The sequence below is a fragment of the Cupressus sempervirens genome, chromosome 1 (assembly GCF_028749045.1).
Source record: "Cupressus sempervirens isolate cs-2001-9-10 chromosome 1, ASM2874904v1, whole genome shotgun sequence".
Lineage (NCBI taxonomy): Eukaryota > Viridiplantae > Streptophyta > Pinopsida > Cupressales > Cupressaceae > Cupressus > Cupressus sempervirens.
This window is the reverse complement of record NC_143118.1, coordinates 423,240,413-423,384,591: the sequence shown is the minus strand read 5'-3', so window position 1 is coordinate 423,384,591 and position 144,179 is coordinate 423,240,413. Positions and strand designations below refer to the sequence as shown.

The following is a 144,179-nucleotide window of genomic DNA, read 5'->3' as shown; positions in this document are numbered from 1 at the left end:
TGCTGAATTGTGTCCATTGTTGGAGATAGCTGCCCATAGATGCATTCTTTCCTTGTAAGCTTGGTTATTCAAACTCTATTAAATCAAGAACCAACATCTTCTATGATAAAAATGAAGGATACTTCATCCTCATCATCTTTCTCATCACTAGTTGAATCTACATTAGTCATACACTCTTAAGTGATATAGCACCACTTCTCTTTTTCCTTGACCACTTCTTGTTGAAACTTATTAGTTGTCTTTTTCTCTCTAGTCTCTAGCTTCCTATTAGGCACTATATATCTAGTAGCATAATGTCCTACCTTTCTCTAGTTAAAGAATTTGATAGAAAGTTTTCCCTTGTACTTCTATTTTCCTTTGACTATTCTTTTTCTGAACAAATACTCTAGTTCTTCTTGTTCTTATTCTTCTTTAGAATATAAGCTTTCTAGCTCCTTTCTTTGTTTACATGTATTGGGTTCTCCTTTTTCCCACTAGTATAACTGATGCTTTGAATGTAATTTCAACCCCTAGTGGTCAACTATTGGATAAGATTCTAAGTAAAATGCAATGAGTGAACTTACTACAGCTCTATCTTTTCTATTGTTCTCATGTCTTGAAAAGTTGAAACCCTTATGACATACTTAAGAAACATGGTTCTCAACATCTTACTCATGGACCCATCTTCTAATACCAATCCACTACATGCTTTGATGAATACCATGATGTCCTTCACTCTGTTGACATAGCCTTGAATCTATTCACCTTCTTGTATTATCATGCCATTGAACTTTCCTCTTAGGATCTAGTCTCCATCCATCATGACATGTTTGTTGTTGGATTAATGATGTAGGCAAGGTAGCTTAAAGGGAAGGGGTGAATCAAGAAACAATAAAACTTTATCTTATTTCACCAATTAATCATTCATATAATATTATAATCTAATTGCTTGCATGAAAGCAATAGAATATTCATAACAATTGACATAAGATATGGTAACCTAGAAACCTTCCAAATAGAAAGTAATGCTAGGGTGGGGATGATACCCACAAGCTTTAGTACTATAGTATAAATTTAACATATTAAGGCTTACAATTGGTAACTTGTGATGATGTGCCTTATTATGAGAAATAAGAACTATGAGGTCCAAATTGTGAAATGATTTACAAAGCATACACTAGTACATTTGAGGTCATTTTTTGACTTTTATTGGTTGAAATTTTGGACGAAATTTGGACTAAATTTGACCAAATTTGACCAACGTACTAGTTGGTCAAAATTTTGACCAACACATTGGTCAAAAATTGCACAAAATTGTTGGCACAGTTTTTGCCAAGCATTGGTTGAAATTTCAACCAATGCTAGTAGAAAACTAAACAACATTGGTCAAAATTTTGACCAATGCTTGGTAGAAAACTGCCAAGAATTGGTCAAATTTAGCAATTTCCCTTCCTATGAAATTATTGTCTAAAACCTTTCTAATGAGATAATGTGTTATGAGCTTTTCATCAGTGGGATGGAACATGAATCCAAGAGGTAGTTGGGCATCACCCATATCATGACTGTAACTAAAGTTAAGAGCCTCTATTATTGAATTCTCTTCCCTATCACTCATATTCATTTCCTTTTCTATTCATAATTCATATGATGCAAAGGAAAGGAAATGAATATGGGTGATGGGAAAGAGAATTCAATAATAGAGGCTCTTAACTTTAGTTACAGTCATGATATGGGTGATGCACAATTGTCTCCTAGATTCATGTTCCATCTCATTGATGAAGAGCTCATAACACATTATCTCATTAGAAAGGTTTTAGACAATAATTTGATTAGAAGGGCCATTTCTAAAGTGGACCTAAAAAATTTTGAGCCTTAGGGAGGGTTCAATTCCCTCCTTTATTATTCACTATGGGTTCTAAACATAACAAAAATCAATTTAGATTAAACCACTTAAGTTCCATAGCAACTTGGGCATTACAATAGAGGATCTGACATGCCTTTCCCTCAAATCTAAAAACCAATAATTATATCATAATCGAAACATTTATGCCAACTTGGTTTGTATCTCAATTATGAGAAAACCATCCAACATTCTTTCTAATGGTAGGCTTTGACAGTATCAAGGGCATAATGAAGCACTTTGGAACAATCAGAAAGAAAATCTTCCAGTTTGCCATATACCATTTCAAATTTAGATATATCTTTCTGATCTAACAACATCCCATTGTTAAAAGTGCCAAAAAGGCATGCAAACATTTGTGGATCAGCACAAGATCCATAATACTGAAATGTATTTGTAATATGCACTTGGAGATGATGCATAGAACCTCTATCTACAAGAGTCATTCTATGAAAATTCCTACACAAATAAAAAAGTTCTAGATACAAGCAAACAATAATGTGTTACTCATCCTGCATCCTATGCCTTCCCACACCTAAGTTATTAATATCTTTAATTTATGAGATAGTAAATGTTACCAACAAAATCTCTTCAAATTTTCAAGCTACCAACTAGTAGCTTGTATAATATTTCTGAACTTCAATTATCAATTAGCCACTTCAAGCAACAAGAGCCCCTTCTCATATAAAAAGAATGTTTCCTTTAAAAGAATAAGTTATGCCTCTCAAAGCCTAATTCTATTCTATCCTATGGCAGCCTCATGATCACATATTTGTATGCCATAGAGATGTGTTAAGAAGACATCATACTAAGATAGCTCTATAGTCTACTACTCAAACCCCAGTAATGAGCACACTCTTCCACACCGCAGTCTCCAAAAAACAATCCTAATAAAGACAAAAAAAATTCTCCCATTTAAAAGAAAAAAATTTGTATAGGTTATTTACAATAGGAGTAAGAGGCAATATATCCTCAAAAGGTGTGATTAAAAAACCACACATAATGAAATTCTTGCAACATCGACCTTGTAGGGTAAAAAAGATTACTTCAAGTTCAAAGTGATTAATATTACAATAAAACTAGAAAATAAAACATCACAGTGTTGCACAGTTGAGCAAGTCTCATCAACAGGAAAGCAATTACCAAACATGAAACTATTACAACATCACTTGAGCATTGTAGACAAAAGCAACTGACTCACAAGGATAAAAAAACATTTCATTGATGTAGAGTCTAAGATTTTTAGCTCAAAATTTTTAGCTCAAAATTTCTAGAAAACAAAATCCAATAAACATTAAAATCAGAAAACAAACTTAAAAAGTATTGGACTTGGAGACTTCTTACCTTTAAAACTTTCAACTTGTGCATTGTATAGTGTACTATCAATTGCATAACAAGTAGCATAGTACCAATTACATAATTTTATTATGAAGTTATATAATGTAAATCTAAGGAATTGGAGTAATCATCCCATTATTCCTATTTATCCTAAAAGGAGACATTACACCTTACTCATTGATATTAGTAGTCAGAAACATCAAAAGTGCAGTCCAACATATCAGGTATTGACTTAATGGTGTCATCATTTCATGACTCGATCCTTATGTTCTCTTTCTCATACCAATGACTTAATGGTTTGTAAATAGTCAAGGTGTGCCATGATCCATCTAATAGGATGGTAATAAAAACAAATTCCATGGAAAAAATAAAGAGTTTTTATGAAATCAACTTTGTTCCATAGTACACTTGATGAAAAAGTAATGAACTTGACATGTTTGATGCTACATTAGATGAGATGCTAATGGAGTATTAATAGAAAAACTAGATGTTACGACCTTATTTGCCAAGTTGCGTCAATGAGAAAATGTGTAGATTACGTCTCCTAAGACTACAATGATGATGAAATTAATAATCAAGGATAAGTATGGGTTGGGATGGGAGGTTAAATAATATCAATAGAAAATTCTAAGATTATATGGATAGAATTTGATGCCTTGGATTTTGTAAGTAGTCTAATAAATTCATTTTGTTATATCTTTACTAATGCAAGCAAGGTCTAACTTAAAGAAACTAAGACTTGAAATGATTCCTATGCAATTTCAGTCAGAGAAAAATAAAAACTTTCCAACTTCACTCAAGTCAGAACATCAAAAATTTCAAACTAGGTGATCCAAAAGAAAACATGAAACATGGTAACTTGTATCATAGAGATCATGTGAATATAGAGTGTTGTTACTCACATTCTCCTAGATATCAGATACAAAAATATACAAAATCTATAGGTTGACATCACAAATTCTACCATGAAGTACCAGATCTGCAACTTTGCTTCAACCATTTTAATTCTACTTGATATGCCAGATGATTTTTAATTATAATAAAAACTAAACATTACTATTTTAACCTCTATTCTGAAACCAAACATGAAACTTGCACTTTCTATGGCTTGTCAATGGCCATTGAGAGCTTAAAACAAAACTATTTCAAAAATGGCAAGTGAAGATAATCTCCATAAAGACAACTAGAATTTCTAGGCTATGTCTAGGGCATGCATGACCAATCCTTATTGAATAGTGGCTTACCACCCACTCTTTGTTGGTTTTAATTTGTCTTTTGTTTATCTTTGTATTATGGCTATTATGTTTTATCAACCAATTCTCAATCTATATATAGGACTATTGGTATTGATCAAATAGCGAGAATGAAGGAAAAAGGGAAACATTATGCCTTGTTAGGATGCTGCTATAACTTTTCCTTGATGATCGTAGAGGATCTATCAACAAACAATGAACTCAACTTGCCTCTATTCAAAATTCTTTCAAGCTTAACAACATAGAATTTGGGCACACATAGACAAGGAAATGGAAGATATGGAGTGGTTGGGAACACGGGTTGAGAAAACAACTACAACAGAACTAGCACAAAATGATAATCTCCACAAAGTCACTTTGAAGAATTGGGGAACATTTATCACATGAATAATCAATCCATCTTGACAAGTGGTTTTCAAAGCACCTATCATTGGATCAAAGTTATTCTAGTCAAATCATAATTACCACAAGACAACCAAGTTCATACTACAAAGCAAAAACAATTAACTGATTTTGCCATTAGAGATGAATTGAAATATTAATCTAATATATTGGAGTTTCAGGAGCTTGCAACATTGATTAAAGAAAATATGGGATTTTGTAAGGCTACTCATTTAATTGACAGCATGTTTTCTTAAATTTTTATCAAGATTACTAATTTGCAACTAAGGTCTTTGTTCATACCCCAATGGTGAGGGGAGAATACAACCAAAATATAGAATAATAACATAGAGATAATAGAGAGATTATGTTATATTTCTTCTTGTACATGAATTCTCCACATCTCAAGACTCAAACATTGCCTCCTTTTCATCCATGCAAAAAAACTAATGAAATCCTATAAAAATCCATTACTAATTAATTAATTTATTAAAGATAAAAAAAAATCCATAATTTTCCTCTAACTCCCAATGTATTTGCTAATTAATTGGATTCAAACCACCATAAGATTATTGGGAGGGTACAAAAAAAACAACTATCTATATGCACAATAATCTAGAAATCTCTAGAATACATCCATATCACAAAGATACCTGCATAGGGAACACAACATCTCATCTCTAGTGTAAACATAATTTAGATATTATACGATAAATGGAGATCATAATAATGACATGATGAACATTAGAAATAGAGACTTGAACATTACATGAGTAACATTGTATTATATGGGAGACATGAGTCAATTCAGATCATTAATCAATCATTGTTCAATTAGTTCTACATATTTGAATGGAGGTTTATCCTAAGAAGCAAGAAGGTTGGGCTACATTGTTCTTAGTGAAGTCAATCAGAAAAAACAATTCCTACATTGTATGAACCAAGTATGAACATCTGAAATAGAAAATCATTTACACTATTGACCACATTCATCCTTATACTAATCAATTTGGCAAGATAAGTTTTGCTAGTCAAAAATTGATTAGATTAGTGGATATCGTATTCATAGAAGAGAGATGTCAGAAATAGTAAACCATATACTTGTTTTGATATAATATTTGTACTTTGACAATATTCTATTCAACTTGACTTTGGTTATAGAAGGTAGAAGTTAGATGGGGGTCAAGAATGAAGGATAGAGAAACTTTTTTTGGTAGTAGCATGCACTTTGATGGAATGTAGTAGCCATGTAAGCCTCAAAGGTTATCACTAAATGATAGTTTATGGAATTTCCCAAGTGGGAATTCTCTCTCATGAGAGTTGAAGGAAGGCATGTCTAGAATGTTTCAAAATGAAGTGCACCATAGTTCAGAATGTAGGATAATTTTTTTTTTCCATCTAGCATAGGCTCTAATAGAATACCATTAGGTGGGTGGCAAAAAGAGGTCACTCTCATAGGGTCAAACCAATAAAAAAGTGCATAAAGTTGCAAAGACTACCCAAGTGGGAGATAGTATTCAAAGAAGTACATATTATAAATGACATGCATTGATGGACGAAGATCAGGAGTATTGTGAACCATCTCAAGTGCTTCAAGATTAGTTTCTCCCACGTGGCCTCATCCAATCTTCTTTCTATTCCCCCCCTCCCCTCCCCCCCACATTATTTCATTTAGCTGTTGAGTTGAAGAGTTCAATGGTGGTATAGCTAATATAGTAGTAAGATGCTATCATCACTAGCTTAGCTTGATCAAGAAGCATAATGTAGCTTTCTAGTTTGTGATCCATCACATTTATATGCTCCCTAAGCAATGGTAGTCTATAAATCACCCAACATAATGTAACTTGTTGGCCAACAGATGATTACCCTAATCACCTACCATAATATGGCTTGCTAGTTTGTGATCCAACATTTTTATCCTCCCTAATGATGGTCTATGAAGCACCCAAGATAGTGCAACTTGTTGAGTTCAGCTGACTTTCTGCAAAACACATCTTGCTCATTCACAAATTTTTGTAGCCTATAAGCCACCTAGCATAATGCAACTTACTAGCATGTTTATTCCATAGGATGTTATAAGACACTAAAATATTTCCTTTCATTTCCTCTAACATTGTATACCAGCACAATACATGAAACTACAAATACTAAATTTAAAGATTTTCAATTGAACTTAGTGCTTACTCTCAAATACTAGACAATTCAAATGATTTATCATGATGAGGTTCCCTCCTCTTGAGTAGGATTGGTACTCCTTTGCATTCCTTACCATCTTCATTTCAAACCATTTGGGAGGGAAATCATCATAGTTAAGGCTTGTGCCCAACATGTGTCCAATGCAAACCTTATGCCTCAATCATGAGATATTTGACATTTTGCAATGGAGTGTAGAAAAGATCTGCTTCCATATATTCACATATCTACAATATTCTCCAACATTTCAATTCTCTTGTTTTGTTCTTCAAAGAAAAAATCGAAAAATGAAATGCATCATTCTATAATACCAAGAGCCTTAACCACTTGCATGTTTGAAATATTTATGTCCCCTTGTTATATAGTTTTGGATCAAGGAGGAAAAATTCATATTCTCTTTATAACAAAAAAAAATTAATTGCTAAGCCTAACTTAGATAAATAATAACATCCTTAGGTACATCTAGTTGTTTGATAATATGATAATAAGACAATTTGAAGGCACTTCCAAAAAAATTGGTCTTCTTAGAATATAGTATCTCATTTATTCTCCTTTATTAGAGCGTTAAAATTCCTAGTGATAATAGGATGCCCAAAAATATCATCACAAAAAGATATATTTACAATGCACTTTTGTTAAGTTTCAACTACAAGTGATTTTTTCATACATTTATCGATATTTATCCCCACTAGAAGTGCTCACCTCAATCATTTATAGTGTCCTCAAACTATGTTCATCATGTTTTGTGACAATGAAGAGTTAGGTTCCAATCTCTATTGCAAAAATAAAGCTACAAATTAAACTAAATTTATTTTCCCTTCTTGCAAAAAAATTATTAGGTAATCTCATCTCCTGTATGAAAAACATTTTGGAAATGAAAATCCTAAGACAAAAACTTCCAAAAATTAAAGGATGCTCATCATCTAAACCTACAAAAATTCAAAGATATTTTGCAATATTATGTATATCAATCTAGGTTTGATATTTTCAATGAGTTGTATGCTATCCAAAAACCACTTTCAATTAACAAAAAATCAATTTACATATGATATAGATGCTTTGAAATAGAGGGAAAACAAGGGTAAATAAATTTGACAATAAATTTTTTTTATAAAGCATTAGCCAAAATCAAATTTCTTAGTAGACAAGATAATTTTATTTTTTTAAAGTTAAATAGGATAATTTTTTAATAGCTAGGGAACCCAACAATTCATGAAAAAGCTCCACACCTACCATGGCTGACTAGGAAATAGTTGGTTGTCTAATTTCCAAATGCAAAAGAAAATTCACAAAAACAAACTCTACATTCCTAGCAATTTTTAGGTGACTCTATGGCTGCTAAAGAATTGTGCTCTCCATTTCAACCAAAGTTGTTCCAAAATGATGGTTTTGTTCTTGTGTGGTAATGCTGGCATTTTGGGCTTGATATTCAAAAAAAATTAAAATATGAAACATTAAAACCTTTTCATCAAATAAGGACCATGTTTAGAGGCATGGATTATTCATTTCTAGCTATGAATTTTATATTGGGAAAGACATATAATGAGAGTAATCCAACTTTGAAGTAAAATGTTTGCAACTAAGAATTGAGTTATTCAAAATAGTTCTATCTTCTTTTTTGCACTTTAAAGAGTTGTACTTGGAAACATAGAACCTCCATTACCATGAACATTCAACAATTTTTAACTCAGTATCTCAAGCTCTCTATTACTCACCTACTATACTGATCAAGAGGACCAAGTGTTGGATCATACAATCCCTTAGGTGCAGGCCTATTCATGTTATCAAATAAAATAGGACTTGTAATATGCTTTACACTTGAAGATCACACCTCTTCATTTGTATAAAAGGTGAATTGAATTGAATTGACATATTTGGTCACCACCTAAAGCAGACATCAAATTTTGTGAGAATATAGAGAAAAGATAAACTTGCTTAAAACTAGAAAGACAAAATCATAATCTCTACAATCTATTAAAATTATAAACTTACTAGATATAGTTAGATCAAAAAAATATAGAAAAGAATTAGACTTTAAAAAAATCCCTTGTTCAAAATATTCTAAGATAAATGATGAATGATGAATGAAAGAGAGAAATATGGATCAATTTTCATACCAAAAGCTATTAGTAAAATAGGGTATGTCATGTGACATTACACATTAAGCATTTAAGGCCTCCTTAAGCCAAGCAAGAGGAAAAACAAAAAATAAACTACTGGCCTAATTGGACCAATGGATAGAAGGTAGCTAAGAACCCTTCAACAATTAGGTACTTTTTAATCAAAAGACACATACCTCTTCTAATCATTATAAAGTTCCAAAAAATTATCCAAGGATAATATCATCTGAACAATTTGTGTGCATATTTGGAGATAGTGGTAGAATACAAGAAGCTAGGAATTAATTTCCACAATAGGCTTAGTTAAATTTAGGACTAAAAGAATGTAATGCCATTTCCCTTCTTTAGAGCAGGTGCAGGAAAGCCAAATTGTGGGATTGTCAATCCAAGAAAACTCTTTTTGGTTTCTTGGTCATGTCAGTTTTCCTCTGTGTTTGTGAAGTAATTAATAACCTTGAAGTCAACCCTATGAGATCTTCTTAGTTGAGGCTGGTATATTCTTGATTGGAGGCATAAGCAATTATTCATTTGTTAAGTGGAAAAAATAGATAAACGTGTCCGCATAGTACAATTCTTGGAGGAAGAAAAATGGCAAGTGAATAGACAAATGAGACATTCATTAGCAATATTCTTGTAACTCTAAAGATGAGATAGAAAATTGGTGCTACAAAATTCATAGTTGTCATGTGGACAAAATGAAATGGCTAGAGAAAAATACATTATATCAAAGAATTCAACCCCATAAGGAAGCATGATGAAAAGACCTATTTGAGGGCTGCAATTAAGGGAAAGCCTAGAACATTATTAATGCAACTGAGGACCATATCTCCTCAGAACTTCCGCCTTTTGTGGCGAAGGATTGGTTGAAAGAAAATGGCACTCGATTATAGAGTGTGCAGCCCAAAAGGATATCCATAGTTAGTTTGAAAACAATTTGAAGGTGACCAGTCTAAATGAGCTATTTGAGGAGGTCAGGCTTCCCCAAACATAAAACTTCTTAGTCAAGATTCACAACAAGAGAGCTCACATTGGAAGAAATTTGAAATCATGTTACTTTTGTGGCTCTTGGTCCCCTTAGTTGCTCAGTCTTGTGCATATCACTAAAATTTCTTCATTCACTAATTCATTTGACAACAGAAACCATGGAAGGAATTTTTGAAAATTTTATTTTAAATATTTAGCCCCTCAAATAAATTCAAATATATCATATAAAAAACAAACATAAAAGAATCACTCGCTAAAAAATATAAGCATCACTTTTATTATTGTAGATTTATCCATAGCCAAATATGAATAATATTCACAAATGGAATACCATCCACATTGTATACTTAGATAAACACATAACATATTATTCATTCTATTGGGTGGTCAAAACTTGCTAAGTGGCACAAGGAGAGCATGTAAGAAGAACATTGAATAACTTGGAGGTTTCCCCCAACATTTTATCTTCTCTTTTTGTATATCCCAAATAAGCGAATAGATATGAGATTCATTCTGCCATAATCAGTTAAGATGATTTTCCACCTATTTTAATATATATCCAAACAAAACATCTCAAATCAAGATAAAACTATGAGAAACCCAATCCCTAGAAAAACGAAACAAGGAAAATTAGTCAGCAACATTTAGGACCTTATTGTACTAGAAAATTAGATTAGGCCCATATATAATATGAACAACACAAAAATAAATCGGGGTTGTTGAAAAAAACCTCTAAAGGTGTGAAATATGTTTCAGTCATTGTCAATGATCTTTCTTTACCCTTCTTTAGTCCAGAAACTATATCCTTAGATTTTCTTTATTTTTCCAAACTTCTTATTTGACGAGCTTTCTCCAATGTAGTGTCCGACACCTCTACATTTGAAGGATTTATAACATCATCACTCATAATCTAATATTTAGATGCTCCACTACTAGTTTGAAATTCCTTTGGATCATCGCCACCTACAAAATTAGGTCCTTTTGATTGTTTTCCAAATGGAGAAGCAAGGTCTAGGTTCAATGCATTCATGGAATTAGCTATGGAAATGCTACCTTTCAAAACTTCATTTCATCATGACAAAGGTTTGCAATTTAGCACCTCAAGGGGATGAAGAACACAATCATAAACTCTAAACATCCTTTAGTTTGTATATATGTGGGTGTGTTCTATTAAAATAAACCATTATTACTCAACTACAATTGACTCTAGACAACAAATAATCTTTAAAACTCTAGAATATGATATGCAAAGAAATAGGTAGGATTTCCTTCATAATTAAACTATGCACCCTACAAAGATACAATATAGACCAGAACATTTTTTCAAACATGTGAAAAGCTATGGTAACAAAGCCAAAATGTGTTAATTCTTTCTATGGAATTACACTACACTCTTTTACCTAATAGGTGTAAGATCAAAAAAATGAAATCTCAATGACATATTTACAACTTAATACAATTCAATATCTTACATCATATTTCAACTTTGCTAACATTTAATTGTACTTTTCTAAAGACCACAATACTATTTTGAAAGGTTGAACATAAAAAACTAGGAATAAGTAAATTTTAAGATAGATAAAACTAGAGAAAAGGGGTATGTGCCATAGCATTGGAATAGCTACTAAATAAATAAATATCTTATCCTAAAATGGTCCAGGAAAGGTTACAAATGTAAAATACTGGAGAATATTTTATGACTAGTTATTCCAGCACTGTCATGGCTATAGAAATATTTGATGTTATGGAATATGCAACTTTATCAGTCAAAAAGATAAAAGATAGTATGCCCATGAAAAAATGCAATACTTTATACAAACTTCCAAAAATATGACTCTTAATTTTTGGAATTTTTTCTTGACATTTATCACATAAATCTTTCCCTTCAGATCAACCATCAAGGCACTAAAGGTTGCCCTAGCCTTTTCAAGTTGAAGTGATGTTCAAGGGTGTATTTCAGACTAGCAAGATGAAGTGTGTAAAAAATGGATAATAGATTGTAATGTGAGCCATTAAACTTGAGCAGTGTGGGGTCTACTATTATATCTTTGTTTAACATCTCATCAAGGGTGTCTTTTATAATCTTTAATTGTAGGTACAAGAGAGAATATGTTCTTTTACATTTATATAGAGTTGTGATGTGTTAACTATTGTACTGAAGCTGCTATACAAGAGTAAACCTATTTACTTTTAATGGTATTTTTTTGAACTTATCATTAGATTTTCATATTTGCAACCAAATGGCTTGGATGATTTATCACATGTTATAATTGATGAGATCTGCAGATTGATATATCGAGTTACAGAAGATGATGTTACTCGGGCATGTAATCAAGTACCTCATTTGGTGTTTTAGTTTAATAGTTAGGCTATATTGACATGTTTATATTTTATGATGCATGTCTAAGCAAGTAGTTTAACTTGATAAAGTGATTTCTTTTTTTATGCAATTTTATTTATAGATATGACTTGATTGAACATTCAACAAATACACTAAAATAGTTGGAAGATGATACTATTGTGAGGTTTTAAAATCAGTTTACAATGTTTTTTGATAATATTTTAAAATTCTTCTAATTATTTATACTTTACCATTGATGTTTGAAGCTTTGTACCTCTATTTAGTATGTTATCCTTCAACCAGAAGAGAGTTAAAGTGGAAAAGCTTCTTCAATAATGTGTAAAGAAACAAGCAGTTTCCTTTGTTGATAATTTGATTATATTTGATAAAAGTTTCATACATGGCGATATATTATATGCAACAAGATGGAAAAATGAGGGAGCTTAGACCTAACTGGGTTTTAATGTTTTTTAGAAAGAAAATTGTGTAATAGTGCTAATTGATGCAATTGAGAACGAGTAAAACAAGAGAGTAACCAAATTGGGATGAAATGAAAAAATGAAGCTATTAGTCTAGGTTTAGGGATTTAGGTTGAGTGATTTTACACCAAAAACATAAATATTCATATTTTATTCTGAAATTAGAATTTTAGTTCAAATAACCACATAACAGGCTCACAATAAACAAACCAACCATAAATATATATCTCATGTAGAGTACAAATCTACAACCATTGGTGGGGGTAGAGAGAAAAATTAAAATCCAATAATTCCAATGTTCATATACATTAGACATTGAAGACCAAGAACATAAGTTGTGAAAAGCAATAGAAAGCTCTAACAATTCTTAGGAAGAAACAATGGGTTCACGAGTTATGAAGGTCACTGCCTAATTCATGATGTATAAGACATGTATTGAACTTCAACAAGTTCAAGAATACAAGAAGACTTAAACTTTGTTCTTATTCACAAAGAAAGATAAATGAAGTTTAAAATAGAACAAATTGATCTAAAATTACTTTAGTCTCCTTGACGTAAACAAATTTAAGCTACTTATGACAATCTAAAGTCCAATCGTGATTTTAAAATTTTTGTATCTTTTTGCATCTTTCTTTCATCTCAAAATAGATTATTAATTGAAACCAATACAAAATCATCTGTGTAAAAATCTTAAAATTAGAATCAATACCAGTAGAAGCTTATTTTTGTGAAGTTATTAGTTTCATATTCCATTGGAAGAGTACTAATACACACTTTATGCTTAAAAGACACATGAAACTGATCTTTAAAGTTCAAGCTAAAGAAAATTCTTTTCAATTTTTTGTGAACAAACTTCACCTACAAGAATAAAGGAAGCATATAAAAACTTGAGAAACATCATAAGGAACACTTGTAATGGAGAAATTGTGATTGCAAGATTTCCCCTTTTCTTGCTTTAAAAGGTTTTTCAGCATTGGAGAAGTAATGCTCTATACAAAACAAGGAAATTTGGAAGAATATAAGAAATGGGAACTAACAAATCTTAGCTTCAGGACAATCCAAATCAAAGAAAACATAGCCAAATATTAAAAGTTCAAAATGAGAATGTGTGAAGTAAATTTAAAAATATATATAATTTACAATAATCCATACTTGAAACCCCAGTAAGCTACCACGATGAAATTGGCTAGCTCATAAAGAGCCCACTTAGAATGAAGTGAAGAATGAACTACATTCAAAGGGATGAGGTTGGGGATGATAAGTACACTTGAGATCATGACATTTTAGTTCAACAAAACTTGTAATTCATAAGCTCTATAATAAAGGGTATTGATATTAATGATGGTATGATACCTGACATCAATTCTTCAATTTATCATAGTCTTTGTAATCAATTTATGTACTCAAAACATAATCTTGAAGTTGAAATGCCAAGCTTGGAGGAGGACAATTTATCTAAAATTGAAACATCCCAAATCGACAACTTAACCCCAAGGATGTTAAGCATGGATTGAATTTTACATTCTATTGTGCCCAACAAGTCCCATGCTACTACTAATGATTCAAATGAAGATAAATATCTTGAAGATCAAGATGGGTTTTTAAAATCCCAATCTACCCATTAAGCCAAACATTAGAACAGGCTAGAGAGATGCCAATAAGGGAGCTTCCCAATTGGTTCAGACAATCCCTAAAAAGGCCTTGCCTTAGTTTATCTAGAAAACCATTTTAAACCCTAGAGTGGCTCACACAAACCCTAATAAGGATGATACAAAAATGTTACTTTAAAGTGATACAACCAAAATCAATGGATTCTTTTATCTACAAGGCAAACAAGCTCTCAATATTTTTAACAATTCAAAATCAATGACAAAATATTTATAGTAGTGACTAAAAATCCATCTGTTCACATCTCCATACAAGCACATATAATATTTGTAAAACTCTATGCATAGAAGGCATATAGAACATCTTATTACTAAATCTCTAGACAATATATGTAAAACTCAATGCATAGCAAGTACTTCAAACATTCTACTAAGAACTTCTCTATTCTTATGTAGGGCTAGACCTGTGGATTCAAACTTGTCTTTCTCAACTATGATTTGGTGGTCCATTTTCCTTCTTGTTCTATAGCCATTTTCAATGAGTGACCAAATTCACCAAATGTATCAACAAGATAGCAAGCTAGGGCAGAATCATGAGCAAGATAGGGTAGAACCAAGGCAGAACTGTGAACAAAATGCAAATGATCCCGCATGTAGGGAAAAAAAAAAAACATGAAATGCTTTTGTTTTTAACATCTCCCCATGTTGGTCATAATTTTGACCAGCACATTTTGACCTACATGTGTTAACACAAGCGTCTAGATTCAAAAAAAAGAAATTTTTGTCTTCTACATTCTGACCAACCTAAAATTTTTTAGTTGATGGTCAAAAATTTTGGTAGAAAAATGAGGTCAAATGTAGCAGTGATATAATGAAGTATGCACTTCGTAAAGAGATTTTACATAAGACTATTAAGTCTACCTTGTTAAAGGATTTAACTGATACACATTTTAGGATGAACTAGTGGCTAATCTTTGATCTGACTCTCTGATTCCTTGATTAAGATTCCTTGAATTGAAATGATCACTTTTTTGTGATAGATAAATATTTGCTATCTATTAGGAATAAGGTGTCTCAACCTTGTATAATTCCTATTCTTATTATTTTTTTTGTAAAATGTATTTCTTGCAAATAATGTTGATGTGTTGACATCTTGAATTGTGTGTAAGGAGATCATGACTAAAACGGTTATGATGGATTCCTATGACACGTAAGAGCTATGCTAGGAAGATTCAGTGATAGGTGAAGACATGTGGCAACTAAGATATTTGAGTACTGTACACTCTACCCCAATAGTGGGGTTCCTATTTTCTCAAAGAATGGTAAAAACCCTATTATAGTTGACCTTTTGAGAGTAGCCCTAAAAGTGAAGTGCATGTTATAAGAATTTTTTAGGGTTGCGAAGAGATGTGATGCAAAAAAAGTATATTATTGGTACTACAAGTAGCTACTGGAGTCTTTTGTTATTGATGTTGAGCTTGCACTGCAAGTGTATTGTAACCTTTTGTTGAAAATAATACATTGTGCAGGTTCTGGAGGGGTGTGGTTGTTTTACCGAAAGGTTTTTCCCCACCATTAAATCTTTGTGTTATGTGTTATTTTCTCTGTCTATTTTATTTATGCATGGTTGGCTACAATATTGTTGTTTACATGATATTGAATCTATAAGTGTAGAAGATTTTAATAGGATTTGCATCATACTTTCCTTATGAGATTAGTGTAGGAAGCTATTTCCGCACCTGAGTTTCCTTACAAGTGGTATCAGAGCTTGATCAACTTTTGATCCTAGTTGATGGGTAGGGTTTTTTGAGCTAATCTCAAGTTGAGTGGGAGTCTGGTGTAGAGCATCCTGAATCTTATTTGCAGATTGAGATGGTGAGTTCATCATATGGAAGAATTGAGGTGGAGAAATTTAATGGCACTAATTTTGAGTTGTGGAAACTCAAGATGGAAGACATGTTGGAAGATTGTGACCTATGGGAAGCAACTACAAGCACTAAAATACCAACAACTATAGCTCAAGAAGATTGGGATATCAAAGACTGTAAAGCTAAGGGTCTCATAAGACTCTGTTTAATCGATGCAGTCCTTCTAAATGTTCTAGATGAGAAAATTGCATATAGTTTGTGGGAGAGACTTGGGGCCATGTATCAGGCCAAATCTTTGGTGAACAAGTTGTTCCTGAGGAAGAAGTTGTATTCTCTATTAATGGAGGAAGGTGGATCCTTAACGGATAATTTAAATGCATTTAATCTGTTGGCTGCACAGTTGACATAAGCTGGTGTCAAGTTAGAGGAGGAGGATTGTTGCTACACACTTTTGTGTTTTTTACCGGATTCATGGGACCATCTTGTGATGGCTCTCGGAAGCACATTAGTCACCTTCAAAATGGATGATGTGGTGTTTTCACTGCTATCAGAGGAGATGCGGTGAAAGGCTTCCATTTTAAAAAAAGAAGCCCTTGTTGTTCGTGGGAGATCCACAGAAAGAGGAAAGAAAAATGACAATAAGTCTAACAATAAGGGTAGATCCAAATCCTGTGGGAAGTCAAAGACTTCCAATAAGTCCAAGGAAAAATGTTGGAACTATGATAAGACTGGGCACTTCTGTAAAGATTGTAAAGAGCCTAAGAAGAAGAAGAAAGCCTTAGATTCTGGTTCTGAAAAATCTCAAGAAGATGGTGATGCATTCATCATAGCTTTGGAAGCCCATGCATCTAATGATGTGTGGTTGGTTGAATTGGGTGCATCTTTTCACATGACCTCTCATCAAAATTGGTTCTCAAAATATGAAGAGTTTGATGGTGGAAAGGTGTACTTGGGTGATGATTCTCACCTAAAGATAGTTGGACGCGAAAGGGTCACTATCAAATTTCCTGATGGATGAGTAAAGGGAATCAATGGAGTTATGCACATTCCAAATTTGGCACGAAACCTATTATCTGTAAGTATGCTGAATGATGTAGGTGTGCAAGTTGTTTTTTCTAAAGATGGATGTAAGATGATGAGAGGAGCTATGTTGCTTGCTAAGGGTAATAGGAGAGGTACTTTGTTTCAGCTTGATGCACACATTTCTCAGTGTAATAGTTCTATTGTTTCAAAGAAGAGAGTAGCTATCACTTCATCCCCACCATCTGAACGAGCAATAAAGAAGATTGTGGTTAGTGGTTCTGATGGTAGTGCAACAAGTGTTCCTAAGGGTGCAAACACTTTGGAAGGAAAGCTTCCTGCAGAAAAGACAATGTTGTGGCATATGAGATTTGGCCATATTGGTGAGAAGGGTCTCAGAACCCTAAAAAATTAAAATCTCATTGAGGGGTTAAATGATTGCAATCTTGAGTTTGACTTCTGTGAACGCTGTGTATATGGTAAACAAAATCGTGTTCAGTTTTACTCTAGTTCTCACAAATCTTCTGATGTTTGGATCTTATTCATTCTAATGTATTTGGTCCTATAAAAGTTCCTTCAATCTCCAAGTCTATATTTTTTTTTATCTTTCATAGATGATTATAGTAGAAGGACATGGATTTGTTTCCTTAAAATTAAGCCACAAGTCTTTAGTCGATTCAAGGAATTTAAAGCCCTTGTAGAGAATCAGACTAGTAAGAAGATTAAGTGTGTGAGAACTGACAATGGTGGTGAGCTTTACTTAGCAGAGTTTGAACAGTTCTATAAAGAACAAGGTATCAAGAGGCATAAGACAACTCCGTATACCCCATAGAAAAATGGAGTTGCAGAGAGAATGAATAGGACACTAATGAAGAAGGCTAGGAGTATGCTTAGTGGAGCTGGTTTAGAACAAAGGTTTTGGGCTGAAGTTGTGGCCACTGCTTGCTATCTGGTTAATAGATCTCCTACATTAGCCCTTGTTGGTAAGACACCCATGGAGATGTGGTCTGGTAAGAATCCTTCAATTAGACATCTTTGTGTTTTTGGTTGTGAAGCTTATGCACATGTTCCAATGGAGAAAAGATCTAAGTTGGAAAACAAAGCTGTTAAATGTATTTTCATCGGGTACAATGCTAGTGTAAAAGGATACAAGCTTTGGGATCCTGTGACTAGTAAGGTTTTGTATAGTAGAAATGTTATTTTTAGAGAGCTAACATCTTCTCCTATTGTGCTACAACCAGATGAAAAAGAAAAAGAAAAAGATCTTGTTCACTTGCCTGCTACCCCTAAGAAGACTGAACAGAGAGACCATGTTCAGTCTAATGATGAGGAGAGCTCTTGCAGCTCTGATAGTTTAGAAGAAGAGGAAGAAGAACCTCAACCTTAGCCCTTGAGGAGATCCATGAGAGAAAGAAAGCAACTAGAAAGGTTTGGTTATTCTATGTTAGATTCCAATTGTGCTTTTCCTTTGATTACGAACACTGATGAGCCTAGATCTATGAAAGAGGCTTTAGGCATGGAAGATGCAAATTCCTAGATTGAGGCTATGGATGATGAGATGGCTTCTTTAGAGAAAAACAAACCTTGGGACCTTATACCTTTTCCTAAAGGGAGAAAATCTGTTGGCTATAAATGAGTGTTCAAGAAGAAATTTTGTACAGATGGTAGTGTTGAAAGGTACAAAGCTAGATTGGTTGCAAAGGGGTATTCACAGGTAGAGGGAATAGATTATGGTGAAATATTCTCTTCTGTTACAAAGTTGACATCCATTAGATTTATGTTATCTCTTTCTACATCATATGATTTAGATATAGAATAGATGGATGTGAAGACAGCTTTCCTTCATGGTGATTTGGAGGAAGAGATTTATATGTCACAACCTAAGCACTACATTGTTAAAGGTAAAGAATCCTTAGTTTACAGATTAAAGAAATCTCTATATGGTTTGAAGCAATCTCCTAGGATGTGGTACCTTAAGTTTGATGCCTTTGTGTTGTCAATTGGATTTGTAAGATCGAAATCAGATCATTGTGTTTATTTCCGAATTGAAAATGATCACCTTCTTATTGTTGCATTATATGTTGATGATATGTTGCTATTTGGGAAGGGTAACGGTATGATTTCTGATTTTAAATCTCAGTTGTCAGCACAGTTTGAGATGAAAGATCTTGGGGCAGCTAGGTACATCTTGGGTATGGAAATTAGTAGAGATAGGTCTAACAAAAAGCTTTGGTTGAGTCAGAGTAAGTATATGAAGTCTATATTGGATAGGTTTAGCATGGCAGATTGTAGACCACTATGTGTTCCTATTCCTATGGGAACAAAGTTATCTGTAGACGATTGTCCAAAATCTCCTAGTGAGGTGCAGGACATGAGTAGAGTACCTTATGCTAGTGGAGTTGGTAGTCTTATGTATGCTATGGTCTATATTAGACCAGACATTTCCCAAGCAGTGGGAGTCCTGAGTTGATTTATGGCTAATCTTGGACAGATACATTGGGATGCATTTAAGCGATTATTTAGATATTTGAGGGGTACATCAGATTACTCCATATATTATCATGGTAACTCTTCTAGATCTCAGCATTCAATTTGTATTCATGGGTTTGTGGATTTAGATTAGGCAGGTGATATTGACTGCAAGAGATCCACCAAAGCTTATGTGTTCACTATGTTTGGTGGTGCCATCAGTTGGATGAGCAAGCGACAACCTATGGTTGCTTTTTCCACTATAGAAGTTGAGTACATGGCTGCTACTCATGCATGTAAGGAAGCCATTTGGCTTAAGAGATTGTGTTCTGATGTTGGTGTTGATGTAGAACATATTGCTATTTGCGTTGCAAAGAATCCAACTTTCCATGCCAGAACGAAGCACATTGATGTGCAGTATCACTTTGTGAGAGATATGGTGGAAGATGGAAAGGTAAATTTGGAGAAGGTAGATACTGTGAAGAATGTTGCAGATGCATTAATGAAACCAGTGGGCACTGAAAATTTTAGATGGTGTTCGGAGTCTATGGGCCTTTCGGCCTATAGCGGTTAATTCCTATTATGTTCTTGTTTCTCTTACAAGGTGTTCAACAAGTGGCAGAATGTTAGGAATAAGATGTCTCAACCTTGTATAATTCCTATTCTTATTATTTGTTTTGTAAAATGTATTTCTTGCAAATAATGTTGATGTGTCGACATCTTGAATTGTGTGTAAGGAGATCATGACTAAAACGGTTATGACGGATTCCTATGACATGTAAGAGCTATGTTAGGAAGATTCAATGATAGGTGAAGACATGTGGCAACTAATATATTTGAGTACTATACACTCTACCCCAATAGTGGGGTTCAGGGCATCACCTCGAAAAATATCTTGGGGTTCCTATTTTCTCAAAGAATGGTAAAAACCCTAATACGGTTTACCTTTTGAGAGTAGCCCTAAAAGTGAAGTGCATGTTATAAGCATTTTTTAGGGTTGCAAAGAGATGTGATATGAAAAAGGTGTATTGTTGGTACTGCAAGTAGCTACTAGAGTCTTCTTTTATTGATGTTGAGCTTGCACTGCAAGTGTATTGTAACCTTTTGTTGAAGATAATACATTGTGGAGGTTCTGGAGGGGTGGGGTTGTTTTACCGAAAGGTTTTTCCCCACCGGAAAATTCTTGTGTTATGTGTTTTTTTCTTTGTCTATTTTCTGTATGCATGGTTGGCTGCAATATTGTTGTTTACATGATATTGAATCTGTAAGTGTAGAAGATTTTAATAGGATTTGCATCATACTTTCGTTATGAGATTAGTGTAGGAAGTTGTTTCTGCACTTGAGTTTCCTTACACTATCCTTATACTTCTTGTAGCCTTCTTAATTCACACTATTTCTTATTCCATCTCACGTGATATTGATTTGGATATAATAAAATTCTTTACATATGTACCAATCCAAATCATAATTTATTGAAGTCAACTACAAGACAAGTTTCACCAAAATCCACAAAGTTAGCCCAACTACTATAACTTAGGTTTTGAAGATAAACTTGGTGATTTTTGGATACTCTACAACCACTTTCAACACTCATCATTGTCAAACATTTGGTTGATAAAGAGGCTCAATTCACACTAATCACTTCTAAGTAGCTTGAACTCAGTCAACACTGTATGACTTAGTAAACACTGTGAAACATGGTATCTACTAAATCACTCAGTTGACACAAATTGGCTCTATCAACACTAGATTAACATTTCTAACATTGTGAGCTTAGTAGACACTAGAGAACATGGATAACACTACATAACTTGGTTGACACTAAGTAACTTAGTTGACACTGTGGAGCTTGGGTAACACTAGAGTTTCCATCACTTGCACTGAACAACTCAGTAGATAATTTTTTATTTGGTATGAATTGTACATAGGTTTTAAAGCTTGATAGCAACTAAGAAAGTTGGTAGAAATGAAACCAATTGACTAAGTGTGAGTCATTAATAGACAAATTGACCTTAATGTAAACAATTGCCCCCTTTGGCATTAGTAACAAAAATAATTCTCATCCTAAATACTAAATACTCAAAATTATAAATAAAAACATTCTTTTATCATCATTTTGTGTCTACAACTCAATAACATACTCTAGTTTTCAGATTTTTCAAAATTTCTTTTCCAAAAGATGTTTTCTGCTTATTTCTTCATGTATCTATATAATACTATACTTCTCCCTAATACATATACTTTATATATCTGGAGTATTGCTCCCCCATAGATATTTTTTATTGTTCCATTACATGTTTTTACATATACTTCTCCCTCTTTATACATATATGCATTCATCTATACTTCTCCCCATTTTTGACATAAATGAAAAAGGGGTATACTAAATGTTAATACCAAAATGTGAGAAGAATTTAGAGTGAACCTTCAAGATTAATGCCATTTTCTTATCCCAATTTTCCTCTAACACCTTACTTGTATGCAATGTAATCTAAACTTTTTCTAATAACTTCATCATGTGATCATCTATGGAGAAGTTAGTGTCATGAATGAGTGTCTTAGCATGTGCAATGTGTATCTATAATGCATCCATATTTGGAAGAATCATGCTTTGGATTTATGCATGTGTGGCCTTTACACTAGCTTCTTCCTTTAATAATTATGCTTGCCAATTTGTTAGAAATCTGATCTTTGAATAATGAGCAAAACTATAGCTTGGGTCAAGTAAAAACTAGTGTACACTTCCCTTCATGTCTTCTTCTATCTTTGATATTTTATCTTTAATTCCTTGAGTGAAGATGTGTGTGTGTCTGTATCAAAACTTAACAAATAATAAAGTGACATTATTTATAGATGTCTCCAATGAAACAAGAGTAGTAGACAATTGTACTTGGTTTATTACAATTTTTTGGGCCACTTGTTCCAATACCTTGTTCTCAAACTTTCTCTTTGCTCTTAATAGCAACTTATCTTGTCCATTCAAGTCTTCATTAAATTTCTAGACAAATTTTGCTAACTGGTCCAAAATAGGTTGCATACTATCAACCTCAATACTTAGTGCCTTTAAAAATATGTCCTTTATATCTTCAAACACTTGGGTTTCCTTTCTCTTCTCTTCTTTAAGCTTTTGTTTCTTAGCTCTCTTTTGTAGTGATTCTCCTAGGGCATTCATTTTATTAGGAGTAAGGGTAGAGATATCCCAATTTGGAATAAATACAACCTCATCTAGATCAATTTCTTCTTTTTTACCCTTACCCTTATCTAAAACTTTAGTACTTGGTTGAGACTTTTTCTCGACTGTCATTGTACTAGCTATGGACATATGTAGAATAGAAATGTAATAGTATAAACTATGGGCTAGCAAAAAATGTACATATGACACTAATAGCAGAAATAATTTATTTTTTCATGATTGAACTTGATAATGGAAGCACTTTTTTCTCGACAGATGAAGTGTTGGTCACTTCAATCAATGGAATACTTAGGCCAATGGGTCCTAAGGTTGGTTGGGTTCTTGGTTTTATAGTGGTAATCACAATCAACTCATTAGAACATTTATTTGAGCCATATTACACTAAGGATTTGCTTAGAGAATGAGGAATTTAGGCTATTACTATTGCTACAATGTTTTCTGCATCAGTTTCCTCAATGCTTTGAATCTCTAGAAGACTTCCTCCAGTAGCTTCATGTTCTTCTTCCTCATCATCCCAATTTACATCATCTACTTCATCATCTTTTTTTTCCACATCCTCTTCCTCATCATCATTATCATCTTTTTCATTAATATGAACACCAAAATTACTAGGTTGATGTAGATTGGAGATGTTCTTCCATGTTTTTGTAGCTTCCTTCACTACATTTTCAATTTTTTTGAGAAGTATCATGCAAGTGTTTAATTTTAGTGTCAACTTATTTTCATTCTCCTTCAAATATTATTTCACATCCATTTTACTAAGACTTGAGATGAGTTTCCTTAGAGTTTGTTCAAAGATTTCTTTTGCAGTCTTTTTGGCATACTCTCATCTAGGCTTTATTGGTTGCATAAGCTCATTAGGAATTTTTTGAGTGAGCTCATCAAGAGAATACTTCTATTTTCCCAATTTGATCATAATGGTGTCTTCAATCTATCTTTTCTCATTTGCATTTATTGATTCATATTTGAGGAATATGAAGCATGTTATGCCAGTTCCTTCTTCCATTTCCTTTAACTTTTCTTGAAGTGTAGGTGTAGGCTTTTTGAATATAATATTCTTAGCATCCTCTTCACCTAACTTTGATTTCTTCTTGGACTATGGTACCCTTCTTGTGAATACATTAGTGGATAACTTAGTAGTTCTAGTTAATGAAAACCTTTCCTTTCTTCCTTATAGGTTCTTCTTCCTCAGATTTCGTTTCCCCATCTTCATCCTCTGCATTATCTTCTTCCATGTCATCACCTTTTCCTTTTGTTAGCAAGAGAGGAGAATTTTCTTGTCTTAATTTTTCTATCCTCTTTCTTCCTTTTTCAACTTCTTGAGGAAGCTTAATTTCAAGATCTATTCTTTCCTTGGCTTCTTCATAAGTCCCAAAATAAGGTGCTTTAGGATTTACAAGCTCAATCAACAGTGCCTAAATGATATATTTGGTGTCATCAATGTTAACTTCATACTCCAAAGGCTTAATCCATACCACTCTAGGTATGACTGCATGAATATACACATTGTCACAATCTACCATGAAACAAATATCATCCTTGTAGTCTTATACAAGCTTCTTAGGTATTGTATATCTATTTTGCATCTTCTCTTTGAATGATTCAAATTAGTTTTCCATGATGCTATCAAATTTTTCACCCATTTCTTCTATATAATATTTATTTGATATGAAGAAAGGAAATATTTTCTTCATACTATTGAACATTTGGAAGGGAAGAATTTTTGCACAAAGAAGAATAAACAAGTCAAGAGTGATCCAAACTTACATAGATTGTTCTTGGAACCTTTGATGCTTTCCATGTTCTTATTGAACTGATTCAATAACAACTCAACAAGGTCGAATAGCATGTTCATTCTTCACTACTTTGAGAGTCAGATCAACTACCTGACATGCCACACTATTGAGATGACTAGATTTATAGATCTTATGAGAAATCACATGAATTTCAAACTTTAGTTCCATGTCTATGATTCCTCTTATCTTCATTCATCTACCATCCCACTTGGCAATAATTTTCTTCACTAGTTCAACTTGACCTAGGGCTTTGGTCACTTTGGCTTTGTTTAATATTGGAAGACCAGTGATTCTATTAATCATCTTCCTTGTGATTAGAACGGGTTGGTATAACCAAAACTTTCCTTTGTGAACTCAGCTCAAAATAAATCTTATCCACTTTGACTAAAAGTCCTTTGGTATATGTGACATATGCATCAAGTCCTTGGCTTCCAAATGTTGATGCTCAAGTTTTAAAATACCATTCATAGATAACTTGTTCAATCTTCATTCATCTCATGAGTGCCTAGCTCTTAAATAGAATAGTTAAAATATGAATAGATATCATGTACAAGCAATACCTTCGGTGGAATTTGCAATTGTGCACCAGTTGATTCGAGCACTTCTAAAATTTCCAAACTCAACTTGAAATTTGGTACCTTGCAATGGACTCCTTGGACCAACATTTTAGTCCCTTTCTTATTTTTCCTATTGGAAGATTCCATGCTCAATAGGGTTTTTGAAAACTTAAAATTTCTTCAACAACAAAAACTCAAATCATTCTTATGTTATAAAATCAATCTTTGCATAATAGCTCTTGAAATTCATGGTGAAACAATGCATTCAATTTCTTCCTTTTTAATGAATTTCCTTTTTACAATCATCATTAATGCTTAGTATGTTTACTCACTCAATGAGAGACTGTCTTCCACTTAGTTCAACCTTTAATGCTAGGTAGACATTCATAGCTCAATAGAATCATTATCACTCAATAGAGTCTTCAACAATTCATTGTCCACATACAATACTTTAGTGTATCCCGACCTTTCTCAGTAGGGTCTTGCAAGTCAACCTAGCTCAGTAAGGTCTTGAGTTTCTATAAACACTTGATGACCCTTGTACATCTTGAATGCTAATATAGATATCATCTTCTTTCTAGCTAGAACTAATGAGGGATGTCTACTTTAGAATCTTAGTTCTAGTTATTCCCATAGGGATTTAAGTTGAAATGCTTGAGTCACCCAACTCTTGAGTGACATCTACCTCATGACTTGGGCTTGAATTCTTAGGAGATTTTGGTATTCATTGTTGCTTCATCTTCTTTCTAATATTGTTATCCTTTTCTTTCTTTTCATCTTCAATTCTTCCTATGTTCATATAGTCCTTAGCAAGATGTCCAAGTTCTATACATGTGAAACATCTTTTAGTGGTATCTCTTTTCCTCATATGATGTTTCACTAAATTTTCTTCAATGTTTCCAAATTCACCATAGTAGTGGCATCTACACCATATGTTATAGTCCCATAAAAAATATTACTTTCACAATCTATTATTCTGGATTCAATTTCTTGGTTTTTCTTCAGAAGATTTGTGTCCTTTTTTATTGTAGCTATAGCATTTTCCTTCAAACTTAGATTTCTCCTTGCATTCACTTCCACTGTGACCACATGCTTATTGAAGTTATAACACTTTCTATAGAATTTTTCTTTACCATTACTCCAATATTTGTTTGATGTATGACCTATCTTACCACAATGATTGCAAGTTTGCCTTTGATTCTTTTGAGCTCCTTGCTTGGATGATTCATCTTCCTCTGGGTATCCTATTCTAGCTATGTCTTTGTGCCTATACTAACTTTGTTCATTCAATTGATTCATACTTTCTTGAGATTTCATCATCCTTTCATTGGTTTACTTTTTAGTGCCTAGATCATATTCTATAGTCTTTCATTTTCTTATCTTTTCTTGCTCAAATGATAGTTGATTGATTTTATTATTTTATTATTTTATCTCTTTCTTGTCTTTGTCTTTTTCCTCCATGACTTCACATAATCTCAGTGATTGGATTTCTTATTACAGTTTCAACTTTATAACTTCTTCTTGAAAATTAGAATTCTTTTGCAATAGGTGTCTAATTGCTTGATCAACTTCATCTAAATTTCTCTTTGGATAGATATCTTTGAAATTCTTTCTTTAGTGTAGATATTGTCATTCATTTATACTACAAGATCTTTCCTTCTTTTCAATGATTGAGATTTTCTCCTTTGCTTTCCTTAGTTTCCCAATGGCCAATTCAAGATCCAACTTTTCATCGTCAATAGCCTTATCTAGCTTGTATATCTCCATTACCTCTGATCTTTGCTCAAGCTGTTAAAATTCTTCTATGAGAACCACAATGCTCTTATAGAAATTGTTTGAAATATGGGGTAGGAAAGCTTAGTGAGAGGGGAGGGGTGAATTAGGAACCAATGAAACTTTATCATATTTCACTAATTAATCATTTATATAATATTTAGATCTAATTGCATGCATGAAAGAATGAAAGCAATAGAACATTGAAAACACTTGACACAAGATATGGCAATGTAAAAGCCTTCAAAATAGAAAGTAAGACTAGGGTGGGGATGATACCCACAAGCTTTAGTACTAGATTATAAAGTTAACCTATTAAGGCTTACAATTGGTCACTTCTGATGATCTGCCCTATTAGGAGAAATAAGGACTATGAAGTCCGCCTTATGAAAGAATTTACAAAACCTAAAATGAAGTATGAATTCAATAAATAGATTTTACATAAGACTATTAAGTCTACCTTGTTAAATGATTTAATAGATATAATTGTTAGGATTAAATAATGGCTAATCCCTGATTTGCAACTCTGATTTTTTGGTTGAGATTCCTTGAATTGAAATGATCATTGTGCTATGATAGATAAATATTTGTTTTATGTTATACTACTTGTAGCCTTCTTAATTCACACTATTTCTTATTCCATTCTCATGTGATACTTATTTGGATATGATACAATTCTTTACATATATACCAATCTCAAATTATAACTTACTGAACTATGCTACAATACAAGTTTCACCAAAATCCACAAAATCATCCTAAGTATTGTAACTTAGGTTCTAATTTTTTTTTTTTTGATGTTATGATAATCAAAAATTACTACCAACACTCAACATTGTTTGGAACTTGGTTGATGAAGAGGGTTGGTTCATATTGATCTCTTCCAAGGAGCTTAAACTTGGTCAACATTGTGTGACTTGGTGAACACTGTGAAACTTGGTATATACTGAATCACTTCATTAACACTCCTTGGCTTGGTCAACACTATATTTGCATTGCTAACACTAAAATCTTAGAAGATACTGGAAAACATGGTTAACACTAAGTAACTTGGTTAACTCGATTGATACTATGGAGCTCGGTTAACACTAGAGTTTCCATCACTTACATTGAACAAATGGGTAGATATTTCTATGCTTGGTATGAACTATACATAGGTTCTAAAGCTTGATAGAAATTGAGAAACTTGGTAGCAACAAAACCAATTGCATAAGTGTGTGTCACTAATAAAAGGATTGAGCTTAATTTAAATACTTGTCTCCACCATGGATGACTTTTAAATTCTCCCACATTTCATACCATGTCTTTACTTCCTCTAGATCTTTTGAATTGTTATAGAGTGCTTGTCATCGCATTGATTATGGTCATTAGTATCTTCCTCTCCTTTAACTGGTCAACACTCAATTGGCTAGTTGGTTTAATATATTTTACCTCTACATTGGTCCAATAAGCATATCCATCTATCTTTAAATGTAGGCATGTCTTTCTACACCATTAGATATAGTTCTCCCTAGAGAAATTTTGTTCATGTCATTTAAACATATCAATCTTTTCCTCGAGCTACTAAACTCTCATCTCTTGAGGACATATTCTTTGATACCAATAGTTGGTCCTGAGTATGGGTCATTCTAGCAAAATCAATCCTTGAAGATGATATCTATAATCACTCTTCTTGACAATTTGGGATTCCACCTTACCTCGATTCTCTTTTCTCCTTGGAAATATTACTATTTCTATTTCCATTCTATCTATGTTCATATTTTTCTCTTATCTTCTCTTAGAAGCCTCAAACCATGAATTCAAATTTTCAATTATCACCCATACTACTACCATGGTTTCCCATTGTAGTAGTGTGCCTCTCTTTTTAGATGTATCATTTTCATATGGCAGTCATAGGTTTCATGTGTGCGTGATTATTTTCTCTTCACTCAGAATAATTCAAATTCAAATTCTTCAAGTTGTTCCTTAATCTATTCCCCCATCACCATTAAATGTTATACTGAGTTTAGTTGTGTCATGTCCAAAATCTATAGGCAAAAAAAAAAGCATAGAATTTTTTTTTGATAAATAAGATAATATGGTTGACAAAGGTTTAGATGACCATAGGCACAATGAAGCTAGATACAAGATCACCATTGATAATTAATAGGGTTACAACTCAATTTGATCAATATGTCAAGAAATTATTTGAGTGAACTGAAAGTCCCCTCTATAACTTAAAAACTAGATCGTCATAACAATTTAAATCATTTAACATTAGGAGAATTCAAAGCTTTAGATGATCAATTAAATTTAACTACGCAACACATATTAATTACGTTTAAAATTTTCTGATCCAATCAAATTTATTAATTTTAACATTTACAATTAAAATTGAAATCTAGTCTTATTTTAATTAGATCAATAAGTAAACCTAAACATTATTCTAAACTATTATGAAATTTAAGTTGAACATTAGAAAGCCAATATTACGATTAATCTAACTAATTCATAATGGTATTAAACTTCATTAATAAAATACTCAAGTTATTTTAATTAGAATATACACATTTCGAATTAAAACTTTTAAATAGAACTAATTAAAAATCTAACATCTACGTTACTATTACATACTAACACCCATACTAACATAAAAACCTTATCTCTCTTCCTAATATAATCAAACACCTACAAATCTAACTAAATTTTTAATGCTACTCTGATTCAAAATTAAATATAAATTTAAATCCTAACTATCATTTTAAAAAAAACTAACCTAATACTACATACTATCTACTGCACAACTAAAACTAACATTAAAAAAAATTAACCCAACAACACTACTACCTTTCCCTCCCTAGTCTTAGGATCTACCCCACCCCACTACCCAAGGCAGCACGCTGCCCAAGTCCGTGCTCTGCAAACTTGTCCCCACCCTTGTGTGAGGTACATGCAAGACTCCCTGTATGTGGGGAAGGAAATCTGGGGTAAGGGGAAAATGGGGGTAGGTTAGAAAGATCCCCACCTACTAAAATACTTTATTTCATTATATATATATTTTTAAAATAATAGAACTCCCCTATTACTCTCCAAATTGGCATGACATGTCATAAGTGCCCAGTGTACTCATGCTAGCGAGTTGTTGCGATGACCATGCTTAGCCATGAGAAGGGTAAAGAGAATAAGAGGTGAGGGGAAGAATAATTAAATGGGTGGACTTATAAATATTTTTCTTTGATTAATAAAATGAATGGAAATGATGGCCCAAGCAAGTACCCTGACCCCTTAGCCAATAGGAGTTTAATGCAAAATTTTTATGGGTGAAAAATGTCAACAAGATTTTCTATTAAATATATTAATTTCAAATGTATTGTTTTATATTCCTTTTGAAAAACATTTAATAATGATTAGTTGAAATCCAAAAGAGAAATTTAGAGAATATTCTCTGTGACTAAAAGGGAATTAAAATTTTTGCCATACATTTTCTAGAGAGGTATTTCACTCCTACAGATGTACATTTTTATTTTGGAGCCAATTTTGTCTAAGTGTTGGAATGCTTCTCATTGCTATATACATATTTATACAAGGAGTGATTTTTAACCCAATGAAAACATTGATTTCCATTAACTAGCATACTAGTCCAAGGAAGTGCATAAGGTTATATTTTCTTTTGTCTTTCATTCTAGAATTCATGTTTTATCAATCATCATAAACAAGGTGAGTGTCCCATTTATCCAGAATTCAAGAGATGCATATTTCTTAATCAAATCTGATTGAGTCAATTATGAAATTTAACAATGAAGGAGTTAACCTTGTGATCACAATGTAGGATTTTTATCTCATCTTAATACTTAAACATTGAATTTGGAACTTCAACATATCAAATTGCTTTTCATTAACATAATTAAAAACTTGAGAATTCATAATTCAAAGTCATTATCTATAAATCTATTTTCTCACAACATATGCAAAATTTGAAATCACATGAGAGCAATACAAGAAAGTTTTCATAATCTTTTTCTTTCTCTATTATTTATCTTGCTTCAAAGCTCCATCAGGAAAGAACCAGTAAGAAAATCTGATGTCTTTGCCAATACATCAAAATTCAAATACATTTTACATAATATTACAATTCAATTGAAATTTCTTCAAGGGCTTTCACAAGAGAACTTTTTCAATGTCTTCAATGGATCAAGGAAACCATGGGAGATGCAAGAACCAACATGGAAGTAAAACAACACAATGAGATGAACAATTCAAGCATGCATCCCCAACCCAATTTTGCACAATAGGTTCAACAATGAACCAAAATAGGGGGGAGGTAGATTTTCTCAATAGGAGATGTCAATCACCATACCATAACATAGCCCTTTTGGGACTAAAACTTCAAGAACTTCCATTCTTTTACAAGGCCCTTTTGAGGCTACTTCCACAAGGATTTTCATTCCTTTTCATATTCAAGAATTCTCAATAACAACAAGGTATGGGATGACAAGTAGGGGCCGATACACCCTACCCTTTTTCCTTCCTCTCACCATGAGAGGAGACTCTACACTATTGAGGTCCAACTAAGGCCCTTCCTCCAAACATGGCCACTTCTTTCCTATCCAAGGGTGAGTGATACCAAAAAAATCCCCATGAAATCCCCTCAAAACACAAAATATCAAAAACAAGCATGAGAATGGCATCAAAAGAAAGACAAGTTAAGATCCCTCCCAATCAAACCCAACACAAAAGCAAGAAATATAAGACTACACAATGCCTTATGCCTGATTCAAGCAAGATTCAAGCATGAACACATTAAGAAACAATTTCAAGGAGTGGAGAACTCCTACCTTCATAAAAGAGTTATAGCAAAATGGTTGTTTGAGAAGAGCTTTTCCTTTCCTGTCTTCAATCTTCAAACTTTCTCCAAAACTAGAGATTGGGTGACAAAACCAAAACTACTCCAAAAATGCCTCTAAGTATGATCTTTAACTCAACTAGACTTCAAGTAACCTCAAGATGGATTTTTGGTTGACCAACTCAAGTAAAGAGACAATCCATTTTCGCAATCAACCAAAAGTAGGGTTTTTGAGTGACCCTAAAAGTCAACCAAGGAGATTAAGGGGTTGGAAAGTGCCCACAACCCATACCCTTACCCTTAGGGTACCTTAATTTGATGTTTTTAAGCCTTAAAGACTTAATAAGAACAAACAAAAGCTAGGCAAAAATAGTATGACCAACTAACAACCTTTAAAGAATTACAATACAAAGATAGCACAAAATTAACAAGTGGTTTAGTTTCATCTTTCCATTGAGTTTTCCTAGCTAAATTTCCTGTGCACTTATTGCACAAATTAGTAGATCAAGAAATCACATGTATTATGTAAATTACGTATCAGAAAAATCATATAAATTAAGGCATCCATTTTCTAATAATCAATTGTTTATCTAATTCTACTCATATTTCTGACCATTAGATTTGCATAATCAAAGTGTTAGTTTTGCATTCATTTACTTTATCATTACACATGTTCATAAAGCATTAAATGACAAGATCAAATAACTGAAGTAAAGCATCACACAACATAAAATAGCATAATAATGTCCAGTGCATCAAATAATGTTCTGACATATCAAGTCATGATTATCAAAATAGTAATGTATCATCGATGCTAGGATGGGTCAAGGTGAGGCCTCACATCCTCCCCCACTAGGCATGAACTTTCTCCTAGAGTTCATAAAAAAGATATGGGTACTGAGACTACATCTGTGCCGCATCCTCCCATGAAGCTGTAACCTCATCATAGCAATCCTACTGGACTCTAACCTGGTCCAACTCTCGACCTTGAAGTGCTAGGGTCCATCCGGTGATAATATGGATAGGCTCCAGTGCTAACTGGCCATCCGACTCCACCTGCAAAGAATCCCAATCTATAATATGAGACTCATCATAAATGTATCCTCTAAGTACTAAGATTTGAAACACATCGTGGATGCATGACAGGCTAGGTTGCAAGGATAAATGGTAGGCAACTGGTCCTATCCTCTCTAGGATCTCAAATGGTCCAATGAGCCGAGGTGCCAACTTAGAGCCCTTTCCAAATTGAATTGGACTTTTTTGTGGTCACACACTCAAGAAAACTCTATCACCAATCTAATACTCTTGAACTATCCTCTTTGCATCGGCATACTTCTTCTGTCGATCATGTGCCTCTCTCAAGCATTTTTTAATTAGAGTCACCTACTGCTCCATCTCCTTAACCAAGTAAGGGCTAATGGATACTAAATCCTTAATCTTGTCCCAACTCAAAGGCATCCTGCAAGTTCTTCCATACAAGGCCTCATAAGGCGTCATACCTATGGAGGAATGGTGCTCATTGTTATAGGCAAACTTGACAAGATGAAGGTATTCCTCCCACTTGACTTGATGGTCCATCATGTACATACGCAACATGTCCTCCAAAACTTGATTCACTCACTCGATCTGCCCATCGGTCTGAGGATGGTACGCCATACTAAAATTGAGCCTAGTGCCCAATGCTGCCTGCAACTCTCTCCAAAAAGATGAAGTGAACAGAGAGTCCCTATAAAATATGATCTTACAAGGAATTCCATGAAGTCTAACAATATCTTGTAGAAAGACTTGAGCTATGTTCTGTGCTATGTATGTAGTATGCACGGGAGAGAAGTGGGAAACCTTGGTCAATGTGTCAACTGTCACCAAAATGGCATCATGGCAATGAGACAACAAGGGGAGACCAACAATAAAGTCCATAGATATAACATCCCACTTCCACTCTACAATCTCATGAGGCTGAAGGAGCCCACTGGGATGATGATGCTTTGCCTTCACCCTCTGACACTCGAGGCATCTTGCAACTATGTTAGCAATTTGCACTCTCATGCCTAGCCAATGATATAACTGTATCAAACTTGCATGTAACTTCTTAACATCGGGGTGCACTGCATAAGGTGCTATGTGAGCCTCAAGTATAATGAACTCATGCAAACCCTCAATGGAAGGTACATACATACGTCTTCTATTATGCAAGAATCCATCAGACTCTAAGGAATACTTTGAATACTTTCCCTCTAAGGGTCTTTGAGAATGCACCACTTGACTAACCTCTATGTAAAGCTCATCCTATGGCAAGTGCTATAGAATTTTCTCCCTCAAATTGGTACTATTAGTCATAGCTAAAAGCTCATGGTGCCTTCTACTTAAGGCATCAACAACTACATTCTCCTTACCCTTGATGTAATGAACATAAAAATCGTACTCACAAAGGAACTCCATCCACCTTCTTTGCCTAGCATTAAGTTTCGGCTATGTGAATATGTACTGCAAGCTCTCGTGATCAAAATGAAGCTCAAATCTATGACCTAGTAGAAAGTGTTGCCACCTTACTAAGGCACCAACCACTGCTGCAAGCTCTAGGTCATAAGTAGGGTAATTAAGTTCATGATTCTTCAACTTCCTAGACTTGAAGGAAATAGGTCAGCCATCCTGCATAAGAATTACCCCTATACCATCCAAAGATGCATCGGTGCACACCACAAAGCCTACAGGTGGATCTAGTATCACAAGAATTGGTGCACTTGTCAGGGTTCTCTTGAGCTCTTGAAAAGCTTTATCACACTTCTCTGTCCACTCATAATTCTTTCCCTTCCTCTAAAGAGATGTGATGGGGTGTGCCAATCTAGATAATCTTGCAATGAAGTGTCAATAATAGCCTGCTAGTCCCATAAAGCTCCTCACCTTAGTGACACTAGTGGGTGCTAGCCAATCCATGATGGCCCTAATCTTTGATGGGTCTACCGAGACACCATCACCTAATATGACATGGCCCAAATAATGTATCTCAGGTCTAAAGAATGCACACTTCGATAAGCTACCAAATAAATGGTTCTCCCTCAACTTCTGCAATACCTGTCTCAAGTGCTCTTCGTGCTCCTTCTCATCATGAAAATATATTAGGATGTCATCCAGGAAAACAACCACAAACTTATCTATAAAAGTATGAAGTACTCCATTCATGAGGCTCATGAATACAATTGGAGCATTTGTGAGGTCAAATGGCACTACGGTGAACTCGTAGTCACCATACCTAGTACGAAATGCAGTCTTAGGGATGTCACTATCCACAATACTCAAATGATGATAACCTAACTTAAGATTTATCTTTGAAAATACTTGACCACCCTACAACTAGTCAAAGAGGTCGTCAGTCCTAGGAAGAGGGTATCAGTTCTTAATGGTTACTTTGTTCAATTACTGATAAAAATACACAACCTAAGTGATCCATCCTTCTTCTTTACAAAGATCACTAGTGCACCCCAAGGTGACACACTAGGTCAAATATGCCCCTTCTCTAAGAGTTCCTCTAACTAAATCTTTAGTTCACCAAACTCATGAGTAGTCATCCTGTAAGGTGCTCTAGACATTGGCTCTACTCTTGGCACAAGATGAAAATGAAAATCCATTGCTCTAGGTGGAGGCCTACTAGGGAGCTCTAAAGGAAAAACATCTACAAACTCCTGCAATATAGGAAAATCATCAAGGGATGGATCCCCCTCTGAATCTTCCTCCCTGTTGCTAATCGTGATCGCGAACAACTGACATCCCCTTCGCATGCACCATCTAAGCTTCATGGTGAAAATCATACGAAGGGATATGGGTCTCTTAACCCCAAGGATCACTCTAGAGATACCATCCTCATCCACAAATTCCACCCTCTTTTGTCAACAATCCATCTTTTGTCAACAATCCATCTTGGTGCTATGGCATAAAGCCAATCCATGCCAAGAACAACATCATAAGAACCAAGAGGGGTAATGCGTAGATCATCCATTGTGGACATGTCTCCAATCTGAATATGGAAACTATGCACCATGGAGCTAACTAACACTCTGGCTCCTGAGGCTAGCTCTACCTCCCAACTAACATCCAGACTAACTGCCACTAGCCCGTAACACTCCACAAAAAAAGGAGATATAAATGAATCAGTAGCTCCAGAATCAAATAAAACAGTAACCATGCTACCTCATATACTACATGTAGCCTCAATAACTATAGCTTAATGCTTAGCCTGGCAGTTATCAACCATTGCAAAAAATCTGTGGGATCTGCCTATGTCACCAACTGTCAGCTCTAAAAATGCCCCTCTCTAACCACTGGAGGACTATCCCTGAGGACACTCTCTAGCAATATGCCCCATGCCACAACAAGTGTAACATGGTCCTAATGTATAAGATCGTGCACCCTATGATCTAGACTACTATGGGCCTCTTGACCTGCTAGATCTACTAAAACCACCCCTAGAAAATTGTCGAGTCTTTGTTGGTTGTGACTGTGCGGTCTATACTTTCTGATCCTGCCTCTGACCCTATGAATGCCACTTCTTAGGCTTTGAGCCCTAATAACCCTATGAGGGTTTTTGCTGCTAAGACTTTTGGCCCTTAGAGGACCCTACTATGGAGTTTTGATTCCCTTTCCAAGGGTGTTTCTACTGTGTAGAGTTTTGGTTCTAAGACTGATCTCGTGACTCCTGTCTACCCCAAGTATCCTCTGCAACCAGTGCTCCCTTAAGTACCTGTCTGAAGGTAGTAGGAAAGGCCATACAAACTGGACCCTAAAGTGAGAAATTTAGGCCCATGATAAATCGATGCACTCTTAGTTTCTCATCCTTCATGTACTCGACATATGGAAGGAGCTCAAGAAACCTGCTCTCATACTAAGCTACAGTGAGACCTCTCTGATGTAGAGAATGAAACTCCTCAATTTGCTTCTACCTAATGTGCTGAGATAGGTACCTCTCTCTGAATCTTTCTAAGAATGACTCCCATGTGAGGGTATCCATGCTCACTCCTCCTATAGTCTCCTCTTGATGCCACCAATTGGAGGCATCTCCCCTCAACTGATGAACTGCAAGACATGCCTTCAGATTAATCTCATAAGAACATAATCTGAAGCATTGCTAAAGACTCTATAACTAGGTCTCTGCTACTATCCTCTTTGTGGAACTGGTAAAGTGTGGTGGTCTGAGTCTTATCAACTATTTGATATCATCTCCTATATTTCTAGGAGGTCTATTGAGTGGTGGTCCTCCCTGATGTATCGACTCACCCTCATGCTCACTATGACCCTCGACCTACCTTGGTGGAGGATTCCTACTCCTCTCTCTATCTCTAGCCTTGCCTAATTTGGGAACCTTTGCTTCACCTCTGAGAATCCACTGCCCTAGTTGTACTATAGGTGCTACCCTCTGCTAGACTACACCCATCAATGCCTGGAGGGCATCATATATATCCTGATGTGGATTTGGTGGTGGAGGTGGTGGTGGAGGTCTATCCTCTTGTTCTTCTCTACCACCTCTCACTCTACGACCTCTGCCTCATCGGTTGCTCTGAGTAATAGGAGGTATCCTACACAATTAAAGCTTTAGTTAATTTTATAAGCATAATGGTCTAAGGTTCCTACTGTTGAAACATAGCCTCTGATACCAAAGTGTCATGCCCAAAATCTATAGGCAAAAAAAAGAAAAGCACATAATTTTTTTTTGATGAATAAGATAATATGGTTGACAAAGGTTCAGATGACCATAGGCACAATGAAGCTAGATGCAAGATCACCACTGACAATCAACAGGGTTACAACTCAATTTGATTAATATGTCAAAAGATTATTTGAGTGAACTAAACATCCCTTCTATAACTTAAAAACTAGATCGTAATAACAATTTAAATCATTTAACATTAGGAGAATTCGAAGCTCTAGATGATCAATTATATTTAAATACACAATGCATATTAAGTATGTTTAAAATTTTCTAATCCAATCAAATTTATTAATTTTAACGTTTACAATTAAAATTGAAAACTAGTCTTATTTTAATTAGATCAATAAGTAAATCTAAACTTTATTCTAAACTATTATGAAATTTAAGTTCAATGTTACAATGCCAATATTACGATTAATCTAACTAATTCACAATAGTATGAAACTTAATTAATAAAATACTCAAGTTATTTTAATTAGAATATACACATTTCAAATTAAAACTTTTAAATAGAACTAATTTAAAATCTAACATGTAAGTTACTATTACATACTAACACCCGTACTAATATAAAAACCTTATCTCTCTTCCTAATATAATCAAACACCTAAAAATCTAACTAAATCTTTAATGCTACTCTGATTCAAAATTAATTATAAATTTAAATCCTAAATATCATTTAAAATAAAACTAACCTAATACTACATACTATCTACTGCACAACTAAAACTAACATTAAAAAAAATTAACCTAACAACACTACTTCCTCTCCCTCCCTAGTCTTAGGATCTACCCCACCCCACTACCGAAGGCAATGCACTGCCCAAGTCTGCGTGTTGTAGACTTGTCCCCAACCTTGTTTGAGGTACATGCAAGACTCCCTATGTGTGGGGAAGGAAATCTGGGGTAAGGGGAAAATGGGGGTAGGTTAGAAAGATCTCCCCCTACAAAAATATTTTATTTTATTATATATATATTTTTTAAATAATACAACTTCCCTTTTACTCTCCAAATTGACATGACATGTCTTAAGTGCCCAGTGTACTCATGGTGGCAGGTGTTTGGATGACCACGCCTAGCCATGAGAAGGGTAAAGAGAATAAGAGGTGAGGGGAAGAATAATTAAATGGGTGGACTTATAAATATTTTTCTTTGATTAATAAAATGAATGGAAATGATGGCCCAAGCAAGTACCCTGACCCCTTAGCCACTAGGAGTTTAATGCAAAAGTTTTATGGGTGAAAAATGTCATCAAGATTTGCTATTAAATATTTTAATTTCTAATGTATTGTTCTATATTCCTTTTTAAAAAGATTTAATAATGATGTTTAGTTGAAATCCAAAAGAGAAATTAAGAGAATATTCTCTATGACCAAAGGGGAATTAAAAATTTCCCCATACATTTTCTAGAGAGGTTTTTCACTCCTAGAGTTGTACATTTTTATTTTGGAGCCAATTTTGTCTAAGTTTTGGCATGCTTCTCATTGCTATATACATATTTATACAAGGAGTGATTTTTAACCCAATGACAACATTGATTTCCATTAACAAGAATACTAGTCCAAGGAAGTGCATAAGGTTATATTTCCTTTTGTCTTTCATCCTACGATTCATGTTTTATCAATCATCATAAACAAGGTGTGTGTCCTATTTATCTAGAATTTAAGAGATGCATATTTCTTAATCAAATCTAATTGAGTCAATTATGAAATTTAACAATGAAGGAGTTAACCCTGTGATCACAATGTATGATTTTTATCTCTTCTTAATACTTAAACATCAAATTTGGAAATTCAACATATCAAATTGCTTTTCATTAACATAATTAAAAACTTGAGAATTCATAATTCAAAGTCATTATCTATCAATCTATTTTCTCACAACATATGCAAAATTTGAAATCACATGAGAGAAATACAAGAAAGTTTTCATAATCTTTTTCTTTCTCTATTATTCATCCTGGTTCAAGGCTCCATCGGGGAAGAAGTAGTAAGAAAACCCGATGTCTTTGCCAATACATCAAAATTCAAATACATTTTACATAATATTACAATTTAATTGAAATTTCTTCAAGGGCTTTCACAAGATAACTTTTTCAATGTCTTCAATGCATCAAGGAAACCATGGCAGAGGCAAGAACCAACATGGAGGTAAAACAACACAATGAGATGAACAATTCAAGCATGCATCCCCAACCCAGTTTTGCACAATAGGTTCAATAATGAACCAAAATAGGGGGGAGGTAGATTTTCTCAATAGGAGATGTCAATCACCATACCATAACATAGCCCTTTCAGGGCTAAAACGTCAAGAACTTCCATTCTTTTACAAGGCCCTTTCGAGGTTACTTCCACAAGGATTTTCATTCCTTTCCATATTCAAGAATTCTCAATAACAATAAGGTATGGGATGACAAGTTGGGTCCCGTACACCCTACCCTTTCCCCTCCTCTCACCATGAGAGGAGACTCTACACTATTGAGGTCCAACTAAGGCCCTTCCCCCAAACATGGCCACTTGTTCCCTATCCAAGGGTGAGTGATGCCAAAACAATCCCCATGAAATCCCCTCAAAATAGAAAATATCAAAAACAAGCATGAGAATGACATCAAAATAAATACAAGTTAAGATCCCTCCCAATCAAACCCAACTAACAAACAAGAAATATAAGACTACACAATGTCTTATGCCTGATTCAAGAAAGATACAAGAATGAACACATGAAGAAACAATTTCAAGGAGTGGAGAACTCCTACCTTCATAAAAGAGTTATGGAAAAATGGTGGTTTGAGAAGAGCTTTTCCTTTCCTTCCTTCATTCTTCAAACTTTCTCCAAAACTAGAGATTGGGTGACAAAATCAAAACTACTCCAAAAATGCGTCTAGGTATGATCTTTAACTCAACTAGACTTCAAGTAACCTCAAGATTGAGTTTTGGTTCACCAACTCAAGTAAAGAGACAATCCATTTTCGCAATCAACCAAAAGTAGGGTTTTCGAGTGACCCTAAAAGTCAACCAAAGAGATTAAGGGGTTGGAAAGTGCCCCCAACCCATACCCTTACCCCTAGGGTACTTAAATTTGATGTTTTTAAGCCTTAAAGACTTAATAAGAACAAACAAAAGCTAAGAAAAATTAGAATGACCAAATAACAACCTTTAAAGAATTACAATACAAAGATAGCACAAAATTAACAAGTGATTTAGTTTCATCTTTCCATTGAGTTTTCATGGCTAAATTTCTTGCACATCATTGCACATGTCAGTAGATCAAGAAATCACATGCATTATGTAAATTACGTATCAAAAAATCCATATAAATTGAGGCATCCATTTTCTAATAATCAATTTTTTATCTAATTCTACTCGTATTTTCGACCATTACACATGCATAATCAAAGTGTTAGTTTTGCATTCATTTACTTCATCATTACAGATGTTCATAAAGCATTAAATGTCAATATCAAATAATTGAAGTAAAGCATCACACAATGTAAAATAGCATAATAATGTTTAGTGTATTAAATAATGTTCTGACATATCGAATCATGAGTATCAAAAAAATAATGTATCATCGATGCTAGAATGGGTCGAGGCGAGGCCTCACAAGTTGTTAACCTTAACATGACTAGGAAATCATGGGTTCCTTGCTTCATGAACATCTTATTGACATGTTCTCTCCAACTTATGTATTTTTTTGTATTTCTTTCCACTTTTCTTTCTTCTATTGAAGCAAACTACAAGTTATATCATTTTTTCTAAGTCAATAACCTTTTCCATCAACTCTGTTAGATGTGCATATCTTATCTTTTATGATTATCCTTATTTGATAGGTCATCACTTTATAATTTTCTTTCTTAGTTGTCCCTTTCTATTGTTCTTTCGTTAGTGTTGACATTAATGAAAACACCCTTGATCGCTTAGTCTACTAGTCTAGCCTACTAGTAAACCTCCAAGACACTTATCCCAACAATATGTTTCTCTTAAGGGGACCTACTAAGTCCCACTAGGTTATTATGTGTGTTATAGGTTCTAATAGGTCCTAATCGATATTAAATAGGATCCAATAACCTTAGTAGATAATATCGAGTCTTATATTACTCAACAACCCATAGGGACCCCTTATGGTACAAATATATGTAATTAGGTTATATGTTTGTCTTAAGGTTCCTATTGAATCCTACTAGGTCATAATGTATGTTATATGTTCTAATTGGTCCTAATGCATCTTAATAGGACATAATTTGTGTCATTAGGTAATAGTGAGTCTTATATTACTTAATGACACATGGGAACTCCATAACGCACATGTAATCTAACTTATTAGAACTTATAATTTCTATATAAATTTTAATCATACATAAATTTATCAAGAAATAATAAACTCATAAAAGTATACAACCTTTGAACCAATCAAGCATATATATTACATATATATATAATAATTTGAAATACATATAACTTTCAAAACAACATAAACTCATTTTATAACAAAAACTTGATGAAGAAATAATATACTCATTGAACCATCAAAGCTATAAGGACTCACTCATGGCATCTACATGTATATAATATATGTAGATTTTAATATAGTTTGAAACAATGTAAAGTCATTTCAAAACAAAAAAGTCGTCAAAGAATATGATACTCATTGAATCATCAAAGCCACATAGATTCACTTTTAGATTCTATTTCAAATTTGAATGTAATCTAGAGAGTTACACAAATAAACAAATAGTCTCAAATTCTTGATACATATAGTCTTTCTCATCCCTATCTTTAATGATCTCCAAAAGACTTTAATGCTCTTCAATAAGAAACTTCCAATTTTTTTTTCCATGTTCTCTTCTAGGCCTTATATCAAAATCTAGCTTTGATGCTATGACCAAGTGACTATAATGTAGAACTTTATTGTCATGCATGTATTTAATAAATTTAACTCCATTTTTATCAATTTTTGATTTCTTATAACATGGGCCTTCAATCATAACTGAACCAATTGTATGAGATTTTCCATCATTATGTATTGTTAATTCTAGAAAATTGTATTTTTCTTTACCGCATATAAGTAGATAGTAGTCCACACCTTTTTGTTAGAATATATAGTCCATTGATATAATTGAGGGTGGGGGTGTGGGGGGTGAATGAATTATCCAACTATAATAAAAAATATTAACCTTAAGCAAACTTAACAATGTGATTAATATAAGCTGAAACCACAACAAGATACTCATACACAATTGACACTAGATATGTTAACTAGGTAAACCCATGATCAGAGGGAAGAACCCTAGTGGGGATGGCACCCACAAGATGATGTACTAATATAAATATTTCTTGTTAGAGGATAGACCATATTATGAGGTTGTTACAACATTTAGCACATAAGAGTCCCTGTTAGGAAACTTTGCATCCCTATTAGGATATTTCGAACATGTTAGGAGTTATGTGAACCTTGTTAGGAGTTGTGGAAAATAGTTGGACCCACTAGCCAAACAACTTCAAGGTTAAGATCAAAGAACCCACTATCAAAATGATCTTTGTATTATGCCTTGTAAAATAATAGAGCTGAAATGTACTTCATTCCTCTATCTCTCTCAAGTCAACTGGACTTCTGATCCTTCAGATCTTGTAACCATATCTCACACTGAACATCCAATGATCTCTTGGATCACTTTCATGCATTCAACAAGTATTTTGCTCCTTCTTGCACTTCATACTAATGCTTCACATACCACTTTATCCTTTAAATCCAAGTCTTCTTTACAAACAAGGAAACTATCTTTCCTTTATACCATATCTTCATAATAATTCTTTTAGTCGACCTTGAGGCTTTCCCAATTAATTAAAATAAGATAATTAATTAATTCATAATTGTAACAACACTATCAACTCACATTCTATATAAAAATTTACAGGTGTGAAACCACGTGTTGCACACACTCTGACATCACCACTTGATTGTCCTCTATCACTATTATTTGCACATCACCTTCATTACATCTTAGATGAAAGATAGTGATAGATCATCAAAACTCTATTTTTCAATGCTCTATTTTTGCACTGCTTCTAGTAAAACAAGTGTAACTTTTATACAACATGGAATCAGACTTAGTCCTTTAAACTGCATCATCAAGACAATCTCAAGAAGATGTTCTCCATTGCATATCATTTTAACCTTCCTTAGCTCCTATGCATAATTATATTACTAACTACTATTCTTTTAGTCTTAATAGAATTAGTACTGTGTTGACATCAATGACAAATACAGTCATGAATGCAACATACCAATACTCTTTAATGCTTAGGATACTCCCCCTATGTAGTATTAGCAACATTCATGCTAACACTTTTGTATTCTCGAGATCCACAACCATAACAAAAATATCACCTACATACACACATGAATCTAAATTAGATATATATAAATTAATTGAAATTGAGTTGTGTACAATAACTAAAACTATTATTAAAGTAGTTAGATATTTCTTAATTAACTCTATTTCACTTAAGCTAAACTTTAGGCATATAATAATTAATTTTTTTATTAATTATTATCATTCAACCTAGGTTAGATATAGGTCAGGGTTTTGATATCCTTTATAAGGATGATCTCTCTTTGTAATTGTAATAATTCATTCACTTTTGATAATAGAAATTTCTCTTTTTGGTCATCAAGAATGTCTCTTCTATGGATGTGAAAATTTTGGCCTCCATCGCTTTTGATTCTCTCTTTTTGTGAGAGGTGTTTGCATGCAGGTGATTCTTGGGATCAGAGTTCTAGATGTAGATCTTCATGCCCCTATTCTATTTATAAGAGAATTGACTTGGCTTTCAGATCTGTGTATTTTCTTTAAGAGAATTTCATTTTTCAATTTTTTTTATTGGATCTAGGGCATCACCTTTTTCGGTGCACTTTGACCCCAAACTAACATTAGAGTACCCAAACCATTATTTCATATAAATTTTGTTTAATTTGGACACAAATAGAATCTTAGGCAAAAAAATATTGCTCACAAATTCAGCATGCTTCCTGAGGAGATGATTTTATGATTTTCAACATAAAAGTGGAGATTTATTGATACAAAAATTGATATTTTTGGTATGTAAATTGAGATTTTTTGGCATGTAAATTAAGAATTTTGGCATACAAATGAAGATTTTTTTGGCATGAAATCGAGATATTTTCTGACAAAAATATATATTTCTTCCACACAAATCTTGGCAATTTTTTGTGTAGAATTACATGCTTTGCAAGATAGTTTTGGTCTGAAACTAACATGTTTCTTGACATGATTTATGTATTGGTAGGCATGTTTTCTGAGACATTTTGGCATGGATCCCAAGGTAGTACTTTTTTTTTACTTTTCCCTTCTTGCTCATTTTTTACCTACTTGTGGGTTTTTGGCCATAGCTTTGTCATCTAGACTTCATCTTTTGCAAACAAGATATAGCTTGAAATCTAGTTCCAAGCCCATTATAGTGATGCAAGTTATTTTATGTTTTTGTTCTTTTTTTATGGTTATTTTTGTTGTCAAAGTTAAGAGTTATATTTTGAACTCTAAGAGACATATCTTGGGAATTCATTAGAAAGGTCTTTATGTAATCTTTCCACTGATGCTAGTTATTCTTCTAGATTTTTCTCTAGGCACATTCTATTTAGTTGTTTGAGCAATTTTACATTTTGTTGGATATTTGGGTTGTTTTAGGTCTAGAGATCCTTTTTTATGCTTGAGATGATTTAGCATGGTTTGTATTATCTATTGCATTATTAGCCTTAATTCTTTTTTGGTCTCTTTAGACATTATTTGTATGCCTTCTTGCAAATACACTAAGATAAATTGTCATATTCCACCTATATTTTCATTTAAGTTACTTTGCCTTGTTTTTCCTTCCAATTTGAGTAGTTTCATATGAGGACACTCATATAGATAATTTTATTCTTAGGATTCACCATATCGTGTACCATTTGAATATGCACTACTCTAATTAAAGTGATATGGGGGGTTTGATGTTTTGGCTTTGTTTTCCATCTTCCTTTGGCTAGTCAGTTTCCATTCTATGACATTAGTGACATGATTCGTCTAAAATTGATCACCTCAGTACAAATATATTTACTATTTTGTACATCTTGATTATGGTTCCTTGACATGCAATTCTTTTGGACCACTTTTCATGTTTTCTGTCACCTCACCCTTTTTTATATTAGTGGAGGAGCAGATGAGGGGTTTTGTTGTTTCTAATGCTTTCTTGGTTTGATGGAGTGAGCCATGTATTTAGTATTTATTCCTATGTAGTAGGTGGATACAGTGGTTGGGTACCTATGCATTCTGGTGAGATAAATCATTTACCATATAAACACTCTTTTTTTATTCCTACTTTGGTTGCAACCTTCCATGTTCAATTGATCAACTCTCTAGGCTTTGGTTTTTTATGCCATTTGTATCTTTGAGTTCAATTGTTTTCCTTTGTGTGCCTATTGATTGAATGTAGATTATAGTCTTCTCTACCTGGTCAGGTTCTATTTTAGTAGAGGTTCTTCAAATAAATAGTTACTTTTGATAGTTTTTCAAAATCTACATGCTTCAGTGGTGTTCTCCATGATCATAGTTCGTTCCTATCTTTTGGGACATTCCCTAGTTTGGAGGCTTCTTCAGTCCTTCACTACTTCTTTTCATCATTATTTCTATCTATTTTGTTAGTAGATTTTTTTCTATGTGGTTTTCTCCATTTCTCCTCTTTGCAAAGATTTGGTACCTCATCAGGTGTTGTTGTTGAGACCCAAATTTACGTTTAGTAGTAGTTTCTAGGTTTTTAGCTACTGCCTAAGTTTATCTTAAATGGGGTTTTAAAGTAATTAGATGTTTCTTAATTAAATTTATTTCACTTCAGCTAAAGTTTAGGCATAAAATAATTAATTATTTTATAAATTATTATCATGAAGCCTAGGTTAGATTCCTATTAGGCTTTTGATCTCCTTTATAAGGATGATGTCTCTTTCTAATTATAACAATTCATTCACTTTTGATAATAGAAATTTCTCATTTTGCTCATCAAGAATGTCTCATCTATAGATTTGGGAATTTCAGCCTCTATAGTTTTTGATTCTCTCTTTCTATGATAGATGTTTGCATGTAGGTCATTCTTGTGAGTTGTGCAGTTGATCTTGCATCAAAATCAACATTTATTGTTTACAATTAAAGTCCAATAAATGTAGAAATGTGTATATACATATATGTTCATGTCCACACAAAAACACACACATGTAACAACTTAATCATAGACACATTTGTAATCAACTAAATATACATGACCATGAATATCTATTGTTTCATCATCTTCTTCGAAAGAATTATTTTTAATTAAATTTTTTGATTTCCATTGTGAAACATATCCATTTGCAATGTTCTCAAATTGACTAATTTGATTATTTTCATTATAGTCATCAAAAGACATGATTTATATCTTACTTGAATTACTGGAGGCTTGTGTTTTTCTATAGTCATACTTGATAAATAATTCTAATACCAATAATGGATTGAAAATTATATGGATTAGATCAATCAATATATGTCAAGCATGTACATAAAAATATGATATTAAAATATTTATCAACAAATGAGAAGAAGTAATTAATATCTACAAGTTGAGATTCATAAAACATCCAAAAAACTAAAAAAAAAAAATTATCTAAATGAATTCAATACTTTTTACCTTTCAGCTTGCAAAAATAATGTTTTTGTATTTTGCGTTGAAACTAGAAAAGTGATATTGATGCTATTAAAAAAAATTTAATTAATTCTCTATCATGTTACCTGTGTAATTGGCTGCTCATTTAATAGTGTTTGGATAACCAAGTAGATTAAAAATATATATCTAAGGGAAACTAACTCCTATGATGAATGCACTTTGATTAGAACCCATGCACTCCTTCTACACTTTAGGCTCTACAAAACCTAGGCTAGTAGACCATAGATTCATTCATATGACAACTGCTGAAATACAGATCTAAATCTCAATAAAGTAGATTAAAACCCCAAAGTGTTCTATACTCATGCAATAACATAGGTATGTACTAGCTAATTATAAAATCTATGTATTCACAAGCCAAGTGAGGCATTTCCTTTCAGCTCTACAACACATGAAAGGGAAATAGATTTTTGATTAAATATTTCAACAAGATCCATGAACCAAACAAGAAATGTGTAAATCTTCTAGCTATCATCAGTTCCCTATCCATTGGATATTACATAAGCTAAAAAGTATACCATTATCATTGTGATCTATGTATTTACTTTGTTAATGAGACAATAGATTTCACTATAAACTCTCTACTCATCAAAATCGTTCCATAAACTCCACAATTATATGAAAAGACACTAAGAATTTACTTGATTCATTGAATCAACAATAAAACACCTAGTGTCATATGACTCAAGATGAGTTACAACTAAGATCTAGGTTCTTTGTCCATGCATCTCAAAAAATTAAATAAATCACAAATAAATGACAAGATTCAGGAGGAAAATACTCTCATTATTGTTTGTATTAATATATTTGAAACCAAATACAATGAAGATGCATATAAAAACTTAAAGGAACACACAATAAACTATATCTATCACTAAGTCTTTATTATTGCTTAAGTAGATACATCTGTAGTTCAAAACGAGAAGAATGTTGAAGAATGGTGGGAACTGAGGTTGAAAACATGCTCAGCCATCTAGAAACCAACCCTATGCAATGAAAGATAACAAGAAGATTATGAAGAAGAAGAAATCTAGATTTGATCTGATGTAGGAAAAAGGGATGAGTAACTAGGGCCAAAGGCTCAACCATCTATCCAAACCACCCTGCAAGAGTTAACACAAGGAACAACAAACAAACAAGGAAGAAGAGAGAAATACTTTAATTGATTCATCAAAACATCTTCATACATGCCCAATTGTAAGGCCTTCTAGGTTATGGCCAATTACAAATACATTCACATTCAAAGATCCAACTTCAAATCCGCACTTTCAGTTCTGCTCTATAGAATTCCTCTTCATAAAACTTCTCCTTTCCTAACTCTAAGCCTAAAAATTCTATATATACTTGCCAAAATAGCTTACAGATCGTTCTAGAACATAGAAATGCCACAAGTCGGCTCTTTACAAATATTAGCTACCTAACATAAATTAAATGCAAGTAGAGTCAACCCAAACTAGAACCAGACATAGACAACTTGGAAAATGAAAATTGGCACTCGGCATCAAATTGGCACTCAGTACCCAAAGGATCACTTGACATCTAAAGAAAATCACTCGGCAACCAAAGGATTCACTCGGCAACCAAAGGAACTTGGCAACAACTAAGAATGTAGTAGTCACTAGTAGAAAGAGTAAAAGTGCAAGATTGCAAGAAACCCATGATGCTCCTACATCATGATCTAATGGTGCCATTTGTCCACTTGAATCTCTTCCATCTATTCAAACAATCTTCACTCCTATTTCCTCAACTGAATACTAAATCAAATATTTATCATTGTTGTAACAAACTTTGAGAATATCTTAAAATAATCAAAACCCCTCTTTCTAAGAAAACCAGATCTTTTGATAAAACCATTGCTAAAAAGGCCACCAAATGGATTAGAAGGAAAAATAACATAATTAACAATATCCCTTCCAAGTTTAGCGACAACCCATTTATCACTTTTCCCAAAATTGAATATGAACTACCATGGGGAACCCAACAAAATACAGTTTGATAAATTTTTTTGTAGCAACAAATCTTGGAATAGCTTTTAGCCATTGATACATGCACTTAATTTGATGGAAAAAATGAAAATTTTCTCTTGAGATCTTTCTGTTGATATATGGTAGTGCCATGTTTGGATCAAGACCCTACCTCTAGTATTCATTTTAAAATTGTAGACTTCAATGTTGAACATGCCATTAAAACCTTCCAAATATTTTACTTTAATATATAGTTTGAATTTTTTAATAAAACATAGGCCTCTTTTAAAAGAGTATACGTGAATATTGAAATTGTAGGTCTGATTTGATTTATTGAGAATCAACCAACCAAATCTCGTTCTTCCTTCAAATATTCTTTTAAATATACTCAAATTGTTTTATTACTATCACAAATAGAGTGCTCACCTTTCATATAATATTTATATTTTCACTTTTGGTAGGTATTTATTTGAAGCTTTGGTATTTTCCCCCAATTTTATCATCTGGTCAAACTAGTCAATAGGTGGGATGACACATGTCACACACTAATTTGATTCTCATGTCCCTATCACTGCCTTCTTAGTAGTCCCATCAACACTTTTTGGTTGGCCTACCACGTCAGCAACACATGGCACTCTCTAATTGACCAAAATATTCACCTCAACTATGTGGGCCCAATGACACATGTCAACATGTCATTGGGTCACTATGATCAACCTCTTTGCAACTCCCCTTTGCAAAATTACAACAACCACCCAATCTTGATCTTTGGTGCTTCAAATTTGTGCCATGTGTCACCCTAGAAGTCAGCAAAACATCTTGCCCTATTTGCCACCTCAACACTCCATCATCACAAAATCCCATTCTTCCTTCAAATATTCCTTTAAATATAACCATATTACTTTATTACTATCACAAATGGAATTCTCACCTTTCATATGATATTTATATGTGCACTTTTGGTAGGTATTTATTTGAAACTTTGGTAGTTTCCCCTAATTTTATCATCTGGTCAGTAGGTGCAATGACACATGTCACACACTGATTTGTTGCTCATGTCCTTGTTACTGCTAGGCAATAGTCCCATCAACACTTTTTAGTTGGTCTACCATATCAACAACATGTGGCACTCTCTAATTGGCCAAAATCTTTACCTCAAATATTTGGGGCCTCTTGACACATGTCAACATGTCATTGGGTTGCTATGATCAACCTCATGGCAACTCTCCTTTGTGAAATCACGACAACCATCCAATCTTCATCTCTAGTGCTTCATATTTTTGAGATGAGTCACCCTAGAATTTAGTAGAACATCTTGCCCTATAGAAAACCTCAACATGACATCATCACCTCTCTAACATGTCACATTTTTGCTTTGATCTTTGGAATCCACCATGTTGCTAGCCACCTCAAATTGCATGTCAAGCATGTCACATTTTCTCTTTAATCTTTGGAATCCACCACATTGTTGGTGACAATGTGATCACTCGACATGTCACACTTCACCATGTCACCCATCTCAAAATCCTTGCCACTTGTCACTTTGCGATTCACCATTGGATATGCCATGTCATCTCTAATCGGCCAAAATCATCAATCAACATGTCGCAATTCACCATGTCACCCATCTCAAAACCCTTGCCACTCGTCACTTTTCGATTCACCATTGGATATGCCATGTCATCTCTAATTGGCCAAAATATTTACCTCAATTATGTGGGGCCTCTTGACACATGTCAACATGTCATTGGGTTGCTATGATCAACCTCGTTGCAACTCCCCTGTGTGAAATTACGACAACCATCCAATCTTGATCTCTAGTGCTTCATATTTTTGCCATGAGTCACCCTGGTTGGAATCCGCCAACATTGCTGGTGACAATGTGATCACTCAACATGTCCACACTTCACCATGTCACCCCATCTTGGAATCCGCCAACGTTGCTGGTGACAATGTGATCACTCAACATGTCGCACTTCACCATGTCACCCCATCTTGAAATCCTTGCCACTTGTCACTTTTTGATTCGCCATTGGATATGCCATGTTATCTCCAAATCACCCATCTCAGAATTCGTGCCGCTTGGTCACTTTGGCAATAACATCACCATTGGATATGCCATGTCATCTCTAGGTCTGTTCGAACTTTCTTTCTTGCACCTAGCTAACCGGGTGGGCCTCTCTTGAATTTGTGTAATATTTTGTGCTTCGGTGTATAAAAACATTGTTAATATCCAAACACAGTCAATGTAGGATAAAACAAATTACAGATCCTTTAAGGAAATTCACCTGCGAATACATATATATCTTAGTCCATTTGCAATTTATGGATTTACCCCTATGCGGGAATAGTCTTTCCTCCATTCTCATGACATTCCAAACATGAAGCTACTATAATTTGCAATGGTGCGCCTGCAACTAAAACACATGTTCTTATAAATCCATCGGGCCTTGTTCTGCAAACGCCTCCATTTCTTCATAACATTTAGTCTATTCTTCAAAACAAGCTCCTGCTATGTAAACATCATTGTAATAGTCATATGGCCTCTGTGAAGAGTAAAAGGAAATCTACGCATGTTGAAGACAGTGACCACTTTGCTTCTCACGGATGGTTGAATCCTCTGTTTCGGATAGCACCAGACTCTCATGAATGCCCTCTTAAAATGTGCTCTTTTTCTATCATGGTTTGATTGGCCTCTATCAACTGTATTTTGTTCAGACATAAGCATCCTATTTGTTTTCGCATCGGAATTTGCAAGGTTGAGCTAGATCGTGGAAGGCAGTAGCAATGTCCCAATGGCCATTGGTATTTTGCTATGAAAATATAACATATGTTAACCATATGATAAAGTTTGAGACACTTGGTCTAACAAACATGGCTATTACTGGAGCCGCCCTCAACAAATATGGGGCATGGGCCTTTTGTATACTCAAGCTCCTGCTTATTTGGCACGAAAGCATGAAAATTTTTCCTATAGTTACAATATGGATAACCTCAACCAGAAAAGTGGACCCTCTGTTGATTGGCTGGAACAATGCCCTTCTTTAGTTACTAATTGATGCAATCCGTACAATTGTAAAACAGTCCTAGCTATCAGAGTTAAAACGGGCATAAATGGGAGTTGAAACAATCCATTTGTTTCCTTGTGCCCGTGGGATAAGCAGATTGGGAAGCACGCGTGATAATAGAGGGCCTGCCGTTTTGGTCAACATCATGATGCACCACAGTCTACCCGGTTCAGGGCTGCATTCCAATCGAATGCCTAAGGTCAAGCATGGCTAGCGAGCTTGCATATTCTAGCTTCCACATATGCATCGATAGTCCTTCCTTTTATACATTTAGCAGACCCCTTCTAATTTGGAAATATCTAATTATTTGCTTTGTTTCTGTGCTAAAACACGGAATAAAACGTCGGTAACGTCTCGTAACTCGACACATTCAAAAAAACAGTCTTATACCATCACTCATATCAGGCTTTGAAACAGCTGATGAATGTTTAAGAATATAGTGATATGCAGTTGAAAGAATGTTGTATAATGATTTTGTGCACAGATTGCTAAGATTTTTTATTTTAACTACCATCATGATAAGAATGGTGTACAAATGGTTCCTGGATTGAAGTTCCGTCCTTCTGACAAAGAACTCATCACACATTATCGATGAGAAAAGTTTTGGACATCATTGGACTGATATGATGAAGTGGCGATCAACAAGTGCGAGTCATAGAAACTACTTTATATGTTCAATTCCATATTTATCGCTCATCTATAATACCATACACCCATTTAATCAAGAATGATAATGTGTACACATATAAATACCACAACGATTAGAATCATTATAATCTTCTATTTAAACATCTTTGGTCCACACACATTCTTATTAGTTTGATGGGGTTAGCTAGGGTTCAAAGTGGGTCCAACATAAAAAAAAATTGCATTTCAAATAATTGACTCTCAAACTTCTCTTACTAATTCCTCATACTAATGTATATTGAGTTGATCACTAGTTGATCGCTTTAAAACTTATTGTTAACCATCTTCACAAACTACCATACTTTTGCCGCTAGGCCCTAAAACCTAGCCTTAAAAAATGACAAGAAATGCTTGATAGTACTACCACACTTTACATTCATATTCTCAGGTACATACCCTTTGGATTTACAAATTTTCATCTCATGACAACATCGGGGTCCAAAATTATTAATGACAAAATTTGCTCTTTTCAATTTATCCTACAAATGACATGTTAGAGAACAATAGAAGGCATTGAGATTTGGTTTTGAAACCTTGTTCAATGACCACTTGGGGAGATGAAACCTAGAGCATTGGCAGATTTTCACATGGAGAGTATGGATATGCAATTTCAGCTTATGATGAATAGCTAGCCATAATTGGAAACTGTTCAAAGTTGACCTCTAGAAATTATAGAACTAGACAAATTGTCAAAACAATGATTTTTGCATATGGAATGGAATTAAGAAAGTGCTAAAATGAATTTGTCAAGATTTGAGAATCAACACTCTTGGAGTATTTTCAATATAGAACACAGTAGGGCAATCATTTTGGTTTCTCCTATCGTGGATTCAAATTTACAACATCTTGAACATGCCTCCTGATAATTCTGCTAATTTGATTACTAGTCAGACCTCAAAAATTGCAATTGGAATCATGTTTGAAAACTAGTCAAATGAATTCATCATAAGCTTAAATAAAGAAAATAACATATCTCTGACCCCTAGAATGTAGTGGTAAAGGAAAATTTTCATTTCTGTCAAATGGTCAAAGTTATACTTAGATAAACAAGACTACTAATAAATTGTCAAAAGAGACATCATAGTTTTGAGTTTTTTTACAAATGGAAACACATGGAAAACTTATCAAACAGATTCATCAGGAATTCAAATTGGAAATATAAAGTTTCATTTATGACTGTAATATAGTGGTATGACCTTTTTTCCAAAATACTCAATGGGTTGTAAAATTTTTGCTATCACACAAGGCTTTCTGGATTTGAACAAGGTGCAAAATAATGACAAAGATAATCACCTGCCTTTGAGTAACTCAAAACCCTATAAAAATATATCAGAAAAAGATAAAATATAAAATATAAGCTCTCTTATATGCATTCTAAACACTCCCGAAGTGGCAATTCATGACACTTAATTGGGTGTAAGATATTCAAAAGAAAAGCAGGCTTCCAAACACTGTTTGACACTTGGGCAATTTCACAAATTATAAGTGCTCAAAATGACACTACGTCACTTCAAACTAATGACCCGGAGTGCATGAATATACTAAATGAAAGACAATGATCACTTGAAACATATGGTTGGATGTAAAACAACATCCAAACACATATGTACAAAAAACATTTGGAAGTGCTCACTTTAGCAAAAATTTCAAACAAATACTCAAAATCCTATTGCAATTTTGAGTCCAAATAGCCTACAAAAAAGGAAACATTGATCTACATGAAACATTAAAAAAATAAAAAATAATAGTTTTATACCTTGAATTTCATTTTGTTAGAATGTAAATTTCACACATGCTCCTGTTCCATCATGCTCTCATTTTCCTTCCCCACTTTCAAAATAATTTTAGATGCACTTAAAATTGCATCTACTATGTTGTGTTGGTGACTAGTTCAACACTTTTGTAGATTTAAATTGCCTTGCAATATAAATTTTTTAATATAACATACATGTATATATGAAGTGATACATAAATTCTAAATTAAATGACATACAATTTTCAAAATTAGAATTTAAAAGCTAGAGATTGTGTGTGTGTGTGTGTGTGTGTGTGTGTGTCTAAAGAGAGAGAGAGAGAGAGAGAGAGAGAGAGAGCTACAAACACATATATATATACATTTGCATGTGTGTGTTTGTGTTATGTATTCAAAATGCGTCACACTTCTATAAACCTACATTCTTGAAAATATACATGAAAGGGAGCATTTCAAGAGGCAGCTTATAGCTTCCTATCTATGATGTGCAAAGTCTAAGACATGATGGCTCTCAAATCAACCTAGCTTATGCAACCCTTGCAAGGTGCACCATTGAATGAAATATTCAAAGATTAGAGAAAGAGTGCTAGCATCCAAGATGACATGCAAGATAAAATTTGACAAGTATGAAAGATAAAAAAAACCCCCTAATTAGACTAGGTCATCTAAGCTAAAGCATAAAAGGAAATCCAAACTAAAATTTCATAATGCAAGTGTGACAAAGCTAAAATGAATTTTCAAATATGAGAATGACATTTCTTGAAGTCTTCAAAATCTCCAAAGCACCTAAACATATTATAGCATAACATTAGAATAAATACAAAAGATAGAGATCGAGGAGAGAGTTGTTTCTTTTAAATAAAAATGGAAGGTTAAGATTAAAATCCAAGAGAGGCTTAATCAAGGGTGGAGGATGCATCTTGGAAAATCTATATGCACAATCATCTTACCATCAAGATCAATGATGGAGTTTAAAAAGGTGAGAGATGTCTGGAGGGGAATGAAGACTCGACCCACCTTGAAAAAAGTGCACCTTGTGTGAGAAAAAAGTATTTTTCTTATATTTTTAAAATAGGAATAATTCTTTATGTGTGCACACTTAGCAGATGGAGGAAGTATGACTTTCTATTTAATTTAGAGGGACCATGTTCTTTCAATTAATTAAAATAATTTGGATAAAGTGGTCAAACCATAGGTTATAATTGAAAAAATAGATTTTTGAGAATTTGATTAAGAATAAGCAATGGATAAAATATGCAAAATTGCTTAAAGGGGGTTCATAGTCTAGATGACCATTTTTAAGTGATCACATTTGACCCTCTTTGACCAATGTGTGATTGATTGGGGAACACATTACATAAAAGAGTGAAGAAGCCAAGCACATAACAAATAAGTAAAATCTGACTCTAAAGAATGAAACAAAGAAACATATAAAACCTTGAATTCTTAGCTTGTTAGTGGAAGGAATGAATGTTAGGAGAGAGATGAAAAAAAACTATACTTGAGATGAGTACTAATTTATGTCAAGCCCACATAGCCAAAGAAAGTAGATTAATGAAGATCAAATAGGTAGCCATAATAGAAAAACAATTTACGACAATGATAGCATATTTCTACCCCCTTTGGATTGAAATTGAAATGAGATAGAGGAGATGTAGAAATGATCTAGACTTAATCATATTGAGACAAAGCCAGGTTTATGATGATAGACAAGCAACTAAGACCAAAGAGTGACCATCAAGCAATGAAGACATGCCTAGTTTGACCTAGTTTGACCAATAAGATAGAGCATGAGGAGTAGATTAAAGTGAGAATAAGGGAAAAATCAAATGAATAAGAATATAAAAGAGTAGAAATAATGAAGAAATAAAGAAATGATGAATGTTGGGCACTAAGATTCAACCTCAAGAAATCAGCTAACTATATAGAAAAATCAAAGAATTTTAAGACATGATTTTTACTAGCAAGAGGACCCTAAATCTCAATTTTGATCTTCAAAATGGATCTAGGATGTCAAAATTAGATAGGAATTTAATTTTCACACAAATCTGAGGAATTCAAAAAAATAGGTCAAATAGGATATATAAGGGGTCCAAAAGGGTAGATAGATGTGATGATAAGATTAACCACTTGTGATGATAGGATAGAAAATAGATGAGTGAAAGCTAAGAGAACATGAAAAGGTATGACTAAGAAGAATTGAGAGAAGATGAATACAATCACCTTACCTATCCATGAAAAATTAAGAAAAATCTCCCAACATTCAAATGCAAAGATAAGCTAAAATGAATGCTAAAATGTAAACTAGTATGCAAAGGTGCAATTGCAAGGGTTATATAGTTAGGTCCTAGTCTTTATCATTGATCCTTATTAGGGACATCAGAAGATCATACAACCATTACTTTTTTAACTATGAGGATATGGATATGATTTATATTAGATAGGAGTGTGGGAACTCAACCTATGCATCAAGGACATATAGGTCAAGATCACAGTGCAATTAGAATACCTAGGTTTAATGTAGAAAGACTATGCTCATATGAAGAAACAAAATAGTGAGATGGCCATAAGCATGCACTTGCAAAAAATAGACAACGATGATAGATTGTAGATCCTAAGTTCATTAAGAAAGACAAGAAAGAAGATCAAGACACCTATGATCGATATGCTACACTGATATGCATAAAGAAAAAGAAAAGATTCTCCATGCCTCCAATCCTCTAGTCCATGACATCCTTGAGAGACTATTAGGGAGGGAACACTCAGAAAAAAATCATCATAGACAACAAAAAATATAATAAATCAAAATATCTCACCTAATATTTTAGTGTTTAGGTGCACATGTGAAAGTCATATGACTGTCTCTTTAGGACTCAAGTATGCCAATGAGAAGTATCACAACATCCTAGACTATAACCAAAGTATCAAATAAGTGTTGAAAAACACTCAATGTCAAGGGGAAAGTGTTGAAAAATACTATTGAGCGAATTTCCAAACAAACACCAATGCAACAAGGAGACCCTGATAAGCTATACACTTTGTTCCACTTAAACATAGGTGAGAGTTTATTCCAAGCTAGACAAGGAAAATAAAAATGAGATGAATGGTTCATGAGAACAAGAAATATGTTGATAGACATAGATGCAAGTGTCTCAAGTAGTGCTTATTTCTAGGTTTTTGCCACTTGGTAGGATTGACTAGCTCTTAAGAAAGATCACATTAATTTTTCCCAATGTCTAGAAAGGTGTAGGGGTATGATGGAGTAGAAAGGTAGTAGATAATATGGATAAGTAGAGATGCATGAAGTGAGTGAAAGTGATCCTCAAGGACTAGCTCATCAATAGTACCATGATAGGGAAGGACAACCATATGGAGTAGGGTAGGTTTTGGATAAGCCAAGAAATCCAAGAAAGGAGATAGCATGTAGAATAAATAGTTAAAGCCAATTAACAATATAGCATATAGGATAAGTAGTGGAAGACAATATGTGAGATGGCATATATGATAAGTAGTGGAAGCTAATAAGGGAGATCGAATATAAGATAAGACTTGGAAGCCAATAAGTGAGATAACATGAAAGTGTGTAATCTAAAAGAGTAGACATGTCAAGAGGGCTATGAGAACCATGTTTTTCTTTGTGATCAAGACCAAGAGGTCAATTGGATAGGATATTAATGGTGTAGAATGATAAGAATGAAGCTAGATAAGAATGAAGCACGATAGGGGTGTTGATGGATAAAATAGCTAATACAATAGGATAGCTCAACATTGTCAAGATCAAAGAGAGAATAGGGAATAGATGGATTATGGAAGAATTACATATGATGCATGTGCTCTAGGTTTTCATCATGGTACTTGTCCAAGGCACCACAAGAAGTGGTTTTCATAATAGGATGAATTTATTTCTCTTTACTTTTTTACTTTTTTTCTTCCATTTTTAATACTTTTTTGAACATTTAGAAATAGGTAAAGCTGTTTAAGTTAGATAGTGCTCCTATTAGAAGAATAAGTCATAATAAGCCATGACCATAGAAAGGTATGCTCAAAGATATTGATAGGGTGATTCAAGGAAGGTGATAGTAGAAAATGTATATGGAGGATAAGAGTTCATTCCTTTGAAAGCTAGGAGTATGGATAGTAGGTAAGCATAGGCTTGAAAATCTTATATAACTTTAGGTGAAAATGTGGGGAAGACAAAAATAACACACGGCTTGAAGCGTTGTTGAATGATGAAGGAACCATGGAGGAAATAGCCTGAGGTTTAGATGTATGAGATAGAAAAATACATTTGGAAGAAGACGGAGTGGAATGCTTTGGAAGCTTTCGAGGAATATATTTGGAAGAAGATGGAGTAGAAACCTTTGGAAGCTTGAATGCCAAATTTTATTTATTTTGAATATCTAAGTCTTTTGAAAGAGACTCGGGAATTCATATAGCTTTTGTTTGTTCTTTTCGTTTAGATGCTTTATAGTGCATTTTTTCAATGATGGATTTAGGAACCCATATTTTCTTTGATTTCATGCTTTTCTTAGTGTAGCTTTGCATAGTATCTTACATGTTTTTTCTTTCTATGGATTCACATGTTGAATAGATAGGAAATGGTGATCTTCATTTTTAAATGGATTTAATTTTTCTTAAGCTGATTATCAAAATTTCTTCCAAAAAACCTAGAATGTATGAATGAAGAAGACTAATATGGCTGGTTTAGATAATTGAGTAAAAGAATATTTTTCAAGTATGAGTTTCTTTGTTGATCTTTAGGTATGATAAAATAACTAGGAGTGGAAAATGTAGGTGATGAAGAAACATAAGGTCCAAATATAGATGGAAGGTTTGAAGGTTTTAGCTTAGATGGATAAGGACCAAGGATGGACTTAGAGATGCAAATTGGTAGTTTGAAGGGATATCAATATCTTAAGAGTGGGAAATGTGATCAAGGCCATCAATAGACTCATGATTAGCTTTGATAGAAGAATTTAAATCATGAGCATACTTTTGAAGTGGATATGAAGGAGTAGAACAAGAGGAGATTCTTTGATTTGAACAAGTTTCTTGGGATAGCATAGGCATAGTGATTTTCTTGTGATTCTTACTAAGCTCAATGAAAATAGTGGAAATGGTATCTTCATCATAGTTATGAGGTGGATAAGACATATGATACATAAAGATGACATCTTGAAGGAGTTGAAAGCATGCTTGATCTTAATGTTTATTTATAGCTTTAGCTTTTTGAGAGTCCTCTTATCATGGAGATATTTCTAAGGACAATGAAGAATGTGAGGATTGCATGGTAGGATCTATTGACATTACAATCAAACTTTTCTATTAGTGACACACATTCTTAATCATATGTTTAGAAAATACTAAGCTTATCTTGTAGTTTACAGTGTTAACCAAGTAATTTAGGTTTTATTGAGTTCTATAGTTGTTATCGAGTTTCGGGAACAATATTTAGTTTACACCAAGCAGTATCTACCAAGATGGTGATTATCAGTGTAAATCAAGCTTTATAGTGTTTGCCAAGGTTCTTGGTGCAAACTAAGATCTCTAGTGTTTATGAAATTTTCATCTTTAGTGATGAGAATCTAGCATTGACTGAGCTATGTAGTGTCAATCAAGTGATTCATTTTATATGGTGAGTTTCATAGTGTTCATTGAGTCACCCGTGCAGACTAAGTTTAGAATACTTGGAAGTGATTAGTATGAGTCAAGCTTCTACATCTACCAAGTTCATGATGATGTCAAACGTTGACAATGGTTGTTGAGTATCACAACCTCACTAAGATTGTCTTCAAAACTCGAGTACCAGTAGTTGGGCCAACTTTGTGTGTTTTGGTGTAACTTGTATTATAGATGAATTTGATGAATTGTAATTTGGATTGGTATATATATTGTATCACATCCAAAGGCTGAATATAGGAGTATTAGATGAGACACACTAAGAGAAAAAGTATGAAGTAATAAGGCTACAACTAGTATAAGGAGCAAAAAATATTTGTCTATCACAACAAGGTGATCATTACACTCCAAAGGAATCTGTAAGAATTTGCTATAGCTTTGATACCATGTAAGAATTTTCCTAAGGAAAGAATGAAATGTCAAGATCTAGAAGCTCAAGAGATAGCACAAGAGATATAAAATATGATCAAATGAGAATGGATTGATCAGATAATTGGATGAATGCATCATAGAAGAGCCTTATATATAAAGGTAATTAATATGTCTACCTAGAGTCAGCAAAGAGATAAGCATAACAATAAGCACATGTCCACCATGAGTGGATTATCCTCCATTGTGCATGAATGTACGTGCAACAATGAGAGGATAAGAATGTAAAGGTGTATCTCATAAAGAGATGTAGTAGACAACATGTGCTCAATTGGAGTGCAAACTACTATGTTATATACATGACAACTCATATAAATATGCAAACTCCTAGGTGTCCACGTGACAACTAGTATGAAAATGCATTAACCTAAGTAAACTTAAGTAAAGTGTGAATAGTAAATACTTATTTGCACCAACAGAATCTCATTTAGAAAATCAAGGCTGTAGATCAAAGATTAGCCACTGGTTCAGCCTAACAAGTGGAATAGTTAAATCCTTTCACAAGCTCGACTTAACAATCTTTTGTAGATCTCTTTACCAAGTTCATACTTCATTGTATATTTTGTAAATCCTTTTAGATGATGACCTAGTAGTCCTTATTGCTCCTAATAGGGGAAATCATTAAAATTGATCATTGTAAACCTTAATAGGCCAACTTTATATTGTAGTACTAAAGATTGTGGCATAATCTCTACCCCAATTTTTCTTTCTATTTGGAAGGTTTTTGGGTTACCATTTGTGTGTCAAAGTGTTATGAATGTTTTAATGCTTTTAGTTTTTCATGTATGCAATTAGATCAAAATACATATGAAGGATTAATTGGCAAATTAAGATTAAGTTCTATTGATTACTAGTTCACGCCTCCCCTCTTAATAACCTAGCCTATCTTATATTTTCAATAGTTGGTATTAGAGATTTGTGGTTTTCAAATAAAAAGCTTAACAATTTGAGCAAAGATCAGAGGTAATGGAGGTATTGAGACTCGATAAGGTTCTTGACAATGAAAAGCTAGATTTGAAATTGGCTATCGGGAAACTTAAGAACGCAAAGGAAAAAATCTCTTAATCCTTAAGAAAAAAAAAAGATTGTGTAGTAAAAATGAATTACAAACTCTACACTAAAGAAAAAACAAAAGATATTTATTCAGAAAGTAATTCAGATGAAGCTAATGAAACAATAAGAGAACTATTAGAAAAGAATGGGACACTTCAAGAAGAAGTAAGAAAGCTGAAAAGAGAACAATAAATTCAGTTAGTAAGATTGTATGAATTCATGGAAGAGAAAAATAAGATAACAAGAAGAGTTAGAAGGAAAGAAAAATGAAATTCAACTTCTATCCCTTCAATAGGCAGACTTCATTGATCATCTTACTAATGCAAATGAAGAAATCATGAATCTAAGATCATAAAAAGAAAGATTGTGCAGAATGATCTAAACACTAAAATGAAAACCAATGAGAGGACGATGAAATCTCAAGTATACATGGGTCAATTAAATGAGAAAATCTAGTACAAATAGAAAGGCGAACTAGGAATTGGATATACAAAAGAAGGTGAAACATCCAAACAAGGAGCTCAAAAGAATTATAGACCTACTTGTAATTACTATGGCAAGCTAGGTCATATATCAAACAAATGTTGGAGTAATGGTAAAGCTAAATTCAATGGAAAATGCTACAATTGAAATAAGCATGGTCATAGAGCTGATGAATGCAAAGAGAAACCCATTTTTGAAGGCAAATGTCACAAATGCAAGAAGCAAGGGCACAAATCTTGTGAATGCAAAATCAAGATATTGAACCTAGTAGAATAGATTGTAAAAGCTATATTTGGTTTGGACTACAACACATGGTGCAGATGTTGTTACTGTTGATAATTTGGACACATTGAAATAAAATGTGTGAAACATCACATGAGGACAAAAGACACCACTAAATTTATTTTTATTTGTATAGAACTTGGACATCTTGCCAAGAACTATATGAACATTGAAAGAATTTAAGATGAAAAGAAAGCCAAGGCTGAAAACATTAGAAAATAGATGAGATAGCAATGGACTCTGAAATCTTCTAAGAATGCAAGTCTGAGTAATGAGGCACATATCACTCAAGAATTGGGTGAGTCAAACATTTCACTTGATTTCACACAAGGATAACTAGAACTAAGATTCTAAAGCAAACATCTTAAATCAATTCCATTTAGAAAAAAGGAAAGATCTATATTAGAATTCAAGATGAAAAGGGATCATTGAGTGTCTAAGGAAATTCTAGACCTTACCGAGCTATGTCAGATTGCAAGACTTTGTTGAGCAAGGTCAAGATTAAGTAAGTCATTGTATGTACACTAAGTCATGGATAACTCTATTGAGAAATTAATTCAAACTATGTGCAAGATATTCTGTCATCAAGAAAGTGAACATACCAAGCATTTATGGTGACCAAAAAGTGAATTTTTTAAAAAGGAATGAAATTAAATTCATTTGTCACTGTAAATTTTCAAAGAGCTATACGCGAAGAGTGATTTTTGTGCATCCAAGTGAACTTTAAGAATTAATGTTGAAGTTTTCCATATTTTAGTAAACCCTACCAAGCATGGCATCCTCTAGTACAAAGCCATGAATGGGTCCAAGATGTTGGTTAGAGGAGTTGAGTAGAAAGCACTAGACTTCAATTTGAGTCTAGCAATTGCAAAAATGCTTGATCCAACTAGAACTCAGCCACAGATTCCACCTAAGGTACTATTGGTTAACAATATTCACTCACATTTTTGTTGTTCAATTCAAGACATAGGATCCCTAGAAATAGATGAAACTCTATAAAAATTATGTTTGAATGGTGCAGTCAAACTCATGCATCAACACTTGAAAGCTGAGGGTTTAACACACATTTTGAACATGCCTTGAGATTTTTAGATAAAATGGATAAGATTTATCCTTGGCCATGTACACAATGGGTAGCTATGGTTGGAGTGACCTACTCTCATAACAAAAAAAATGATTCATCAAATCATAGGACTCCTAATGTTGACCATGGCAAAAAATACCAAAACAATAAGTTGGGTAGAATTGGAAATGAAAACACTTGTCAAATGGGATGGAAGAGGTATGAAGAGTAGTTGTGCAGCTAACATGGAGCTAAAGTTTGGAATTCATGTAATTTCACACAAAATATATAGCTTTAGTCATCTAAATAGCATATCATGTGAGGTAGTTGATCTTACTCTTAAGGTGGTGATGAAAAACATGTCCTTTGATCTATTGAGCTAATGTTGAACCAATTGAACAAAAACATGGAAAGCGTCAAAACTTCAAAGAATAACATGTGTAAGATCATTTTACTTTTTACTTGTTTATTCTTCTATGTGAATTGTTTTTCCATTCAAAATGTACAATTGTATGGAGAAAAGATGTGCCTATACTATATCAAATCAATGAGAATATAGCAGAGATGGGTGAGAACTATGTTAATATCATGGATAATTATTTTGATTCATTCAAAGAAAAGATGAATAAAAAATTCAAAACTCCAAAGAAACTTGTAGAAGATTACAAGGATGATATTTATTTTATAGTAGATTGTGATAAGGTATACAATCAAGTAGTCAAACCTAGAGTAGCATGGGTTAAGCCTCTAGGCTATGAGGTTAATAATGATGAAACTAGGGACATCATTAAGGCATTGTTGAATGAACCCATGGATCCAAAAGCCACATAATTTTAGTATATAGGATAAAGCCAAAGCTAGAATTGAACTACAAATAAAGCTTCCTCGAGATGTTAGAAAAGGAGAGAAGAGGATAGAAAAACTAAGACAAACTAGTTCTACTCTCCTATTGACAGAAGTTAAAGGAGATGATGTGATGGAAATGCAAAGACAAAATTAGAAGAAGAAGAGCCAATCAAGAAGAAAGGTAAGGTTATTATAACTAGACCTACCAAGTCATCTACTATAGTATTCATAAGAAGAACATCTAGAAAGAAATTGAAATTAGGTGAAGAAGAAGAGGATTTTATTTTTAAATGACCTCCACCTACATTTTAAGAGAAACTATAAGAGATTAATTATGGAGCTAGCATGGAAAATTTTAAACCATTGAGGTGTGAGACTAGAAATGCAGAGGAGAAGAAGTAAGTAGAAGACATGACTATGTATAAGCTAGGAAAATGAAAATATTCACTTGACCAACTTACACAACAAATTGTCAATGAGTTGATGGAAAGAATCAAGACAAGGTGGGAACATGCCAAGAAAACTATAAAGGATATATATGAGTAGACTCTGAGGCAATTCATGCCAAGCCTTAATGAAAAAGAAGTGAAGGATTCCATGAAGTATAATGAAGAAAAACTTAATTTGAAATTTAACACTTGCTTAATATTGATCAATCACATTGAAGATGTGGTGAAGAATTCCATTAATACATGGAAGAATATCTACAATCTTCATCAGAAGAGTGATTTTGTTGTTCATGTCAAAGATAAACATGATGATGAATATGATAAAGAAGAACAGGAAAATGATGATGATGAAGAAACAAATGATGATAATAAAGATGATGAGGAGAAATAATAGGAATCCACTAAGACGAATCACCCTAAGATTGTGAGCATTGAGAAAATCAACACGAAGAAGATTGCAACAGCGACTATGGCCTCATTTCCTCACTCTCTAAGAAAAGCTTTAAAGCCATCAAGCTTAAAGAAAGATTCTACCAAGTTGGTTATGACAAATACTATGAATCCAATCACCCAACCAATCTCTACACCTATTCAACTTAGTACTTCACTGGCTGAAGTGATCAACACCTCATCTACTGAGAAATCAGTGCTTTCTCCTTCATCAATTTGGCTAATAAACAACAGGGTATTTCTTCAATTAGTGAAATATCTTTTTTTTTTGCTAGTCCTTCTATTTATACTATTGTTACTATTCAATGTATGAAAGTAGTTAGTACAAAGATAGTTGAGAGCAAGCCTCAATCAAGTACTAAGGTTTCAAGCAAAGGAAAAGATAAGGAAGAAGACATTAATCTTGATGAGGATATAGTTTTCATGAATTGGGATATCTCTACTCTAAATCTTGAGATAATGGATAAAGAAGATGAGCTATTATAGAATAAACCTAAGTAATAGAGGCCTAGAGAGGAGAGAAACAAAGAACATCAAGTGCGAGAAGATGTGAAGAACATTCTTGCAAATGTACTCAGAACAAAGGTTGCTACTTCTCAACCTATTTTGACTCAATTAGTAGAAGTGGTTCGAAAATTTAATGAAGATTTCAATGGGAAAAAGAAATTGTTCCAAAGAGCAGAGAAGAAATTTAAAAACAAAGTATTGGAGCTAGTTGCACAGAAGATTGCAACATATAAAGTCATGTTTAAGCTCATTGTAAACATCTACCAACAATGTTACTTCTTTATTCAATAAACCATGTGACGCATCTATCTTTACTCAAGAAATCAAAGATAAAATCTCCAAGATAGATGAAGACCTTAAGGAAAGTGCACACCAGTTATCACTTGACCCAAGCTATAGTTCTTCTCATTACATCAAGATTAGATTTCTAACTGATATGCAAGGAGAATTACTAAGAGAAGCCAGGATAAGGGCCACACTTGTAGACATTTAAGACATGATTCTTATAAAAATGGATGCATTGTAGAAATGCATTGCACATGCCAAAAATATCATCCATGACAACAACTTCTCCATATCTGATCACATGATGGAGCTATCAACAAAAGTTTAGATTGCATTGCTTGCAAGCAAGGTGTTGTATGAAATTGGGACAAAAAAATATCATTGATTTTAAAGGTAAAGTTAGAATATCCATGTAGCATACACCTTTGGAATTTATGTCAAAAGGGGGAGAATGTATAAAAGGGAAGAAAATTTAATGTTGCAATGAAAGGGGAGAAGAGAAGAAGATGTATTATAAAAACATGAGACATATGTATATAACCTGTAAATTATATTGTATATACGTATAGGGTAGCATCATAGTAAAAATATTCAGATAAACATCTCTTACAAAAGTAATTTCAAAAAATGTTAAAGCAGAGTATGTTACCAAGTTGAAGATACAATATGGAGACTAAAGATTGTTTTAAAATTTTTGAAAATTTAGTTTTGATTGATAAGTAGTTTTGTCACTAATTCCTAAGGGAGAGATTGTTGACATTATAGTCAAGTTTTTTTTAATTAGTGACATAGACACACACTTAATCGTATGGTTAGTAGCTATTCAGCTTATCTTGTAGTTTATAGTGTTAGCCAAGTAATTCAGGCTCTATTGAGTTCCAGGAACAATATTCAGTTTGCACTGAGAAATATCTACCAAGATGGTGATTATCAGTGTAAACCAAGATCTCTAGTATTTACCAAGCTTGTAGCTTCAGTAATGAGAATCTAGCATTGATTGAGCTATGCAGTGTCAACCAAGTGATTCAATTTATATGTTGAGTTTTGTAGTGTTCACTGAGTCAATAGTGGAAATTGAGTTCAGACCACTTGGAAGTGATTAGTATGATCAAAGCTTCTACATCTACTGAGTGCATGACGATGCCAAGCATTGACAATGGTTTTTGAGTATTAGAACCTCACCGAATTTGTCTTCAAAACCTGAGTACCAACAGTTGGGCTGACTTTGTGCATTTTGGTGTAACTTTTATTGTAGGTGACTTTGATGAATTCTAATTTGGATTGGTATATATATTGTATCACATCCAAAGGTAGAATGTAGGAGTATCACATGAGATGCACTAAGAGTAGAAGTGAAAAATAATAAGGCTACAAGTAGTATAAGGAGAAAGAAAGATTTATCTATCACAAGGTGATCATTACACTCCAAAGGAATCTCATTCAACAAATCAAAGTTGTAGATTAGAGATTTCCTACTGGTTCATCCTAACAGGTGAAACAATTAAATCCTTTCACAAGATAGACTTAACAATCTTTTGTAAATCTCTTTACCATGTACAAACTCATTGTATGTTTTGCAAATCCTTTTACAAGGTGGACCTAGCAGTCCTTATTGCTCCTAACAAGGCATATCATCAGAAGTGATCATTGTAAGCCTTGAAAGGCCAACATTATACTATAGTACTAAATCTTGTGGGTATCATCCGCACCCTAGTTTTACTTTCTATTTGGAAGGTTTCTAGGTTACCATATTGTGTGTCAAAGTGTTATGAATGTTTTAATGTTGTAAGTTTTTCATTCATGCAAGTAGATTAGAATACATGTGAAGGATTAATTGGTGAATAAAGATTAAGTTTTACTAGTGAATGATTCACCCCTCCCCTCTTAGTAACCTAACATATCTTATATTCCCAATAGGATCTAGAAGAGATAGTGAAGTACTAGTCAAAATGGGCATAGTAGGAATAACATAGGATGAAGGTTGAGAATATTTAGTCTTAGTAGCATGAAAAATATATTTACACAAGTGAAGGTTAGCTTGAGTTTCTTTTAAAGGTATACCTTGAGGGTATACATAGTCAATGTAGAAAGCATTAGGTTCTTTTCTTGAAGTTTTAGGAATTTCATATGTATTGGAAGAAGTTGAGGTGTCAAGAAGACCATCACTAGACATAGGTTCATCAATATAATCTTTTTCAAGAGAACTATCCTCATCACACAAGTACTTAGGCATTCCAACATCAACAATCCCATCATCAATAAGATCTTGATTTTATTTTTTTTATAACTCTATGAAATCAATCATAACCCCATAATGACATACGACTAATGTAATTATAAATATTATTTTTAAAACAAATACATGTATTCATTTCATTATTAATAAACTATTGAGCCTTATTTGTCATTTCCAAATATCGACCATTTGCATTGACATAATATGAATGCATAAAATATATAATATTGATTTATTACTTATATGTAATAATAGAAAAGAGAATAATAATAGAACATAATAAATTTAAATAAATGTTCATATTTCAATTTTAATAATATCCTAAATTACATCATTGTGGGTCTAAGAGACATGACTCATGACCATAGCAAAGGGCATATATTATAATGAAATGTCATGGATATTGAAAGGCAAGACATAAAAACACCACACTAACCAGCACCAAGGAGGGAAACATGACATCATAGAGGTAAATAAAGGATAGACAAACCCATGTCAGTGCTGGTTATTGGAGGGCAAATATAGTCAGAGGGTCTACCTCATCGTGGATATAATTGAAATTCAAACCAAAACCATAATAGAAGTAAACTAGAGGAAAGTGGGTCCCCTATGTAAATCAAAGAAAATAAATATTTAATTAATTCCTTGACATTACCTCCACTATCACATCAAGAATGGGAAATATCATAGTGACATCAATCGAAATGCGGAGATTGGTTTGGAAGCAATGACTAGTGAAGAAAAAATATGCCCAAACAGTATGAAGACCCCATCACTCCCTTTATCATTTATTGGAGAGGCATACCATTGTGGGGACCATGTATCATGAAGTGACAAGTAGACTCACACTAAATTCCATATAGAGATCACATATGGTAAGGAAATATTTTTTTGAAGTGGCTAGAGTTATCGGGTCACATATTAGTTCCTAAGGTACAATTAGTATAAAGAATTTCCCTCATATAATAATATGAATATAGTAACATTAGTTTTATTTTTATTTATATATTATGTATTAAATGTATTTATATCATATATATATATATATATATATATATATATATATAATAATAGAATCAAGTATGAATTTAATAAATAATTATTTTCAATATGAATTTTATAATGAAGACAATATTAAAACAGAAAGACATAAATTGATCCAACTATAAACTTGGTAGAGAACAACCCAAGTATAACTTGGTGGAGGGCATTCTTTATGAATTTCATGATATGAAACAAGTATAAACATGGTGGAGGTAATTCCTTGAAAATGTCATAGAATGATCCAAGTGTAAACTTGGTGGAGGGAATTCATCGCGATTGTCATAGAAAGATCCAAGTGTAAACTTGGTGGAGGGCATTCATTATGAATGTCATAACATGAACCAAGATAACCTTGGTGGAGAGGGTTAATTTAAATATATAAATTCATAAACTAGTTGAAGGTCTAATAGCCTCTTAAGAGTTATATATATATCATTTTGATTTGATTTACTAAATATTTTTTCCATCATTACTTGTCCAGGTTACTAACCCTAATAGTGGGGGTAGTATAGCGGTATTAGAGCATAATCCTATCATTCTGTGGAACTTGTTAGTTCACACATCTACACATCCAAAAGAAAAATTGTAAGAGAACTAGCCCCAGAATAATTTAGAAGCTTTATGGAGAAAAAAAATGAAAGAATTGAAAACTCAAATAAATTATTACTTGGAGCTATACAAAATTTAAGCATTAATAACATTCAAAGTAAAAGACCTAATTCACAAACATATTTTCATTCTAATTATGAGAAAAATGAACCCTCGCCACAAAGTTCATTTCCACTAGATACCTTTCCCTCATTTATCCCAAAAAGAGAACCTATTGTAGAAGAATAAACAACCAAAAAAATTGTTGAAGAAATTATATAGATGTATGAAAACTTGGATCCAAATATTCAAAAACATATTCCTTTTGAAGAATAATACAAAACCAAAAACATGGAAAATAAAAAGGATCATGTAAACAAAGACCTTTAGGAGAAAGTAAATAAAGTAAAACTATTGTGTTTTGATGGTCAAGAAGAGGAAACTTCTTAATCAAGGGTTCAAAAATTAGAAACATATCTATCTTTACGTCTTATGACCAAAGAAGGTGCTATTAACTTTTCCATACTTCATTTAAGAGGGCCAACCCGCAAATGGTGGAATTATGGAAATAATTCCCTAGGACACAAAAATATCAGGTCATCTATAGCCACTTCACTTAAAGGATAATGAGTACGTTTGATTTGTGAGATCTTGAGTGGTACTTCCAAGAACTAACTCACCTTAGATAGGCATAAATAGTAGAATAATTCATGAATAAATTATAAGACTTATTAGTAACGGTTCCAAATATATCACAAGGACAACTCACTCATCTATTCGTAGAAGGAATTCAATATTCTATCAAATTCTATGTAGAACTCCTTGAACTCCAAAGTTTAGAGGAAGCCATCAAGAAATCAAATAAGATTGAATCTAATAAGATAAACAAGAGGTCCAAGCATCCTAAAATAACTATCGAATATAAAGAGAAAAGGAAGGAAAATAGAGAAAGGAAATGTCGCATGTGTCATGAACTATGGAACTTTGGTCATAGATGCCCAAATAGAGATGATCTACTAAAGAAAGGATTATTTTTCAAATGTAAAGAACCTTGGGAGTATAATCATCAATGTAAAAGAGGGAAAATGAATGGAATAACATATAAAGAAGAAAGCGTCAACAAAAAGGTGATATGTGATGATCAAGAACATGCAACATTGGAAGTTATTACTGAGAAAATGGGAGTAATCCTTTTCAAATTAGAGGTTTAGTTTAAGGAAATTCAAAGAATATAAATTTGAAATTGTATTGCTTGATGACAAGAAAATTTTAGAGGGGCGAACTATCATAACCCCATAATGACATATGATTAATGTAAATATAAATACTATTTTTAATATAAATATGTGTAGTCAATCCATTACTAATAAACTATTGTACCTCAATAAAATCATTTCTAAATATCTATCATTTGCATTGACACAATATGAATGCATAGAATATACCACATTGATTTATTACCTATATATAATGATAAAAAAGAGAAAAATAATACATACTTACTACCTTTAAATAAATGGTCATATTTCATTTTTAATAATATCCTTAGATACATCGTTGTGGGTAGCTAAGACATGACTTGTGACCATAGCAAGGCGTATATATTATAATGAAATGACACGGGTATTGAAAGAGGGGCATATTAAAAAACCACACTAACTAGCATCAAGGAGGGGGGCACAACATCACAAAGTCAAACGAAGGATAGAAAAACCCATGGATGAGAAGATATAGTTGGGTCCACCTCATCGTGCATGTAATTCATTTTCAAACCAAAACTAGAGTAAAAGGTAGGTGGAAGAAAGCGGGACCCGCACGCAAATCACGCAAAAGAAATATTTAATCAATTCCTTCATTACGCCGAGAGGCATTCCATATAATGGCAACACAAATGCCCAACACAGGAATATGCTAAGATTCCTTGTCAATAAAAAAGAAAAGGAAGGAGTTACAAACTTCTAAATTAAATATTAAATTATTAAATCATAAAATAAAAAATACACCCAAAATAATAGCTGGCCGAGATAATAGGATGCCAAATGGAGGCCAAAATAATAGGCCCAAAAAAATAGGGCCCGAAAAAGTAGGACCTGAAAAAATAGGCCCAAAAATATGCCCGTAAAAAATAGGACCCGAAAAAATAGGGGCAGACCAATTTCAATATGATTTATTTTTTTGTTAAATATAATATTGCATGCAGATTCGTGCTTTTTCTTTGTGCCAAGTGGGGGAGTTTGAAATAAATTTGTGGAATGTGAAGAGATGTCTGTTGGGGGAGATGGGGAGTCTCTCACAAGCTATAAAACAAAGGCTCCTCATTTCATTTTCATTTTATGTTTTTGCAGGAAGGAAGAGGTGGAGATTATTGGAGGATTAGATTGGAGTTTTTGAACAGGAATAGATTGAAGTTTTGGAGTAATTTTTTTGTTGGTGAGATTTCTATTTTCTATTTAGATTTAGGTGTAGACATAGATTTAGATTCAAAATTAGTTATAATATTCTACTTTGATTTAGATTTCAATTTCAATTAGTTCCACTTAGATTTCTAGAATTATATTCAAAATTGTTTATGCTTACATTCAATAGTTTAATCTTGCATGTTTGATTTAGATTTAGATTTGCATTCAAAATCTTTTGAGTTATATATTTTATAATACTTTTCATTTGCATATTTTAAAAGTGCACGTTTCAAATTATTTTTAGATTTTCATGTTTCATATTAATTTTAGATTCACATATTTCAAAATAGTTTTAGTTTGCATGTTTTAGATTTGAATGTTTCATAATTATGCAGAGAGGCATTCTATACAATGGCAGCACAAATGCCCAACACAGGAATATGCCAAGATTCCTTGTCAATAAAAAAGAAAAAGCAAGAGTTACAAACTTCTAAATTAAATATTAAATTATTAAATCATAAAATAAAAAATAAACTTGAAATAATAGCTGGCCGAAATAATACGATGCCAAATGGAGGCCAAAATAATAGGCCCAAAAAAATAGGGCCCGAAAAAGTAGGACCTAAAAAAATAGGCCCAAAAAATATGCCCCTAAAAAATAGGGCCTGAAAAAATTGGGGCAAACCAATTTCAATATGATATATTTTTTTTAAAAAAATAATTTTGCATGCAGATTCATGGTTTTTTTTGTGCGGAGTGGGGGAATTTGAAATAAATTTGTGGAATGTGAAGAGATGTCTATTGGGGGAGATGAGGAGTCTCTCACAAGCTATAAAACAAAGGCTCCTCATTTCATTTTCATTTTATGTTTTTGCAGGAAGGAAGAGGTGGAGATTATTGGAGGATTAGATTGGAGTTTTTGAATAGGAATAAATTGAAGTTTTGGAGTAATTTTTTTGCTAGTGAGATTTCTATTTTCTATTTAGATTTAGATGTAGACATAGATTCAGATTCAAATTAGTTATAATATTCTACTTTGATTTAGATTTCAATTTCAATTAGTTCCATTTAGATTTCTAGAATTATATTCAAAATTGTTTACGCTTACATTTAATAGTTTAATCTTGCATGTTTGATTTAGATTTAGATTTGCATTCAAAATCTTCTGAGTTATATATTTTATAATACTTTTCATTTGCATATTTTAAAAGTGCATGTTTCAAATTAGTTTTAGATTTGCATGTTTCATATTAGTTTTAGATTTACATATTTCAAAATAGTTTTAGTTTGCATGCTTTAGATTTGAATGTTTCATAATAGTTTTACATTTGCATGTTTCAAAGTATTTATATTTTCATGTTTCAAAGTATAATTTTATCATTTATGTGGATGACAATGTCACCATATCAATACAATTTATAGTTTATTAAAGTTAATGATTTATTTAAAGTACATGAATCATATATTTTGTATATATTTTATCATTATTAGATTGTAAAATATAGAAAAAATTTCCAAATAATAGCTGGCCAAAATCATATGAAGCCAAATGGATGCTGAAATAATATGACCTAACAAAAGGGGCCAAAAATTGGACTCGAGAAAATGAGGCCAAAAAAATAGGACTGAAATAATTTCATTAAATTTTTAAATATATAATATTTTCTTTTTGTTAAATTTATTTTTGTATGCACATTCATGCTTATTTTTTGTGGGGAGTGGGGGAATTTGAAACAAATTCGTGGAATGTCAAAAGACATCTATTGGGGGATATGAGGAGTCTCTCATGGGTTATAAAACAAATGGTCCACATTTCATTTTCATTTTGTGTTTTTATAGGGAGAAAGAGGTGGAGATTATTGGAGTGGATTAGAGTTTTTGAAGAGGAGTAGATTAAAGTTTTGGAGTAATTTTTTGCATGTGAGATTTCTATTTTTAATTTAGTTTTGCATTTAGATTTAGATTTAGTTATGTATTTAGAAGGGTATAAGGACTAAGAAGGAAGAGCACCATTGTAAAATTTAGTTTGTGAGAATAGAGCATTAATACTTCGAGTAGAGACATATCTGATCAAGGAAGGATCATATCAGATTGAGTAGAAAAAGGATCTAGAATCAGCAATCAAAGATTGTAAGTCATCAAGTCATCATATTCTAATACTTTCTAGCCATTGTATTAGGAACGAAAAATCCTATGATGATAGATTGCTTTAATAGCCATGATTGTAAGCCTTTCAACAAGATGTTAAATCCTTTAACAGGGTAACATTCCAAGTGAGTGAGTGTAAATCGTCTAACTAGGTCACTTTTAATAGTGTGTAAAGCCTTTAATAGGGTAGGCCTTTCATAGGGCAGACCATAGGAAGTGGTCAAACTTTGTAACCTTAAATAGTTACATATAACTGAAGTGATAATTTGTGGGTGTCATCCCCACCCCAATTTTAACTTCTCATTTTGGAGGGTTTCTAGTTGACCAAATCTTGTGTTATGTGTTTCCATGCATGTCCCTATTTTCATGGTTATTAGATATGTTAGATGCATGTGAATGATCTAAGCTAAAATTTTGTTATGAGGAGTTGTGTGCGAAGCAATTTAGTTATGTTGCATTCTGGTAGATCTGGACTTTCCTAAACAAAAGTCACTAGTTGTCTATTGCGATAATTAGGGTGTGTTAAAACTTGTGAAGAATCCAATTTTTCATGAGCACACTAAGAATATTGAGGTTGAATGTCATTACATTAGGGATCAATTTTTGAACCACCACATCCAGCTCCAGTACTTCCCTACAAACACTCATATAGTTGATATCTTCACCAAATCTCTTGGTAGGATCAAATTTGAACTCATTAGGGTGTACATTTGTACAAACAATGTAATAAGGGGGGGAATGTTAGCATAATATTGCTATTACATTGTCTACGTAATTGTTTTCTATTAGATGGTTATGTTGGTTTCTACAGTTACATTTTAACTACCAACTACTATTTTAATTTCACATAGTATTTATATCTACTTTGTATCTATTTTTTAATAACGAATACATATCTTCTTCTTTTGGCTTACCATTAGTTATGGTATTCATTATGAATACCCTCTGCCAAGTTTACACTTGGAAATTTCTATGATATTTATGATTAATGCCCTCCACCAATTTTACACTTTGATTGTTCTATGACATTTGCAATGAATGCCTTCCACCAAGTTTATACTTAGATTATATTATTCCATTCATAAAGAATGCCCTTCACTGAGTTATACTTGGGTCTTTCTCCACCAAGTTTCTACTTGGATCATTTTATGACATTTGGAAAGAATGCCCTCTACCAAGATGTGCTTGGATCAATTTATGTCTTTCTATTTTGATATTTTCTCTGTTACACAATTCATATTGAAAATAATTATTTATTAAATTAATACTTGAATCTTTTATTATATATATTTATATAATATAAATTATATATATAATATATAATATATAAATAAAACTAAAACTAATGTAACTATATTTATATTATTATATAAGGGAAGATTATTTATACTAATCATAGCTTAGTAATTAATATGGCACTCGAGCCAATTGTCTTGTTTATAATTAGAGTTGTATGAAGTTACTATAAAATTATGCTTCAATTTAAAAAAAAAAATTTAATATAAGGAGTTTAATTTAGATTAAAAATATTTATTTTATTTTTGGGATATTGTAATTTAAAATGTTATAGTCATATGTAGATATATGGTTAGGGACAAAGTTACCATTATAGTTAATGTTAACCTTAGGGATAGAATTAGGGTTAGGGTTAGCACTAGGGTTAGGGTTGGAGTTAGGGTTTGGGTTTGAGCTGTGGTTAAGGTTAGGGATAGAGTTATGGTTATGGTTATTGTTAGAGTTATGGTTAAGGTTAAGATTAGAGTTATGTTTATGGTTAAGGTTAGGGTTAGAGTTATGGTCGTGGTTAAGGTTAGCGTTAGAGTTATGGTTATGGTTATGATTAGGGTTAGTGTTAGGGTTATAGTAAGGCTAAGGTTAGGGTTAGGGTTATGGTTTGAGTCAAGGTTAAGGTTAGAGTTAGGGTCATGGTTTGAGTCAGCATTAAAATTAAGGTTAGGGTTAGGGTTAGAGTCCAATTATGGTAGAGTCAGATCTAGGGTTAGAGTTATGCTCATGGTTAAGGTTAGGGTTAGAGTTATGCTTATAGTTAGGGTTAGGGTTAGAGTCCAATCATGGTAGAGTAAGAATTAGGGTTAGAGCTAGGGGTAGAGTTATGTTTATGGTTAAGGTTAGGGTTAGAGTAATGCTCATGGTTAAGGTTAGGGTTAGAGTTATCATTATGGTTATGGTTAGGGTTATAGTGGGGATAGGGTTAGGGTTAGGGTTTGAGTCATATTTTAAAAAATTTAATATAAGGAGTTTAATTTAGATTTTAAAAAATATTTTTTTGGGATATTGTAATGTAAAATGTTATAGTCATATGTAGATATATGGTTAGGAACAAAGTTACCATTACAGTTAATGTTAACCTTACGGATAGAATTAGGGTTAGGGTTAGCATTAAGGTTAGGGTTGGAGTTAGGGTTAGCGTTTGAGCTATGGTTAAGGTCAAGGATAGAGTTATGGTTATGGCTATTGTTAGAGTTATGGTTAAGGTTAGGGTTAGAGTTATGGTCATGGTTAAGGTTAGGGTTAGAGTTATGGTTATGATTATGATTAGGGTTAGGGTTATAGTAAGGCTAGGGCTAGGGTTATGGTTAGGGTTTGAATCAAGGTTAAGGTTAGAGTTAGGGTTAGGTTTTGAGTTAGGATCAAAATTAAGGTTAGGGTTAGGGTTAGAGTCCAATTATGGTAGAGTCAAATCTAGAGTTAGAGTTATGCTCATGGTTAAGGCTAGGGTTAGAGTTATGCTTATAGTTAGGGTTAGGGATATGATTAGATTCCAATTATGGTAGAGTTAGAATTAGGGTTAGAGTTAGGGGTAGAATTATATTTATGGTTAAGGTTAGGGTTAGAGTAATGCTCATGGTTAAGGTTAGGGTTAGAGTTATCATTATGGTTATGGTTAGGGTTATAGTGGGGATAGGGATAGGGTTAGGGTTAGGGTTAGGGTTTGAGTCAAATATTTTTTTAAATATAATATAAGGAGTTTAATTTAGATTTTTTTTAAAAATTATTTTGGGATATTGTAATGTAAAATGTTATAGTCATAGGTAGATATATGGTTAGGGACAAAGTTACCATTACATTTAATGTTAACCTTAGGGATAGAATTAGGGTTATAATTAGCATTAGGGTTAGGGTTGAAGTTAGGGTTAGGGTTTGAGCTATGGTTAAGGTTAGGGATAGAGTTATGGTTATGGTTATTGTTAGAGTTATGGTAAAGGTTCAAATTAGAGTTATGTTTATGGTTAAGGTTAGGGTTAGAGTTATGGTCATGGTTAATATTAGGGTTAGAGTTATGGTTATGGTTATGATTAGGGTTAGGGTTATAGTAAGTCTAGGGTTAGGTTTAGGGTTAGGGTTTCAATCAAGGTTAAGGTCAGAGTTAGGGTTAGGGTTTGAGTCAGGGTTAAAATTAACGTTAGGGTTAGGGTTAGAGTCCAATTATGGTAGAGTCAGATCTAGAGTTAGAGTTATGCTCATGGTTAAGGTTAGGGTTAGAGTTATGCCTATAGTTAGGGTTAGAGTCCAATTATGGTAGAGTTAGAATTAGGGTTAGAGTTAGGAGTAGAGTTATGTTTATGGTCAAGGTTAGCGTTAGAGTAATGCTCATGGTTAAGGTTAGGGTTAGAGTTATCATTATGGTTATGGGTAGGGCTATAGTGGGGATAGGGTTAGGGTTAGGGTTTGAATCAAGGTTAATTTTAGAGTTATGGTTAGGGTTAAGGTTTGAGATAGGATTAAAGTTAGAGTAAGGGTTCTGGTTAGAGTCCAATTATGGTAGAGTTAAATTTAGGGTTAGAGTTAGGGGTAGAGTTATGTTTATGGTTAAGGTTAGTGTTAGTGTTAGGGTTAGGGTTAGAGTTAGAGTTAAGGTCAAGGTTATGGTTAGAATTAGGGTTAGGGATAGAGTAAAGGTTAGGGTCAGGGTTAGAGTTAGAGTTAGAATTAAAATTAGGGTGAGGGATAGGGTTTGAATTAGAGTTAGGATTAGATTTAGGGTTATTGTTAGGGTTAAGGTTATAATTGGATTTAGAGTCAGGGTGAGGGCTAGACTTAGGGTTAGGGTTAGAGTTAGGGTTAGGTTTAGAATTAGAGTTAGAATTTGTATTAGGGTTAGGGTTAGAATTAGGGTTATAGATATAGTTAGGATCAGAGTTAGAGTTAGGGTTAGGGTAAGGGTAAGAATTAGGGCGAGGATTAGAATTAGGGTTACAAATATAGTTAGGGTTAGGGTTATATTTAGGGTTAGAATAATGTTAGGGTTAAAATTAGGGCTAGAGTTAGAGTTAGGGTTAGTGTTAGGGTTATGGTTAGCATTAGGGCTAGCATTAGGGTTAGGGTTACAATTAGAGTTAGAGTTAAAATTAGAGGTAGCGATAGTGTTAGTGTTAGTATAAGAGTTAGAGTTAGAGTTAGATCTAGGGTTAGAATTGGGGACAAGATTAGGGTTAGGGTTAGAATTAGAGTTAGAGTCCCAATTCAAGTTAGAGTTAAAGTTAGAGAAAGAGTTGGAGTTAGGGTTAGGGTTAGAGTTACATAGTTAGATTTAGGGTTAGGGTTGGGATTAGGATTTAATTAGGGTTAGGGTTGGAGTTAGAGTTATATATATTGTTAAGGTTAGGATTAGGGGTAGGTTTAGAGTTAGAGTCAGGGTTAGGGTTAATGTTAGGGTTAGGGATACAATTAGAGTTAGAGTTAGAGGTATAGTTAGGGTTAGAATTAGGGATAGGGTTAGAATTAGAGATAGAGTTAGAGTTAGGGTAAGAGATAGAGATAGATTTAGGGCTAGAATTAGGGTTAGGATTAGAATGAGCATTAGAGTACGAGTTAGAGTTAGGGTTATAATTAGTGTTAGGGTTAGGGTTAGGGTTAGGGTGAGAATTAGAGTTATTGTTAGAGTTAGAGTTAGGATTAGAGTTATAGTTAGGGTTAAAATTAGGTTAGGGTTAGGGCTAGAATTGGGATTAGGGTTAGAATTAGGATTAGAGTTAGGGATATATAGGTTAGGGTTAGGGGTAGAATTAGAGCTACAATTAGAGTTAAAGTTAGGATTAGGGTTAGGGTTAGAATTAGGGTTACAAATATAATTAGGGTTAGAGATTGAGTTAGATTTGGGGTTAGGGTAAGGGTAAGAATTAGTGTTAGGGCTAGAATTAAAGTTACAAATAAAGCTAGGGTTAGAATTAGGGTTAGGGTTAGGGTTAGATTTAGAGTCATGGTTTGAGCTAGAGTTAGAGTTAGAATTAGAGTTAGAAGAAGGGTTAGAGATAGAGTTAGGGTCAGAATTAGAGTTAGGGTTAGCACAAGGGTTATAGTTAGAGTTAGCGTTGGCATTAGGGTTAGGGTTATAATTAATGTTAGTGTTAGCATTAGTGTTAGTGTTAGAATTAGGGCTAGAATTGAGGCTAGGGTTAGGGTTAGGGTTAGGGTTAGAATTAGAGTTAGAGTTAGGGATCAAGTTAGAGTTACAATTAAAATTGGAGATAGAGTTGGAGTTAGGGTTAGATTTAGGGTTAGAGTTAGGGTTAGATTTAGGGTTAGAATTAGGGTTGGGGTTAGGATTATAATTAGTGTTAGGGTTAGGATTAGCATTATATATAGTGTTAGGGTTACGATGAGGGGTAGGGTTAGGGTTGGGGTTAGGGTTAGTGTTAGGGTTAGGGTTACAATTAGAGTTAGAGTTAGTGTTAGGGTTAGAATTAGGGGTAGGGTTAGGGTTAGAGATAGAGTTGGAGTTAGAGTTAGGGTTAGAGTTTGAATATGGGTTAAAATTAGGGTTAGGTTTAGGGTTAGAATTAGCATTAGAGTTAGAATAATAGTTAGGATTAGGGCTATAGTAAGGCTTAGGGTTAGGGTTAGAATTAGGTATAGAGTTAGGGTTATAAAGAGTTAAGGTTAGGGTCAAGGGTAGAATTAGAGTTAGAGTTAGGGTTAGGGTTAGGCTTAGGTTAAGGTTAGGGTCAGGGCTAGGGTTAGATTTAGAGCCAGAGTTAGAGTTAGAGTTAGGATTTGTGTTATTATTATGATTAAGGTTATTTCTAGGTTATTAATCATATTATAGTTAATGTTAGTGCTATTATTATAGTTTATCTTAGTGTTAGGGTAATTGTCAGGTTAAATTTTTATGTGGCTTAGTTCTATTATAGTGCCCATGATTAGTGTTATTATAATACAAGTTATTAATCTTTTTAATAATGTAATCCCTCCCTCTCCCATACTCTCTCTCTCTCTCTCTCTCTCTCTATCTCTCTCTCTCCCTCCCTCCCTCTCTCTCTCCCTACTCTCTAACTACACCTAGTAATATCTTCCCCTATCTAAATACACCCTCTAATCTCTCTTTGTCTCTAGACACACCCCCTAATCTCTCTCTCTCTCTCTCTCTCTCTCTCTCTCTCTCTCTCTCTCTCTCTCTCTCTATATATATATATATATATATATATATATATATATAATAGTGGTAGGGAACCATGTTCCCTGGAAACCATCCTCATTAGAATGAACTTCAACTTTTGTCCCATAATTGAAGTTCATGTTTTATGTATACCTTTAGCATTAACGCAATAAATAAAAAATATTTGATTATTTCATTATAAACATATAAATAAATCCTCAACACAAAGTTAAATATTTCTAAAATGTTCATAATAAAATGCATATGATCACATAAATGTAAACAAAGTAATATTTATTATTCTACGAAATATTTGCAATCTAAAGTTTCAAATATGGTAACATTGTCATCCACTTTTGTAAAATTACATATATTTTTAATTACAACTAATAGTATAATAAATTGCTTACTATTATAATATTTAAAAAATGGCGGCATTGCCTTCCACTTTTCAAAGATTGATGCCTAAAAATGAATTTTGATACTTTTAAAATTGCACATAAATAATAAGCATAAATTAAATGAATATATGGTTACTGTAATTTTCAAATAACAAAATTGAATGTATAAATTTATTTTTTTCTTATTTACAAACAAATAAATTGATATTTTAATGAAAATATATGTTCCAATTGATCTCAATCATTGATTGATTTTTGGAATTCTATTTAAGAAGCCTTCAATTCCTTGTTACAGAGGTCGAATTGATTTTGTATCAAATTTATATTGAAATATCTATTCATTTTCTCATACATCCATAGCTTAAATTTATTGCATTATAATATCATCTTAGTGATTGAAATGCATTCATTTCACATAGTATGCTCTTTTATTTCTCAACTTAATATGCATTTCATTTAGATTAATATGCATTCTCATATAGCTTAATCAAATCCTTTATGCTAGAGGTCTAGTTGCTAGCTTCTCATTCTAAGAGCAATAGAAAAATTCATCTAATTAGGAGGCAACAAGCCAGCTTGTTGAATTTTTTCAGATGAACAACTCAATGTTCATTTCGGGATGATTCCACATATAATGACCATGTTGAAGTGTGGTTGATTAATATATATATATATATATATATATATATATATATATATATATAGAGAGAGAGAGAGAGAGAGAGAGAGATTAGGGTGTTTATCTAGAGAGAGAGAGAGAGATTAGGGGGTGTATCTAGAGAGACAGAGAGAGATAGATTAGGGGGTGTATCAAGATATATATATATATATATATATATATATATATATATATATATATATATATATATATATTAGGAGTTGTATCTAGAGAATAGGGAGAGAGAGGGGGGGGGGAGATTAGGAGGTGTATCTTGAGAGCAGGGAGAGAGAGTGAGAGTGTGAGAGAGATTAGGAGGTATATCTAGAGAGCAAGATGATAGAGATAAGAGGGTGTATCTAAAGATTACAGAGAGGGATTAGGGGGCGTATCTAGAGACTAGAGACAAAGAGAGATTAGAGGGTGTATTTAGACAGGGGGAGATATTATCAGGTGTAGTTAGAGAGTAGGGATAAAGAGAGGGAGGGAGGGAGAGAGAGAGAGAGAGAGAGAGAGAGAGAGAGAGAGAGAGAGAGAGAGAGAGAGAGAGGATGGGAGAGGTAGGGATTACATTATTAAAAAGATTAATAACTTGTATCACAATAGCACTAATCATGGGCACTATAATAGAACTAACCCACATAAAAATTTAACCTGACAATTACCCTAACACTAAGATAAACTGTAATAATAGCACTAACATCAACTATAATATGATTAGTAACCTACAAATAACCTTAACTACAATAATAACACAAATCCTAACTCTAACTCTATTTCTAACTCTAACTCCAACTCTAACTCTGACTCTAACTCTAACCCTGACCCTAACCCTAACCCTGACTCTAACTCTAACTCTAATTCTACCCTTGACCCTAACCTTAACTCTTTATAACCCTAACTCTTCTAAACCTAAAACTAACTCTAACTCTAACCCTAACTATAACTATAACTCTAACTCTAATTGTAACCCTGACCCTAACCCTAATGCTAACCCTAACCCCAACCCTAACCCTAACCCTAACCCTACCCCTAATCCTAACCCTAACACTATATATAATGCTAATTCTAACCCTAACACTAATTCTAATCCTAACCCCAACCCTAATTTTAATGCTAAATATAACCCTAACTCTAACCCTAAATCTAACCCTAACTCCAACACTATCTCCAATTTTAATTGTAACTCTAACTTGATCCCTAACTCTAACTCTAATTCTAACCCTAACCCTAGCCTCAATTCTAGCCCTAATTCTAACACTAACACTAATACTAACACTAACATTAATTATAACCCTAACCCTAATGCCAACCCTAACTCTAACTATAACCCTTGTGCTAACCCTAACTCTATCTCTAACCCTTCTTCTAACTCTAATTCTAACTCTAACCCTAGCTCAAACCCTAACTCTAAATCTAACCCTAACCCTAACCCTAATTCTAACCCTAGCTTTATTTGTAACTTTAATTCTAGCCCTAACACTAATTCTTACCCTTACCCTAATCCTAACTCAAACTCAATCTCTAACCCTAATTCTAACTGTAACCCTAATCCTAACTCTAACTCTAACTATAGCTCTAATTCTACCCCTAACCCTAACCTATATATCCCCAACTCTAATCCTAATTCTAACTCTAATCCCAATTCTAGCCCTAACCCTAACCTAATTTTAGCCCTAACTATAACTCTAATCTTAACTCTAACTCTAACAATAACTCTTATTCTCACCATAACCCTAACCTTAACCCTAACACTAATTCTAACCCTAACTCTAACTCTAACTATAATGCTCATTCTAATCCTAACCCTAATTCTAACCCTAAATCTATCTCTATCTCTTACCCTAACTCTAACTTTATCTCTAATTCTAACCCTATCCCTAATTCTAAGCCTAACTATACCTCTAACTCTAACTCTAATTGCACCCCTAATCCTAAAATTAACCCTAATCCTAACTCTAACTCTAAACCTACCCCTAATCCTAACCTTAACAATATATATAACTCTAACTCCAACCCTAACCCTAATTAAATCCCCATCCCAAGCCTAACTATAACCCTAACCCTAAATCTAACTAGGTAACTCTAACCCTAACCCTAACTCCAACTCTATCTCTAACTTTAACTCTAACTTGAACTGGGACTCTAACTCTAATTCTAACTCTAACCCTAATCTTGTCCCCAATTCTAACCCTAAATCTAACTCTAATTCTAACTCTTATACTAACACTAACACTATTACTACCTCTAATTTTAACTCTAACTCTAATTGTAACCCTAACCCTAATGCTAACCATAACCCTAACACTAACCCTAACTCTAACCCTAATTCTAACCCTAACCTTATTTCTAACCCTAAATATAACCCTAACCCTAACTGTATTTGTAACCCTAATTCTAACCCTCACCCTAATTCTTACCCTTACCTTAACCCTAACTCTAATCCTAACTATATCTATAACCCTAATTCTAACCCTAACCCTAATCTTAATTCTAACTCTAATTCTAAACCTAACCCTAACTCTAACCCTAACCCTAAGTATAGCCCTCACCCTAAATCTAACTCCAATTGTAACCTTAACCCTAACAATAACCCTAAATCTAATCCTAACTCTAATTCAAACCCTATCCCTGACCCTAATTTTATTCCTAACTCTAACTCTAACCCTAACCCTAACCTTTACACTATCCCTAACCCTAATTCTAACCTTAGCTCTAACTCTAACCCTAACCCTAGCACTAACACTAACCTTAACCATAAACATAACTCTACCCCTTACTCTAACCCTAAATCTAACTCTACCATAATTGGACACTAACCATAACCCTAACTTTAACTTTAATCCTATCTCAAACCTTAACCCTAACCATAACTCTAACCTTAACCTTGACTCAAATCCTAACCCTAACCCTAACCCTATCCCCACTATAACCCTAACCATAACCATATTGATAACTCTAACCCTAAACTTAACCATGAGTATTACTCTAACCCTAACCTTGACCATAAACATAACTCTACACTTAACTCTAACCCTAATTTTAACTCTACCATAATTGGACTCTAACTCTAACTATAAGCATAACTCTAACCCTAAACTTAACCATGAGCATAACTCTAACTGTAGATCTGACTCTGCCATAATTAGACTCTAACCCTAACCCTAACTTTAATTTTAATCCTGACTCAAACCCTAACCCTAACTCTGACCTTAAACTTGATTCAAACCCTAACCCTAACCCTAATCCTAGCCTTACTATAATCCTAACCCTAATCGTAACCATAATCATAACTCTAACCCTAACATTAACCATGACAATAACTCTAACCCTAACCTTAACCATAAACATAACTCTAATATGAGCCTTAACCATAACTCTAACAATAACCATAACCATAACTCTATCCCTAACCTAACCATAGCTCAAACCCTAACCCTAACTTCAAACCTAACCCTAATGCTTATCCTAACCCTAAATCTATCACTAAGGTTAACATTAAATGTAATGGTAACTTTGTCCCTAACCATATATCTAACTATGACTATAACATTTTACATTACAATAACCCAAAAATAAAATATTTTTTTATATCTAAATTAAATTCCTTATATTAAATTTAAAAAAAAAAAATTTGACTCATACCCTAACCCTATCCCCACTATAACGCTAATTATAACCATAATGATAACTCTAACCCTAACCTTAACCATGAGCATTACTCTAACCCTAACCTTAACCATAAACATAACTCTACCCCTAACTCTAACCCTAATTCTAACTCTACCATAATTGGACTCTAATCCTATGCCTAACCCTAACTATAAGCATAAATCTAACCTTAGCCTTAACCATGAGCATAACTCTAACTCTAGATCTGACTCTACCATAATTGGACACTAACCAAGCTAACCCTAACCTTAATTTTGATCCTAACTCAAACCCTAACCCTAACTCTAACCTTAACCTTGATCCAAACCTTAACCGTAACCCTAACCCTAGCCTTACTATAACCCTAACCCTAATCATAACCATAACCATAACTCTAACCCTAACCTTAACCATGACCATAACTCTAACCCTAACCTTAACCATAAACAAAACTCTAATCTGAACCTTAACCATAACTCAAACGATCACCATAACCATAATTCTATCCGTGACCTTAACCATAGCTCAAACCCTAACCCTAACTCCAACCCAAACCTTAATTCTATCCCTAAGGTTAACATTAACTATAATGGTAACTTTGTCCCTCACCATATGTCTATGTATGACTATAACATTTTACATTACAATATCCCAAAAAAAAAAATTTTTTATCTAAATTAAATTCCTTATATTAATTTTTAAAAAATATTTGACTCAAACCCTAACCCTAACCCTATCCCCACTATAACCCTAACCATAACCATAATGATAACTCTAACCCTAACCTTAACCATTAGCATTACTCTAACCCTAAACTTAACTATAAACATAACTCCACCCCTAACTCTAACCCTAATTCTAACTCTACCATAATTGGACTCTAACCCTATCCCTAATCCTAACTATAAGCATAACTCTAATCCTAGCCTTAACCATGAGCATAACTCTAACTTTGGATTTGACTCTACCATAATTGAATTCTAACCCTAACCCTAACCTTAATTTTCATCCTTACTCAAACCCTAACCCTAACTCTAACCTCAACCTTGACTCAAACCTTAACCCTAACACTAGCCTTAGCCTTACTATAACCTTAACACTAACCCTAGTCATAACCATAATGATAACTCTAACCCTAACCTTAACCATGACCATAACTCTAACCCTAACCTTAACCATAAACATAACTCTAATCTAAACTTTAACCATAACTCTAACAATAACCATAACCATAACTCTATCCCTAACCTTAACCATAGCTCAAACCCTAACGCTAACTCCAACCCTAACCCTAATTCTATCCCTAAGGTTAACATTAACTATAATGGTAACTTTGTCCCTAACCATATATCTATGTATGACTATAACCTTTTACATTACAATACCCCAAAAATAAAATATATATTTTTAATCTATATTAAACTCCTTATATTAAATTTTAAAAAATATTTTGAAGCATAATTTTATAGTAACTTCATACAACTCTAATTAAAAATTAATTAACAATTTTATAGAAACCTTATCAAAATAAAAAATAAAAAGTAAATATTTTTCCTATTGCACCGCGACTGCCAATAGCTTATATATACCTCTATATATATTTTTCCGAGAGTAATCGTTCTCGAGGCGCCTATTTTTATTTTCATTAATCCCAACTTCGATTAAAATAACTTTGGGATTAAATAAACATAGTAGTTGGTAGTTAAAATGTAACTGTAGAAACCATCATAACCATCTAATAGCCAACAATTAGGTAGACAATGTAATAGCGATATTATGCTAACATTCCCCCCCCTTATTACATTGTTTGTACAAATGTACCCCCTAATGAGTTCAAATTTTAACATAGTAGTTGGTAGTTAAAATGTAACTGTATAAACCAACATAACCATCTAATAGCCAAAAATTACGTAGACAATGTAATAGCAATATTATGCTAACATTCGCCCCCTTATTACATTGTTTGTACAAATGTACCCCCTAAGGAGTTCAAATTTGATCCTACCAAGAGATTTGGTGAAGATATCAACTATATGAGTGTTTGCAGGGAAGTACTGGAGCTGGATGTGGTGGTTCAAAAATTGATCCCTAATGTAATGACATTCGACCTCAATATGCTTAGTGTGCTCATGAAAAATTAGATTCTTCACAAGTTTTAACACACCCTGATTATCGCAATAGAGAACTAGTGACTTTTCTTTAGGAAAGTCTAGATCTACCAGAATGCAACATAACTAAATTGCTTCGCACACAACTCCTCATAAAAAAACTTTTAGCTTAGATCATTCACATGCATCTAACATATCTAATAACCATGAAAATAGGGACATGCATGGAAACACATAACACAAGATTTGGTCAACTAGAAACCCTCCAAAATGAGAAGTTAAAATTGGGGTGGGGATGACACACACAAATTATCACTTCAGCAATATGTAACTGTTTAAGATTAAAAAGTTTGACCACTTCCTATGGTCTGCCCTATGGAAGGCCTACCCTATTAAAGGCTTTACACACTATTAAAAGTGACCTAGTTAGAGGATTTACACTCAGTCACTTGGAATGTTACCTTGTTAAAGGATTTAAAATCTTGTTGAAAGGCTTACAATCATGGTTGTTAAAGCAATCTATCATCATAGGATTTTTCATTCCTAATACAATAGCTAGAAAGTATTAGAATATGATGACTTGATGACTTACAATCTTTGATTGCTAATTCTAGATCCTTGTTCTACTCAATCTAATATGATCCTTCCTTGATCAGATATGTCTCTACTCGAAGTATTAATGCTCTATTCTCACAAACTAAATTTTATAATGGTGCTCTTCCTTCTTAGTCCTTATACCCTTCTGAACTTTGCTAGTAGTCTCCCATATATCTCTCTTACACACATGAATTATGGGGTATTATCCTCCTTTTAAAGGCTTCAAAGACTTATGGTTAGGTATGAATCTACGATCAATATTCATCCTTCTTTCCCTAGTCAAATCTCAACACTTTTCTTATTGGTTGCATGCAGATTACATAGGGAATGTAAAAGATTCGATCTTATTTTTAAGATCCTTCAAGATTCATCTTAAGTCAGCTCAAAAATAGTTTACATCTGAGTCTGTGAAGGCACAAACTCATATGCTGATTTTGTTTTACTCAGCACTTACTAATTGTTGATGCTCAACACATATAGGAATTATGTCTCACTCGACTCCTATAGTAACTCTGTCTCGCTTGACATCTATACTTTTCTCGACACTTATAGTGACTTAGCATCTATATTGACTCAACATCACTTATGACTTGGCATCTGAATCTTGCTCCACACATGAAGTTCACTCAACACTTATTGAATCTTTGACTTGGAACATACTATAGCTCGACATCTGTATTATACTTGGCATCATTTTGGAAATTGGTTGTGTGTTGACACTTAATTGTCAAAACCAATCTAAGACCAAAAATCTCCCCCTTTGACATAAGTGGAAAAAACACTTATCTAAACATTATGAATCTAGTCTTTATGAGTATAATATGCATCTTGTTTGACATATGTACAAAAATTCAAAAACTTGTTCAAATGTTTTATAGAAGACTATATACCTCAAAACCTTGTAACTCCCCCTGAGCTAATGTGCCATTTTTGTATCCAAAATCTCTTAAGCTAGATTTGTCTCATGCTATTTCCATTATTTGCCTTATCATTCCTTTTCCTCTATTTCTGTCTACCTTATCATTCCTTTGCCTCTATTTTTGTCTGCTCTATTTTTGGTATGTACCTACTCTGTGTCTACTCCCCCTTTGTTTCTACTCCCCCTTTCACACATCTCCTTGCAGTTTTTGTATCCTTTTGGTTGTATCTCCTTATTTCTCCTCAAAACTCAAAATTGGATTATCTCTCACTTTGAATATTCTTTCTCCTTTGGGTTACATTTATTATCTCCATCACAAAAATGTATTTCTCCCGCATATCTACATAATGTATTATCTCCCCCTTCTTGACACTTATGTCAAAGGGTCCTAATAATGAATTGAATATTTAGCCAAAAATGTTTTATTTAACTATGTTATTATCTTCAGAGAAGCATCCCAATTGTCTAAAGCAATTTCTAGTGCTTTGAGCTGGATGATTGTCTCTACTACAAGATGTGCTAGGCCTTCTAATATAGAAAGATTTAGGTCTTTCTTCAAAAAATTCTCTACATAGGCCATCTCTTTATACAATGCTTCTAGATGTGGAGTGATTGTAGACGGGATCTATATCAATTTGGCCTTAATATTAGCCTCTTCTACTGTTAATACAACTAATTCATTCTGACTGTGAAGGGTTGTGGAAAAATGCTTCTCACTTTGAGCTAGATCCTTAGGTAGCTATGTGTTTGATATTTTAAGGTTCCTCTCCAAGCTTAATATTCTCTGTCTAGTCTCCTGTGTGAAATATGAGGAATCACAAAACTTGGAGTACAATGAGAATATGTTCTCAAGTACTATTTTAACCTTCCCAATCTTTTTAACCAATTCTACTTGTGATAGTGCTATTTCACTAGATTTATTTTCATTAACTTTCATTTGAATCTTCTTCTCAAACCATTCCAATAATTTAACATTGGTATCAAGGTCTTCATTTTGTACCTGGTCCACTATGTTGGACAATTTCTCCATAATGGGCTTTGTTTCATTAGGTACTATCAAGCTAAATGCATTAAGAAAAATGTCTTTGATTTCTATTAATGCTTGCCTCTACCTATGCTCATTCTTTAGTATTTCTCACTTCTTCATCCTCTTTAGTGCCTCGTGCACTTCATTGATCTATGCTAAGTTCATTTTCTTGTAGTCATAGTTTGGTGTGACTATTTCTTTATCAAGTGCACGGTCTCCATAATGAAGTACCCTTGCTACCTTGGTGGAGCTCAAGCCTGGTGCTAATATTTGCAATGGTACTACATTAGTGCTTGGCTACTTAGTATGAGTCCCTGTGGTAGGAAAATTAACTAATGTTTAGATTGCCTCTTGCTCTGTCTCCTTAGGGGTTTTCTCCTCTTCCTTGTCTTCTTTTGTTCAGACTTGATCAATTACAGTGATTAGAGGAGGTGCACCTTGGCTTTGTGTTGTAGGATCAGTGGTATCTTTCTGTCCTGTTTGCTCCTTATCTTGCTCCTTGGCAGTTGAATTTATTGTATCCATGGAATCAACCTTAACAAATGAGTCTTGTGTTGCTTGCTCTTGTGGTTGGCCACTTGTAGCTGTAGGAGGTTGTGAAGGTGGTTCTTGTGTGTTCACCTTCTCCTTGGTTATTTCAGCTATAGCTTTCTATAACTCTTCTACACTCACCAAAATAGGATTTGTACGTAGCTATGATTATAAAGTTGTTTGGTGAAGGATCTTTTTGAGATCCTCTATAGTCAATGGATTAATGTTCTAACCTGAAGTATTGGGAACATCTTTCACAATTACAATTTTTGTAGATGTAGGTGCTATATGTGGAGGACTAGGTGGTGGCAATTGTGTGTCTTTGACACTCTGTTCTTGTTGCTACTCTTCAACTATTGCCTCATCACCTTTATGTATCTCCTTCTCCACTATTACTTTTTCCTTCTCTTTCTCTCCTTATTCCTCCTTTTCATTTTCCTCTTCTTATTCATTGTCATTTCTTCCCTCAAAGGGATCTTCTTGACCTTCTTTGACTATTTTCAACCCATAAATCAATTTCCACATCTATGTGGACTTCTTAACAAAATATTCTATTTTATTTTGCAAAATACTAAAGGCTCAGTATTTGGGTGCAAATTTTCTACCATGTTTCTTGCTAACCTTGCTTATTTGACCTTTTGTAAGGTCTAGGATTACACGAGCCAATGTTGACTCCCTTATTTTCTTCTCCATGTTTAGGAAATAATGCCATTTATTTTCAACAATTAAATTTAGCTCCTTAGGCATAGCATTATCAAGTTCAAGTGGAGTAGTTTTGAACTTGGCCATCATAGTGTAGATAGATTCTTCCACTATGTTCTACTCCTCTCTACTTAAGTTATTAAAATCAATTGTCTTTAATCTAGTTAAATCTGCATTAACCCTAATGTAATTACAAACATTTTCAAAGTCAGATTTGGTGGTGTGACTTACCACTCTGAATTGCTCATTGTCAAATTTTGTTCTCTCTTTATCTGAATCTAGAGGCACTACATATTTTTTTCTTTTCTTCTCTGGTGGACCTCCTTTCTCTATGGCTTTCTTCTTTCCTATTCCTTAGCCACTTATGTTGTTGCCCTTGTATCTGCCCTTGTGGTAGGCTTGGTTGGGCTCAACTTAGCTACTTTCTTCTTCCCTTTGGGCTGTGCAATAGGTTGTTTCTGTGCCTTCCTCTTCTTAGGTTTTTCTTTGGTGCTTCCTAGTCAGCACCTTCTTCTTCATCTACATCTTCATCCATGCATTGGGTTAGTGTTAATGGCTCTTTTCCTTGTTCTTCATCATTATCATTAGCTTCTTTATCTTCTTCTTCCTCTGCCTCAGCTGCCCGTTCCCCAAATTTGGCCTTTAGTTTCTTTACCAGTTTGTCCTTTTTCTTTAATGTGGAGGCAATATTCAACTCCATGTCCAACTTTGATCTTACCACATCATAAGTCCCAAAATGTGGTGTTTTCTTATCTACTTCTTCTAGTAATAATGTTGTTATAGCTACAAATGCCTCATATATATTTATCTCATATCCAAGAGGTCTTAACCATCTTACCCTTGGTATGGTTGCTTGAATATAGGTATAATCAATATTAACAAGAAAACATACCTCATTTAGATGTTTCTCAACCAATGAAATAGGTATCCTCAACCTTTTTTTCATGGACTTCTTGAAATCCTCAAAATAACTTGTATTAAGAGTTTCAAAATTAGCTCCCATTTGTTCAATATACTCAATCACTTGAGCTACAATGGACCTATTGGTTTTCTAGCTAACTTTACCAAAAGATGGAAATTCATTTTTTACATAGAAAAATATAAAAATCAAAATTGCACCAAACTTGCACTATGCTCCCTTAGTTCTCTGTATTGCTCCTAGGTTTTCATTGATTTGTTGCAATTGCAATTCTGCAAGATCATAAGTATGATCCTTTTTGACAAGTTTGAACTCAACATCCACTATAATGCATGGAACATTGGTAAGTTTGTTGGATTGATAAAATTTTTGTGGAATGACTCTAAGAAAAAAGTCAACAAGAGGACTCTGAATGGTATCTATAGTCATTACTCTATTGTTTCATTTAGCTCCTATATTTTTCTCAATTTCTTCCTTTGACTCACTTCTGAGGGTCTTAGGCTAATCTAGGATTGGATACCCTATTACTCTATGGATGCTCCTCTTTGATATCTTGATTGGGCCATCTTCCAACCATAAACTTCCATCATGAATCCTGCTAAGCACAATTCTAATCCATTCAATTTTAAATATAGTGGGGAATTCTAAGGCATGAGTCAAACCCTTCCTTTCAATGATTTGGTACATTCCCTTCAAAACTTCATTTTCACACAACCTATCATAAGCTTCTCTCATCTCCATGTCTCCAATAGCACCAATCTTACAATTATAATACCTCCTAACATCTTGGAGCATAACTACCTTGAGAGGAATATCAGATAGGACTCTGGCTAGGTCATTTTTGAATGCAACTTCAGGGATTGGCCTAAAATTAGGTTGCTTAACTTCATTTGACATGAGTTGGAACTCAAACAACTCTTTCTCCTAAGGTTTCCTAGAACTGGAGGCCATTTATGCAATCTCGGGTTTAAACATGAAGAAATTTAAAATTGCATAGCTTGGCACTAGTGTAAATACCTTGGAATCAATGAAACTAAATTGAATCTCTATTGAAATTGGCTCAAATGTTGGATTCTCTACTTGGAATTTTCTCTACACTCTTCTTCTTCTTTTCTCTTTGACCATGATGAGGAAAAATGATTCAAAATGTGATCATATACCCTTATTTTGTAGCATCAAATGCTTAGTGCATTTACAACTATCCACTCGACTTCTTAAGCATCTCTACATTACTCAACTTTCATTGTCTTTCAAACACTTGGCATCCACTAGAGTTTCTTTTACTCAGCTTCAATAGAAATTTCCCTTCACTCGACTTCCACTACCAACTTGATTGTAACTAATCATTCGGCTTGTATTGACTTTAGCAAGCAACTCAACATGAATTGGGATTTTACTCAACATATGAAGGTAACTTTTCTAACTTAAAAGTATTGGTGAAATCTTGAAGTTTTAACATTGCATCTCTATTCATGTTGATCTCTCCTTTTCAATACTTTCTTGTCTTAGAAATGATGTATGATAAAGCTCTCTCTATTAGTCCCACACACCTTCTTTTGCTTAATTGGATGAAGTGTGACCACATGACCTTTTGGGTGAAGTAATCCCTTCATTGGATGTGTTGTTTCTATCTTTCTTCTTCCAAGTCTTATTCATTTCTCCTTTGATGTGTTCAACATCTACTTTTCCTTTTCCTTTGTTGATCTCTAAGTTTGGTGCCTTTGACCTTGTTGGGCATTTTTGCTCATATGACTAGTCTTTAAACAACTAAAGCATATGGTTTGGCTTGACCATTTGCTGTAGTTTCAACTAAAATGCATTCTTATGCAATTTTTATGGATGTTTCCATATTCTTGGCAATAATGATAGCTATACCTAGTGTTATAGTTCAAATTGTAGTTCATGATTATTTCCCCTTGTTGGTTGATTAGGTGTCCACATAGGCTTTGATCTACACTCAAAAGCTCTATGTCCATACTTCTTGCAATTATAGTAGTGTCCTTCAAATCTTGGTGTTCTGATAGTCCTAGTTCTGTAGTCATGTGCTTGATGTCATTTCTTGTTGCACTTGTGACAGTGACCCATATTCCTAGGTTTGTCATGCTGATGGGCATTTTTTCTCCTACACACATTAGAGGTATGTCCCTTTTTACCACAAAAATGAAAAGTGGATTTAGTGTTCTTACCTTTGTCACTTCTTTCTTCTATAGTCTTGGTTGACTCTCCTTTTTCAGTGCTGGTGTATCCTAATCCTGAAGTATCATTGTTGGCTCTTGGTGATTTCAATAGTTGTTCAAAGTACCTGATAACCTCATTGGGTTTGTTGTTTTTAGCAATCTCCTTCTCTCTTTTTAGGTCATTTTTCAATTATTCATTTTGCATCTTTAGTGTGGAGATCTCAATGTCCTTGACATTCAGTTAATGATGTGCATTCATCAACTGACTTAGGGTGTCCAACTACATCTTGGAAATTCTTGCATGCTCAATTGACTTTTCTTCCAATCTTTTGGCAAGGTTTCTCTTGTCCTCTTCTAACATAGCCTTATCTTCAATGACTCTTTTCTTTTGTTTAGTCACTTCACAAAGCATCATGGCTTGTGATTCTTGTTTAAGCTCGATAGTTTTGATCTCTTCTACTTGGGCTCTATTCTTCCCCATCAGGTTTGCTATTATTGCATCAAACTCCTTGGAACATCCATTTGCAAAGACTTTTGAGGTGTCAATATCCTTGCATTGTGCATCATTCTCAACTATGGCAATCTCTCTTCTTCTCTTTAAGGATTTCCTTAATTCTTCTCTGGCTTCTTCCAAAGTATATAGAGTGAGTTATATATCAATCACCTAGTTTTTTGTGACCTTTCCAACTTTGTAGACTTCCATTTCTAGATCTTTTCTGCAAGATTTAAGGCTCCTCCTTGTGAGAACTTGGCTCTAATACCAATTGTTGGAATTTACAAATGGGAAGATTTACTTCTGAGAGGGGGGGGGGGGGGGTGAATTAGAAGTAACTAACTTTAACCTTTAAATGTTTTTAACTAAGATCATTCACATGCATCTACCATATCTAATAACCATGAAAATAAAGACATGCATGAAAATAGATAACACAAGATTTGGTCACCTAGAAACCCTAAAAAATGAGAAGGTAAAACTGGGGTGGGGATGACACCCACAAATTATCACTATAGCAATATATAACTATTTAAGATTACAAAGTTTGACCACTTCCAATGGTTTTCCCTATGAAAGGTCTATCCTGTTAAAGGCTTTACACCTTGTTAAAAGTTACCTGGTTAGAGGATTTACAAACACTCACATGGAATGTTACCTTGTTAAAGGATTTAGCACATTGTTGAAAGGCTTACAATCATGGCTATTAAACAAACCTATCATCATAGGATTTTCATTCCTAGTACAATGGCTAGAAATTATTAGAATCTGATGACCTGATGACTTACAATCTTTGATTGCTGATTCTAGATCCTTGTTCTACTCAATCTGATATGATTCTTCCTTGATTTGATATGTCTCTACTCAAAGTGTTGATGCTCTATTCCCACAAAATGAATTCTGCAGTGCTGCTCTTCCTTCTTAGTCCTTATACCCTTCTAAACCTTGATAGTATTCTCCCATATATCTCTCTTACACACACGAATTACAAGGTATTGTACTCCTTTTACAGGATTTGAAGACTCAATCAATATTCATCCTTCTTTTCCTACTCAAATATTTACACTTTTCTTAATGATTGCATGCCTTCTCCATTTTTCTTATTGGCTGCATGCTAATTACATAGGGAATGTAAAAGATTCGATCTTATTTTTAAGATCCTTCAATATTCATCTTAAGCGGGCTAAAAAATGGTTTACATCTGAGTTTGTGAAGGCACAACCCCATATGTTGATTATGTGTTACTCAACACTTACTAATTGTTGATGCTAGACACATATAGGATTTCTGTCTCACTCGACTCCTATAGTAACTCTGTCTCACTTGACATCAATACTTTTCTTGACACCTATAGTGACTTGACATCTAAATCTCACTTGGAACCTAAAGTTCCCTTGACACTCATTGAATTCTGACTGGACACATACTAAAGCTCGACATTTATATTATACTCAGCATCATCTTGGAAATTGGTTAAGTGTGTTGACACTCAATTGTCAAAACCAATCTTATACCAATAGAGAAGCCATCCATGAATGATTCAAAGTACTTATGGCCTAAAAATAAAGTAGGCACGGGTCTAAATAGATCAATATGTACCAACTCAAGGCAATGTGGCATGGAAGCTACTAGCCTTGAATGGATCCCAGTGTTTTTTACCTACAAGGCATCCAAGACATATAGGAAATGAATTTGAAATTGAAGGAATATCTCTTACCATTTGTTTGGAGCTGAGTTGATGCAAGGAGCTAACTAAAAGGTGCCCATAGGGATAGTGCTAAAGTTCCATAGATTTTATTGTTGAGGTGGATAGAGCTACTATAGGGGACGAGACAACATCTAATGTAAAAAGCCTATCCTTTATAAACACTCTAGCAAGTATCGTAGGTCCTCTGGAGATTAGACAGGTCTTGACCCCGTGCTTCACTTGGAGCTCAACTTTTAGTTTGTGGTTCAGAAGTTGACTAATAGAGAGTAATTTTTTTGTCAAACTAGGAACATACAACACCTTGGGGAGGGTACAATAGCTTTTCCTGATAGGAATGATGACTTTTCCTATACCCTCTACAACATATTTGTTATTGTCAGCAATATGAACTCTATCTCTAGTAGGTTTCTCTATTAGTGCATTGAACAACTTGTGATTGCCTGTCATATCCTGTCTAGCACCTGAGTCTATCAATGAAATATCCCTTGTGGGCTATGAGGTTTGGGAGACAACGACTAGATTGTGATGAGTGCCACAATTGGTTGTTTATGGTTCATCTTTTTCTGATGCATCATCTTATTGGGCTGCTACATTTCATTTGTACCTTCTACAATGATGATGGCATTTGGATAGTTGAGTATCTTTGCAACCGAAAAAACCTTATTTACTTTAATGTCATATTTTAAGGCATTTTACCAATAATTAATAGTGTCATGATTTTTCTTATTGCATATATGAAACCATTGGTTTTTCTTTGGAGGCTTCAACTATTAATGTTCTTGTTGTTTTTATGGTTGTTTACTATGAGGATTTTGACCTTTTAATTGTCTGGAGATTAGGGCCTTATCTTGTAATTCACCTTGAATAGACTGAATGGGTTCTTCCTGCTGCAATATATTCACCAATTCATTATATGAAACATCTTTCTTGGTGATATTCAATGTGGTGACAAAGATTTTGAACTGAGATGGCAATTCTCTTAGCATCATTAAGACAAGTAGTTTTTCCTCCACCTTTTCTCAAAGTGCAACAAGCTTAGCTTGTATTTCAGATACTCACCATAAGAATTCCTCATCTTTCTTACATGCCTTTATACTAAATGTATGTGTGTTGGATTGTAGATGGATAGAGAGAGAGAATCCCTTTTCCTCCTTTGATGTTTCTATGTCTCGAATGTGAGGTTGAACTTCATCGATGATACTGAGTGTTATAAACATCAATGCTTTGGCATCGACCTTGTCAAACTTTTTCTTATAATCTAGATTTGTCAGTCTAGTTATGCCACCACTAAAATTTCCCCATAGTTCCTAAAAAATGAGAATTGTCTGCATCTTTTTCTTCCAGGTGGCATAATTTGGCCATTCCAAAATTTGAGCATCGGAGAGAAGCAATTTCAAGGTTAACATTTAAAAAAATTTAAAAATCTAGACAACAAATTTATTTATATTATTTGACAATACATTCACTTTTAAGAGGAAATTGTAACACAAAGATGAGCACGATAGGCTTATGCTATGAGATGGGGTCAATTTGATGTGTGTTCTACCTCATCTTCTTCATCAACATCACAACCCTCATCTTTTTTTTCTCTAATCTTCCTTGCTTGATATTATACATCAAATAGAAAGTAATCTAGCAATCCTTGCCTAAAAAATTCATATTGGAGATTACCAATGTTTTGCAAAGCATCTAGAAGAGCAAAATAGAAGCTTGAGCTTTCTGAAATAACACATCTACCTTGAGGTGGCTCATTAGCATGATTACTAGCCCCACTACTAGCATTGAGTATGGTCGACATCAACTTTTCTTTGATTGTCGAGTTTTACAGTCTATAATTGACCAAACAATGCCAAAGTTCATCAAGTGTCTCCTAGACACCTCAACTTAGTCTTCAAGCACCTTATGTCTTCCTCTAGCCATGTACATGTCTTATTCCAGTGAAGGGAAAAAAAGGTGGATTATAGACTTACATAGTGCCAAACTTCAAAATTCATGTGCCAATCTTGAAGCTTCACCATTGCAATTTCATCACCAGAGTGTATCTTCTACTCGTCATAGTTAGCATTGTTACCCATCAATGCTCACAGGATATTGCATTTCACATAGGAAACACCCAAAAATTAGATAATGCTCTAATATTGTTTAATGGTAAGCCACAAGAAGAAGATAAACATTCATTATTTTGAAAAAAGTACAAAGTAAATATAAATACTATATGGAATTAACACAACAGTTGGCAATTAAAATGAAACTATAGAAACCAACGTAACCACCTGAAAAGCCAATAGTTATGTAGACAACGTAATAGTGATATTATGCTAACAATAACATGATCCAATATAATCTTGGAGGAGAGTGTTAAGTTAAATATATAAATTCATAAACTAGTTAAGGCCAATAGTCTCTTAAGTGTTATATATCATTTTGATTTGATTTACTAAATATTTTTTCCATCATTACTTGTTGCTTACTAACCCTAGTAGTGGGGACATTAATTTTTTTTTAGTTTCATGACATCTATTTCTATGGTAGCTGCAATAGTGATCATCATTCCACCATGAAGGTTTTACCTTATGTTCATAAGGTCTACATTTGTATGGTAAGCTAATGATCTTATTTGAAACTAAGGTCTTAAGAATCACATAATATGAATTTCCTAAAGGACTAAAAGTTCTCTCAAATGTATCTCTAGGATCATTTTTTCCAATCTCATCTTCATCAAAGATAGGTCCATTATAAAATCTTGGAAGGGGATTGAAGGAGGTATTACTTGCTTGCTCTTTAAAGAGGTCTTTGGATCCAATAGAAGAGGAAGACAATTGATATCTTGGATTAGAATATGCGAACCTTGAATAAGATGACTCACACAAAAAAATGTCTAGAATTGATGTTTTGACATGGAGAAAAATGTTTTGGACTTTTTGAGTGCTTTTTTTTTTTTTGTTTGGGGTTTTGAAGTTTTATGATATTTTTTCTTTTTTGAAGTTTTATAATTTATTTTATTGGAATTTTTTAAATAAAAATACAAAATGAAAGCATGCAAAAGGAAACAAATCCTAAGGCTCATTTCGATGGATGTGTCCTCCTTTGCTCCAAGTGGGGAAGAATTTAAAAAATTAAGGCACATCAAACAAGCTAACAACCTATTTAGGTTTCTACAAGGATGCACAAGCTCAACTAGAGGATGACCATGATATACAAAAGGTACATGAGGCCCAAATCCATAGATTAAAAAGAATACTACTAAATAAAAAGGAGGAAATGATAACCCAATATCCACCTTCACTTCTCAAAGGTATAAAAAAATTTGGGGTTTAGCCAAGATTGACAATATTGTTACTTCAAAGAAGTTTTGTTTTTAGATTCAAACCCTACTTGTCCACTACAATGATCACTTCTCTAGGAAGGCCTCATAAAAATAAAAATAAAGATCACTTATTTATATTCCCCTCAAAATCCTTAACAAGGATCCAAGAAGAAAACTTAAATAACAAAATCTTGAGGATTAAAAGACAAATGGGTTCACTTTAAGCCAAAATTCAAAAGTGAATGGTTGATTTTAAGCTCTTTTTCTTAATGTTGGAAAGACACACTAAACAAGTTGACCAAAACAAAGAAATCATTCTAAAATGAAAAAGGAATAAAATGATCACTTTTTACAATTCAAATAAGAAGGTTTAGAATGTGTGCACCTTAATTTCACACTTTCCAATCTTTCCAATTTGTGCTCCTTCGACAACCGAGTTGCCTTCAAAAACTTCAATCAACTGCATGAAATAAAATGAAGAAAAAAGAAAATTAAAATATAATACATTCAAATAGTTCATTCTATACAAAATGAAAACTCATTTCTTGCTTTAAAATTTGTGCAAACAAAGTGCAAGGTAATCACAAAATGCATTGTTTTGTTTTTCACTTTTGACCTTGTCAACAAGATTGGGTCTATATGACATGATTTCAGCCTTCAAAATAAAAATAAAAGGAAGATAACTATAGTAAAAATAAAATATATTCTCAAAAATTTAAGAATTTTAGGGTTATCTCTTAATTTGTGCCCTAGGGACCCATTTTCTCAAAATAGACTTTTTTTTTCTCAAATCGTGTTATTAATCCCTAATATTGCATATAAATTCAAATCACAAAGAATAAACCCTATCTATATTTCTAAGAGATTTCAAAAAATGTAGAGTTGGCTAAAAAAATCATTGACTTGTGACTAGAAATAGTTTCCCATGTAAAAATAAATAAATTTTATAACTCATCGGGTCCACAAAATCTGAATTTTGGATGGAGATATGCCAAAGGCATCACCAACCTCAAAGAAAAATTCAGATCTGAAAACCAAGTTATTTGTAAGTTACGATCAAATCTTTGAAAACCTATAGTTCTTTCCTTCAAGTCAATTTACATAAGGTTCAACCTTAAAAATCAAAGTAAGAACCTTGCAATTCCACTTGATTAGATCCAATGAGTGGTTATAAAAGACAAGAAATAATAAATTCAACAATAATACAAGAAAACCAAGATAATAAGTACAAATAAATACAAGAAAATGGAGCTAGAAACATGGTTCAAGCCCCATGGTAGGAGGCAGAAATGTGTGATAAAAATGTGTCACACTTTTATAAAACATTAATCTTGAAAATTTTCATGAAAGAGAAAATTTCAAGAGGTATCTTATAGCTTCCTATCTTTGACATAGAAAGGCTATGAGATGTTGGATCTCAAATGAAGCTAGCTTATGAAACCTTTGCAAGATGCACCATAGAATGGAAGATTCAAAGATGGGAGAAAGAGTGCTAGTATCCCATTATTACTGTGTGATTAAGTGAAAGATGAGAGATAAACTAAATGAGATGCAAGATGTAAGCTAACATCTATGAAAGATTACAAAACCTCGTAATTAGACAAGGTTATCCAAGCTAAAGCATAAAGCAAATCTAAAGAGAAATACCATAATGAAAGTGTGTTGAAGCAAAAATGAATATGAAAATATGAGAATTCCAATGTTCCAAGTCTTCAAAAATCTCCAAAGAACCCAAAAATCCTACAACATAACATTAGCATGAACACGAAAGATGGAGAATGCGGTGAGATGCCTCTCTTTTAAATAAAAATAGATGGTAGAGATCAAAAGCTAAGTGAGTATTAATCAAAGGTGGAGGATGCATCTTGAGTGATCCATGTGGAGAAGAATCTCACCTAATAAAGATCAATGGTGGAGTTCAAAAAGGCAAGAGATGTATGGAGCAGAATGAATATTTCACCCACCTTGAAAAGTGTACATCTCAAGTGAGACAAAAATATCTTTTCATTTATTTTAAAAATAAAAATAATGCTTTATATGTGCATACTTAGGATAAGTGAGAAGTGGGACTGTTTATTTAATGAAAAGGGAACATGTTCTTTCAATTAAATAAAAGAGTTAGGATAAACTGGTGAAACCATAGGTTATAATCAAATAAATAGATTTTTGAGGGTTTGATGAAGAATAAGCAATGGATAAATTATAAAAAATTTCTTAAAGGAGGCTTGTAGTTTAGATGACAATTTTTAAGTGATTAAATGTGTGTGTGTGTGTGTTTGTGTGTGTGTGTGTGTGTGTGTGTGTGTGTGTGTGTGTAAATGGAGCTAGAAACATAGTTCAAGCCCCATGGTGGGTGCTTAAAATGTGTCACATTTCTATAAACCCTTAATCTTGAAAATACCCTTGAAAGAGAGAATTTCAAGAGGTGGCTTATAGCTTCTTATCTATGACATGCAAAGATTATGAGATGATGGATCTCAAATGAAGCTAGCTTATGCAACCCTTGCAAGGTGCACCATAGAATGGAAGATTCAAAGATGGGAGAAAGACTGTCAGCATCCAAGAATTACTATGTGATGAAATCAAAGATGAGAGATAAATTAAATGAGATTCAATATGTGAGCTAAAGCATAAACCAAATATTAAAAAAACTAGCATATTGCAAGTGTGTAGAAGCAAAAATGAACATAAAATTATGAGAATGCCAACGTTCCAAGTCTTTAAAAGCTTCGAAGCAACCAGATATCATGCAGGATAAAATTAACATGAACATAAAAGATGTATAATGAGGAGAGATTCCTATCTTTTAAAGATAAATGGATGGTTGAGATCAAAAGCCAAGTGAGTTTTAATCAAGGGTGGAGGATGCATCTTGAGTGATCCATATGCAGAAGAATCTCACCTAATCAAGTCCAATTGTGAAGTTAAAGGAGGCAAGAGATATATGGAGAAGAATGAAGATTTCACCCACCTTAAAAATTGTACACCTCATGTGAGACAAAAATCCCTTTTCGTTTATTTTTAAAATAAGAACAATGCTTTATGTGTGCATACATAGTATAAGTGGGAAGTGGGACTATTTATTTAATTAAAAGGAAACATGTTCTTTCAATTAAATAAAGGACTTAGGATAAAGTGGTCAAACCATAGGTTATAATCAAATAAATGAATTTTTGAGAATTTGATCAAGAATAATTATTGGATAAATTATGCAAAATTGCTAAAAGGGAGCTCATAGTCTAGATGACCAATTTAAAGTTATTACATATGTGTGTGTGTGCTCGTATATATATATACATACATACATATATATATATATATGTATATATACATATATATGTATACATATATATGTATACATATATATGTATATGTATACATATATATGTATACATATATATATATATATATACATATATATATATATATATATATATATATATATATATACATATACATATATATATATATATATGTAAATATATGTTTGTATATATGTGTATGTATATGTATACATATATATATAGATATATATATGTATACATATATATATATATATATGTATACATGTATACATATATATATAGATATATATGTATACATATATATATAGATATATATGTATACATATATATATAGATATATATGTATACATATATATATATGTATACATATATATATATATGTATATATATATATATATATATATGTATACATATATATATATACATATATATATATATACACATATATATATATATATGTATATGTATATATATGTATGTGTGTATGTATATGTATATGTATGTATGTGTATATATATGTATATATGTATATGTGTGTGTGTGTGTGTGTATTGTTGGAAGGATTTAATTGGGAACAAGATACTGAGATGGGGGTGAATCAAGATCTCAAACATGTACTTGCAAAAATAAGTTATTGATTTCAGACCTAATTCATCTCATATCTTAGATCTAACGTCAAAATTTTAATGTTGAAATGTAAATTAAAAAATCCTTAAAAAATTTCAACACATAACACAAATGATTTGGTTACCTAGAAACACTTCAATGTGAAGGTAAAAATAGGGTGGGGATGAAACCAACAAATATTCATTGTTGCAACAATAAATTTAACTTGTTAGTGTTAAAATGTTGACCATAATAGATGATCTACCTAGTGAAGGATATATCCTATTAAAAGCTTTAAGATTGTTAGGTTTTACCTTGTTAAAGGATTGTACCCTTAGATTCGAGTAATGATTATGTTAGGAGATTCTCAATAGATCTATTAGCACCACTCTGTTAATAGATTAATCCTAACTCAATCTATTAAAACTGCTTGAATACATTACCCTCAATTTTCCCTGAAACCTTATTTTGGACCTCCATTGTTCAATGTCTCAATCTGGTATCATTATTTGATATCTCCAATCTATCCTTCATTTTTCCTAGATCACTCTATCTAATCTCTTTTTAGACTTAACCTTCCTTGTTTTGTTCTATCCTTGTTCACTCCTTCTCTTGTGCATTCACCCACTGATTACTAATTTCTCATTCACTAATCCTTCACACTTTCTCTCATTTGATCCTAGGGATAGAGCCCTTGTTAAATATATAATCTTCAATTTATTTTTTATCATAATCAACAATTAACAATACATCTCTTTTATCATTTCCCTTCCAATTTTATGATTCATTGATATGATTTTCTCAAGATTAATACCTTCTATAAAGACATCTAAGCTCAATCTTAACTATCTCTACAATCATTAAATTTTGTATAGAAGTTGGCCAAAAATGATTTACATAGGTTTCTGTGTGATTACAAACTCATATGAAAAAACTACTTTTCTCAACATCTAAATTTTCTGATGCTCGGTCATATCTAATGTTCATGCTAACACTAGGATTCTCCAAAATGTGAATTTAAATTTCTACCCAGGCATCTAGATCAATTATCTTTTAATATTTGATAAATGTGTATCTTTCTTCAAGATATTATGCACTATAGACAATTCCTTCTAAATAATCTCCAAATGCGGTAACTCCATGAATTGAATTAATATTAGTTTTTTCCTCATTTCACTATCTTGAACCATGAGCTCAACTATCCCCTACTCACCAAATATTAACCTATTGTATGTGGGTGAGCTTAAAATATTATTCTTTCCTAATGAAATAGTACAAGCCCTCATGTTAGCTTGTATTAAAACAATAGATCATTGATTCTACAATGTGAAGAATTCGATATCACAAAGCTTCATATACAAAGAATGAATAGTCTAAAAAAAATTTCTAGCTATATGAAAAAATTAGAAATCTCTATTTGTCTATTAACGAGTTCTTGAGAGACTTTCTCTAAAAATTTGTGCTCAAATTTTATCTAAGACCACTACATCATATTTTCATTGGTCTAAATATCTTTTGATTGAACCTTATCAATCATTTATACTAACTAATCCAAAATTTGATGTTGATTATTCTTGAGTTAGTGATTCCGAATGCATAAACAAAAATACCTTTACTAGTATGTAACCCTTACTTCTTTTTTCCTCTCTCCTTATTTGTTCTTGCTTCTCCTTTCGATTCAACAAAGTTTCCAATTCTTTCATTGTCTCCAATGTCAACTTTTTTAAGTCGTGCATGGGTAAAGTGATTACCTCATCTAGAATTACTGATTCATTTGTCATTTCTTTTGATTGAGTCATAGTGTAAGATCATGGGGTTGTATCACTAGGTAGCGATATTTGTATTTTTATATACTTTTCAATCAATCTAGATACTTGCTACTGCTTCTTTGGAGAAGGTGTCACTTGTTGTTCAATAATTCTAGTCAATGGTTTTGAAGGATTTACACTCAACATTTGTATAGCATGTGTATCTTATTGCCTTTTTGGTTTCTTATTTTCTTTTACTAACTATGTTCCCTTGACTTCCACTATCTTCACCTCAGTTTGAGATATAGCAATACAAGTTAATTGTAGAAATACAACTATAGCCTTTCCTTATTGCTCAAGACTTATATCCTCAATAACTAATGTAACCTCACAACTACTAGTCTTTCCACTTTTAGTCCTTGGATTATCTATGATTTGTAACAAAACTAGATTGGTATTAGGTAGAGATGTATCAGGTTGAACATTTTTCAAGGCTTCTTCTATTAACACATTATGGTCATGTGATGACGAAACTAGAATGTCTTCAATGGTGACAACATCTTGTTGTTCACATCCTTCTACTAGTTTCCTAATTTCCTCTACAAGTTTTGCAACTTCTGCTGCATCATCCTCATCTTCTTTGACTTCTCCATCCCTTTCCTCTTCCTCCTCATATCCTTTATTAGATAATGGATTGAGTAACTCAAATTCTTCCTTCCATATATTTGTACTTTCTTTGTCAACTTCATGAACTTTATTCTTCAAAATTTTATATGCCCTTTCTTTTGGCATAATTTTTTTCACAAAATATTTTAGGGAAATAAACATATGTGTCTTCTATAAATTTGGCATTGTTTGCACTAAAGTGGTCTCCCTAATCTTTCTTTTAGCGGATAACACCTACTTCCACTTAGCATCAACCTTATTGTACAAATTTTCTATAATGAGGTTTCCTCACTCTATGGGTGTAGTTTTAAATTGTATCATCATTTCAATCATAGATTTTTCATGTTTTTCCTCATCTTCTTTATATAAAGAATTAAAATTGATACCTTTGAATAATGTCAAGCTTGATAGTTCAATAATTTATTGACATACGTTATCTACAATTTTAGGAGGTGGCCTTGGCACAATCTAAAATTTTCTCAAATCATCAGACTCGGTCTCTTCATCCTCTTATTCCTCCTCTACTACAACTAATTTTCTCTTCAACCCCTTAGGAATGTTCTTCTTAGGCAAACTAGCTTGTTTCCTCTTTGTTAGATTTTCTTTTTCTTTCACAATTGGGGGTTAGGTTGTCTCAGATCTTTTTATTATTCTTCATTTAGGCTCTTAAGGCATAGTAACCTTCCACACACCTTTCCTGAGATCATCTCTAACTTTGGGATCAACAATTATCACTTTCTTTTTCTTAATTGCCTTAGGCCTGACAATCACTAGATCTTTGCCTTTTCCTGAACTACAACTTTAGTTGTTTTTTCTAGTCCTTCCCCTTTTTCACCATCCTTTTCCTCAAGACTTTCCTTCATCCTTTTATTCTCTATCTTGGATTCACTTGACTCTACATTCATTTGATCCTTCACTATGTCATATGTGCCAAATGGCTCAAAGTTTGTATCAACTTCTTCTAAAAAAGTTGCATTCACTATTGTTGTGACTTCATCAACATTGACTTCATAAGACATCAACCTTAACCATGCAATTATAGGTAGTACTTCTTATGCATAAACAAAATCTATGTCTACCATGAAACATATCCCATCAAAATATTTATCTATAATAGATTTGGGAATCCTCTTTCAATTTCACATTTTATTTTTGAAATCCTCAAAATAGTTATCTATAATTGCTTCAAAATTCTCTCATATCTAACTTATCAAGTCATTTATCTTTTCCATAGGCTTCTTGTTCCTATCCCATGCTACTATGCCAACTATAGGGAAAGACACTTGTACATAGAAGAATATACAAACTAACATAGATCAAAACTTGCATAATGTGTTCTTTACTTTTCTTATTGCTCCAAGACTTTTTTTTTTCAATTGTTGCAATTGTAGCTAGGAAAGATCATAAGTACGATACCTTTTGAAAATTTTGTAGCCTTGGTCTACTGTAATGCATGACACATTGTTCAATCTATTGTACTCAAAGAATTTGTGTGTTATTGCTCATACTACAATTTCAGTTATAGGATAATCAATCCTATCAATTGGCATCCCTTGACCATTCCACTTTTCTTTAGTTAATTTCTCAATTTTATTTTAGGCTATGCTCCTTATGCTCTTCAATCTATCCAAGGTAGGCTATCTAGTAACTCAGTATATTATTGTCTTGTTAATTTTGATTGGTTCTCCTTCTAACCATACCTTCATATCATGAACATGGCTTATGAAAATCTTTATCCACTCAATTTTGGAAACTTTATGAAAACCTAGCGCATGCATAAGCTCTTTCTCAAAAATGGTCTTGTACTCCTCCCTTAGTAATCCATTATTACACAACTTCTCTTAAGTTGTCATTATCTTGAAATCTCTAGTTTCTCCTATTTTGCACATATAATAGGATCTCACATCTTGAACAATCTAAAAGCTAGGTGGAATTGATGATAGGGAGCCAATATCAATTTCAGTCTCCTCAAAATTTATAATATTTATAAAATTTGGTGGAGGACACTAGTAGTTCCTCGTGATTTGAGTGTTTCTCTCTTTCATCATTTCTCTTGCTGATGACATTTAAATTTAGGGTTTTCAAAAAAGAAAATTTCTTCTATAATAACCTCATTAAATAATTAGCTTGAAATTAAAATTAACTCTTACTAACTTTGTCAAATCTTCCAATGATTCACTGTGATTTTCTTGCTTGGTCACTAAATTCCCCTTCATTAGCTTTGAATCACTTGTGAACTTTGAAATTGCTTGGTGAATAAAAATGAATGCCAAAATTCAATAAATATCTTCAATTTTCCATTTAGGTTTGCAATAAATGTGTTCATACTTGGTAGGTGTATTAAAACTTTCTCGGTGTCCATGCTTTCTTACAAAAATTGGATAATTGTTACCATACTTGACCAATAACAATTCATTCAGTTAACCCATTACTTCTGTCAATTTAAGTTTTTGGTATATACAGTAATACTCGATCAATAAAGACTATATTATTGACACTCGATACTTCATGTTGTAACTGATTCCTTTTCATTTTCCTTTCTATATATTTTTTCTTGATGCATATTTTCTTATGCAGATATGAGATTTTAGCATATTTTATGTTAAGAACTAATGTAAGATATCATTAAATATAGAGTTCCGACATACCTCTTTCACTTAGTTAGTTGTGGTGTGATCACCTTATCCATTTTATTAGGTGATCTCAGCTTTACTTGACCCATTCCTTCAAACTTCCAATATTTCTTTCCATGTTTTCTTTACCTTTGACATTTTCACTGCTAAGTGTCAGTGCTCTAGTTTTGTAGTTTCTACTAACATGTCCAAATTTGGACAACTAAAACAAACTAATTCTCCAATAAACTATTTCTTATAATTTCCTCTAAAATGTGTCTTTTTGAAATTCTTTGGAATGTGCCCATATTCTCACAATAATGACAATTATACTATGTATCATAATTCCAATTATGAGAGTTACATTCTCTTGGTGTATGTGCTTGTTTTCTAGATGTTGAGTTAGGTTTTTTCTTTGGATATGCATTCATGATCTTTATGCCCATATTTTTGATAGTTATAGAAATTCCCTTTAAATCTAAATGTAGTGAGTGGATCACTTTTATTTTATCTACATTCATGTTCTTAGTGTCTGACCTTCTTGCAATTAAAGTAATTACCAATAGACTTAGGTTTAGAAGTTTGCATACCATTCTTTCTTTTGCATGTGTTGGTTGTGTGTCCAAGTTTACCACAATGATGACATGTAGGATTGCCTTTGGATTTTGCATGTCTTTGTTCTCTATTCTTTGATAATTTTCCTACTTTAGTAGATAAAAAGTGCTTCTTATAACCCAGTCTAGAAGTAACTCTTATTGATCTTGGTGATCTAATTAGTTCTTCAAAGTATTTGACAACTTTTCTTGGTTTTTTCACTCTTTCCAGAAGTTCTTTTTCTGTCCTTAACTCATTTATCAGTTTCTAATTCCATGACCTTAAACTTGTGATCTACATGTCCTTCTTGCTTACTTCTTGAGTGGCCATTATCAACTGAATCATCATATCCAAATCATTAGTTGTGAGATTTTGTAATTCAAATGATCTTTCTTTAAGTTTGGTTGCTATCTATCTTTTATCTTCTTCAATCATGATTTTTTCTTCTTTAACTTTTTTCTTTTTCTCTGCCACTTCACAAAGTTTTACTAATTGGGTTTCAAGTTTTCTCTAAAGTCATTTTTCTAATTTGTCATTTCTTTCCTTTTCCTCAAGGATTTTCTTAACTCTTCTATCACCCCTTCAAGTTATCGCAATATAATCTAGATTTCAATCATTTGGTTTTTAATGATTTTTCTCATTTTATATTATTGCATTTCCAAGATTTGATCATGTCAAATTGTTAGACTTATTTCAAGAGAACTATGCTCTGATACCAACTGTTGGAAGGATTTAATAGGAAACAAGATAGTGAGAGGGTGGGGTGAATCGGTATCTTAAAATTTTACTTACAAAAACAAATTACTGATTTTGCACCTATTTCATAACATATATATCTAACATCAAAACCATAACACTGAAATGTAAATTAAAACATCCATGAAAAGTTTCAACTCATAACAAAAATAATTTAGTTACCTAAAAACACTTCATTGTGAAGGTAAAAGTGCCGTGGAGATGAAACACATAAATCTTCACTATTGCAGCTATAAAGTTAACATGTTAGTGAATGGTCTACCCTGTTAAAATCTTTAAGATTGTTAGGTTTTACCTTGTTGAAGGATTTTATACTCACAATCAAGTAAGGAATCTGTTAGGAGATTCTAAATAGATACGTTAGGGTCACTCTGTTAAGATATTTTCCTTGACTCAATCTATTAAAACTGATTCAGTACCTGACCCTCAATTTTTTATTAATGTTAATTTTAGATCTCCTCTATTCAATATCTTAATCTGATATCTCTATGTTTTCCTTCACTACTTAGATCACCCTATCTAATATCCTTTCAAACTTAGCCTTCATTTCTCTACTTCCTCCTATTTTGCTCCTTCTCTTGCACATTCAGCCATTCATTATTGATAACTCATTTACCATTCCTTCAGACTTTCTCTCATTTTATTGTAGGATTAGATCCTTTATTAAATAGATAATGTTCAAAATTTATGGATCATAATCATAAGTTCATAATTCATTCCTTTTTTTTTTCCCTTCTAATGTTCTAATTGGTTGATCTTCTTTCATTAGGATCAATACCTTCTATAATATATCTCAATATCTCTGATAACTCCGATAATCATGTGATAGAATCTTCACCATAAAAAATGATATCTTCAGCACCATTAAATATTCAGCAAGGCCAAGAAATATAGACGAGGATCGACGTGTACAGAGCTCCGTGTTTATCTCTTTATACCGCTCGTGCTGAACATAGTTCACAAATCAAACTACAAAGAATATTGACACCCTTCTGCTACTTGTCACCCTGAACTTCTTTAACCAGATTAAATCAAATCAAATCAAATCAGGGAACTCTGCTACTTGTGTGGGAAACAGCTTCTACAGTTACGATGGTTTTATGAGCGCAATTGAAGCTACCAATTTCACCGGTTTTGGCAACACGGGAAACCTTGAAGTTCGCAAAAGGGAGCTCGCTGCTTTTTTTGCCAACGTCGCCCACGAGACTATAAGTAATAAACGTACTTTTATCTTTACTTGAACAATAATATTTGGCTGCACCATCGTTTGGGAATTGTGACAAATCTATGGGCAGATCTTTGCTATGTGGAAGAAATCGAAAAAGGCAGCTACTGCGAGGCTTCCACAGAATACCCGTGTGCAAGTGGCCAGGAGTACTATGGACGAGGGCCTCTGCAGCTAGCTGGTTATCATTCATTTATATCTATCAATTGATTATTAATTAGTTCGTTCCCTGAGATTCCAATGAATACAAAATGGGTGCCAGTCTACTTGCAGGAATTACAACTACGGAGTAGCGGGTGATTATTTTGGACTACCTCTGCTGAATAACCCCGATTTGGTTGCCAAGAAGTTAGATGTTGCAGTGAAGACTTCGGGTGGTTTTGGATGAATGGCAGCGACTGTCATGACGTCATGACGTCCACCGGCAACGGAAAAGGATTCGCCGACACGATCAGAGCAATCAACGGTGAAGAATGCGACGGAGGAGAACCGTCGGCGATGCAGGATCGGGTTAATCTGTACACGGAATTCTGTAAAAGGCTGCGTGTCACCCCCGGACCTAACCTCTCCTGTTAGTTATATGTGCTTCCATTCGATGAATAAAGACCCTGAACCGAATAAAGAGCAACGGAAAACTCCTCCTTTTGACTGTTGCCGCTGTTATCATTTTTAAATCATTTAAGAATAGAAAGGGGGGTTAGTTGGTTAGTTGTTTTTTTATTTCTACACTTGTACCTTTGAAGGGTGCAAGGGTTGCACAATAGTTTTATATATATATATAAAATGATGTTGATGTGGAAAGTTTCGACATTATATTTTCCCTCCCTTGTCAAATTTTAGTATTGGTTTGAAGAACATGAGAATTAGGATTCCATATTAAAAAATATAAATTAAAAAGGAAAATTATAGCGCTAGTTTGATTAATTTGGCTTGGAGATTTGACAATGAACACTTGCTTTGGTGGAGGAAACCCCTCCTTCCATGATGGGAACTTTAAATGAATGATTTTTTATTGCTATTTATGGCTAAGACAATATTCAATCATAGATTATTCTAGATTTATGTCAATGTTGGATCTTTTTTATTCACACACATTGATGTTCTTTTCTCCCTTCCTGTCTCTATCTTATTTAATATTCTTCTTTACATTTCACCTCTCTCTATCTATTTCTTATTTCCTATATTTCTCTTTGATCTTCTATATCTATATATCTATCCATCTATCACCCCATAGATCTATAGCATTCTACCTTTTCCTCTCCACCCACTCTTCTTCCTATTCATCTCATTTTATAATTACCCCTCACTTTTATATTTGATTTTGGTTCATCTATTTACATATCCTCTCTCCTTATTTTACCCTCCCTATTTTTATCTCTCTCAATCTCTCAACCTCTTTATCTCTCTTTTCTATTTCTATTATTCATTTTAGTCATTCTCCCCCCATCTCCTCTTATCCCTTCTTATATTTACTATATTTCCTCTTGGCCCTTTGTCTCTATCTCATCATTTCTTTGTCTATTGTGATTTTGCTATAAATGATGTCATAGATAAAAATAAGGCAAATAATGGAAAATTGAGTGAAATCTTCAATGGTTCCATTATAAATGCATTCCGAAAAAATCAAATGTGTGCTTCACCAATATGAACATTGAACATGAGTGGAATGAGTATTGACTGCTCCGTTAGTTCTAATGAGAGGTTGGATATTATGAACCGCTATTCATGAAATACGATATTTGAATCTTGATATCAAAAAAATAATTTAACTCAAGTTGTAGCAAATTTCTTCTAGTTATCAACTTTAAAAAAAAAAAAAAAAAGATATAGTATTAATAAATGTTAACGACAAGAAAATAATTTTGATATTAAGTATATAGTTAAGAAAATTTATTTTTCTATTTTATTTAATCAACATGCTACTAACTATTAAAAAATAATTTTATATAAAACACTTCAAAGTTCTGTACCACAAAAATCTTTTAAAACACCAATTTATATAGAAATATTTTTATAAGAATGTTTATTTGATAAACAATAGTAAAAATTAAAATTATTATTATGTTTATTTTAAGACAATGGTAGATGCTACATTTACAAAGGTTACAAGTAACCTTGCTATGATCCACTTCACCAGTATAGGTTTTAATTAAATTAGGTTGACTAAGTTTTTAAAAAATCATTGGATTGACCAAGGATTAAAAAAACATGATCTCTAGTTTTTAGAACCCTGATACTTTAAGGTGTGTTGATGCTTTAGGGTGCGTTTCTAATTTTATATCTTTATTTTTTCATAATAGAAATCGAAAAATTAGGCTATGATAGGAAGTCAAGAAATTATACTAGATATAAATTGGAACAATGAGACCACTCACTATATTGCATTATTTATATCCTCCAAAATTGATTGTCTTTATTCTTTCATTCTTTGTAATTATTTTGAAACAAATTTGAATATTTTAGTGGTGCAATACCTCGTTGATGAACTGATAGCAATTTATGTTCCCTTGATTGTGATATTGATTGATGCACGATAAAGAAATTGAACATTTACACAAAAGTTTAATATCTCAACATTAGCTAACCATAACTTTGCCATCCATTTTGTTGTGAAATTTTCTAGGTAAATCTGCTTCATGGAATCCTTCATTTTTCTCTTGCCTCCAATGGCTCATTATTATTATGAGGTAAAATTGATACATCATGAGATATTGGTGCATTCTGATTAGCTGGCAAGAGTTAAGAATGACATATTACATGAGAATATGTACTAGTATAGACAATTTTTTATTGGAGAGAAGATGAAAGAGACAATACTACTAGCATTTTGTCATAGTAGAATTGATCTATCATTATGGGGATTTTCCCATTCCATACCTCTATGTTCATAAATGACACTTCTAATAGATCCTGACTCACCTACACAAATGGAAACCGAATAAAACTATCATCTATGTTCTTTTGTGTTATTGAAAGATGTTTCTAAGCCATTGATTCTTGTCCTGCTTCTAGTTTTACATGTGGTATATGGTGCCTCTTCAACAAGTTCATGCACTTCCCATTTGTGGATATGTGGGAATGCAGATAAGAATTTACAATCTGTCTTAGAATATTTTATTTCAAAAAAGGGTGTCATCTGATCACTTTCAAGATGATTTTCAATTTTCCCATTCTTTCTCACTTTATATTTTTGTGCCATTTTCAAAACTCCTTTTGAGGCTAGTTTACCTATTATCGCAATCCCTTCTAGTGAATTATTGTGCAATTGACTTTTGAAAGGAAATGTTCTTGTCAACGAACATTGGCCATCATATTGAGAAGTCGTTCCTTTTCATTTGAGCATAGAAAGATCAGCCTCCAATATGTTGGCATCTTTATAAAAATTTAACTTTTGATCAACCAGGTTGACAATTTTCCTAGTCTTCCCTTCTGCATAAGTTACAAACTTTTCTTTGAATGCATCTGCGATAGAGACTATGACTCAAGAGCTTGGTAATATAAATACATTATTTACCAATCTTCCCTAACTTCTTCTATCATGTCTTTTACGGGTAGAGACATATAAATAGTTATACAGAGACTGGAAACAATTAGATGTTAGGAAGCTTGCAACAAAAAATATAATTGTTTCCACATAACCCATAATAGATCCGAAATAAATGTGCAACTAAAATCCACACATCCCATGCCATGCTTCCAACCTTCACAAATGCTCCCTTGTCTAACCTATGAAGCCTTGTCCCGCTCGACTCTTGCCTTTTTCCTTGTCATTTTCTGTCTTCTCACCCACACAACAACTACCCTTGTGGCTACTTATATAGTAGCAAGTCCCACAAAACCACCAAGTGGTATTACATAAACCATGTGCTACCTAACCCATTGACCCCACATATAATATTGGAAATTTAATTTTCTTTTCTCTAATAGTAAATAATTACATGAAATATTATCACAATGTTACAATAAAACTCATCAAGGACATCCCATAGGAATCTTTACATGGTACACGTCCATCTAGGTGCAACATTATATAATAAAATAAAATAATACAATATAACAATCTTATGTAATGTGTGAAACACCCATTATCTCAACAAACTCCCAGTTGTTGTATACATTGTATAGGGTCAATCTGTAGCCACATAAATGAAGAAGGGAACAATTCCTCTCATAGCACATCCACCATGATGGATCAAATCAGACCATGTGCTCCATCTTGGTACCTACAACAAAATCAAAGTATCCATCATCTCAAACATGAATGATCTCATCTCCTATTATGCCACTACCACTAGACATACATAGAAGCCATCCAATTAGAAAGCCACCCAACATGTCACATTACAAGATCATAAAATCCTATACCAACTAAAATTCCAAGCACAAAAACTTGCTCCAAAGGTAATCACATGCATCTATAGTTGTCAAAATATCCATAGCTAAAATGCCGCCCATAGCAAGTGCCTAACTCATCCAACTATCCATACCTCTAAAGGTATACCAAGTGAATATCACATCATCAACATATCCAATTTGTAATTTGCAATCACAAGCCTCAAGAGAAATACTTGCCACATATATACCATGAAGCTCCCACTACAAAAGATAATGTCAAATATATAACCAATCTACTCACAACATCTCAAAGAAGTGAATCCATGTAGTATCAAGGACATCCACAATACATAAACCAATATCCTGCAAGAATAACTCTCATAACAAGTCTCCAATGCTCTCCCAAGTTCTTTACAACCAACAAAGGAAAGAGATAAAGGGATAATCATGCCATCTCTCACATGACATAAATGAGTAGAAACCTATGATCACAATCTCTAACCAATCTCAAATCCAATGTAAGAAAAATCAAACATCTAAGAAGAGAACCAAGACTAGAGAGAAATTATACAAATCATAACCTGTATCATGTCCTTGTACACACACCTCTAGATGTAAACTGTGCAAGTATGATCTCCTCCATAAAACCCCAACAAGAAGCCTCAAAAACACCCAAACAATACCATATAACTAATCATGGATGTAAGCCTCTCACAAGAAGATCAAACTCATAAAAAATTCCTAAATCAAGGAATAATCATTCCTAATCCAAGGAATATGCCCACTATTAAAGCATCTCCAAAACTCAACCAGCATAACAACATATGAAAATGGAGATAACCAATACTAAATCATCTCTCAAATGAACCCTCTAGAACTAACTCATGTACCATAGCTCAAGATCCATATCCATGAAAGAAAAACATAAATATAATGTACCTAAGAGAAACAATGGGCTATACCTCTCAAGTAGCAAACCATCGAGTAGACCAAGAGTGGGAATGAGAATTTTCATCAAGATATCCAAGTCTACAACCAAGAATAATCTAAGAAAAATATCCTCTCAAGTCCATATTAGATGAATGCCTCTCAGACTCTCTTCCTGAAACTATCAACCTTTTCAACAAATACTTCTCTAACCTAAGAGAAACCAACATCACCACTATCTCTAAGTATCCATGAGCACCTATAACCAATCAATCCATTGCAAATCCAAATACAAAATAGCAATACCATAAAGTATCTAGCTTATGATCAATGTACTCAATACTAAGAAACTAAACCAAGATCAATGTCAAAGTTCCAACCATGGCCTCAAGAACATAAACATGACAACATGATCTAAACTATCTCAAACAAAGAGATAACATGCTCCATATGAACATACAATAACATGTCAAAAATATAAATGCATATCAAGAGTATACCATGACATAATAATGAAACCATCCTCACATCAAGGATAATGTGTCAAATGAAAGCATGAACCACACCTTTACCAAGAACCCTATGAGTCCTCAAGATGCAACCATTTCTACACACCTTCAAGAAAAACCATCTCCACATACCATGAACAACCATCTCCACACACCATGAAGATAATAGGTGCACCATGCAAATGTCAAAGACAGTTTTGTAGGAATAGGATCTAAGAAAAACCTCCAACATCTGCAAACACTCAATAAATATATGAATGCCAAAATCTCCCACTCAACTATAGTACCAAGTTACCCATGGTATCATAAAATTCATCTCCTATGTGAACATCCTCTAGGTCTACACTCACACAACCAAAGTGTCAATACTAAGTGAAACCAAGATCTCTAAACCAAGAAGATACAAATCAAACCAAGAACTAATCCTGCACTATAACCCCATCAGTGCCACAAGCTCCCACTAAACTATGTATCCAAGTTATCCATGACATCATGATGAAAAAACCTTCCTCTAACCATGAGAATCAACCAAGGCATCAATACATCAAAGAACTCAAAGTGCACATCATGAGCTCCTCAAAAGAAATGAAATAATCATGATCCTCAACCAAGAAGATATATCACCATAACCATATTAGGAATCCGAACCAATGAACATCAATGATGTACCTATATATCCAATCATTTCTTTCCAAAATCCATGGCACAATGATCACATCCATGAACCAAGAAACTAACTTTCAATATGTCCAACATGTTAGCATAAAATAGTCAACCCCAATTCACTACCATAACTATATTTGGTAAGAACATCTCATCCCTTCTACATGAAGAAAAATTATAAAATCATGTGACTGATGGCATAGACAACCCAAATCCAAGCCACCAATCTGAATATGCATCAATCATGAAAGATCAATGGGCAAAGAGAACCCATACCACTTACAACACTGCACGACTTGTAGATCCATCAAGTCATCATACATATACAAACCAAATGCTAATAACCATATCATCATGAGAGCAATCTGAAATATGAACTAGGTATACAATCACATCAAATCTTAAATCTCTAAACATACAATTTTATAACCTCACAATGTTACCATAGTCAATAATAAATTGTTTAGATTAATATATCACCAAATAAACCATGCTGAATTTGCACCAAATTTGAACCAATGTTTAAAGCTTTCGAAGAGCTTTTTGTTGACTATTTGAAGTCCAAAATCTGACTTCATATACCCAAGTTATTCCCTAATCTATGCTTAAAATAAATAACATATTACTTTTAGGCTCTTAAAAACCAACAAAATATCAAAATCATAGAATCAGTCCTACACTAAGTTATAGTGCTTTGAATTAGCTAACACCTATAAGAAGTATGAAATTTGATAACTAGAGAGAAAGTTATGGCCATTTTACTAAGACAGACATTTTACCATTTTCTTTCATTTCCTTTGAACATGGCGAAACTAGGGCATATTATATATCAAAATTTATGGAAACATTGACTCAGATCCAATGGTGAGGTCTGTTATTGCCTAGGAGGTCATTTCTGCAAGCTCCCTCTAAAACCCTCATTTAAATAAAACATCTAAAAAATCTTTTTGTCCAACAATTTCACATGCCCAAAATCTACCAACATCCTATCATAATAGCAAACCCAAAACCCTATGATCTACAATAAACAACTCATACATAATTGTTTCCACATAACCCATAATAGATCTGAAATAAATATGCAATTAAAATCCACACATCCCATGCCATGCTTCCAACTTTCACAAATGCTCCCTTGGCTAACCTGTCAAGCCCTATCTCACTCAACTCTTGCCTTTTTCCCTTCTATCTTCTCTCTTCTCACTTACACAATAACTACCCTTGTGGCTACTTATATAGTAGCAAGTCCCACAAAACCACTAAGTGGTATTACATAAACCATGTACTACCTAACCCATTGACCCCACATTTAATACTGGATATTTAGTTCTTTACTCTAGTATTAAATAATTACATGAAAGTTTATCATAATGTTACAATACAACTCATTAAGTATATCCCATGGGAATCTTTACATGTTGCACGTCCATCTAGGTGCAACATTACATAAGAAAATAAAATAATACAATATAATAATATCATGTAATGTGTGCAACACCCATTATCTCAACATCAGATATGCGCAGATGGGTTCAATTTCTTCTCCTCCAAACAAACTACCTGAAAATCCATTGATTAGAATCACCATTGCTAACAAACTATCGACTTAGCTTCAAGTTGATTGCATTTCATAAATTTAACAATTTTGAGATAAACCATTTCCTTAATTAGCATCATCAGTTTTGCATTTAGCAGTGTATGGCTATCAAAAAATCTTAACATTTTGGCCAATGTTTATGAAGGAGTGAAGCCTATTGTCTTAAATATATCTTTTTCTTTCTTCAATTTATTCTCTTCTATATTTTCTATAGATTGTGAACTTCACTAAAAAATATGAAACCATCATTAACACATTCATAGTGCCAATAGATTTTGTCTACATGTTTGGGTTTGGATAAAACCCTACTTTTATTAGGCAAAGAATTTTATGACTGCTTATGATGAAATTGAGATCATTCCTGAAGATAAGAGTTTATGTCAAGTTGTTTGAGATGAATCAAAGGTAGATCATAATATTGCAAGAGCAACCAAATAGTGTAGTTTGTACTCAAATAGTCAAGTTTTAAAATGTTAGATTGTCTTTACATGAAAATTGATGATGTAATTTTTATATTTTAATATGTTAGAAGTTCTTTATATGGAATTTGATAGTGAAATTTTAATTTCAAATTCTTACATACAAATTTCTTTAGAGTAATAAATATAGTGATTGTGTGAAAATCTATAATTTAGGTTTTGTGATTATACAATATTTAAAAGTCACATTAGAGTCTATTAAAATTTATTAAAGAAAGGATTAAAGAGTTTAGGAAACAAGTTTTTTTTCTTTTAATCATTCTTGATAGTGAAATTCTCATATATATTTGAGTATAAACACAAGACAAAACTTCAAATCTCAAATGTATTTACATTACTAACTTGTATAAGTCAATTTTTAATGTATGTGCTTCATGAGAGATAAGGGAATGCATATCATTCAATTACAAAATTTTACTAGATGAATATATTTTTTGATAACCCTAGTTATATCTCAATCGTAACATCAAGCACTATATTAAAATAGATAAAATGATTCTAATAAAAGGTTTTATCACCCAAAACTTAATAGTTACATATATTATATGAATTAAATTTAATGTGATGGATAGATTGAATATATATAAGACAATGATCTATTTTGAATGAATGGCACATATGGAATAAAGTACTCACCACCTAATTTTAAAATTAAAATAGTAAATTTATCAAAATTTTAATATAATAAATGGATCAATAAGTAATATTCCTTCTTCTTGTCTATAAGGAACCAAAAAAAATTACCATCAAATGAGATAAAGTAGTATGAGTACAATTTCTTTTCATATCTATATTGATTCATCTTAGATATTGTTAGTCAATCAAAGCATTCTAATAACATTTATCGAAAGACAACAAAAGAAGAAGATATTATTCCATTAGTTCTATATCTATAGGAATAAATACAATATTTGTCAACTAACCTTTTCAAAAGATATGTCCTAAGATCTATACTTAATCCTCAAAGGTTCATTTAAAATAAAATTGCATATCTAATAAGATTATCACCTTTATCATTCCCAAAGATAATTCTCAATCTATTTATTGCATAAAAATGAAAAAGTACTTCAACACTCATAATAATCATGGGTTAGTATTATAGAAATTTAAAAACTCAACATGTTCTAGAAAGGCAAGCATGTGACCAAAGAAATAAAGATAATTATTTTTATAAAACATAATCAGTTTAGATATGCTTTTTTTCTAGAAATCAAATCAAAGGATCCATGTGAACTCATTGATCCTAGGAGAAAATTAGGACAAAATGAAGCATAATTAAATCTCACATAACTTGAAAAAAATTTAAAATGTACATATTCTAGGAAGGAAAGAAAGAAAGAAAATATCTACTAAAAGTTATATTGTATCAAAGAAAAATATATAATTCTTACCACAACCTTGACATATTACATTGCAGTTGTACAAATAGTTATGTAACTACTAAATTGCCTCACAATATTATGTATAAAATTCCCACCTATCTGATCAATATGATATTGAACATTTTGTTGCTCTTTTCCTTCCTTGACATGTGGTATGACATAAACTTGTGAATGATGACGACTATGATTACATGAATATTTTTTAATTTTTTTAATTTTTTAATATTGTAACAATGTGAATTTTAAATTTTTGTATGACTCACATTTGATGTGCAAGGTTTTCATGATCAACATGAAGAGGATGTACTAGGTGAGGAATGTTTTATACCTTTTTAATTGTTGGCACACGAAGTATAGAACCATATAGTTTAATGGAGCATTGTCCAATTTATTGTTTAATCATACTATTAGGAAATAAAATATAATACACTTTTTTTTAATTTATCACACAAGTCTAACAACATAGAAGATGTTATGTATTGCTTTGGGCCACCCATTCTACTTGAAAGGTTCCTCTAGTTAGAGATGTGTCCCTATAATTTGAGGCAATTGGTTATTGGACCATTATTATTTCGTACATTCTTTGAAGTGAAAATATAAAATATTTATAGACTGAAAGCCTGATGCTATTCCCTTAAAGATATTATTAGACTTCTCTATGATTTCAAAATGTTATTTCAATGTATAAGAGCATGAGAAGTGTCATGCAATTAGATTTTTTTTGCAATTATACAAAATAAATCTAAGATATTTTTTCACCTAGGCTAGTTTACTTGTTCATTACACTACCCTTTGACTTCCCTTCTGAAATGGTAATCTTCAAAGTACCAACCTATGATGCTTTTTGGAAGAACCTTTGAAGTTTTGATTTTCATAAAAAGATAAGTTTTTGATAAAATATTTTTAGATATCTCCTATTGCATACAATAAAATTTCCATTTCCTTCATATTATGGAACTTTACATTTTTGGAAGGGGCTTCTACTTCTTGTGTGATTCATGTTGGTGTGATTTTTACAAAATTATCTACTCTTTGTGAGAAAGAAGTTCAAAAGATTTTTTTTAAAAGCATGATTAATGTAAATCTAGGTTGGATAATCATTATCAAGAATGTAGTCCAACACTTGCATTTGATGCTTAACATAATCATATTGCAAGTGATCCTAATTAGATTAAAATTTCAAGAAGCTTTTACATTAATGCACATTGAAATTTAGGCAAGGTATACACTTGTTCGCTTAGCCTATTGCAAGAAATTGAGAAATGTGAACAAGTTGGGAATCACTCTTTTTTTAATGAAACATTTGATAATCCAAATATTGGGAGGTGTTCTCTAGAACATGTATCCAGAAAGTAAAATGAAATAGTTATGTATGTTCAAGAAGATTATGAAAAAATGGTGTCTAAGGAAGGACTTATGGAAGTATTAGATCATAATCAAAATGATTTTGATAATAAAAAGAAAAAAATGGATCAACTTGGTACCAATTAGTTTGGAGAAGAGGTATCAACTATCTCTCAAACAAGCATACAACCTATGTAAGTAAAAGTGAAGTACATGTGCATTAAGATGAACCTCAAATAGTTTTTATTTCCACTTGGTATCTTGAGGCTTCTAACTTAATGATATGCTTTGTAGATAGAATGTTCTTATTTATTCATCATTATTTGTTGAAGAAGAGATTTCTATGAGTTTTCTACCACTAAAATGCAAGGTATCAACTCATCCATTTCTTCTTCCATGTTGTTACTAAGAAATGATGTTCTTGAGTCTGAAAGATTAATATAAAATCAAGGATCATCATTGAACATTGAGGAAAATACTTATGAAATGGCCTTGCATTCTAACTTAGAAATCTCTTTTCCATGAGAAGGGTTGAAAATCTTAGGTGTTTGATGTCACCTTGTGCACAAGTTTGGTGATAATATGGATGACATAAAAATTATTCATGAAGATGATATAAGTGTTGAGACAATTTTTTCACAATTGGATGAGGAATGTGCTAGCATCGACATTTTCAAATAATTTAAACAATATGATCAAGATTTTGTTCATTGTCCTAATAGTTTGTGTCGTAGATTTTATTACAGTAAATCATATGAAACATCTCTTCATAACATTACACCATTTTTCATAGAGGTAGATTCATCAAAATAAAAATTCTCTCCTAAGGTAGTTAGGATTGTTGAACATGATCATATTATGCCTCAATGTCTAAATGTCACACAAACTAAAACTAAGACAACATCAAAATCAAGGCCTAGGAAGATGTTTTGTGATGAAGAAATTGAAAAGTATAGAGAAAGCCTTTTATTTTTAAATGAAAGTTAAAATGGAATGAAATATGAAAGTCATTTTATAGAAGTTGTGTGTGAGAAGGATGAGTTCCTCAATCGAAACCATTGTTTAATAAGTCATATAGAAAACATGTATCTAATTTAAAATTTTACAAGCTCTAAATATGTATTCCTTAATTAAGTATTTTGAAAAATATATGTTCTTTCTTCTCACCATGTCACCTTTGGAATACTCTCTCTCTCTCTCTCTCTCTCTCTCTCTCTCTCTCTCTCTCTCTATTTGTGTGTGTGTGTGTGTGTGTGTGAAACCTCCACCTTGAAGTGACAAAATTTTCACATTAGTTGTACTATTACGAGATCCCAAGAATCTAAAGAGGCCCATAAGACCATCAAATATAACTACTCGATGTCAGAAAAAACAAGAATTTTAGACCAGAGTCGATGTGTAGAGGTGCCCCTATTGACCTATTCATACCACCTCACTAGTGACACAAAATTGATAAATCAAAAGAAGAATATTTTTCAGCCAATATGGCGAGATATACAAATATAATCATGTTAATTACATTGACGATGGTAATTATCAATCATTTCAAGATACCTGCATAACACACATTCTAAGAGAAGGTAACAAGGTGGCTAATTGCTTATCAAAACAAGGATGTGATGGTAACTTAATTCAGTCTTTTCCAGCAAACCATATTTGAAACTTGATTCCTAAATTGGGGAAATTAATACATTATGAACTAGTATAAATCATCCTAAAAGTGTTGGTTATCTATTTCAGTCCCTCTCTTGTAAAACTTTTCACAAATTATTGTTTAACTAGAGCATATCTAGGTCTAGGTCTTGTGAAAAACATGCATCCCCATCCAACAATTGTGTGTTTAGATATTTTCTCTCTCTTCTCTCTCTTTCTATGTTGTCATTCGGTAAGGATACTAGGTTTTCTTCTTGATTCTTTCCAGTAGAGCCCTTGAATTAGGATATCTTATATATATAATATTCTAGTGGTTCACCCACTTTTGCTTAAAAGAAAAACTACAACAATGATAGGAGTCTTTGGAGAGATGCAATTTGGGTCAGAAAAAATTTGTGGGTGCCCCAAAGAAATGTTCTACAGCCAATATGGCTATTGTGGAACTACAAATGATTTATGTGGAAAGGGCTATCAGCAGGGCCCATGTAATAATAAATCTTCATCCAATGAATCCATTATCACCAATGAATTCTTTAACTAGAAAACCCTTCCTCTTGTGTTGGAAACAAATTCTACATATATGATGGCTTTATCAAGGCAGTCATAGATAGCAATTTCCCCACCTTTGGTAACACTGGAAGTATGCAATAGATGGTTTGCTTTTATTGTAAATAAATTTACTGCAAACTTTTTATTGGGGAATAATGAGAACTTTTTTTTTGTAGATCCGTGTGATGTAGAAGAAGTTGAAAAAGACTTTTATTCTGGGTCATCCTTAAACATCACATACTAAGAAGAAAATTAAGTTTGGAAAAAATAAGTCAACTTTGACTATTTAACACTTTTAATATTGAAATGAAACTTACTGTGTGATGTGTGTGATGTTTGTGCTGTCTGTCTATTGAAAAGATTTCCAACACTATCCCTGCACAAGTGGAAATCAATACTGTGGACGAGGGCCTCTGCAGCTAAGACGGTGATAATTTGTATATCAATTAATTTATGTATTTGATTATTAGTTCATTCCCTGGGTATTCCAATGAATATATACGTGTGTCAATGTACATGCAGGAATTAAAACTAAGGAGATGCGGGCGATTATTTTTTACTATGTGTTCTGAATAACCCAGTTTGGTGGCCTAGAAGTTAGATTTGGCGGTGAAGACGTCGATTTGGTTTTGGATGGATGGCAGAGATTGTCACGATGCCATGACTTCCACCGGTGACAGAAAAGGATTCACCAGCATGATCAGAGCACGATGAAGAATGCGTGCAAAAACAACATCGACGGAGCATGATCGGGTTCGTCTGTACAAGAATTTCTGTAAAAGGTTGCATGTCGACTCTGGTCCGGATATCTCTTGTTAGTTTGTCCTGGGCTTTGCACTAGATAAATATCGACTATTTGTAGGAAACTAGGTTGTTTGGCTGTTTCTTTTATGAATTTTAGTACCGCTGACTAGGCATTAGCATCTCACAATGGGAAGACTAATTAATGTTGGATTCTATGGCATCTTATACGCATATTATAGGATACTGTGTTCCTTATTTCTTTGCATTTAGATTATGACATCTTATAGGCCTCTTACAAGTTCTGGATTCCAACTAGCAGGTTTTTGCCAAACCTACTATTGTCATCACAATTCAAACCACCACAATCTGCAAGTTTTGGATTCCCCTTTTCTACCAAACTTGTGTTAATTATAATCTTTCCTACTGGAGGTGCTTGCCAAACTAGTCCAACTCTTAGAAGATTAGGCTTAAGAATAAGGAAGGGAATGCCCCGTTGAATCATCTATGAACCACATGGGCATCATATTGAGAACACCATGGAGAACCAATTTTTTAAAAATTAATATATGATACCAAAAAAATTCATTAGTTTGAACTTGGATCTATAAAGTCATGCCTTTTGTAGAGTAGGCAACATTCCAGAAAATATTGTTTTTCCTCTCCTTGAAACAAAATAATCCTAAATGTGGCATGATGAGTTACCTAAGTTTGAATAAAGAGGAACTAGACAAAGGAAAAAACAACATATGCTAATATTCCAAAAAAAGGTGAAGGGAATGTCATAGTTATAAACTATAGATTTAAGAAAAGAGCCTAAATATATCTAGAAAGAGAAAATTCAAAGAGAAAATGAAAGGAATACAACGTAGGCTAATTACACAAAAATCTCCACCAAGAATAGTGATTCCCCTCCTACGAATATTACCAGTGATTAGATTTACTCTAAACTTGTAGATAGACTTGAAAATATAAACATTCAAGATAACAACTAGATTCTAAATGGAGGCTTAACAAGATTTATGAGACAAAACTGACCTAAATCTTGATGGAACAAGATATAAGAAAAGACCCACTAGAAGAATATTCCTAAAAATAAGAGTCCTTAATATGTACTTATGGCATATAAACCTTAGAAAGTGTCTCTTGAATAGATCATATCTCATTTGGTTGATAGTAAAAATATTCACCCAATTAGAGTTCTAGATTTATAACTTGCTAATCATAATTCAAATTCGTAAACAAAGATGTTCTAAACTAGCCAGCTAAGTAGAATAAGGAAAAGAGGACAATCTTGAATCAACAAGTATTACCAGAAGAGGATCTTCTACCCATTACCTATAGACCACCTAAGACCACAAGAAGTAATAGACTTGGGAATGGAGATGAATTTAAAAAAATAACCAAATGGTCATAAGTATTTAGTCAACAAAAATATCCTCGAAGTGATGTGTGTGTCAATGTAATTGTAGCATTGCAGTTGGTGCAACTGAGGCTTTGAGTGTAGTTTCAACCCTTGGTGGTTATCTATCGGCAAAGTTTCAAATTTAAAAAACAGCGAGTGAACTTTCCTATGAAGGCATCAAGTGAGACCTCCATCTTATCTATCATTCTCATCTCTTGATTGGTTGACACCCTTATGGCATACTTAGGCAACATGGTTCTCATCATCTTACTTATCCACTCATCTTCTTATATCACTCCACCACATGCATCGATAAATAGCATGATGTCCTCCACTCTCTTTCGATAGCCTTGAATATTTTCATCCTCTTGCATTATCATGTCATTAGACTTTCCTATTAGGCTCTAAGCTTTAGCCCTCATGACATGCTTATCTCCACCATGGATGACTTTTAGCCTCTCACACATTTCATAGCATATCTTTAGTTCCTCCACATCCTTATATTCCCTTAATCATAGGGTGCTTGCTATATAATTGATTGTGGTCAGGTGTATCTCCTGCTCCATGTGTCTTTAGATGTAGGGACATCTTTCTACACCACGAGCTATAATTCTCCCTCGAGAACTTTTGTGCATCCATTTTAAATATCTTGATCTTTTTCTTGAGCTATTAAACTCTCATCTCTTGAGGACCTATGATTTAATACCAATAATTGGTCCCAACTGCAAGTCATTGTACTAAGAGGGTGTAGGGGAGGGGGGTGAATCAATACACTTATTAGGTTTAACTTTTTACTTCAAATCACCCTCCTCACTTACCTATGGTTTAGTGTAGACTATATCTTAAACAGTTCAAGTTAAGTCAAAAAAATGTCAGATGAAAATAACAACACACAACACAATATTTATCTTTTGGGAAACCCAACTAGGGTAAAAATGGCAGTGTGTGTGTCAACCCTAAAAAATTTGCACTCTTCTAAAATGGATTTATTCAAGATGTTATCCTTGTTAAAATATTACAACACTAAGAAGTACCACCTTAGTAGGGTATTTGTATAAGATCTATTAAGATCTTACCCCATGGATCAACCTAGTTAGAAGACTTTAGAACACAAGCTAATGTGTCACCCTTTTAAGGGATTTGTACAAAGAACTTGTCACTAATACATTTCGGCCCAAATTATGACACCCATCGCCCAAGCAATAGAAGCACAAATTGTCTCCCATTGAACAGGAATCATACTTTTGTTATCACAAATTGCAATGGCAAGGGCATCTGTCAGAATTGTGATGGAAATAGATGTCGTAACCTAGAAGAAGGAAGAAGAAAGAGTTCATGTTGACATTGTTATAATTGTGACAATAAGCCATCATAATTACAATGTCTTAAGCTTCTAGTCTCTTGTCGCAATTGCAACGTCAATGCAACAACTCTACTTTGGAAGTGACATTGATCTGTTGGAACTAGCCATCGTAATTGTGATGGTTTTGTGATAGTTGTGCTATGCAAGTTATGACTAGCTGTCAAAACATGCTATCACAATTTCCATGACTAGCCAAATATATTCATTTTAAATTATTTTTTAAGTCATTTCAGCTATGAGTTTGGAGGAGTAAAAGTTTGTGCTTGAGTCAATTCTCAAGAAAATGAAAAGAAATGAAGAATGGGAGAACAAAACAAAGTGGTAGTTGGAAGTTGCAATTTAGTTTAAAATGCTACAAACCACAAACTAATATTTAAGAAGGCCGAGGAATATTTAAATGATTATACAGAGCAAGTAATAAATTGGTTGATTTGTGTGAGTGATATGTCACCATTCCATCCAGTGTTAAGTGTGTACCTTAGTTTCTTTGTGGCAAGTTTTATATCAATTTATGAGTCACCAAGGAGTATGTGGATCCTTTAATAAATTAATGGGTTTTGATTGATATGTCATCATGCAATCTAGGGTTGAGGAATGTACCTTACTAAGTTTCTTGTGTACTTTGTGACAAAAATCAGGAAAAAGAGGTTATCAGATTGAAGAGAGAGGAAAAAATGAAAGGAGGCTTTATGTTGAGCTAGAAGTTAAGCTATTCTCTCTTGTATTTTCTAGGAAGATTATGTTATAATTTTGTGCATTAAAATCTTCTAACACAATCTGCCCATAAAATAGAGCAAAAAATTCTAATGGATTGTGGAAAACTTCTATCTACATCTAAGTTATTGTTCATTATTTGTATCTATGGGTAAGTAGCTAGTCTTAGTATTTAAATACCATCTACTTTCTTAATCTTTATAGAGTGATAGATTTGGTACACTATTACCTTTGTAGTCTATTTTTCATTAAAAGGAGAAAACATTTTTATTTTCTAGATTTTATTATAATATATTTACATCTCTTCTATTTTAAATAAAGAGGAACACAAAATTATTAGTATTCTCCAAATTCTAATATAAGTTAGTAAGTAGTTTTTATTTTTTTTGTTTATTGAGTTTCTATTTAGTATCAATGATATGCATCCAAAGACAAGAACAATTTTGCAACTTTTACGTTTGAGGTAGATTGGTCCTTTATCAGCTTGAATAGTCTCTTTTGAACCTTTTGTTTCTAAAATAGTGGTTAGTGATCATTTTTGGATGCATATAAAATATTCCTGTGATATTGACTTGCTGTGGCACTTCATTTCAGATCTTCAATGGCTTGCTTGTAAAAGTGAACAAAGGAACAATGAAAATGTTCGATCAAGTTGAACCATATGTGACCTTTGGGTACATTCTTGGTCAGTTATAAGAATTACTTAGATCATTTTTTTTCTTATTTCATATATTCTTTCATCTACTTTTATTTAATTTGCTTGCTTAATTCTTTCTAGATATTCAAATTTAGAAAACATAAGAGAGCTTATTTACAAGAGAGGTTATGGAAAGTTTGACAAGAAGGTGACTCCTTTGACTAACATCTCTATCATTGAAAAGGTAGTTATGTTCATAATGCCTTTGATGAAGGGTGCTCCCCTTAATACCATAAACACATAACAAAAACAAAGAAACAACAACAAATGTGAAAACAAAATATGAACTTCTTATTTGCACCGCAAATGCAAAATCATAGAATTCCTAAGTAAAATATGCTAACCCACATGCGCACCTTCATTACAATAATCTGCAAGACTAAGCTACAAACTATCACCAAGAGCTGTTCTAGACAATGTTTGAGCCTTTCTTAAATAGGCAATTGTATGCTGCCTGAGAAGGTTCTAGACATTGAAACTTAATACCTAGGGCTAACAGAGCCTAACAATACATAAAGAGTTGGCCAAATACATCTTTAACAATTATTCTATATATTTTAGTTATCTCAACTTTGGAGGGCCATAGCTCTCGAGCCATTTCTCTAATTGGCTATTCTAACCACTTTTCCAAAATGCTAGCTTGTTAACTATAGACTCAAAATAATGCAAGTGCCCTACCATCACATTTTCACACCTCATCTAGGCACTCAACACTCAAAACTCCTTTGATCAAGTTCATTGTCACCACTTAGTAGGAATCTTCCATTAACTAGGACTTCTCCTCTTTTAGGATCTTTAGAATGTGTTGATCTGGCATCTTCATCAACATGTCCAACTCTAGCCTGGCCTTTTATTCTTTGATCTATCCTTCCTTGACACTAGGTACATCAAAAGTCTCTATGCCCTTCTTCTCCATAGTTTAAACATTTTCGATGGAAGCCTCCTCATCTAGATCCTTGCCCTCTGGCTCTAGCTCTTCCTCTCTAATCTCTATATTTCTGATCATGGAAATGATTGGAATTGTTTCCCTTTGGTTCTAACTACTACTTCAAGCCTCATCCTTTCTCTTCTAATCATCATTATGGCTATGATAGGATCATCTGCTAGATCTTCCACCGCAACCTCTTTTGTTATTCTTGTTGCCAAACTTCTTGCTTAGTTTCTCCTCAACTCTTAGGGAAAACTAGTATGCCTCCTCAACACTATTCATTCGAGCCATACTCAGCTCATCTTGAATGCTTAGCATTAACACATAAATATAATGGGCCACTTTCTCCTTATCAACTTCTTGATGGCTAGTTCTAATAAGAACTTGGTAGAATTCTTCGATACACTTTTGAATAGATTTTCCTACTTTCTTCAACCCTTGCATTTTCTTCAACAAATCAAGCTCATAATCCATAGGAATGAATTATCTCTTTAGTTTAGCTATCATTCATTCTGATCTCATGATTTTGTCCCTTCCCTTTCTATTTCACTCCAACTAAACCTATCACCACCAGAGCTTTGCATGTCCCTTCAATTTTTCCTTTGTAAACTTAACCCTGTTGGGATTGTCAATATCTTCATACTCAAAGTACTCTTCCAGTTCATTGATCCAAGTTATCAACTCCTTTGGGTTAAGATTTCCTGAAAATGTTGGAACTTCAAACTTAGGTCTATTTTCAATCTTGGAGATGGCTCTAAACATCCTCTCTTCCTCTAGGTTTAGAACTACATCTGCTTCAACATTTTTGTCTACTTCATCCTCATCCTCACTTTCATCTCTTATAGGAAGATTTATTCCTTTGTCCATTTGTTCTTCCAATGCTTGCATTTATCTATGGAGGGCTTAGAAACCCTTAGGCATAACACCTATAGCTCTTCTACGATGCTCTCTTCATGGAGGCATTTTTGCGCTTTTGCTGAAACCCTAGTGCAAATTGTCTCACAATAGACAATTTTTCTACACACTCAACCCAAACCACGGTCTTGGTGCAAACTACCTCAAAGTTAGCAATCTTTCCACCCACTCAAGAAATCTAGCTCTGATACCACATGATGAAGGGTACTTCCCTTAATACCATAAACACATAATAGAAACAAAGAAACAACAACAAATGCAATAACAAAATATAGACTTCTTATTTGTGCTGCAAGTGTAGAATCTTAGAATTCATAAGTACAATATGCTAACCCACATGGATGCCCTCATTATAGTAATCTACAAGAGTAAGCTATGAACTATCACTCAGAGCTATCCTAAACAATGTTCAAATCTTTCTTAAATAGGCAATTTTATGCCACTCGGGAAGGTTCTAGACGTTGAAGCTTAATACATAGGGCTCACAAAAAATAACAATACATAAAGAGTCAGCCAAATACATCTTTGACAATTATTTTATATATTTTGGGTGGCCCAAATTTGGAAGGCCATAACTTTGGAACAATTTCTTTGATTGACTATTATAACCATATTTTAGAAATGCCAGCTCTTGATCTATAGGCTCACTACAATGTAAGTGCCCTTTCGTCGAGTTTTTGGACCCCATCTAAGAAATCTAAGGCCTCCAATAGTGATCTTGAATATATTTCTACAAAATTTTCACTGAAAATCTGCAATATCTTTTCCAATACTTAAGGTGGAGAAATGAGATTTTAATGGTAGGCTTCAATCTCTAAAATGAACCTACATGTAGAAAATTAGAACATTCCGAGGTCATATGAAAAACTTACTAAAAATAGCAAGCTCCCATAAATAGTAACTACCCTATCTACTAGTCCTTATTTAAATAGGAAAGAATGAAAATAAAATATTTTTAGGTGATGCAAGATTTATCTTACACCCAAGATGCTCCTACATAAGACACCTAGGGCAATTTGAGAAGTGACCCCCTCACATCTCAAGTGTTCAAAGGAAAACCAAGATGGTTAACCTCCTCCCTTGCTAGCCATGATGAATCCTCTACTGGCCTTCATTTCTACTTGACTAGGTATTCTTCATAAGTTTTGTTGCCTATACTTCTTCCAACATGACTATCCAATATCTCCTCAATCTCCTTTGTAGTTGAACTAGCTATTGGAATACTCCACTACACTTCTATAATTTCATCTCCATCACCTCCTTCATAATACTCTATCAAACCTAAAATATTAAATAATGGTGAAATATTCAATTTAGTAGGTAACTCCACTTCATAAGCATTTTTAGAATCAAGTCTTTTCACTATCTTGCATAGTCCAAAATTATTCATCTTCAGCTTATTATATGTAATCACTGGAAAATGCTCCTTTCTCAAATGAACCATGACTTCATCTCCAATATAAAATTTATTATACCTCCTTTTCACATTTTCCTTAGTCTTGTACTATGTATTCATCTTTATATTGTTCTTCCTTGACTCCTCATGGATGTTCTTCAAATGTTCAACAAATGCATCTGCTTCAACATGACTTATCTCTCCTTTATCCAAATGCCCCAATTTAAAAGTATTTCTAGGAATATTCCCATATACAATCTAGAATGGTGATTTACTAGTACTCCTTTTGATAGAATTATTATATGCAAATTCTTCCTATGGTAAAATTATATCCCATCCTTTTGGCTTGTCCCTAACCAAAAATCTTAACAAATTTCCCAACCACAATTCACAACTTTTGTCTATCCATTAGTATGTGGATGATGTAATGAACTGAAATTCAACTCCATCTTCAATTTCTTCCATGGCATATGCCAGAAATACCCAACAAATTTGGTATCTTGATCTGAAACCATACTCTTTGGCAAACCAAGTAGTCTCACCACTTCTCTGAAAAATAACTTTGCCACATGAACATCATCACTAGTCTTCTTGACAAGAATAAAATGTGCCATCATTGAAAACCTATCAAATACTACAAAAATAAAATCATGCCCGCACTATGTCCTTGGTAATCTAAGAACAAAATCCATGCTAACATCCACCCACGGCTTCTCTGGTATATGTAATGGATGATACAACCCTATGTTCTGCTTCACTCCTTTCTCCATCTAATACACTCTACAAATCTATACAAACATCTTCACATCTTGGTGCAATTGTGCCTAGTAATAACTCTCAACAACCAAAGCAATGGTTTCATCTCTTCCAAAATGTCTAGGTAATCCTCCACTATGCTTCTTTCTGATGAGATTCTCTCTCATTGAACTTCTAAGAATGCACAATTGGCTTCCTTTGAACAACATACTATTTTGGATCATAAAATCAAACCACTTTGTCTTGTCAAGTGTAATAGGTTCTGTACAAGCCTTCCACACTTCACCAAAATCAGGATCATCTAGATACAAAGTATTGAGTTCCTTGAACCCAACCACCTCTATCTACATTTTTGTCAATAAAAGTTCTCTTCTACTAAGAGCATCTACAACTCTGCTAGACTTCCCACTCCTATGTTTCAAAATAAATGTATAATTTTGCAAAAAATCAACCCACTTTAAATGCCTTTGGTTCAATTTTCCTTGACTATTCAAATATTACAAAGCTTGATGATCACTATAAAAAACAAACTCCTTAGAAGAAGATAGTGTCTCCACTTCTTCAATACTTGAACTATAGCAAAACATTCATGATCATAAACAATTTTTTTTTTTTTTTTTTGCATCATTCAACTTCTCACTAAAATAAACAACAGTTCTACCTTCTTCATTCATAAAAGCTCCTATTGTAGTACCACTAGTATCATAGTCTATTTGAAACACCTTGTTAAAATCAAGAAGTGCTAAAAAGGTTGCTCAATAACTTTCTATTTCAATAGATTGAAACTCTTATCTACTCTAGAGTCTACTTAAATTCTTTCCTATACCCACTAAGTGTTTTAGTTAGGGGTCCAAAAATACTACTAAAACCTCTTATGAAATTTCTATAAAAACTATCCAATCAATGAAAAGATCTTACCTCTATCACACTCTTTGGAGTAGGTCATTCAAGGATAGCCTTCACTTTCACTGTTCCATTTTTAGACCTTCTATTAAGACTACAATCCCAGGTACACCAATTCCTTCTTTAGAAAATTGCACTTTTTAGGTTTAGACAATCAACTTTTCTTCCCTCAACTTATCAAACACCTCACGATTATGGATCAAGTGCTCCTCCAATGTCTTTCTAAAGATCAGAATTTCATCCATGTAAACAATGAAAAACTTACCCAAAATCTCCTTCACTACCTCATTCATAAGATGGATGAAATTTTTTAGTGCATTGGTTATCTTGAAAGGCATGACTAACTATTCCTACAATCCTTCTTTGGTCTTGAAAGTAGTCTTCCACTCATCACCTTGTATAATATGAATTTGATGGCATCCACTCTTCAGATCTATCCTTTTAAAATACTCAATCCCACACAAATAGTCCATAATATCACCCATTATTGGGAATGGAAATCTATACTTGATTGTGATTTTGTTGATAGCATGAGAATCTATGCATATCCTCCATTCTACATTTTCTTTGGTACTAGTATGATTGGTATAGGACATGGACTCAGACTCTATCGAATCAACTAGTTCTGCAACAACTCATAAACTTATCTATTCAACTCTTCACTTTCTACTGGTGTCACTTTGTACATTATCTTGCTTTCCAAATTGACTCTTAGAACCAAATCCATCTGGTGACTAATCTTCCTCATTGGGGGCAATCCATTAGGTACATTATTTGATACAATATAAAAAACTCTGCCAATATACCTACAACTTCTATAGGTACCTTCTCTACCTCTTCTTTACCATCTTTTGGTAGAAAAATAGACATGCTCGTGCTTCATACCTTTGAAAACCTTTTTTCCATTAATAAAACATATTCTAGTAGCACTGCATACCTTTTCTTGTTTATCCTTCAATAGTTTCAACTTATTTTTCAATCCATCCTTGGTTAGAGTGTAGGTATTTGCTTGCCCATCATGCATAACATGCCTATAAAACTACCATGGCCTACCCAACAACATATGACATATATTTTCATAGGTATGATATCACATAGTACCTCATCTTGGTAGCTTCCAATCTTGAACTTCATAGAGCATTTATCATGGAACATGACCTTGTGGTCATCTTGCACCCAAGCAATATGGTATGGATGTGAGCATTTCCATATCTTTAGCTTCAACTTGGTGACCATTATTTCTAACACTAGATTTTAAGTACTTCCACCATCAATGATCACATCACAACACTTATCTTCACATCTATACCTTGTGTGAGACAAACTGCCTCTTTGATCAAGTTCATTCTCACCACTCAGTAGGACTCTTTTGTTAACTACAACTTCTCCTCTTTTAGCATCTTCAGAATATGATGATCTAGCATCTTCATCAACATGTACAACTCCAGCATGGCCTTCTATTCCTTAATCTATCCTTCCTTGACATTGGGTAAATTGAAATTCTCTATGCACTTCTTCTCCATGACAAAAACATTTCCCATGGAAGCCTCCTCATCTAGATCCTTGTCCTCTACTTCTTCCTCTCTCTCTCTATTGTTCTAATCATGGAAATGATTGAAATTGTTTCCCCTTTAGTTCTGACTCCTACTTCCAACCTCATCCTTGTTCTTGTAATCATCATTATGGTCACCCTAAGATCATTTGCTAGATCTTCCACTACCACCTCTTCCATTATTCTTGTTGTTAAACTTCTTTCTTAGTTTCTCCTCAACTCTTAGGGAAAACTGGTATGCTTCCTCAATACTATTCATTTGAACTAGACACAACTCATCCTGAATGCTTGGCCTTAACCCATAAAAAAATGAGCCACTTTCTCCTTATTAGCTCTTGAGGAGGTGGAAAAGCTTATGATCCATAGGAACAAAATTGTGCCTTCAATTTAGCTATCATTCATTCCCATCTAGTGATTTTGTCCTTTCCCTTTCTAGTTTACTCCAACTAAACCTCCTACCATTGGATCTTTTCATGTCCCTTCAGTTTTGCATTCATAAGCTTGACCCTGTTAGGATAATCAATATCTTCATACTCAAAGCACTCCTCCAATTCATTGATCCAATTGATCTACTCATATGGGTTAAGATTTCCCCAAAATTTTGGAACTTCAAACTTAGATCTTTTTCCAATCCTGGAGATGTCCTTAAAAATTCTTTCTTCCTTTGGGTTTAGAATTGTCCCTACTTTGACATTTTTGTCTACTTCATCCTCATCATCACTTTCAATTCCTACAAGAAGATTTATTCCTGTACACTTTTGTTCTTCCAAGCTTTCATTTGTCTTTGGAGGTTTCAAAAACCCTCAGGTGTAAATCCTCCAACTCTTTTGCCATGCTCTCTTCATGGAGGCATTGTCATGCTTCTAGTAAAACCCTAGTGTAAACTACCTCAAAAATGGCTATTTGTCTACACACTCAGCCCAAACTATGGTCCTACTACAAACTACCTCATAGTTGGCAATCTCTCCACACACTCAAGAACTCTATCTTTGATACCACTTGATGAAGAATGCTTTGCTTAATACCATAAGCACATGGATTCCTTCATTAAAGTAATATGCAAGACTAAGATGCAAACTACCACCCAGAGTTTTCATAGATAATGTTTGGGCTTTTCTTAAATAGGTAATTTTATGCTTCCCGGGAAGGTTGTAGACATTGAAACTTAATACCTTGGGCCGAAGGACCCTAACAATACATAAAGAGTTAGTCAAATACATCTTTGACAATTATTTTAGATATTTTGGGCAGCCCAATGCTAGAAGGCCATAACTCTTGAATTGTTGCTCTGATTGGCTATCATAACTACTTTTTGGAAACACCAACTCCTAATCTACAAGCATTTTCCCCCTTCCATTGAGTTTTTGGACCTCATCTGAGCACTCTAATGCCTCCAATGGTGAGCCTGAATATTTTTCTAAAAATATTTTTATCAAAAATCTATAATAACTTCTCAAATACTTAACCTAGAGCAATGAGATTTAATGGTAGGCTTATATCTCTAAAATGAACGTTCTTGTAGAAAATGAGAACATTCCAAGCTCATCTGACAAACTTATTAAAAATAGAAATTTCCTAAAAATAGTAACCACCGTATGTACTAGTCTTTATTAAAATAGAAAATACTGAAAATAAAATAATTTTGGGTGATACAAGATTGCTCTTACACCTAGGATGCTCCTACATCACTTTTTCGTTAAAGTTAGTATGCTTTCCTAGTGCTTATTAGTTCTACCTTGTTTCTTGTGAACATGTTTTAGGTAGATATGACATAATCTATATTGAAGGACTTATACATGAGATTGTTACTATTGGACCCAAATTCATGAAAGAAAATAACTTTTTGTGCCCATTTAAACTTGGTGCTCCATTCGGTGTATTGAGGAAGAAACACAACCACTACATTGAAGGTGGTGATGCTGGCAATCATGAAATGTCATACATTAAGATTAGACTAATCAAGCATGCCAAGATTGCACAACCTACTCTCAAAGATATTACATAGCCAAGTTTTTATTTTTAATTCCTACTTGCTAGTAGGAAGTTGAAAAAGATAGTTTTGAGACAAAATTAGAAGTCTGGTATTATAATTCCATTTTTCCAATTTTGAGGCAACACAAAAAATTTCAAATCATCTTCCACAAACCAAATTTACCTTATGATTCTCACTAGGAAAATAAATTGTGGGAAAATTTGTAGCTTCTCAACTCCAATTAGTATAACAACATTTCCGATGTTAGTCTAGGATATGTGGAAGGTTTTACAATGCTATTTTACAAACTTATCCTCTCTTAGTTTGGAAGAAGCGATGCAATAACTTAAGCTGGCTCGTTTTCCCTTATGGGCCTTGCGAAACTAAAAATCTTAGATCTAGAGTAGTGCACACACATTCATGGGGAACTAGTGCATCTAAAAGGACTCCAAAAATTGGAGTTGTTCAATGGTAGATGGTTATTATAAAATAGAAGATGGTCACATGTTCTAGAGTTTTTCCCTAAAATCTTTAGTAAATAGCATAACACCTAGCTAAGAAAGATACAAGCCCTATTAAGGATGTTTTTTATTTTGCTTCTTGGCATATAATTTTTTACTTGCATAATCATTGATAAAAAAATACTTACAAAATTTAAGAAGTCCATCGTATCAGATCCTTTTCATTCCTTACAAAAATGGGTCCCTAATGTTCACTTTTTTAATTAGACTGGTGCTACATGTATCCAACAAGAAATAGGGTATGATTGCTTGAGTTGCAAGATACACAATTAGACAATTCCATTTCCCCTTCAATTGGTAGTCTCTCATTCCTCACACAACTTGATCTTTGGAAAAATAACAATTTTCTATGTTTAATTGCATTGGATATGGGGATACTTCAAAGCTTCAAGTTTTCTTAAATCTTTACACCTATCTATTATAGGGCTCCATTCAAATGAATTTAACTTCTTTCAAAATCAAGAATTGTCACTAGTTGACAATTGATTGATTGGAATAATTCCTTCATAGTTGTTCTTCTTACAAATCTCCATTTGCTTTCTCTTAACTCCAATACCATTTCTAGTAACATCCCTCTATATATTGGAAATCTCTCCTACCTAAAAATATTAGGTATTACAAATACTTCCCCTAAAAGATTATGATCCATAATCCTCTTGTCAATTAGATCCTAATAGGCTTCCTATCTATTTTACTACTCCGGAGTTCACATTTTGTAATCAGTAATTGATATCTAGGTTCAAACTTAGAACACAGAGAAATAGAATGAGTATATATTACACATTGTAATCCATAATATCTAATCAATTAGGAAAATGGATATTTCATGTTAGAGCTAACCCCCAACAAGATCTAGGTGTAGACATATTCTTTAAAGAATCCAAAGGAAATCCCTCTAGATAAGTTACTTGTTAGGACACATTTCATGATTCCTTCGAAGCACCCAACAACTCACTTTAATTAAAATTGTGTAAGAAAAATGGAAATAATGACCATAAAAAGGAGGCTTGGTTTGCTTCAACAAATTATTTATCTTAACAAACTTTTTGAGTCTAATTTTGTCTTAGTAGAGACCAGGTAAGTAACTAGCATGGTGTGTTACTTTTCTACTATAGAAAATGGTGTGTCTAATGAGCACCCACCAAGAGTTTGAACTATAAAACTTATATGTTGATCACACAAGTGGAAAATAAAAAATCCAAACTCCTACATGAAATCTTAGTAGACATTTAAAAGTCTCATTTCTTATATCTTTTATCAACCATAAATATTCCAACTGTAAAAGAGTCACAATGTTGAAATAGAAAAGACAAGAAAAATGAACAATAGATAATATTCTCAACTTCTCACCATATCTAGTTTTCTTGAAATCAACAAGATCTTCTCTCGTCAATTATTCATAATTATGTGGATGCATTACTCGAAATCTAACCTACAAGGATAAATTTTGTTTCATTTCATAGAAACTTTTGATCAAAAAATTATATAGAAATAGAAATTATACATGTATCCTTTTTAAAGCCCCTCAACATCCAAAGTACAATAAAATAAAATAGTATACTGTATACTATATACTATTAACCAAAAAAAATCTCTCTCACAGACAAGAAATCACATTTAAATTATGGTTCACTTGCCAGTGATACTAGTAACTCAAATGTTGGACAAAAAATTATCAACCTCCTCTTCTTTATAGCTTCAATTGCAGCTTCATTTCCAAATGATGTATAATATTCCCTATGCATGTTATTGAATTATTCAGAATACAAGTTAAACTAAATATGTAGTTTATAAACTACATACAAAGATACTCTAAATAAATTCAATATGACAAAGAAAATGAATAACTTAATATCTTATCAGATTATAATAATGCTCAGTAGCACATAACATCAAGATGTATTTCAATTGTATTTTATGAAAATTCCCTTACACCACAATCGATTGGGTTAAGATGTCTTCCATAAGTTACCTCTTTGTCGAAACAATTTGAAGGTTGTGCTAAACATTGAATGTCATGGAAGTAATGTCATATTCTGGATGAGATGTATCAGTCATAATTACAACAAAAATAATTACATGAAAACCTCTAATTTGATTTGTCTTTCCAATATCAAGCACATCCTAAAAGAGAACTGGTAAAAAAAAAGAGAGTTTAAAATCAATTTGACTCATTTTCCATTTATGGGAACCAATAACATAGACCATTCTTTATGCTTCCTAAATTAGAAGAGAGACTTGATACCATCTCAATTGGAAAAGATAAAAATAAATGTGAGAAATATAATTATATAAAAGATTTCAATAAGATTTTTCCTTTCATGCCTACACAATCTTATTATTAAGCACAGTCTACTTTCAAGCAACTTGGTAGGTTCCTTTAAATTAAAGTCATGAAAAATTACACAAAACTAAATACATAAAAATGACTTTTGCAGTTCTATGAAGCAAGGTCTATGTTGTAGGGTCCTTGATCTTATGGTGATCAGGAATCACAAAAACTAAACACCTAGATAACATGATCTAATATGAACCAAGGTCTAATTTTATTATATATTTAAAATCTACAAGAAAAGCCAAAACAAGCATACGCTGTTGAAATATAAAACTTATTCATAATTTTATCATCATAGAAACTCGATACCATCTCAATTAGAGAAGTGGGAAAAAATGTAACCAAGTTTCGTACACCATAAAATTCAATTAGATTTTTCTATGTTCTATTCCTACATGATCCTAATAGTGAGCACAATTTTCTTTTTAGTGACACAGTAGGGTCCATGATCTTATAATTATGAGGAAACACACAACTAAACATCTAAAAAAAACTTTAAAAATATGAAGCAAGGTCTAATTTTCTTTTGAATTTAGATTTCACAAATACATCCAAAGTGACTATACCCTATTCAAACATTAAAGTTATTTAGAATCTACAACCTTGATCAAGGGTGCCCACATTTTAAATGATAGAGGTCCCTGATCTTTTGATCATGAAGAACCAATCAAAACAAAATTACCTTAAGAATTAGATGAAGAAGTTCAAACCTGAACTATTTCCTTGAGGTATGCAACTCAATTGGACTATTCCATAGAAATATGATGTAGTAAAACATCTATACCAGAAAATTGCCATTTTTTATGGCTTGTGTCGAAGAGATGATGAATTGCATGTTCCACAATAAAAATTGTAACTCACTATAAATACAATACAATGACATGAATAATATCAACATTAATATTTTAATCATATTGAAAATTGAAGAAAATTGTAAAGAAAAATGCTAAAGTGCAAAACACTAAATTATTAAGAGGATAAAATCTAGTGATAATGATTAATATGCCATAGGAAGTACCTAACCATGTCACCATAAATCATTTTTCCATCTTGTTTTGAAGGTTTTGGTTTGTGTAGAGATTCAATCATCCCAAAATTTTGAGATTGGGTCCTTACTGAGGTTCTATATATCTAAATTAAAGGCCATTTTCTAGTAGAAAAAACCTATCAACAAAATTTATTCTGAAAACATCATAATACTAAAGATTCAAAAATTGTGTGCAAAGATAGACAATAGCCCAAAGACTATGCATGCCTTTTAGCAAAAATAATCTTCAAAAATGTAGACTAATCTTCCATGTATTCAATCTCCTAAGATGATTTAACTTGAAAATTGAGGGTATGTGTAGGATCATGGTCAACCAATGTTGACATATTAGTCAAGTTTGTTATTAGTGACACACACTTATTCAAATTTTGTATGCCTACCGAGCTCATTGATCAGTCTATAGTGTTTGGCATGTAAATCAGTAGCCATCAAGCTCTATAATTGCTACCAAGTTTTCTCGACTAAATCCAATTGCTACCGAGCATTCCAGTGATTACCAAGTTAGTGTGAAGTCCAATAGTTCAAACCGAGTAGATTCAATCTAGCAATTCAAAATGAGAAAACTCAATCTAGTAGTTCAACCCAAGAATTTTAGTGGTTACCAAGCGTTGCAATTTCTACCGAGTTCATAGTGCATGTAATGTGAAGCTAGTGTAAACCGAGCTTATGTTCTTACTGAATAATTTAGTTTATACCAAGTTGCATAGTATCTACCAAGCCACTAGTGTAGATTGAGTTCAAGACTACTTTGAAGTGATCAATATGGATCGAGCTTCCACATATACAGAGTAAATGATTATGTTGAGTAATAATAGTAGGCACCGAGTATCAGAACTTCACCAAGTTAGTCTTCAAAACTCGAGCATCTTCATTTGGGCCAATTTTGTGATGTTTGTGTTAACTTGTTCCATGGATGACTTTGTAATTATGTAAATTGCATTGGTATATATGTAATATATTGTATCACATCTAACAAGAAGAGATATGTGTATAGCCATGTGAATATGAATAATTCAAGATAAGCAATAGATAAAGAGTGAATTGGGAAGGCCATATCAAAAGAGAAGCAACAAAGACATATTCATCACATAAAAGTGATTGGTACAATCAAGGAATCTCTATTAGCAATTTAGTCGTAAGTCAAAAATTTACTTTTTCATTCTAATAGGTGAACCAGTCAAAATCTTTTAACAAGGTAGACTTAACAATCTTTCATAAAATCTCTTGACTAGATACATACTTCATTGTGTGTTTGTAAAACCTCTAACAAGGTGGACCTAGCAGTCCTAATTTCTCTTAATAGGGAAGATCATTAGAAGTGATCAATGTAAGCCTTAATAGGCCAACTTTGTGTTGCAGTATTGAAGTTTTTTGGGCATCATCCCCGCCCTAGTTTTACTTTCTATTTGGAAGGTTTATAGGTTGCCAAATCATTGTGTTCAAGTGTTATGAATA

General features: G+C 33.1%; 1 pseudogene; it reads left to right on the top strand.

The window, feature by feature from the left end:
* Positions 1-52,598: 52,598 nt before the first annotated feature.
* LOC149578084 (endochitinase 4-like) lies at positions 52,599-112,616 on the top strand (annotated as a pseudogene).
* The last annotated feature ends 31,563 nt before the right edge of the window (positions 112,617-144,179 follow it).